This window comes from Taudactylus pleione, unplaced genomic scaffold, assembly GCF_031769625.1.
Source record: "Taudactylus pleione unplaced genomic scaffold, aTauple2 ptg000087l, whole genome shotgun sequence".
Lineage (NCBI taxonomy): Eukaryota > Metazoa > Chordata > Amphibia > Anura > Myobatrachidae > Taudactylus > Taudactylus pleione.
The window spans coordinates 8861025-9005203 of record NW_028284489.1 but is presented as its reverse complement, the minus strand read 5'-3'; the positions used below and the strand labels follow the sequence as shown (position 1 = coordinate 9005203).

At 42.5% G+C, this 144179-nt stretch overlaps 2 protein-coding genes across 5 annotated transcripts; one reads left to right on the top strand and one right to left on the bottom strand.

Annotated features, from left to right (window-relative positions):
- Positions 1-34120: 34120 nt before the first annotated feature.
- PEX11G (peroxisomal biogenesis factor 11 gamma) lies at positions 34121-60990 on the bottom strand. 3 transcript variants are annotated; one of them, XM_088468975.1, is made up of 6 exons: positions 60792-60990; positions 59966-60065; positions 50186-50374; positions 48945-49123; positions 41484-41534; positions 34121-35005 (listed from the first exon to the last, which is right to left on the bottom strand). In XM_088468975.1, the coding sequence occupies exons 2-6, from the start codon at positions 60026-60028 to the stop codon at positions 34780-34782; spliced, it is 708 nt and encodes a 235-aa protein (XP_088325101.1). In that variant the 5' UTR covers positions 60029-60065; positions 60792-60990; the 3' UTR covers positions 34121-34779. The 3 variants fall into 3 exon arrangements, with proteins under 3 accessions (XP_088325101.1, XP_088325100.1, XP_088325102.1); XM_088468974.1 differs by lacking the exon at positions 60792-60990 and adding an exon at positions 60143-60256; XM_088468976.1 differs by lacking the exon at positions 60792-60990 and adding an exon at positions 60168-60254.
- Positions 60324-113591, top strand: KLHL26 (kelch like family member 26). 2 transcript variants are annotated; one of them, XM_088468970.1, is made up of 3 exons: positions 60324-60857; positions 105717-105899; positions 111476-113591. In XM_088468970.1, exons 1-3 carry the CDS (start codon positions 60811-60813, stop codon positions 113055-113057), a joined length of 1812 nt encoding a protein of 603 aa, XP_088325096.1. In that variant the 5' UTR covers positions 60324-60810; the 3' UTR covers positions 113058-113591. The 2 variants fall into 2 exon arrangements, with proteins under 2 accessions (XP_088325096.1, XP_088325097.1); XM_088468971.1 differs by lacking the exon at positions 60324-60857 and adding an exon at positions 106179-106215 and having other exon boundaries at positions 105850-105899.
- The last annotated feature ends 30588 nt before the right edge of the window (positions 113592-144179 follow it).

Genomic DNA, 144179 nt, shown 5'->3' with positions numbered 1-144179 from the left:
CAGGTGTTGTTTGTGTTCTGAATAATTTTTTTTATTTGAAAAGTAAAAAAAAAGAATAAGTCATACCCAAGTATATTACTACTATTATTGGTAAAACAATCCTTAACTTTGAAAATGTGCAATATAAATAAATGACAAAATCAGCCTAAAACATTTGTAAAATCGAAAAAATCAGCATAAAATACTTTAAGTTTAAATACAACAAACTTTTTGGGATTAAAGAAATAGACACTTACCTGGATCCAGTACAAACTGGTCTGTTAAATGCCTAAAACAAAAATATAAAACATGACTATAATTGTTAAACTAATGTTCGGTTTTTTTTTAATTTAAAAAAATATGAAATATGCTTGCAGTAGGCTGCAAACAATGTTATTTTCCACAACGAAATACACGGCCACCAAAGCACACGAAGTAACCGGTGTTTTTTTTTTAACAATAAAAAACAAACACACTCCAAAAAAAACCTACACAAAAAACACACACCAAAAACCTAAACAAAAAAACAAACACACCCCCAAAAAAACCTACACAAAAAACACACACCAAAAACCCAAACAAAAAACCCCCCACCAAAATAAAAAAACTCAAAAAACACACACAAGCACCACTCAAAAAAACACACACAAGCACAACTCCAAACACTGTAAACACTACAAATCCATTCCAGCCGCAAAAATCACTCCAACTACAACCCACAAGTAAGGGACCATTTGGCTTTGCCTTAAATAAGGGCACAAATAACACATTGATTGAATAATGCATTGTACACGTAGGCAAATAGGGATGCATGGGTAACCAATCCAGAGATGCGATCCCATCTCGCCCAACCCACGCAGTGATTGAATAATGCAGGCAAGGTGTGCATTGTACGTAGGCAAATAGGGATGCACGGGTAACCAATCCAGAGATGCGATCACATCTATCAAATAGTCTTCACAAGCACTAGTCTTCATGCTCTCTCACAAGTTTTTAAAATGGCAAGCGAGGAGCATGGTGGGTAAAGGCCAAATGAGGCAGGTAAGTTTGAAACACATTTTTAAAAATTGTCAATAACAGAGCATATGTTCCAAAAATGCTATATTTGGAAATAAATAAAAACAACTTATTGTAGGTGCTGTGAATTCAGTCCCACCACGAGAGGAGGAGGAGGCGGGGCCCAGCAGGCCAAGGCCCAGAAATCCTCCGTTTTCTAGGCTAGAGCTTGAGACATTGGTGACCATGACAATGGATAACCTTGTACATGCCCAAAGAAATATGGGGGCTGGAGCCAAAGAGAGGATTTGGGAGGAGATATCCAGGGCTGTTAATGCTGTGGGGACAACCCACAGAACCATGAAAGTTGTTAAAAAAAGGTAAGGAAATGATATTGTGAGTGTACTGAAGTCAAAAGCTAGATATTAAAATAATAAACTTACCCTGAAAAAATGACAATTCACCTTGTCAGATGGACTGATTTTAAATACCAGCTGAAGAGGAAGCTACGGAGTAGGGTGGACCATGCTGCGGGGACAGGTGGTGGTCCCATCCCTGAGGAGCTGACCTTGACGAGGTTGGAGACGTTGGCTCAGGGATGTGTGACGGAAGAGGAGATAGTAAGCGTGTCCACTATGGACACTGATATGGCCGACTTCAACGCTCCACATGTTCAAGAATGTAAATATTTATTGTTTCGAAAACGTATAAAAGCTAAAACGTGTATGCGTTTAAAAAAATAAAAAAAAACAAATTTTTATATATTTTTTTACAGACTCAGAGGAGGTAGTGCCTGCTCCTGAGGTCAGGTCTGGGTCCAGCACAGATGGAGACTCTGCAGGGGAGGATCCAAGTACTCCATCTGGGGACCCTGTGGAGTCTACTCCAGGGCAACCATCGGAACGAGCAGTGCCTCTCCTCACCAGGTTGGTCTCCCAAACTCAGGAGAACAGATGTGTTCTCCTGAGGATGGAGACCACTCTGGTGAGGGTGGCGGTGGCCCAGGAGACCATTGCTGGGGCCATGGATCGTTGGGCCAATATCCAGGAGCAGGCAAACCCACCTGCCATGATGGAGCGAGACTCCCTTCCTCCCAGGACCACTACCTCTTGCAGCCCAACAGCCACCCCCGCAAGTATGGAGAGCCCTATCCCTAGGCCAGAGGAAATACCATCTACCTCTGGCCAGGCCAGTCGGCGTGTTACACTCCAGTCGGCTGTCCGTAGCTTACCTCTTCCTCCGAGCCGGCCAAAACGACGCAAGTAGCCCTGGATATCTCCTCCCTCTCCTCTTGTCCAGTCCCCATATTTCTTGTCACAAATGTCTCAAGCTCTTTTATAATTTGCCATTTTTTTTTTTTTTTGTGCAAATGTTGCCATAACAATTTTAAAAATGATTATGATCTATGGCTAATTACAAAAAATAAACTAAATGTTCATTTCAAAATGTCCATATTTGACTATATCAATGTATACATGGTTTAAAAAGTATGGTATCTGAAAAGGCTGCTACGCAAAACACAATGCTATATGTTTTAAAAAAGGACAGAAAGAAATAAGTTAAAAAAACCACAAATAAAGAGTTGTGTAAAGAATTCCCTAATGCACACGCAAGTGAAGTCATTTACAAGGTAATTAGCAATGTTAATAGTTACAATGCACGATTCTTAGGTGCTTGGTTTGTGTGGTTCCAATTAGAAACATCACAAGTAACATCGGATTAACGATTGTACTGTTGTGGCTTACGGACGCTCCTTGCCTATCTTACCCTGGCCATCATCCTGTTCGTAGAGTGACGTTGTCATGCTTCCGAAATTCATGGTCGTACGAAGCAGGTAATTTATGGACTCCCCTAAAACGCCTGGAAACGCTGAAGCACGCCTCCATTTGCAGACCACGACCCCCGTATACACCCACAAACAGACTTTCCTGTCAATCAACTTTCGCAAGCCACTTCCGGTTCGGAAGCCCTACGAACGACACGCACATGCGCACAGCTAGCCGTGCGCAGGCGCAGAAAGAAAAACATTGAATGCGTACTACCGTGCGGCCGCTACGACCGCCTCTGAATGAGGTCCTAAATGCCTAATGCCATTTTCAAAATGAGTATTTCTCTCAAAATAGGGTTCGTATAAAGAGATTATGATCATTATGAACCAGATTAAGGGCCGAACCAATAAGGACCGAAAAGTCCGTTATAGGTGATAATTTATCGCCGATTACGTTATTTTTGCCATTGTCACTTATCCCCATATTCAATTTCAAAGACATTTTGCAGGTGCGAAAAGTCTTTGTTAAAAAATGGGAATAAGTTTTCACCACTGAATAGGTGGTGACAAAGTGCACAATGGAGGTTTTCGGGTGCAGACTTTAATAAAGTACCCTGCACCCCTTGGAATGTCCCTTAAAAGGCATCTTTGTCAAAAAACTTAAAAAAAATAGCATAGGACACCCCCAAAGAAAAAGAAAAGTTGGGGAACAAACTTAAAAACTAGCGAAATAGCCTCAGGGGTGATCCCCATGTATGCAGCAGGCGTTTTCTAGAATGCGGCTGGTGGATTTTTGAAGAATTTTCAAAATTCACTTTAGGGACTTAAAAATATGCTTGCACCCATTTTCATGTACCCCAAATTTGATTGGGCTAGTTATTTTTTGGAAAAAATAAAAGGTAAATGCTATTCTTCACAGGCGCATTTATGCACCTGCCGCAGCCATTTAAAAACCCCAATTACCTTTAGCAGGCCAATTCGGGGGTACCCATAGTGATCCCCATGTCAGACCATCTTTTGGGGGGAGACAGGCTGATCTCCCCAAAAGTGACAGGGCTTTTCGATTCTTACCTTTCCGCCGGGTCCCGTTTTCACCGATTCCTAACTGAATACGGGGATAAGTGGACACGCGCCCAATACTTTAACCCCTGAAAAAACGGCGATGATGGCAAAAAGTCTGACCTCAGACTTTTTGCCTTTAATTGAATATGGCCCTTAGTGTTGTACTTACAGCACCTTGTCCTTTTTGCCCTTAACACCTGCAGTGGAGGATCAAGAATAGAAAAGGCTGAGTATGTGTCCTTGCCACCTTAGAGATGTATCCTTTTTATCTTTGGCTGCATCACCATACACATCACATAGGAGATGTTTACATGGGTCCTGAAGGCCTTCTGTAAAGGTGCTTGATGATAATGGCAGTGTAAACACATATATGTAAAAAAATGTGTGGGCTCATTATCATTGTCCCTAGTGGGTGATTTTCTTGGTAACTTTCCCAGAGACTTCAGTCCTCTGTTGACCGAACTGGTTTCACGCTATGACAGGGGGACCCCACACCATGACAGTCAGCTTCACAAACTCTACCCAGAGGTGTCACCTCTATGCTGGTGTGTTTGTGGACAAGAAGGCACCCTGCTGCAGATTTTTTGGGATTGGCCAAAAATAACACCTCTGGAAAAAATTCCATTACCTTATCTCATGTATGACCCAGGTTCCTGTCCCACACGGCCCTTCTTATTCTATCCTGCCCCGACCCCTCCCAGGTGTTCCCTAGCAGACCCAGTGTCTGATTTTGCATATTATGAATGCAACTGATTGTAAGATTTCCTCTGCTTGGAAGCAACCTGCTCCCCCCATCTTTGTCTCCATTGGTGATGGTTTATTTATAAAATGGAGTATATCTCTTGTATAGTCTTTAACTCATCACACACATATTATGCAATCTGGACGTTTTTTCATGGTCTCTCATACTCCTTTTACACCAAAGTCCCGGGTCTGACCCAGGATTTGGAACACGTTTTCAACCCAGACCAGACCCCTTTTACACCGGGGCAACCCCATCGCAACGTTCACACTAGAACGGGTGCGGTGGGGTGCACAGTGATGTCATCCCCAAGCGCCACTAGATCCGACCAATCCGGGTCATTGCAACCCGGATCACACCGTTTACACTGCAGTGTGACATGGGAACAACCCATGGCCAACCCTGCAAGCTACCAGAGTTGGATCCCCGGGTCCCTGGACACGGGTGGATCCATTTACACTGACAAAAATCTCAGGTTGACGCGTGTTCACATGCATCAACCCGGGACTTTCAGGTTGGTGTAAAAGGGGTCTAGTCGTTTAGTGCTCATTGGTGCCCGAGATAGCAACCACTGATCCCAGGCTGCAGAATGTCCCTTCCGTTGAGCGATGTAGGAGATCCCACTGTGTGCCAAAGCATAGGGCAGTCACACCAGGCTGCTGCTGCGGAGAAGCGTTGTCGCTGGGACAGGGCTTCTCCTAATATTGCTGAGCATTGTATGGCTGCCCGATATGGTGGTGGATGTAAACAGGGGAATGTGGCAGAACAGGCAAAGCTGTTCTTGGGAATTGTAACAAGGGGTTCTACAGAGAAAGCTGCTGCTTTGACACACACAAAAATTTGTAAAAGAGAAAGAAAAATAGAAAAGCAGTAATAGAAAAGTGGGCACATAGAGTGGGAGTGGGGATAGGATGAATAAAATGGATAGAGATTCAACACAGGCAAATTAACAAATTTTGCTACTTATCCTGTCAGAGGGATTGGGTATGGGAGCCAGGCACTTGGGATGCCGGCTGTCCAAAGACCAACAGCAGCATCCCGATGCTGAGAATCCTGACAGGGGCACAATAAGTACTCTAACTCTTCCCCCTTTACCCACTAACCCTCCTTTCCTGTATTCCCTTACCTCTCTTCCCCGCACCCTAACCCTCCCGGTTAGTGCCTACACTTAACCCTCCCCACTTAGTGCCTAACCCTACTCCCCCTGCTGGTGGGGCCTAACCCTAACCCCCTCCCTCCCACAGCATAACCCTAACTACCCCCCCCCCGGTGCCTAAACCTATCCCTCTCGTGGCTTACCGCTATTGGCGCCCACTATACTTATAAACGGGATGCCGGCTGTCGGGATTCCAGCATTGGCGTCTCCACTTACGTCGGGATTCCAGCACCGTTCTTGAGGCCGCGGTTCGGGATTTCGGCAGCCAGCATCCTGACTGTAGGTCTGTTAACTACATCCCCTGTCAGAAATATCTTGTCCTAAACTAGAGGCTGTTCTCATGCATGCTTCCAGGTTTTGTCTGTATGAGATCTCCACCCTCTCTCCGGTCATTGGACCTCCTTTCTCATTTGAGTAATCCTTAACACTGTGTTAGTCTTCAGTAACTGTCCCTGCGATACAATTTCACTGTCACACCACCATGCACCATAAAGGTAATAAGAATACTACACAAATATCTCCCCAATACCAAAGCGCTTATAGACATTGTGATCACTTTAAATCCCTGCTTCTTTAGTTTCTTCAGGACCGTCACAAGCCATTGTTAGGCCATCACTTTGCAAGCCCACACACTTTCATGCAGGCGTCTTCACAAAGTGCTGCCTAAGATGAATTTTGAGAAAAAGGTAATTATTATGCAATGTGTCTAAAAAACAAAATAAAAACCTTAAGCACTGATTCTCAAACCTGGTCCCTCAAACCATCCTAAAGGCCATACATCAGCAATCACAAAAAAAAATTATTCACCAACACGCACCCATACACTGCCAGATTTGTCTTTCCTGAAAATGATCTACAATCTTGAAATGCAAATCGGCTGATTGTTACCATACGCCAGCAATCTACAGCCCTGATTGGTTTGTGAAGTCCAACATGTTGGACAACATGATTCACCAATTACAATTACTTTTTGGTTGGAATCTGCGATCTGTGACCCCTAAAAATTGCAGATTTTGTTATACAAACATCTGAAAAATGCTGGATTGCCCCATTTGATTGGTGATGTATGGGGGGGGGCCTTAACACTCCAAGTTTTAAGGATATCCATGCTTGAGCACAGTTTTTTTAATTAGATCTTTGTCAATTTGATTTAACCATCTTTGTTCAAACTAGGGGTGTGCACCGGCCACTTTTCATGTTTTGTATCTGGATCTTTCTTCGTGTTTTGGATCTGGATTGGTTTTGCCAAAACCACCTTTCTGTGTTTTGGATCTGTATTTTATTTGGAAAAAAGCATAAAAATAGCTAAAATCACAGAATTTGTGGGTTTTTCTGTTCCTATGCTATTATTAATCTCAATAACATTAATTTCCACTAATTTCCAGTCTATTCTGAACACCTCACAATATTGTTTTTGGGCCAAAATGTTGCACTGAGGTAGTTGGATGACTATGCTAAGCGACACAAGTGGGCGGCAAAAACATGTGGCCCATCTAGGAGTGACACTGCAGTGGCAGACAGGATGGCAATTTGAAAAACTAGGCCCCAAACAGTACATAATGCAAAGAAAAAAAAGAGGTGCAAGATGGATTTGTCCTTGAGCCTTCCCACCCACCCTTATGTTGTATAAACAGGACATGCACACTTTAACAAACCAATCATTTCAGCACCAGGGTCTGCCACACGACTGTGGCTGAGATGATTGGTTCATTTGGGCCCCCACAAAACAAGCTGGCAATTAATCTGTCCCTGCACAAACTGGCTCTACGGAGGCAAGATGTTGTCCTCATCCTCCGATTCCTCACCCTCTTCAGTGTTGTGTATATCCTCATCCTCACAGAGTATTAATTTGTCCCCACTGGAATCCACCACCACAGGTCCCTCTGTACTTTCTGGAGGCTGGTCTCCCTGGAAAAATTGATTAATAATTTTGATGAACATCATCTTCTCCACATTTTGTGGAAGCAACCTCCTACGCCTTTCGCTGACAAGGTTCCCGGCTGTACTAAACACTTTTGGAGTACACATTGGAGGGGGGGCAACTTAGGTAAAATAGAGCCAGTTTGTACAGAGGCCTCCAAATTGGCTCTTTTTCCTGCCAGTACAGGTACGGACTGTCTGACATGCCTACTTGGATGCTGTCCCGATGTAATCCTCCACCATTCTGTCAATGTTGACAGTATCATATGCAGTGACAGTAGACATGTCAGAAATTGTTGCCAGGTCCTTCAGTCCAGACCAAATGTCCAAACTTGGTCCTGTCTGCCCTGCATCACCGCCAGTGGGTTGCTTAGGATGCCTAAGTTGTTCCCTGGCAGCCCCAGTTGCAGGAGCTGTTGACATGTCATGTTCCACTTCAGCTGACAGTGTTTTCACCAGCAGGTCTTTGCACCTCTGCAGGCTTGAGACACCATGTAGGCTTTAAACCTAGGATCGAGCACGGTGGCCAAAAAGTAGTGGTCTGATTTCAACAGATTGACCACCCTCGAATCCTGGCAAAGTGAATGAGGGGCTTCATCCACAAGTCCCACCAACCGAGTGGATTCACTCGGTCTTAGCTCCTCCTTCACATTCTCCAGCTGCTTCTGCAAAAGCCTGATGAGGGGAATGACCTGACTCAAGCTGGCAGAGTCTGAACTGACTTCACGTGTGGCAAGTTCGAAGGGCTAGAGAACTTTGCACAAGACTGAAATCATTCTCCATACCCCCTCCTTTGCCTATGTCATAGGTGGATGTATAGGCTTGAATGGCCTTTTGCTGCTCCTCCACCCTCTGAAGCATATAGAGGGTTGAGTTCCACCGCATCACAACCTCTTGCTTCAGGTGATGGCAGGGCAGGTTCAAGAGTGTTTGCTGGCACTCCAGTCTTTGGCAAGCAGTCGCTGAATGGCAAAAGTGGCCAGAAATTTTTCGGGCCACCCAAAGCGTCTCCTGCACGCCCCTGTCGTTTTTCAGAAAATTCTGCACCACCAAATTTATTGTGTGAGCAAAACATGGGACGTGCTGGAATTTGCCAAGATGTAATGCCCGCACAATATTGGTGGCATTGTCAGATATCACAAATCCCCAGGAGAGTCTAAGTGGGGTAAGCCATTGGGCGATGATTTCCCTCAGTTTCTCTAAGAGGTTGTCGGCGGTGTGCCTCATACTGAAACCGGTGTTACACAGCGTAGACTGCCTTGGAACGAGCTGGCGTTTCTGAGATGCTGCTACTGGTGACGCTGCTGTTGTTGCTGCATAAGGCGATACATCTACCCAGTGGGCTGTCACAGTCATATAGTCCTAAGTCTGCCCTGTTCCACTTGTCCACATGTCCGTGGTTAAGTGGACATTGGGTACAACCACATTTTTAGGACACTGAGGACACTTTTTCTGATGTCTCTCCATTCTCGGTATCGCCTGCCTAGTGAAGTGGAATCTAGATGGGATTTGGTTCTGGGGAGACACTAACTCTATCAATTGTCTAAATCCCACTGCACTAATGGCGGATTCCGGACGCATGTCTAACACCAACATAGCTGTGAAGGCCTCAGTTATCCGCTTTGCTACAGGATGACTGCTGTCGTACTTCATCCTCCTCGCTAACGACTGTTGGAGGGTCAATTGTTTAGTTAAAGTAGTGGTGTTCCTACTTCCTCTCTGGGATGATGAACGACTCCCAGCAGCAACAACAACCGTGGCAGCAAAAGGCGTAGCAATGCAGGATCCTCCCGAGGAATCCCGGATAGGAGAGTCAGTCATGCCAGTGACATGGCCTGCAGGACTACTTCCGATCCTGACTGAGGAGAAAATTGACGAGGAGGGAGTTGACGGTGTGGTTTGCAGGCGCCTGGATACAGCAGGACAAAGGGATTTAGGTGTCCCTGGACTGCTTATGGTCTTAGCCACAGTTTCTGAACTTGACAGTAACTTTTTATGAATGTGCTGCAGGTGATGTATAAGGGAGGATGTTCCTAGGTGGTTAACGTCCCTACCCCTACTTATTTCACCTTTACATAAGGTACATATGGCAAGACAGTTGTTGTCCGGATTTGGATAGAAATATTTCCAGACCAAAGAGGTGGAATGTTTGGTCTTCTGCCCAGGCATGATCGTGATGGGCTTTTTCATCCCACGGACAACAACTGTCTCCCCCGGTGCCTGATTTACACAAACTACCTCACCATCAGAATCCTCGTCAACTTCCTCCTCAGCGCCAGTTACACCAATATCCTCATCCTGTTGTACTTCAGCAGTGACATCTTCAATTTGAATATCAGCAAGTGGACTGTGGGTGCTTCTATCAGCACTTGCAGAGGGCGTGCAAATGGTGGAAGGAGCCACCTCTTCCCATCCAGTGCTGGGAAGGTCAGGAGCGCACTTTGGGGGTTACACCACCCTTCAACAGACGAGCCAGCCGGCCCTTTACTTATGACACAGGCGCACGCTTGGCGCTACTTTGTTGATGCACGTGCAGATACAGCGCACACAAACAGAAAAATATATATTTTTTGCACTTGGGGGGAGCACCCCTGATGGACAGAACACCCCCTGGACAACACTACAGCACCCCTTTAGGACTGCAGCCGTTATGGGACACTGCACAAACACAGCCCAGCCAGCCCCTATGGACTTTGGAGTGGACACAGCCCCTATGGACAACAGATTGCACAACACAGCCCAGCCAGCCCCTTTGGACGATAACAGCAGCACAACTCTCACCCTCCCTCTTCACTGTCCACAGCCAGAGTGAAAAATGGCGCAGACGTGGAGACCATTTATTGAATCCAAAACCCGCGAGAATCTGACAGCGGGATGATGACATTTTGCCTCGATTTCAGATCCGAGTCAGGCGAGAAAACTCTAATCTGACACAGATCGGGGGGGTTTGGGGGGGTTCGGATTTCATAAATCCGAACCCGCTCATCCCTTGTTCAAACATGAATATCCTTAAAACTTGGACTATCAGGGGTATATTTACTGAAGTGTGGGTTTTTAGAAGTGGAAATGTTGCCCATAGCAACCAATCAGATTCTACTTAACATATAAGCGGCCCTCCAGCTGTTGTTGTAAAAATCCCAGCATTCATTGCAAAATTTTTAGCATGGCCAAATAGCAAAACTGTGGCATGTCATGCTGGGATGTGTAGTTTTACAACATCTGGGGGGCCGCTTATTGCCCACTCCTATTCTAGAAGATAATAGCTAGAATATGAATGGTTGCTATGGGCAACAACTCCACTTCTAAATACCCGCACTTTAGTATATATACCCCTTAGGGTGCCTTTAAGACAGAGTTTGGAAACAACAGCATTAATGTTATATATACAGTACTTCTGCTTGATTTTATTTTATTCTACTTTTTAAATGGCAAATAAAATTAGTATTTTTTTGGTGTTTAATGCATAGTTTTTACAAAATGTTTGAATGACCATTCTTTTATTTCTAATGATTATTGAGGCACGTTTTCTGACATTTTTCAATTTTAAAATTGAAATGCTATTTTGGAGCAAAAGCATATATATATATATATATATGTATATATATATATATATATATATTAAAGTAATACTGAGGCATCTAACAATGTATAACTGATAATAACAATCATCTCCTGCACACATAACAATGTTTAACAGTGATACAGTATATAAATAATAAAATACCTCAACATCAACAGATACCATTGTATATCATTTATACATAATAATCTATTATATGGCATGTAGTCTTAAGGGTATATTTACTAAAGTGCAGGTTTTTAGAAGTTTATAACGCAGGAATATGTGGACGTACATATTCCTTCAGCAATTCACAAATATATGCATGCTTATGTTACTTTCTTGCACTGCAATTTAGAGTATATAGAAATTATTTAGAATATATATACTGTCGAAGCTGAATAATTGGCTGAGACAAGCTCAGTTTAAAATTTAATCGCGGCGACGCCATCTTGCGAATGGCCGCAAGACACCATCTTGAAAATTAGATCGCAAGACGCCATTTTGCGAATGGCCGCCTAAGCGCCATTTTAGATAAACTCACATTTTAGTACATGTGGCGATAATACTAATAGCACCATGCATTTGCATCTTTCACCATTTCTCATACACACATTAATACACACAATTGCGCTGTTAACTAGTCGCATATTAGCGAATGCATAGGACTTTGTATGAAACCGCTGTTTTATTAGCTTTATGCGCACGAATCTGCCCCAAGTTAACTAGCGTCCTTATATCAAACCCTGAATACCCACACATTACATATTCACACATAAGGTTCAATATGCTTTAAAGTGTATGATTTAAGTTGGTTCAGTTAGTTTAAATGCTGAGAAATAAAGATATTTGATAACTAAGGTATTATACATGCTAAACAAGTCGTGTTTGGAGTTGTACTGATGCGTACTCTTTTTACAGTATTCTGGTGTTATCGGTGGGGAGATCGCATCATGCATTCTCGAGTTATGGATCGCAAAGCCTACAAGCAACAAAATGTATATTTTAGGAACAACTGTTAGGATGTTGCAGGGGGCGTGAAGAGGAAGATCCCCAGCTGTTAGAGGCAGGGAGAGTCTATTTGAACTAGCCTGTTAAATATGCTGTAACAGATGCTTCTCCCCTGGGAACCAATGACACCAGCAACAAACTTCCCTATTGTCCTGTTTATTCTGGGGGGGTATAAATATGTGTGCACGAACGCTGGTTCTGAGTCTTCGTGCTGAACGCTGTATGACTAGGGGTCTCTTGCTGATGCCTATCTCCGGGTCCGGAAGCGCCTGCGTATGTATACTGTACTTGGGTCTGTATAATTTTCCTTTTGCGCCTAAATTGTGTCTTGATCAATTGCGTGTATCTGTCTGAACTTTTACCTGAATAACACTTATACTTTGGAACCACAGATTCCACGTCTAAGTCTTTATTTATGGTATGACTGCGTACGCAAATTAGCGTCATCCTTAGAGGTTTATAGGAAGGGTTTTAGAAGGTACAGGCAGAGGTATATAGAGGTTCTGATCCAGTATCGTTAGTTGGGGGCTCGTAGTGAAGTCACTTACCTGCTCACACGATACATAAGTCTATCGATATTTCAGCAAAGGGTGGAGTGGCCACATGCAGGGTTTGCCTGCAACCACTTTGTGCTGAAAGATCGCTATCCATCTCCGTGTGAATCAAGGAAGCTGACTAGAATCCAGGGACAAGAGAGGAAAAAGTTTGTTTTCCTCGGTTGATAGAACCTTACGTTTAAAGGGGTGTCACAGTACTGAGTACGCGGCTAAGTCGCAGGTTTGCACATAGCAAAGATGCACTTTTGCATACGCAGTTAAAAAGCCATTATACGGTTGTGTGGTAGTCGCATTATTGTGTATGCGACTGGTCGCACAATAGCGTATACGTACTTCCGGTTGTGCTGCCACGTGTTTGAACAAAGCCATTGAAGTTTACATTTTTTTCTATTACCAATATCTGGGTTAACGTGTATTTTTCTGCGCAGAAAAAAAAGTGTGCAACAGTGAATATTTGTTGAACAAAGTTAAGGGTATCGTATGATCCTTAAAGGCTAGGTGCAAGGGTTAGTCTAGCCGCTCGGTAAGCAGCTTTACCGTTCTATACACAGTAGCAGGTGTACATGTTGTCTTTGTTGTAGAGAGGTGCGTGAGAGTAGCCGAAATATAAACTCTCATAGGTGTGGAAGTCGCCTTACTAAATCTTATCCGGGTGTGGAAGTTGCCTTTTTCAAATCTTATCCAGGTGTGGAAGTTGCCTTACTAAATCTTATCCAGGTGTGTGGGCACCGCCGACTTAAATCGTCCACAGGTAAGTGAAAGTGTCTTGATTATCTTTCACCGGTTTAAATCTTTATTGAAAAGCGTAGGAGTTGTCTCAGAACGCAAACAGTAGAGATGTTAGGCAATGATGTGCTGCTAATGGAGGCGCCGATCGGATCGGCCCGTCGTATCATGCATACCAAGTACAGTACTTATGCAATAAGGTATTGTGATTTATGGTTTAATATGACGAGGAAGAGTGTTAGACCGTTTCCCAGAATTGGTAGTTTCGATAAAAATGTGTTAGACAATGTCCGGGATCACATCAGTTTGATGCGCTCCCGAGAGAAAAAGGTTAAATATTTTGAATGTTTAAAACTGTGGCAGCATGAGGGGGATGCGTGGCTTAAAAATGTGCAAGCGACGCAAACTAGCGTCGCGAGCGCATTGCCAGAAAATTTATCCGCAACGCTGAATTGCAATACGGACGAGCCGCAAATTGGCTTGCACGTGCGGCAAGGTAGCATTGTGGAGAGTATTGCCAACAGTTCACGCTCACCTCCCCCACCTTATGTGGATGGAGGTGCAAGTACAGTTACCAAAAATACCCATAAAAATGTAACAAGCAACTTGTACCCTCTCTTAAGCAACTATAAAGAAAATGTTCATGATGCGGATGATGAGCCTATTGTAATGTCTGCCATTTCCCATGCTGTGCAGATGATAGATGCTGCATCACCACAATCACGAGTGGTGCCACCATCTCCATCGGTAACAGCAAGGGAAGTGTTAATGCCCTCTGCACCATACATGCCGACTATCTGGCTGCCCCTTCCGGGAGGGAGCAGCCAGATCGGCATTACTGGGGGGCGTGGCCAGCAGACGGGGGCGGGGCCGGCAAGATGAGATGTTTTTGCGGGAGGGGCAGGGGAGGAGCCACGTGAGCACATCATTTTGGCCCCGCCCCCGCTACACACTGCCGATATTACAGGCAGTGTGAAGCGGGGGGCGGTGCCAAAATTACGCAAATCGTGTCACCGCCCCCCTTCACTGCCGGGAGACTGCGGTGGGACAGGGGGGGGGGTCGGCGGTGGGACAGGAGGGGTCAGCGGCAGCCGGGAGACTTGTCTGCCATCCCGGGAGGTCGGGAGCGGCACCCGATTTTCGGGAGGCTCCCGACCAAATCGGGAGGGTAGGCAAGTATGCTCTGCACCCGTAGAGAAAGTTGTTAATACCATACGCAGCAGCAGCAGACTAAACCCCCAGCCACGTAACCAGGTCAAAGGTAGCAGCGCTACCGGCCTGCATCCCATTCGGACAATAACTGTTCCAAATGGAAATGCAGATGCGAACGGTATAGTAATGCATTTTCCTTGGACAAGAGCAGAACTAAATTCCATCATAAATGATTTCCCCGATCCCAAAAAGGAATTAGCCAAATGTCAAAGATTTTTGAGAAATTTGGGTAGTTCACATGAGCCCACTAATAAAGATTGGCGTGTGGTGTTAAGGGCCTGTCTGCCACACAATACCGACGTGACAAAATTTATCACGGATTGTGTATTGGATTGTGACGTTCCCTTAACAGACCAAGTAAACCAAGGTAACATTTCCCGCACTGTACTACTGGAAAATATATACCCAATTGAGTTAGTTAACTGGAACAAAATTTTCACCATTAAACAGAAAGAGAGTGAGACTGCAGAAGATTACTACGATCGGGCTCTGCAGAATATCACCCAGTACACTGGGATAGAAGATATTAAAGATAGCACTCACCACATGGGAATGATAGTTACGGTACTTGTGGACGGTCTGAAAGAGTTTAAAAACTCGGGTTCAGACCTCATAGCCTGGCTGGCGGGGACTTACAATAGATACCCTCATAGAAACTGCCATTCAACACGATAAAAACATCTCCAAAAAGAGAGAAGCCCAGAGAGAAAAACTAATGGCTGTCAGTATACAAGCTCTGGAGGGAATGACGGTAACATCACAGCCAACAGACACACTTGCACACACACTCACTTCTGAACAAGTATGTGCTCTCACTAACCCCACTCAACAAACACAACTCTATCCCACTAACCCGATGCAACCACAGGTCCCAGGCTATCCACCAACTTCTTATGCCCCACAATACCCTTACCCTCCCTATCCTTACCCATATCCACCACCTTTACCCTCTGCGCAAACCTCACAACACCACATGTCTTCACCCGAAACACGAACATGTTTTAACTGTAAACAAACAGGACACTTAAGTAGAAACTGTACAGTAAAAGGAGTAGGGATCCTAGAAAGGGAAGACCTAGATATCCCCATAAGGGATATGCATAGAGGCCAGCAAATGTTCAGCAGGCACCAGCTCCAATTGTAGCCGTAAATGCTTTATTGGAGAATGGTAGCCAAAGCTAGGGGTCAGGTCATACCTGTAGTCTACAGATGGTCAGGTTAACGGGAAGTACTAGGGAAGAACCGGTCTTGATGGTTGATGTAGCTGGTACTGAATATCCTTTTCTTGTAGACACAGGGGCGACCAAGTCAGTGATGAAATCTCCCGTTAATTTGCAGGTGACCGAGACAGTACCAACAATGGGTGCAACAGGTAAAGTGGAACATTATCCTTTAACAAAGTCCACAGAGGTTACTATTGGGCCATTGCATACCAGGCATTCTTTTCTTCTGGCTGCTGTGGCTCCTACTAACCTACTGGGCAGAGACTTGTTATGTAAGATGGGATGTGTTATATATTGCACCCCCGATGGTGTATTTTTAGATATCCCAGAGAGAATGGTATACGAGGTGCGGGATATGTTAGACACTCCTCAAAGGATAATGTATCACTCTACAGTTTTAAATGAAACTCCATCACAGGTAGATGAAATGTTGTAACTTATTCCAGATTCCCTTTGGACTAAAGATGGACAGGACACTGTATTAATGGCAAACGTAAGCCCAGTAATGGTAAATTTAAAAAGCGGAAGGCAAGCTCCAAAAATTCCCCAGTACCCACTAAAGCAGGAGGTAGAATTAGGGTTTTTTCCAATAATTGAGCGATTATTGCAACAGGGAATATTAGTTCGTACAGCTAGTGTAGCCAACAGTCCCATCTTTCCAGTGAAGAAGAGTGGTGGGAGGGGTTATAGGCTGGTACAAGACCTTAGAGGTGTTAATAAGGTAGTAGAGAGCCAATTCCCCATAGTGCCGAATCCAGCTGTCATTTTGATGCAAATACCACCAAATGCAACCCATTTCACTGTCATTGACCTCTGTTCAGCTTTCTTCTCTGTGCCTCTCCATCCTGACTGTCAGTATCTAATCGCCTTTACATAGAGGTTTACAAAACACATGGTCACGATTACCCCAAGGTTTCATAGACAGCCCCAGTATCTTCTCCCAGGCATTGCACGATTGTTTACAATCTTTTGAACCTGCCAATCTGTTCTAATTCAATATGTGGACAATTTATTGCTATGTTCTGACTCGTTTATGTCATGTTTGAATGATACTAAACTTTTGTTACTTCATCTCTCACAAACAGGACACAAGGTGGCTAAGGACAAACTACAGCCGTGCCAATCCAGAGTAAAATATTTGGGACACTGCCTAACCCAGGGGTTACGACACCTTACAACAGATAGAATCCAGGCCATACAAAACATGATACTGACGCAGAATCAACAGCAAATTCGTACCTTCTTGGGAATGTGTGGATACTGTAGAATGTGGATACCATTTTTTTCTATTTTGGCCTTACCTTTACAGGAATTAGTCTCTTCCTCAAAGCCTGATCGTGTCATACACACAGAGGAATCAGAACAGGCTTTCCTTAATCTTAAGGATAGTCTGACAAGAGCTCCTGCATTGGGAATACCTGATTATGAAAAACCATTTGATTTGTATTGTACGGAAGCCGATGGTTGTGCTGCAGGTGTCCTTACACAAAAACATGGTGATGCCAGTAGGCCCGTAGCATACTACAGTGCCCAATTGGACACGGTAGCAAAATCACTCCCCACCTGTTTGAGAAGTGTAGCAGCTACCGCTTTAATGGTGAGTAAAAGTGAGGACGTAGTATTGGGCCATGATGATTGTCTACACTCCCTATGCTGTATCTGCTCTGTTGAACTCAGCTCAAACCAGACACGTCTCCTAGGCTAGGTTCACCAAATGGGAACTAGCTCTAATCGCTCCTGCAAATATTACTGTTAAACGTTGCAGTACGCTGAATCCAGCAACATACCTACCATATGTACAACATGATGTACAAAGGGTGGAAGGAGAGGAGTTGCTGGCGGGAGGTGAGTTCGGCAGACATAATGATACGCACGATTGTATGACACATCTGAATCAGACCTTTACTGCTAGACCTGACATACATGACACACCTTTAGAGAATGTGGATGTAACTGTTTATATGGATGGGAGTTGTCATAGACAAACAAACAGGTGAATTATGTACAGGTTATGCTGTTGTAAATGACACAGACATCATAGAAGCTAAACCTCTTGGTCCTCTTCACTAAGCCCAGGTGGCAGAGTTAGTAGCACTGACTAGAGCATGTGAAATCTGGAAATCAGGCAAATCTGCTAACATTTACACTGACTCGAGGTACGCGTTCGAGGTGGTGCACGATTTTGGGGCTCTATGGCGTCTGAGAAATTTTATGACAGCAGCAGGCACACCAGTTGCACATTCCTGACACACAAAACATCTTTTAGAAGCAATCCAACTGCCCAGTGGCAGTAATTAAATGCAAAGCCCACACATGTGAGGATGACCCGGTGTCACTGGGCAACAACAGAGCTGACGAAGCTGCAAAATGGGCAGCAGGGTTAAAAATGTTTTCTCCAACTGAAACAATTATGTCATTTCAAACTTTTGATATGCTGAAATTAATTGAGATGCAAAATTTGTGTTCAATTCAGGAAAAATCCATTTGGAAGTCCAAGGGATGTGGGCAAGAGTCCTCTGGGCTCTGGAGGGACAGACATGGTAAGCCAGTAGCCCCCAAGGCATATCACCCCAGCCTGGCTGAGGCAGCACACGGTCTGACTCATCTGGGTAAACAGGGTATGTGCAAGTTGGTGAGGGCATACTGGTGCGCACCAGGTTTTTCTTCACAAGCAGAGAAGATAGCAATGTCCTATCTGACCTGCTTGAGAAAGAACATAGGGAAAGCGATCCCTACCGAACCGTCCCACATTCCACCGACTGATGGACCTTTCCAGGTGATACAAATTGATTTCATCCAATTACCACCCTGCAGGAACCTTAAGTATGTATTAGTGTGCACAGACGTATTTTTTAACTGGGTTGAGGCTTACCCAGCGGCCATTAATACTGGGGCGTTTACTGCCAAGAAAATAGTTCAGGAATTTGTATGCAGGTATAGTATCCCTAAAATCGAGAGTGATAGGGGTACCCATTTCACAGGTGATGTTTTTCAAAATATGTGTAAGCTGATGGGAATTAATAGCCGACTTCACACCCCCTACCGACCGCAAGCCAGTGCCAAGGTAGAGAGGATGAACGGGACTATTAAAAATAAGCTAAGTAAAATCATGGCAGAGACTGGACTAGGATGGCCAGAAGCGTTACCTTTGGTCCTACATAGCATAAGGACCACTCCTAGACCTCCTCTGAATCTGTCCCCATTTGAAATATTGTTCGGTAGGCAACCTCATTTGATTATAAGTCCCCAGGAAGATCTAAAGGGTAACAACGAGGTAACTGTGAAGTATCTTATATCAATGAGTAAGCAGTTAAAGCAACAGCAGCAGAAACTGAAATTGTTGTCTAATGATATGCCTGAAACGATGTTGAACCAGGAGAATATGTAATGATCAGAAATTTCTTGCATTCAGGTTGTTTGACTGATCGGTGGGAAGGTCCGTACCAGGTGCTGCTGACGAGTACTACATCTTTGAAGGAGGCCGAGAGAGATACCTGGGTCCATTCCACTCACTGCAAAAAGGTCAATCAACCGGTGGAGAAACAAGTCAGAGACAAAGCTGATAGTGTGGACCTGTCGCTCGCGAGCTTGTTCCGGGAGGATTGAAAAGGTCGTAGTAAGATACCTGAACTGAGAGGTTTGCAGGTCTTGTTGTGACAATGGACGGGCCTGCTGTGTTCATTTTCATATTCTCTTTTAGACTGGTCAGTCCGGGGATATACAGTGTCTGTGATAGGGGACCGATTGAGGAAACGAGAGCTGATGGCAGTGCTGATAGAGTGGAATCAGGAGGAGTGCAATGCCAATCAGAGGAGTGTCTTTCTAATCTTAGTACTGTTATTGTTAAAAAGCTGTCATTCCGGATACTCGGAGAAGGTGTGGAGGGTTATCGTCTGAAGATTCCTGTATTTGTGAGCTTTGTGGGTCCCTAGTTGATGAGAACTGTATCCAACGATGCCAACCTAAATATAATCCGTACTGGGGTGGGTATCCTCTAGAGGATTATCATAGCATGGTAGGCAAAGTGTTAAATCAAACTGATTGCTGGGTGTGTTCACATGTGCCCCAGGGACAGCATAACGTAGGGTTGGTGCCATTCCCGCTGAATATCACGGAAATTTTAGAATTGCAAAAAGGAAAAACATTGGATGGAAAATTCCTCTCATCCAAACCACCTCATTTCAATCTCTATCAATTCCAAGTAGATAGATAACTTTTGTGTTTAAACATAACCAACCCCAATAAACCCGGGAGTTGGGAAGTGACGGGGAATAATCAGACAATGACCTTCTCACAAAGAGCTGATAATGAGTCCATAAACCATGATCTGCTGCGCTCCATTAAGTCTGGTGGGAAACATTTTAGGTATCGGTATACATTGAGTTCCACCAAAGAAATTATTGGTAAGGTGCCAAATGGTTATTGTGCTAAAATAATACAGCCAGAAACTTGCATGTACCAGATGGGAGAACCAGAAATAGGATTGTTTGCAAGGGAAATGTGCTTAATGATAATGATGCATACCATTCCTTATGTTCTCCCTGATAATGTATATTTCATCTGTGGAAGAAAAGCGTATAAATGGCTCTCCCCGAGTTCCGAAGGTTTGTGTTACCTGGGAAGAATAGTCCCAGACGTTATGACCCTCACACATGTTGAAATGCTGGGTATACATAAAAACGCACCGTCACCATATCTTCACACACAATATGAACACAGAGGCAAAAGAAATATGGTACCTGGTGATATACATAAAACCACTCGGTTAATCAGTGAGACAACTGGCTTTCAAGTTCTGGTCGCATTGGACCCCACCAGGATCGCTCGGGGTACATTAAAGTTTAGATATATCCAGGAACTTACTAAATTAATAGATAATATCACCGAGATGTATGATGACACATTCAGGTATACAGGGAGAGAATTGCAAGCGTACAAGAAAGAACTGGTGCAACACAGGCTAGTGTTGAATTATTTAACTGCTGTTACTGGAGTGTATTGCGTAACACTGGCCACCCAATTTGGAGTAAAATGTTGCACCTATGTCGCCAATGATACCAGCGACCCTAAGGAGGTGATACACCGGAAGATGGATGAAATTCTGCAGCTAAAGTGGGAATTTTGCAAGAACCATAACTCTTCAGTGGCTGAAGTAGGGGAAAAGATAGAAGGATGGGTGTCATGGCTGAACCCAGTGAAATGGTTCTCAGGTCTAGGGGAATGGGTCCAGGAAGTGATCGCCAGCATAGGCAAATTCTTAATCCTTATACTGATTGTCATCATAATTGGCATATGCGTCCGGTGTGTTCCTACTGTGTTGAAGTGTGGAAAATTTAAAAACAGAGTGAAACGAAAGAATGAAACTATGATGGTGATCAGTAATGACAATATGTATACCAAGGTAAATATAGAACTGCATTACAACCCTGAACTAGGAAATACAATCGTTTGATGTATTATATTTAGACATGCATAGAATGTATTATTGAAATGTTATTTATAGAACACCTCAGACAATGTAAAGTCTCAATTCCCTTTCAAGACTGCTATTATAAGACTGGTGCATTCCCACACCTTTCACATGATCCGCGGTGTGCGTATAATAGTAGTTTTATGTCCCCACCCAGAGACACATTGATGGATAAAGAACCACCTTGTGCCATCCCATAACACCAAATAATATGTAAATGTAAGCCTAAATTAAATTCTAATAGATTGTGATAGCATGTTGTTTGCTATCAAAGGGTGGACTGTTGAAGCTGAATCATTAGCTGAGACAAGTTCAGTTTAAAATTTAATCGCGAATGGCCGCAAGACGCCATCTTGAAAATGAGATCGCAAGATGCCAGTTTAAATGCTGAGAAATTAAGATATTTGATAACTAAGGTATTATACATGCTAAACAAGTCGTTCGGAGTTGTACTGATGCGTACTCTTTTTACAGTATTCCGGTGTTATCGGTGGGGAGATCGCATCATGCATTCTCGAGTTATGGATCGCAGAGCCTACAAGCAACAAAATGTATATTTTAGGAACAACTGTTAGGATGTTGCAGGGGGCGTGAAGAGGAAGATCCCCAGCTGTTAGAGGCAGGGAGAGTCTATTTGAACTAGCCTGTTAAATATGCTGTAACAGATGCTTCTCCCCTGGGAACCAATGACACCAGCAACAAACTTCCCTATTGTCCTGTTTATTCTGGGGGAGTATAAATATGTGTGCACGAACGCTGGTTCTGAGTCTTCGTGCTGAACGCTATATGACTAGTGGTCTTTTGCTGATGCCTAGCTCCGGGTCCGGAAGCGCCTGCGTATGTATACTGTACTTGGGTCTGTATAATTTTCCTTTTGCGCGTAAATTGTGTCTTGATCAATTGCGTGTAACTGTCTGAACTTTTACCTGAATAACACTTGTGCTTTGGAACCACAGATTCCACGTCTGTCTTTATTTATGGCATGACTGCGTACGCAAATTAGCGTCATCCTTAGAGGTTTATAGGAAGGGTTTTAGAAGGTACAGGCAGAGGTGAGCAATACCTTCCCACAGTCAGGGTAGATGGTAGCAACACAGGATACAACATCTGCCAAATAGGGGGAGCAGATAATTTACCCCTATATGCCTAAAACTGTGCCTTTCTGTAAAGGTTTTGGATGGTACGCGACCATTTTTTATTAATGTTGTTTTGAATAAATGTTTTATGGTTTTACACTATGTATTCTCCCCTCTTTTTGTCTTATATGGCCTTTTGATGCTGAGGGGTATTAGTGTGAAAAACCAAGTGGAGAAACCAGGTTGCTGACCAACAGTTGAACTATAAACAAGTGACTATTTCATGTCAATTGGACAACACTATATTTTTACTTTACTTGCACCTTTACTTGAGCGCTTTTAACGTTCTTTATTTTTGACCATACATACATCTGTGATTGGTGAATATCACATTGTTATTAGCTGCCAGGTGCAGCGTGGAGAGCGAACATCTATTTCTCTGTTTTACGTATTCAGCTTCCTGCAATTGCCAGTTGCACAGGGATTAGCTGATGCACATATGAGCCACAGAGCAGTTTATCTCACAAGGGACAAACTACTGGAAAGGACTTCCACCACATTCCCATGCCCACACATTGGTTCTGCAGTAAGTCCTCAGAGGCCAATAGAGCCAAGATGACTAGAGCAGTTTCACACCAATGAGAAATTGCAGCCATCCCTAACACCAGCCAGGCTGTCGTCCAACCAACTACCGTCACACCAGGCACACCAGAGTGCAGACGAGAGACACATCTGGTCACTATGAGGACTGTCCGTAGCTCCCATCTAATAATGGATCCGACCTATTAGGAATGACCGTCTTCCCTAGTGCCATGCATGTCAGGCAAATGTAACCAGAGATTATAAAACCAGTCTACTGTAACGCATTCTAAAACATAAATCAATTATTTTATTTTGTTATGATTGTTCACGTTACAAAGAGATTAAAACATATGAACCTAGTGCGAAACAACATTCTTACTAGACCAAGTGGATATTCCTATTCTGTCCTTTGTAAATAAACTGTTTCACCTGGAGGTCTGCTGATGAATTTACAATGGTCTGATAAGGTAGGCTGAAAGGAATAGCGATGTTCATTTAAAATTTATAAGATGGTGCCCTCTAGTGCTCATAATTTGTAAATTATAATTCTTAAATCTCATTATCATTGTTTATTTGTAAGGCACCACATAACATATCAGCATCGAACAGTCAGATTCAGACCCACTGGCATTAATAAAACATTTACGTACAAATCATGTTACCAGGTCTGACAGTGTAAGTTATTGTTTCCAGTGACCTCCCACCACCTCATGTTCTTGTAGTGCTGCATTTTTCTGAAAGCTGCTTACTTGCATTGTAGGTGCCTAAGTGACCTGCTACGACAATGCTTGAATGAGACAGCTTAAGATAAAACAATCAAACAAAGGGGCAATTACAGGGAAGTGATCAAGTATTTCTACAGTAAAGCCTACTTCAGAAAAACACGAGGATTGAGTCTCTCTATATCTAGAGCCGTCCCTAGCCAAATTAGTACCCTTGGCAAGATTTTAGGGGTGTGGCTACACATAAGGGGCATGGTCTCATTGTGCTGTGGTCCCTTCTCCCATTGTGCTCCCAGCACCCCTCTCCCAGCACAGCACCCACCATAGCAGCCCTCATCCAGCACAGCACAGATCACAGCCTCCCTCTCCCAGCACAGATCACAACGCCCATCACCCCTCTCCCAGCACAGTGCCCGTCAGCCCTCTCCCAGCACAGCACCCTTCAAGGCTCTCCCAGCACAGATCACCCCTCTCCCAGCACAGCACAGATCACAGCATCCATCACCCCTCTCCCAGCACAGCACCCTTCAAGGCTCTCCCAGCACAGATCACCCCTCTCCCAGCACAGCACAGATCACAGCATCCATCACCCCTCTCCCAGCACAGCACCCAACACACCGGTCCTCACCCAGCACAGCTCCCCCTTTTCCCAGTACAGCACCCCCCTCACCCAGCATGCCAACACCCCTCACCCAGCACAGCATGGTGTCAGCACCCACCCTCACCCAGCACCCCTATCCCAGCAGAGCACCCCTCTCCCAGCAGTGAGGACCACAGCACCCTGGCCCTCTCCCAGTTCCAGACTTAATTTACTTGGCCGCAGTGGCTGGCAGGCCGCATTCCGGTGCATGCTGCCCCAGCGCTAACCACTGCAGGTGCCCCAGCTGTGCCTGCCCCAAATCTGCTGTCCCTAGGCGGGTTTGGATGCCCCTAGGCTTTCCAAATTCCCTAGGCATTTGCTTAGTTTGTCTATGTCTAGGGCCGGCTCTGTCTATATCTTGCTATTGGTGCTGTACAGAACGCTAGATCTTAACATGGAAACTTCAGGTATGGTAAGCTACCCTTACTACCCTGTCATTGCCCATTTGCTTGTGTTATCTTAAGCAGTTTCATTCACACTTTTCAAATTTAAAGTGAACGGCTAGTAGATCTGATACATTTGAGGTGTAATTATCTAATAGTGGTAGGACAGCAGAACCTGTAAGGCAGTTTTTTCACAGCAGTGAATACCAACACGCTAATATATAGAGGTTGTTAATGCATTCTTATATCCAGCCAATATCATACATATGATTTGTTTAGATCGTGTCAAAGCTGGATAATCGGCTGAGACAGAATCTGTTTACAATCGGAATCTGCAAGAAGCCATTTTGCGACTGATCACCCAGCGCCATTTTAAGTTACAACTCACGAGCGAAGTACATATGGCAATGTTTTAATAATCCTTTCAGAAACCATACCCTAATGTATACAAGCCCATTCTAAGGACAACCTTGCATAAAAAAATACCATAACAAACACCGTATTCACGCAGGGTTAGTAAAACAGCTTCCTGAGAAAAGTAATTAGAAAAACAAAAGACACCGGGATACTGTGGCTGTTTTTGCATGTAAATGAGAGACCCCACATGTGGACAGGTGTAGCTGTGGCAATTGAAATATGGCCCAGACACTGCTGAATGAACAATGGTAAGAAATCTGCTTGAAAAGAACTGACACAGGTATCCTGAATAGGCAGAAGAAAACCTTTGAATTCACTGTCAGACAGGATGGCACCAGCAGTCAGCTGGGGGTCTCCACCCTGTTTGAGAGTGAAACTCACATGCATAAACACCGCACATTACGCACAGTTGCGCTGTTTCACTCTGTAAATAAACGCACCACGCATATTAGCAACTTTATGCAATATTCTCTTACACTTACACAAATTACATGAAAGGTTCCCTAGTACTAAAGTGTAATATTCAAGGTTCGTTCAGGGATTATTAATGTTGTGTAATAAAGGTTATTTGATATCTAAGGTTTAGTACATGGTAAGCAGACCGTGTCTGGTGTTGTACTGATCCACTGTGTCTCCACAGATTCCCGGTACCATCAGTGAAAAGATCGGTAAGTGTAAGTCATAATAAGGTTGTGTAATAGTCGCATTATTGGGTATGCGACTAGTCGCACAATAGCGTATACGTTTTTCCGGTCATGTTGCCACGTTTTAAACAAAGCCGTTGAGATTACATTATCAATTGTTGCCAATAACTGGGTTAACGTGTAGTTTTCTGCGAAAGGAAAAAAGTGTGTAACTGTGAGTATTTGTTTAGGGTGTAACACGGGACCTAAATGTTAAGGGTATCGAAGGACCCTTAAGTGCTAGGCGTAACGAACGGCCTAGTGACTCTATAGCAGCTTACCATTTACTTTACACAAGGCAGGTGTATGGGTTGTTATTTTTGTTAGGGTTCGGCTCCCAGTGTGATTATAGTATTCAGTAATCAGTTAAGCTTATTTGAGCACTATAATTGAACCGCATAGTTTTGGGCTAAACTGCGATTGTGAACTGGTGAGAGGGTGGACAAAATAAACTGGAAAACAAAGGGTATATATTGCCCCCTAGCGGTTGAAACGTAGTCAAAAAGGGATTTCTGCGTGTGAGCAGCTTTTCTTCCATAGGTGAGTGGAGGCGCCTAGAGGTCTTCCATAGGGTTTGTGGATACACCCTTTTTCCAAGACGTCCACAGGAAAGTGAAAGTATCTTGACTGTCTTTCACCAGTTTAAATATTTATTGAAAAACGTAGGATTTGTCCCAGGATGGGAGACACACAAACAATAGAGATGTTAGACAATGATGTGCTGCTAATGGAAGCGCCGCTTAGATCGGCACTTCGTATTATGCATACCAAGTATGGTGCTTATGCAATTAGGTACTGTGATATATGGTTTAAGATGACTATAAAGAGTGTAAGGTTGTTTCCCAGAATTGATAGTTTTCATAAGGATGTATTGAACAATGTCCGAGATCACATCAGTCTGGTGCGTTCTCGAGTGAAAAAGGTAAAATATAACGAATGTTTAAAATTATGGCAGCATGAAGGGGATGCGTGGCTTAAAGGTGTGCAAGCGACGCCAACTAGCATTGCAAACGCATTACCAGAGAGTACACCTGCAGCGCTAAATTGCAATACGTGTGAGCCATGAAATGGCACACACGTGCAGCAAGGTAGCGTTGTGGAAGGTATTGTCAGTGGTTCACGCGCACCACCGCCGCCCTATGCGGACGGGGGTGCTGGTACAGTGATTGAAAAAAACCCATAAAAATGTAACAAGTAATTTGTACCCTCTCTTAAGTAACCATAAGGAAAATGTTTATGATGTGGATGATGAGCCTATTGTTATGTCTGCCATTTCCCATGCTGTACACATGTTAGATGCTCCACCACGACAATCACAAGTGGTGCCGCCATCTCCATCAGTGATAGTACAGGAAGTGTTAATATCCACTGCACCCGTAGAGGAAGTTGTTAACCCTATACGTTGCAGTAACAGACTAAACCCCCAGCCAGGTAATAAGGTCAAAAGTAGCAGTGCGGCCAGTCTGCATCCCATCCGGACAATAACTGTTCCGAATGGGAATGCGGATGCGAAAGGAGTAGTGCCCACAAGGGAAGTAGTAATGCATTGTCCTTGGACAAGAGCAGAGCTAAATTCCATAATAAATGATTTCCCCGATCCCAAAAAGGAATTAGCCAAATGTCAAAGATTTTTGAGAAATTTGGGTAGTTCTCACGAGCCAACCAACAAATATTGGCGAGTGGTGTTAAGGGCCTGTCTACCACGCAATATCAACGTGACAAAATTTATCACGGATTGTGTATTGGATGGAGATGTTCCCTTAACAGATGAAGTTAATCAAGGTAACATTTCCCGCATTGTAACTCAATTGGGTGTATATTTTCCAGTAGTAGTTAACTGGAGCAAAATTTTCACCATAAAACAGAGAGTGAATCTGCAGAAGATTATTGTAACTGGGCTCTGCAGGCTAATCACCCAGTACCCTGGGTTAGAAGATATTAAAGATAGCACTCACCACAGGGGAATGATTGTCACTGTACTCATGGATGAGTACAGAAGAGGTCTTCTTAAAGAAGACCTAAAGACCCGGGTTCAGACCTCACAGCCTGGCTGGAGGGGAGTCACTGTAGACACCCTCATAGAATCCGCAACTGAACATGACAAGAACATCTCTAAAAAGAGAGAGAGCCAGAGCGAGAAACTAATGGCTGTCAGTATTCAAGCTCTAGAAGGAATGACGATAAAATCACAGCCAGCAGACACACCTGCATGCACTCCTGCACCTGAACAGTAACACATCCTCACTAATCCTACACCACCGCAAACACAGCCCTACCCCACTTATCACAAACAACCACAATTCCCGTACTATCCTCTCCATCAATATCCTTACCCATACCCACCACCTTTCCCTCCTGCTCAACCCACACAATCCTTTCATCCACCCCACCCACGAAAGTGTTTTAATTGCAACCAGCCAGGACATGTAAGAACTGTACGGCAAAGAGGGTAGGACCCCATAACCAGGGAAGTACCTGGATATCCCCATAAAGGATATACACAGAGACCAGCAAATGTCCAACAGGCACTAGCTCCAATTGTGGCCATTAATGCTTTATTGGAGAGTGGGAGCCAACGCTAGGGGTCGGGTCATACCTGTGGTCTACAGATAGACAGGTTGATGGGAAGTACTAGGAAAAAAAAACCTGGTAGTGGTAATTAATGTAACTGATACCCAATTTCTGTTCTGCTTTCTTCCCTGTGTCATAACACCCTGACTGTCAGTACCTCTTTGCTTTCACATAGGGGGAGGTGTACACCACACATGGACACGAGTGTCCCATGGGTTCATAGACAACCCCAGTATATTCTCCCAGGCCTTATACGACTGTTTACAATCTTTTCAACATGCCAATGGATCTGCTCTGATACAATATGTGGACGATTTATTGTTGTGCCCTGTTTCATTTATGCCATGTTTAAATTATACTAAACTGTTGTGCTTCATCTCTCACACACAGGACACAAGGTTGCTAAGGACAAATTGCAGCCATACCAGGCTAAGGTCAAGTACTTGGGAAACTGTCCAAACCCAGGGGCTAAGACACTACCTAGAGCAGTAGCTATTAATAACAGGGTTTAATTGAACAGAAGGTTGTATGCAGATATGGTATCCCTAGAGTATAGGGATACTCATTTCACAGGTGATATCTTTAAAAACAAACGTGTAAGTTGGTGGGTATTAATAATATCAAGATCACCCCAGACTGTCTCTTATTTTTTTTTATCTGTCCCCTTTTGAGATACTGTTTGACAGGCAGCCTCATGTGAAAATATGATAATGAGGTTACTGTGCAGTGTCTCACGAAGATGAGTAAGAACTGAAATTGAAAATGTTATTTTCTAACATGTCTGATGCAAACTGTCATGATGTCAAACCTGGAGAATTTGTTATGATCCGAATGTTTTGCGCTCAGGTTGTTTGACTGATCATTGGGAGGGTCCGTATCAGGTATTGCTGACGCCTACCACATCTTTGAAGGTGGCCGAGAGAGATACCTGGGTCCATTCCACTCACTGCAAAAATGGCAACCAACCCGTGGAGAAACAAGGCAGAGACAAGGCTGATAACGTGAACCTGTCGATCGCGAGCTTGTTTCGGGAGGATTAAAAGGTTGTAGTGAGATACCTGAGCTAAAGAAATTTCCAGGTCCTTGCTGCAGCGATGGACTGGTCTGCTGTGTTCATTTTCATATTCTCTTCCAGAGTTTCCATCATCCTGGTTTGTTCGGGGATATCTGGTTTCTGTGACAGGGGACCGATGGAGGAGATGGGAGCTGATGGAGTGGAGTCAGGAGGAGGAGTGCTATGCTAATCAGGGGAGTGTCTGACCAATCTTAGCACTGTAATTGTTAAGAGATATGACCCTCACAAATGTTGAAATGCTTGGTATTCATAAAAACACACCATCACCATATCTTTACACGCAGTATGAACACAGAGGCAAAAGAAATACACCTGGTGATGTGCATAAAGCCACTGAGTTAATTAGTGAGACAACTGGCTTTCAAGTTTTAGTAGCATTGGATCCCACCAGGATCGCTCGGGGTACACTATATTTTAGATATATCCAAGATCTTGCTAAATTGATAGATAATATCACCGAGATGGATTATGACACATTTAGGTCCGCAGGCCGGGAATTGCAAGCTTACAAGAAAGGACTGGTGCAGCACCGGTTGGTGTTGAATTATTTAACAGCTGTCACGGGAGGGTACTGTGTGACATTGGCTACCCAGTTTGGTGTAAAGTGCTGCACATATATTACGAATAACAGTAGTGACCCCAAGGAGATGATAAACTGGAAGATGGATGAGATCCTACAGCTTAAATGGGAATTCCGGAAGAACCATAATGCTTCATTGACTGAAGTTGAAGAGAAGGTAGAGGAATGGTTCAAATGGTTGAACCCAGTGAAGTGGTTCTCCGGTCTAGGAGAGTGGGTCCAAGAGCTTGTTGCTACCATAGGTAAATTCCTGATCCTTATAGTAAGTGTCATCTTAGTAATTGGCAGATGTGTTCCTAATGTGTTGAAGTGCGGAAAACGTACTAGGGCGAACCGAGACATTAAGATGATGGTGGTAAACGGCAGTGATATGGATACCAAGGTCAAGGAAGAACTGCATTACAATCCTGAGTTAGAGTGTACTGTATGACAATGCAACCTGAATTCGTGTGGTGTGCATAAATATATTGTTTGTTATTTTAAGTCATCTTAGGTAACGCAGTCCCAATCCCCCTTTCCAAACTTCCTTTATAGGTGAGATGAGTTCCCACATCCTGCCAATGGTCCCTTGAGGATCCTAAGATGGCGTATAAGGGTTGTTTTACCCTCCTGGAGACGCATTATCTAAATTGTTCAAATGACCAAACCGTGTCATACCATATATAACATTAAACGATATATTCTCATGCATGGCTAAACAGATTCAACATAGGTTGTGATAGCGTTAGATTGGCTATCAAAGGGTGGAACTGTCAAAGCTGAATAATCGGCTGAGACAGAATCTGTTTACAATCGGAATCTGCAAGAAGCCATTTTGCGACTGATCACCCAGCGCCATTTTAAGTTACAACTCACGAGCTAAGCACATATGGCAATGTTTTAATAATCCTTTCAGAAACCATACCCTGATGTATACAATCCCATTCTAAGGACAACCTTGCATAAAAAAATACCATAACAAACACAGTATTCACGCAGGGTTAGTAAAACAGCTTCCTGAGAAAAGTAATTAGAAAAACAATACACCGGGATACTGTGGCTGTTTTTGCATGTAAATGAGAGACCCCACATGTGGACAGGTGTAGCTGTGGCAATTGAAATATGGCCCAGACACTGCTGAATGAACAATGGTCAGAAATCTGCTTGAAAAGAACTGACACAGGTATCCTGAATAGGCAGAAGAAAACCTTTGAATTCACTGTCAGACAGGATGGCACCAGCAGTCAGCTGGGGGTCTCCACCCTGTTTGAGAGTGAAACTCACATGCATAAACACCGCACATTACGCACAGTTGCGCTGTTTCACTCTGCAAATAAACGCACCACGCATATTAGCAACTTTATGCAATATTCTCTTACACTTACACAAATTACATGAAAGGTTCCCTAGTACTAAAGTGTAATATTCAAGGTTTATTCAGGGATTATTAATGTTGTGTAATAAAGGTTATTTGATATCTAAGGTTTAGTACATGGTAAGCAGACCGTGTCTGAAGTTGTTCTGATCCACTGTGTCTCCACAGATTCCCGGTACCATCGGTGAGAAGATCGGAACCTGCGTCTGCAAACTATGGACTATAGAGAATTAAAACATTAAAAATGTACTCTGTAATGTTTGCAGCTTAGATTTGCATGCAGGGGGAAAAAGGAGACAAAAGGCTGTTGGAGGCTGACCTGTGTCCATTTGAAGTGACCTGTAATGTCCTGTAACAGAAGCACCGTGACGGAGAACCAATGGAATCATGCCAAACTTGCCTATTGTATTGCTTATCCCTGTAAGGGTATATATGTGCGTTCAGACCCCAATCTGGAGTCTTCTTGCTGATGCTGTTGACAGAGGTTTTTTGTTGATGCCGGTAACTGGTCCCAGAGCGCGTGCGTATGTAACTTTTACTTGGGTCTATATGATTTCTTTAGATCATAGCATGTAACCTACTGTTTTTATGTTGAATAATAACCTTTGTGCGTTGGAAACACATTTCAAAGTCTGAAGGCATTTATTTACTGTATGACTGTGTACGCAAATAGCGACAATTCTAGAAGGTATAGGCAGGATTTAGAAGGTATAGGCAGGAGCGTATAGAGGTTTAAATCCAGTATCGTTAATCGCATATATCAAAACTTTATACGCAGAGAAAATATATCCTGCGTGTAGGAAGGTATGATTGCATGTGTTCTTTTACCATAACATATAGGAAATATTCTCAAAATGTGTCACTCCAAATCCCATTGTGGATGGAAGGAAAAGCCACATAGATAATGCACATCTGCAAAGAGAATAATCTTATATATAGAGTGTATAAAATAGAATCACTTTGCCATAAGTAAATAAATCCATGTAGGAAAACAGAATGTTGGCACCTATGAGCCAGTTTAGTCTTACACTGAATGAATTCTTATCATAGAGACCCACTCATAAGATAATTGTTTGATTACACATAAAACTGGTAACCACTCTTAGGTGGTCTTGCAGCCAACCTTTTAGCTTTTATACTTTGCAGGTTTTTTGTATAATACCAGCTATTATCAAGCATATGCCTTTTGAGTTCCCCATATATATTTTATGTACTAATTTTGTTTTGTTTACAAACCCAAAGGACAGGAAACATAGGAAATAAATGTTCCCTCTTCCAACTGCTGTAAAATATTTCTTTGCCATTGCGAATTACAGCACAATGCAGCATTGGCACTGTGTGAAAATATTTTCCCGGGATACTTCTGACGCTGGTCACTTGTTTCAAAACACGTTGAGGCTAATCTAGAGCTGGACACGTGCGCTCAGAGTGCTACGTAGGGTAAAAGAAAAATAATTTATGTACGTACATAGGCTCAATTCCAGCTCAATACTATCATGTTTGTGCCCATCAGGTGGAAGCAGTGAGTATACTGACTCCACAACAACATGGAGATGTGGCTTGTCAGTGTTGGGAGGTATAACTGCATTATCCTGTATAGGCTATACACAATATGAAAATATAATGAAGTGTCATATACACAAGTGTCATTACAAGAGATTGGTTGATTTTCCCTTAAAAATCCAGAGGTAATCTTCTTTCCTGCAGTAGTCCTAATGGAAATGCCAATTAAGTAAGGTAAATATATGGGCATAATTTCATGTTATATAGAAGACACACTAATGAATTAAATAAAATAATCTGGAGGGGACAACACAGTCAGCCAATCAGAAGTAGAAAGAATTAGTGCTGCTAATAGAGTCATCATCAATATTGCATATCGTGACTCCAGGTCCTGCAAGAGATAAAGCCTCTTGATGGATGGAGTGATTCCACTTCTCTAGGCATTAGGAGAGGCAAGTCACGGATATCATGTAAAAAGGTATATAAGGATGTATGTGTACAGGACCTTAACTTGGGGTGTGCGAGTGGTGCTGCCACCTAGGATGGCACTGTCATTGCCCTGCGGCACCTGTATTTGTCTTGCAGGATGCCTTGACCAGCAACCTACAGATCCACTGGAGAGCTATCCTAAGTGCCTGTAGGACGCACCAGGAGCTCAGCTTTCCGGCAGCGCCCTGATCCTCTGTTCATGACGTTGCATGTGCAGAGGGCTGGGCCAGCCTACAGCGTATCATCCATTTGCTATGGCTCTCTATGTGTACACCGTGTCTGTGAGTACAGTATGTGCAATATGGAAATGAGTATCTTATGTTCAATGCTAAATGAACCCCATTATGCCCAATACTGTGTATGTGGACCTTCATACACTACAGTCCCCAGAATGAGTACCGATTTTGTACTTTATATGTCTTTAGTTGTTTTTTTACCTAGCTGATACTCAAAATAGTAATTTTTAGGGATAAATTATAAAATGCAAGATCAGTCCCTGGAATTAGGGACAACTAAGCAAGAATATCTAGTGCCCAGTCCTTTAACATTCTTCATAAAATTCCCAGTAGTTGAGTTTCTTACACAAATTATTATTTTAGTCAGTTTCAGCTCAAACTCCAAAGAAGTACAAATCAAAAGTAATAAAAATTATAATTGCATTTATTAATCATAATGCGGTATTCCCAGAGTAATTCGGAGACTGCTACCATGTACCATACTATAATAGCATTAAGGATTGATTGCAATGCAGATCCAGTATAGAATGGGGCCTCTGATTATTAACCCCAACTGGGCAAAGGCATCTAAATATTCAAACAGTAAGGTGCAATCATTTATGTAGAATAAACTATATTCCAAACGGAAGCATCCTCATCATTCAGCATTTACTTACTCTGTCCTATACATTCAAGCATCTGTGCAATATAGTGGCTACTCTGCTCCTTTAATAACAAGATGGATAATCATATTTTGTTTAGTAAATCTCCCCTAAATACAGACAGATGTTTATTTGTAGTCTATTACTTTATGGTATTTCCAGGAAGAAGAATAAAAGTAAAGCAGAGGTTGGATATATTCTGTGCCAAGGCCAATAAAATAAAATCATCATTTAAATAGAAAAAAAGCATATTGATTGAAACAGCGGTTAATGTTGCTTCCATTAACATTCGTCTAAAAAGAATGCTGATACAAGAGGTATGCTATTCGTGCTGGTTTTACCATAAATCCTAATAGTAGTCCAGTGTTAGCACACCTAATATATAGGGGGTACCAAGACAAAATGTTTCATAGTGGCATCATTTGCCTCTCCTCCTGTTTCCAGTTTTACACTCCTGCTGAACTGCCTCCAACAGCAGTCTGGTAGATTCCGATGAATGACGAGATGGTCCCCATGAGGCCAACCAACCATGTGGGAGAGCAGCCGCCCCACATAAAACCAGGGGGCATCCAGTGAATGGCATTAATTAGATCAGAAGAACAGCTGATAATGCACAAAAGTTCTGACCTCATTAGAAATTTAATTTCACCCCGGCTCTTCGGCGTATCACCCCTACAAAAAATAAACAAATTAAAATCTTAAACATAATTTCTCAAGGTGTCTGTCCTTCACGTCCGCAGAGAGCTGATATGCGCATCTCCTCCCTCAGTCTCAGCTCCCATTGACCGAACTTCCAAGTGAATTCACTGCATACCCTTAATCAAATACCATCAGGCAAGGGCAAGAGCTGTCACTACTACCGGCATCACCAACCTTGCTGAGAAGACCCTGGTCTTAGTTTGCCTGAACCTACTCATCTTAGTACTTTTATCAACCAAAAAAAATATTTCTTAGTTCTTAATTACATTATTCCACAGAAGAGAAAAAATAACTAAAAATGAAGAGTCGAGAATGTATGTACCATCAGAACACATACATCGATAAATATATACGCTTTCTAGAGTTGATGCATATTTAAATATACTTTTTTTTCATATTTATTTTGTAAATATTGCAAACCTTTGTAATAAGTGTTATAATAGTTATAATCCCCCCATCATATTTGCTGTAGTGTAGTTATCACACACACACCAAAAAGAAAGATAAAACAAACCAATGCTGAGTGAGAGCACTATAAGATATATAAATAACCACAAATAGATAGTTTGGTGCAGCAGCTCATGGAAAGAAATTGCCTATCCTTTTCGTTCATAATCAGAAACAAATCAAATAGAAGCAATAAAGTTGGGTAGATTGCTCACACAATATTAAACACACAAATACATGTATTACGTGATACATAAGACCAATAAAAAAAAACAGCTTTTTCATTTAGTGAGCTAAATATTTATAGGTCAGAATTACACACTATGGGGCATATTTATTATAATTTGTGTGAAATACACCAAAAATGGTAATTTTCAGTGAACACCAATAAAATGTTAGCATCATCAGGATGTATGTAAGGGGGAGTTACGCAGCAAATATCAGAGATATCTGCTGTGGTTCCCCCATTTCTGATTGCAATAGTAGCCCCCATAGGTTTCTTTGGAGGCTGCTATAATGTGAGATTTACCAAGCTCTGATCAGCTGGGTCCTGAACCAGCATTAGCGATCATTTAAATTTTACACAGCGCTGTGTGATTATCATTAAATGGCAGTGATAATTTTTTATTGCCGCAATAAGCTGTGATTTATAATTATCATTACCAAGTTCCGATAAATAGGCCCATCTATAATACTGCAAATCCCCGAAAATCGTCCTGTGTGTCCCCGGCAGGGGTGTGCTCAGTGTTGTCCACAACACTGAGCGCAACACTGAATGAAATCAATAACTATTTTGTTCAGTGCCAGGCTCCCTCCCTCATCCATGAACATGTTCAACCTGACATTATCGTTAGGTTGGACAGGAGGTTCGGGCGATGAACGCCAACTACCAACTACAAACTGGAGCGCACATTAGTAGTTGCCGTTCATCGTTTTGGCCCAGAAACTGACCAATTTTTTTGAACGACTGAATGATAACGACGTCGTTATCGTTCAGTCGTCCAGAAAAAAAAAAAATCAACCCGTGTGTACGCACCTTAAGTGAAAAGTAGCTGTAATTGGACATGAAGCACGAGGCTTAGAACTTGAGCAAAGTACATTCAGCACTCCTGTTTTATAACAAAATCCTCCAATATTTATCTGAACAAATGAGAACTTAAATGATGTCAAATAATATCCAATATTCGCCCCATACCCCGTTCATCGTAAAACCTCCATAGTATTTTAATAAACCACAACCAGTAAGGAGGCGATGGCATCTTTTGCTCGTGGCCTCGTTTTTCTCTATGCTTCTTCTGACTCAAGCAAGTCCCACCTCCCGTCCAGATAGTTATGTACCTGTGGTGATGGAGCACGGTGCCACCATTTATTGAGGAACTCTATATGGCCTCAATGAATGGTAGTGGGCGGAGCTCTTCAGCAGGGGTGCCCATCAGGGATATATCCGGGTAGGTAGGAGGTGGAACTGCGCTAGGGATGGTGGGGTGTCCATCGAAGGTTACCTTAAATAGGTCCATCGGTAATTACCATAGATGGCACAAAAAACATCACAGTATAGTGTACTAATCGATGGCCACTGCTGCTGGGGGCACGGCCGGCCACGGACCAATGACAAACTGAGGGCAGAGCTTGGTGGCCGCCGGGGGGGCAAAGTTCCGTCAAGAAAAAAAAAAAAATATTCGGCTCCCACTCGTCCGCTGATGTCGAAGAACCATTGGCTCTCTGCCATCGATAGAAACACCATCGACAGTTAACCATCGATGATTGCTAACTATCAGTGGTCGATGGCCATCCCTAGACTGTGCTTGAGAGTCACGAGGGACACACAAGAGGAGGTTACACAGAATGAGAAGGAGGCAGGGTTGAGAAGGAGCCGGCCAATTAGTGAATGATTTCCTTAGAAAACTAGAGTGGTACCCCTCCATGGGGAGGTGCCCTTGTTTGCCCCTCTGCTCGAATGGCTCTTGCCTATAAATCTTTCTCTCCTATCACTCGGCAGATCCATGTCCCTCACTGAAGTGTGTCATACCCACCAAGCGGCGGCAGCCAAAGAGAAGGGGGAAGGGTTTAAGAAGAGGACAGAAAGAGGACTAATGGTAAGCATGGGAAAAGAGAGGTTGAGAGAGAAATATGCTACTCACTGCAGCTTGTTAGCATTTGCCAACTGGCAAAAGTCACAAGGAGATGTAAAGAGATGGGGGGATAAGAAGTGAAGACAGATAGTAAATGAAAAATATAAAAGAAAGCCAAAAAGTCAAATAAACAACATGGCAAAGGTGGTAGACAAAAAGGAGGGGAATGGGTGTGTACGAGGAAGGTGGTGGTGATGGTGAAAAAAAAAACAAATAAAACCCCCAAGAAAACTAAAAACAACCTTAAGGGATCAATTTATCATGAAATATTTGCAGCTTATTTCCAGAAAACACCTGTTTTGGGGGGATAACCACAAATATTTAGTATCCCCCGAATGTATGACAGAGGGATCGCAGCAGATATCTCTGATATATGCTGCGAACCCTCCAATCCAGCCGGCAGCCGCGACCCCCATAAGTGTCTATGTGGCATGCGATGCTGCCATATTTACCAACATCTGGAATGCGATGTGTAGCCTATGTGCTACACATTACATCACATAATTAACAGTGAGAGGGTTCCATAGGTGCAGGATCCCTTTCGGAGCGCCTGTCCCTGCGGGTGCATTTTGTTACATCCCAGCCCTATGAACGCAACCTGCAACATGATCATGGTTGATAATATCGCACCCAGGGCCTGATTCAGAGCCGGACGCTATTTGCACTCGCTCGTTCAGAAAAAGGGGCCGGCTATTTAAATTGAGCGCTCGCTCTTTGCGGTCTGTTGACACCTCTATGTCTGAGCGAGCGAGCGAGCGAACAAAACATGCGCTCGCTATTTTGTAGAGACGCCCCTTGGCCGTTCGCATCATACGTCATCTCCACTATTTATTTGATTAATCGAGTACATCGAAAGGCGTCTGAACTGCTCGCAGTGCTTGTGGTTGGATTTTCCTACCGCAATCATGCGAACAGTTCAGGCTAAGAAACAACCAAGTGACGTGGTCGATGACGCTGCTTTGTTAATTATGCACACCCTTAAAACGCCCGTTTTGACCGTTTGGCACGCGTGCGTTCGGATCACCACTCCCCGTTTTCAAGCACCTTCCCCTGTTACCACCCACAAACGCCTCATCCTGTCACTCAAATTAGCAGGCACTCGCTATTTTGCGAGCGCTCGATTTCCGACCACAATGACTGGTTGGCACATGCGCATTACGACCCATACGCATGCGCGGATGTGCGAACATCGCTCGGAGCGAACGAGCGGCTCTGAATCAGGCCCCCAGATCGCAATGCAATTGCGATCTTTTAAAAAAGGGCCACTTACCGAGAAAATGGCACAAGAAACAAAGAAAGAAACCAAAACTCACAATAATAGGCAATACATCAAAAAAGCGTAAGACATAGAAGAATATACAAAAACTAAAGTAAAAAGTAGAGAGAGAAAAGAACGAGTAATAGAAAGGGGAAAAGAAAAAGAAAGCAACAGGGAGATGATGGAAGAAGGGAAAAAAAGAGGGGGTGATGGGATGAAGAGGAGGAGAGAGACAGAGAAAGGTGGAACAGAGAGAGGAACGGGGGGGGGGGGGGAGGGAAGGAAGACGGGGAAAATGGAAGGGATTTATAGTTGTCTAGTTAACAATGATTTTACATTCTCCTTTCCAGAAGGCTTGTCAGCAAGCAATTTCTCTGCAAGAGATGCCTCTACCTCTGCATTACAATATTTGAGGCTAATTGAATTCGGTCCATAATAGGATACAAGGCATGGGATAGGTGAGGAGTACTGAACTAATGTTGGTACAGCAGGGGTGAAAATTAGCAGCACTGTACATTAGAAATAATGAATGGCACTAATGTATTTATGCTACTGTCGTATACTTCACAGTAACTAGTAAGTAAGATTAAGGACAATTTCTATCCACAGAAGAGCATGGCAAAATAATATATTATTCTATTATAATTACCCCATGCTGCTGCAGTCACCCACAACTAGACTGCAATAATTGCCTCATGCTTCTGTCACTGACTACACTGATAATTACCAGTTACAAATGCAGACATCAAACATTACACAGTTTACATGTATTCTTCTACTATCTCATGACCTAAACTATTTGAACCTTAATGAAATAATGTATTGAACAGATTTAATTACCCTAAGGTTCAACTTGTAGTCTAGATAGAATGTAACATACAGACAAATTAGTGCAAGCACACATTAGGTGCAAGCATACATTCTCTCATCTATACACACAAATTTAGCACATTAAGGATATTAAGGATAGAGAAAAAGAAGTATAGTATAGTTTTTCCCTCTTCTTTTTCTCTATCCTTAGTGTGCTAAATTTGTGTGTATAGATGAGAGAATGTGTGCTTGCACCAATTTGTCGGGGTACGCACACACTCACCTATACATTATCATTCATGTTTTCTTATATATAATAATAATTTGTCTGTATGGTTTCTGTATTTAAATGGATTGTAGCTACCACTGTGTCTGTTCAGGCTCTTATAGTTTCAGTTTATATAGTGAGTTTATTGCATGTACAGTTTTATTCACTTATTATTTATTTATGGAGTATTCCCATTTATTTACATCTGGAGGTAGTGTGTGTTCATTTCCTTTTGTGTAATTATGAGTATGCCCCTAGTGTCGATTCCTAATATATAGAGAGCATGTTTTCTTAGCGTGCATTCTGTAACCATGGTAACGCATTGTGGTCAAAATTTCCCCTTATTACTGGTGCATTGGCTATGATGGCCTCTTTCCACGCATGTTCTTTATTATATATTTCTATTTTGAACATTATATAAATTGTCCTCCAGGGCCCGCCATGTTTCCATGGCAATACACTGGACGCTCCCAGCCGGATGCGGAGTGCACCATGTTGCGGCTGCACTTGGTCCGGCTGAGACCAGGTGATTTGGGAAGTCACGTGGTGATTACTTCCGCTGGGACGGGTATTTGAGCCGCCCTTGGGCTCTATTTTGAAGTGTATGCACACGAGTGCACTCCGTTGTCCCAGAAGATCGCCAGTGAGTTGTGAACTTGCATGGCTGTGTGTGGTGTACACACGAATCTGGTAAGTGCTGTTTATTTATTTGGTTAGATTTGCTGCAATGAGATGTCACTGCAGCAGTGATTCTGCATCTGGGGGCATGCTAGCAGAGCTAGTAATGGGATACGTTTGTTTCCTTGTGATTATGTTGTGTGGACCTGCAGTTAGCAGTATTGCTGTATAGTGATTATATTATCCCATTCTGATTTAGGCTACTATACTATCGGATTCACCTCTACGATATTAGCATGGTACCAGTCATGATTGGTTATAGTGTTAATAGATATATTTTTTTACAGTCTATTTGTATATGACATAGAGAGGGGGTAAGTTTTGTATACACATGCAGTGTACGCTTTCTTGGTTTCCATACACATAGTGTGTTAATTTTTCTGCTTGAAATTTTTTTGATGACGGCTATATAGAGCCTGATAGACATTATCAAAATGTTATATTATTTTCTGTATACCCTTCTGGTATTTTTTTACTTTGAAGATCGATATTATATATATATATTTTTTCTATTTCATTTTTTAGATATAATACGCAATTGTGTGCATCGAGCATGATGTAGATTTTGTGCCAGTCTTGAGAAAGGTTCAAATTCCGAACCGAAACGTCGACAATACCATTCATATGGCTAAATGTGGATAACATTTTTAACCTTGAAGAATAAAATTATGACATTATTTGGATTTATTAGAGACTCTAATTTCTTTATTGGTGAGTGCTCATAAATAGGAGACTGGATATATGTGGAGATTAAATATATATATATATATATATATATATATATATATATATTATACATACACACACACACACACATATATATATATATATATATATATATATATATATATAACTTACGCTAAATGTTTTCCTTTGCTTCTTCTTAACTTAAGTAAATTTCTTAAAGACCTGGTGGTGAAAGGGTATAATAAAGTTGTACAATGTTAATTATCTCTGTAATACTTCCAATATGTAGACCTTGTCAGCAGGGATGTAACAAACTCCATTCTATCAGAGGATTACAGTAAAATCGTTGGACCTAACCAATCGACACCTAAAGATCAAAGCCATTTTAGATTATGGGCTTGATCCAGAGATATATGTTATACAGTTTGAGTCTCCCATATCCAAATATTCCAAAATACGGAATATTTTTAGCATGACCGAGGTAGGGAAACCTTTGATTTTTGATGTATCAACGTACACAAACTTTGTTTAAGGCAAAAAATTATTAAACATGAAGTATAAAATGACCTATGGGCGGTGTGTATAAGGTGTATATGACATATAAATGAGTTTCATGTATCTACACAATCTTTGCTTGAGCCACAAAATTATTGAAAATAAGGTGTATATGAAACATAAATGCATTCTGTGTTTAGATTTGGGCCCTATTCCTAAGACATTTCAAATATGATATGCAATTATTCCAAAATACGGAATATTTCGTTATCCAAAATACCCCTGGTCCCAAGCATTTAGCATATGGGAGACTCTACCTGTATATAATCTCATACACACACACTACAGTGTTCTCCCCAGGCTGTTTTCTGCGGGCGCATCGCCCGGCAGAAACAGCATGCCGACTGGCACTTTTCCCCGCCGAACCCCGCTGTCCCCCACTGTAGAACGCTGGCTTCTGAAGTGACCGGAGGCTAAAAAAGCCTCTGATCGCTTCAGAGGCCAGCGTTCCCAGTGATGCACTGCGCGGGTGACGTCATGACGTCACCCGCGACGTGAGGAGCCTGCCCCGTGCGCCTGCTGGATCTAGTTAGATCCAGTCAGCGCGAGGCAGCGACAGCGGCCAGAAAGTAAACTGCTGGGCTGGGGCTAGGACCAGTCTGGGGGCACTGCATAAGGGACACTATTAAACCTGGGGGCACTGCATAAGGGGCCAGCCTGGGGGCACTGCATAAGGGACCAGTCTGGGGGCACTACTTCAACCAGGGGGCACTGTATAATGGGCACTTTTGACTGAGAGCCAGTGGGGAAGCAGCCTAAGACCTGTCGGGCAGGATTGGTAAGGGAGATACCGCTTTTCGCGGAGCGCGCATAATTGCGAAGGCCGCCACCAAGCTACTTTTGGATGCCTCCCGGCTGGAAAAAATTTCTGGGGAGAACACTGTACTATAATATATATATGTGAAACGTTGATAATGTAGTTATGGTCACAATGATTTATTGAATACAATTTGTTTACACTGTGAACTGGAGTGCCGCCTCGTTCTTATATTTAAGCACTTCTGGAGACATATATATATATATATATATATATATATATATACACACATATATACTACAACCAATGGCGGCACTCCGGATAACAAACGATGCGGACACTTAGCTGGTTTCAGCGACGTTTCAGCGCCTTTAATCAGCGCTTTTATCAAGCATATACAGTAATACAAAAGTGAATAACAGACTTAAATAGCTCACCACCCAGCAGGCCAAACCTCCGATGTAGCACACGTGCGCTGCCAGACAACAGTCGCACAGGACATGACGTCATGGTCAGCCGCTGGTGTAACCATAGTGATATGAATGCACACTAATACTCACTGTGACTGCTCATCGAATGATCATAAGATAAAAGCAAACTCTGTGTCAAAACCGAAAAGCGGCCTGAAACAGAATATGCACCATTAAGTGAAAATGAATGAGAACACCAATACTCTAAAACTTACTCTCGGCAGACTGCCGTAATTATGCTAAAAGCACCATGACCACTACCTACACCTATACAAACATGACCGACAACATCAACACGACGTACCTAAACATATATGACATTGGACACATAAAACGATGTCAATTTACAATGTACAACAAAATGTTAATGCACACAATAAACAGATGAACAGCAACCGATATGTACCCACTTTGTATCAACCCACAAAAAACTTATTATGACTATAATCAGGCCCAAAAATTAACGGAGACTACACTAAGATGTAAAATGGTGTCCGAACATATCAAACAGCCCCCTTGGAAGCAATAATCTGTTAATCGCTACGACAAGCACCACTAACTGTTAAATGATAGACTCTATAGATGTTTATACAAAGCATTGAAGACCTAAAGTCTCATTCAAACCACGAGGAGCCAATGTCTCTAACCTCATGATCCAATTGGCTTCACACTGTAACAGTTTCTTGCCACGATCACCACCTCTCTGTAGAGGAGGCACATGGTCAATAATACAATAGCGTAACGTCGCAATGCTATGTTTAGCCTCAAAAAAATGTCTGGCTACAGGCTGTTCACTGGTGCCGCTAGCAATAGCAGCCCTAATAGCTGACCTGTGTTGCGCCATACGGACTCGGAGTGTACACTCTGTCTTCCCTATGTACATTTTAGAACAAGGGCAGATAATCGCATAAACAATGTATGAACTAGTGCATGTAAGGTGATAGCGTATATTATATTTCACACCTGTGAATGGATGGAAAAACGAAGGCCCTGTCTGTAAATAGCTGCAAGTGGTGCAGTTGGAACATTTATAGCAACCCAATTTAGGATTACCCAAAAAGCTGCTTTTCTTGGATTTACCCAATTGGGTGATGTCATTACGCACTAAAAGGTCTTTGAGGTTTCTACCTCTGCGATAACAAGACATAAGAGATGAATTGATGAGGGGTTGAAGGTGCTTATCTGTGCTGATGATTGGCCACAGACGTTTAGCTTGTCGATTGATGGAGGAACTCATGTGGTTAAAGTTGTTAACCCATATATGCCTATTAGACTGAGCATTCTTAACGGTACTAGGAGCACCAAGCAGTTTATCTGCTGGAATTGCCAATGCTTTAAGTTTGGCTTTGCTCAAAGTTGCCAAACTGTACCCTCTTTGTAAAAAATTAGTCAGCATCCTATCTAGTTGTTTGATCCCTTCCTCTCGATCTTTCGCTATACGCAAAGCACGTAAAAACTGTGAGAATGGTAAAGAGTTTTTTAATGGTGCTGGATGTGCACTACTGGCCAGTAACACGTTGTTCCTGTCAGTGGCCTTGGTAAATAAAGAGGGAACTAATCTACCTCCACACTTGGTAACCGTAACATCTAAGAAATTCACCGAAGTGAGACTGGTGTGGTACGTGAATCTCACAGGTCTATGCAAATTGTTATATTGCTCAATCAAATTGACAAATGCCTGTGTGGTATCTCCCCACACAATCAACAAATCGTCGATATATCGGTAAAAAGCCAATATGTTTTTAGAAATATTGGGATCAGAAAAAAATACTTCATGTTCAATGGCGAACATATACGAATTAGCATATGAAGGGGCCACATTAGACCCCATAGCGCAACCAGACAGCTGCAAGTAATAAGCGCCATTAAACATAAAGTAATTTCTAGTGAGTGTTAATTCTAACAACTGTATAAATAATTCCTCATTGATGCCCTTGAATAAGGGATTATCATGTATTAAATTCCTGGTGGCATGTAAACCTTCCCCATGGGGGATACACGTGTATAGGCTACATACGTCCACCGAACATAAGACACAATCTAAAGGTAAATCAGGAAGATCCACAAAAGATTTTAACAAAGTATTAGTGTCCTTTAAGTATGATGATCTAGCTTGAACACATGGTTGCAGCAACGCGTCCAAATAAGTGGATATCGGTTGATACAATGAGCCACGAGCAGCGATGATGGGCCGACCCGGCGGCCTAATGGGATCTTTGTGTAACTTGGGAATCAAATAAAGCAATGGTCTGATGGGAAACTTTACTTCCAAAATTTTTTTAATAGCAGCAGGAATAGTTCCCATGCGACAAGCTTCATCTAGTATAGCATCCAATTCCTTTTTAAAAATGCACGTTGGATCCTGTGCGAGTTTTTTGTATGTAGTGACGTCACTAAGTTGTCGGGATGCCTCCTCAATATAATCGGTGAGGTTTAACACTACAATCCCTCCCGGTTCAAACGCAGACTGCTGAATAGAAGTCTTAATATAAAAGAATTCTTTGCAGATAAGCCTGCAGTTTCTACATCGATACCCCCTCAATTGATGAAGTTGCAGGAATAGTCTGCGTTTGAACCGATCAGCACCAATGCGTCGATTACCACTTTCACTCGGCTTTTGGATAAAGCAATTAGTGAGGATTCCAATAATAGGACACCTTTTTGGAATCTTACCAAAGATGAACGCATGGCCCTTAAACATCTAGCTGCATATGATGACATCGTATTCCGCCAAGCAGATAAGGGAGGAGGGATTGTAGTGTTAAACCTCACCGATTATATTGAGGAGGCATCCCGACAACTTAGTGACGTCACTACATACAAAAAACTCGCACAGGATCCAACGTGCATTTTTAAAAAGGAATTGGATGCTATACTAGATGAAGCTTGTCGCATGGGAACTATTCCTGCTGCTATTAAAAAAATTTTGGAAGTAAAGTTTCCCATCAGACCATTGCTTTATTTGATTCCCAAGTTACACAAAGATCCCATTAGGCCGCCGGGTCGGCCCATCATCGCTGCTCGTGGCTCATTGTATCAACCGATATCCACTTATTTGGACGCGTTGCTGCAACCATGTGTTCAAGCTAGATCATCATACTTAAAGGACACTAATACTTTGTTAAAATCTTTTGTGGATCTTCCTGATTTACCTTTAGATTGTGTCTTATGTTCGGTGGACGTATGTAGCCTATACACGTGTATCCCCCATGGGGAAGGTTTACATGCCACCAGGAATTTAATACATGATAATCCCTTATTCAAGGGCATCAATGAGGAATTATTTATACAGTTGTTAGAATTAACACTCACTAGAAATTACTTTATGTTTAATGGCGCTTATTACTTGCAGCTGTCTGGTTGCGCTATGGGGTCTAATGTGGCCCCTTCATATGCTAATTCGTATATGTTCGCCATTGAACATGAAGTATTTTTTTCTGATCCCAATATTTCTAAAAACATATTGGCTTTTTACCGATATATCGACGATTTGTTGATTGTGTGGGGAGATACCACACAGGCATTTGTCAATTTGATTGAGCAATATAACAATTTGCATAGACCTGTGAGATTCACGTACCACACCAGTCTCACTTCGGTGAATTTCTTAGATGTTACGGTTACCAAGTGTGGAGGTAGATTAGTTCCCTCTTTATTTACCAAGGCCACTGACAGGAACAACGTGTTACTGGCCAGTAGTGCACATCCAGCACCATTAAAAAACTCTTTACCATTCTCACAGTTTTTACGTGCTTTGCGTATAGCGAAAGATCGAGAGGAAGGGATCAAACAACTAGATAGGATGCTGACTAATTTTTTACAAAGAGGGTACAGTTTGGCAACTTTGAGCCAAGCCAAACTTAAAGCATTGGCAATTCCAGCAGATAAACTGCTTGGTGCTCCTAGTACCGTTAAGAATGCTCAGTCTAATAGGCATATATGGGTTAACAACTTTAACCACATGAGTTCCTCCATCAATCGACAAGCTAAACGTCTGTGGCCAATCATCAGCACAGATAAGCACCTTCAACCCCTCATCAATTCATCTCTTATGTCTTGTTATCGCAGAGGTAGAAACCTCAAAGACCTTTTAGTGCGTAATGACATCACCCAATTGGGTAAATCCAAGAAAAGCAGCTTTTTGGGTAATCCTAAATTGGGTTGCTATAAATGTTCCAACTGCACCACTTGCAGCTATTTACAGACAGGGCCTTCGTTTTTCCATCCATTCACAGGTGTGAAATATAATATACGCTATCACCTTACATGCACTAGTTCATACATTGTTTATGCGATTATCTGCCCTTGTTCTAAAATGTACATAGGGAAGACAGAGTGTACACTCCGAGTCCGTATGGCGCAACACAGGTCAGCTATTAGGGCTGCTATTGCTAGCGGCACCAGTGAACAGCCTGTAGCCAGACATTTTTTTGAGGCTAAACATAGCATTGCGACGTTACGCTATTGTATTATTGACCATGTGCCTCCTCTACAGAGAGGTGGTGATCGTGGCAAGAAACTGTTACAGTGTGAAGCCAATTGGATCATGAGGTTAGAGACATTGGCTCCTCGTGGTTTGAATGAGACTTTAGGTCTTCAATGCTTTGTATAAACATCTATAGAGTCTATCATTTAACAGTTAGTGGTGCTTGTCGTAGCGATTAACAGATTATTGCTTCCAAGGGGGCTGTTTGATATGTTCGGACACCATTTTACATCTTAGTGTAGTCTCCGTTAATTTTTGGGCCTGATTATAGTCATAATAAGTTTTTTGTGGGTTGATACAAAGTGGGTACATATCGGTTGCTGTTCATCTGTTTATTGTGTGCATTAACATTTTGTTGTACATTGTAAATTGACATCGTTTTATGTGTCCAATGTCATATATGTTTAGGTACGTCGTGTTGATGTTGTCGGTCATGTTTGTATAGGTGTAGGTAGTGGTCATGGTGCTTTTAGCATAATTACGGCAGTCTGCCGAGAGTAAGTTTTAGAGTATTGGTGTTCTCATTCATTTTCACTTAATGGTGCATATTCTGTTTCAGGCCGCTTTTCGGTTTTGACACAGAGTTTGCTTTTATCTTATGATCATTCGATGAGCAGTCACAGTGAGTATTAGTGTGCATTCATATCACTATGGTTACACCAGCGGCTGACCATGACGTCATGTCCTGTGCGACTGTTGTCTGGCAGCGCACGTGTGCTACATCGGAGGTTTGGCCTGCTGGGTGGTGAGCTATTTAAGTCTGTTATTCACTTTTGTATTACTGTATATGCTTGATAAAAGCGCTGATTAAAGGCGCTGAAACGTCGCTGAAACCAGCTAAGTGTCCGCATCGTTTGTTATCCGGAGTGCTGCCATTGGTTGTAGTATGTGTCAGTGTATCCCCGTTTGGAGGTCACAGTGAGGAGGGCACCCGGTCCAGTTATACAATATACCTGTGAGTGCCGGATCTTGGAGAGTTATATATATATATATATATATATTTATATTTATTAGGGATGTGCAGGCTCGGATAGGTTCAAGTTTGCACGTTGAGTTTGGATTTTTCCCTCCAAAAAAACGGAACTCAGAAAGAGGCAAAACGTCATCTTGCATGGACGAACGTCATCACTCCTGGACTTTTGTGACTTTTGTCCAGGAACGATGACGTTCGTCCATGCAAGATGACGTTTTGCCTCTTTCTGAGTTCCGTTTTTTTGGAGGGAAAAATCCGAACTCAACGTGCAAACTCGAACCTATCCGAGCCTGCACATCCCTAATTATATATATATATATATATATATATATATTTATTAAGTTTTCAAAAGCAGTCATGTACTGATACTTTTAGAGGATGGGGCATTTACCTTACAATTCCCACCATAAGTGAAAGACCCCATAGGGCAGTACTGGCTGTCCACCATTTATCCGACTTGGTGTGGATAACGCCAGCATCAGCAGCCCAGGCCACGTGCTCACATGGGTAGTACAGCTGGTCAAATATGTTGCCTATGACAGATATCCACCTGATTACATAGTCTTCCTCCTGGGCAGTTTGATAAAAGATAAGCAATTACACAAATCTCATCTCCATTTTCATTATGTAATATTAAACAATGAGCTAAAATTAAAAATATATTAATTTAGCAGTAATAAATCATTTTCCAATTTCATGACAACAAATTTTGACATTGTAATATGATTGATTTATGTGAATCAATAGCAAGTTTGGAGACAGCAAAAGGAACAGCCCTACAACAGCTTCAGAGATCAAGGACATGACACAAAGGGAATGAAAAGGAATTGTTATTTAGGAAAGATGTACTGTAAAAATATCTATATAATACAGGAACTGTATAGAACACAAGGAAGAGTGATATCGGCTAATGGTACAGATTGGTGAAATGGCAAACATAATCAGGATAATTGGCTGCTATGGAGAATAAAAACACTAAACATGTAGAATAGATGCAAAAATTATGGGAACTACATGTTTTATATTCTGCCCTCCATAATCATTTAGAGAACAAAACGCTAGTGTGTATGTAGCCTAGTATTAGCTATCCATTCTATGTACAGATGTGTCCTCCTACATCTAGCCTCCTTGCGCGTTAAACAGCCCTTCTAGTTGCGCCGAGCGTCTTTCATGCGACTTTTTACCTTCAAATGTGTCTTATTCGCACAACAATGTGAATAGGACGCAGAAGCAGCTTCTGCTGATTATAGGCATGCCACATATAATTTTAATCTGTGTGTGACTGCGGTTGTATCTGCATATGAAACGCTACGTTAGTGTCACAGCCACTGACACTGTAACGTAGTGTTTCGCATGCAGATACCCTCGCACTCACACACAAATTATAGGCATGCCACATATAATTTTATTCAGCAGAAGCTGCTTCTGCATCCTATTCGCATTGCTGTGCAAATAAGACTCATTTGAAGGTAAAACGTTGCACAAAAAGATGAGTCACATTGAACTCCAGCGCTATGTGTAGCGAGACTTGTAGCGAACGGAGGATAGATGTATGTGGACACATCCATACATTGGCTATGATTTGTGGTGTGTCATCTAGTACTTGGAAGACGTGTGGATTGATCAACAGACCTTCTTTCCCAGACCATACTGAAGAGAGTATGTGAACATGGACAAGTCATCGAACAGTCTCAGTACGGTCCGGCAGTTGCTTAGCTGTGAGGCCACGATAAGAAGACTCTTTCCCCAATGCTGCTTTGCTCCATGCTTCAATGTAATGACGCCACCCAGAAGCTGGCAGCTGTAGCATAGTGTCCGTATCTATGACCAGAAACAAATATAAGCAAATACCAATGAAGGTACGATCTATAACCTTTCCTTATTAGAAAGTACACATTAAATGAATACAGAGGGGATGCGGTCAATATCCCGACCGCTGGAGTTTCGAAGGTAAGTAGCAGGGTTGGGGGGGGGGGTGTTAGAGTTAGGGCCTAGGCATTAGGGGGAGGATTAGAGTTAGGCACTAAGGGGGGAGAGTAAGGTTTAAGGTGCTGGGAGGGGGAGGTTAGGTTTAGGCACTAGGGGAGGGATGAAGGGGGTTAGGATACAGACCGACAGGTGTCGGTATCCTAAGCCTGTCAGGACGCCAGCATCGGGATTCTAACCGCCGGGATCCCGGGAGCCAGCATCCCGGTCCCATCCCATGCAGAGAACTGGAGGCTGCCAAACCTTGATTAAATGTTAATAAAAACTGACACAAGGCAATTCAAATCTCAGCAATAGCTGCGAGGTGCCAGCGCTCTGACCGTGTCACCGGCACTTTGCGTCCAACAACACAGGAAAATCTGCAATGTTGCTGTACTGTAATTTTCAGGGATGAGTGCAGCTGAACAACATGACAGCTCATCCCCGGGAATAGAATATAGGCTAAAGAATGAGAGAGTGAGTAGTTTTCTGTAAAAAGGAAAAATATCCCAATAAATATGTCTCATTGCCTCTGATCATGTTCAAATCAATATATTGGTGTAATATATTAACACATTGAAACAAATATATCTGCAAGTGGCTGGCAATTTCTTGTATGCAGATTCCAATGAAGATCACTAATAAAAACCAAGATTAAGAAAAGCTTCAGAAGAGAAGATATCTGGTATAATGTATGTAAACAGCGTTGATTCATTTAGTATGTGACTGTGCAGTTAGGACTGCACTAATTGACTGTGGCAGTTTAGCAAATAGCTATAACCTTCAGGGGTATATGTACACCTTGCAGAGAGATAAAGTACCAACCAATCAGCTCCTGTCACTTTACAGGCTGTGTTTGAAAAAATTAGAGTTATGGTAGACTTACCTTGATAATTCCTTTTCTTCGAGGTCCTTAGGGCCCACAGGGATACCATGGGGTAATGTGGTTAGAGAGATCCAGGCACCAAACAGTAAAAGCTTTCAGCTCCTAGGATGCCTCGTGTCCTCCTCCATATATACCCCACCCCCAGCCACAGGACTTCAGTTTGTTAACAAGCCTCGAGGCAGGAGAAGGAAAGAAGAGTAGGAAGAACAATCGTACACCGGAAAACACTCTCACACAAGATGAGTGAATCCGTGACCGAAAGAAAAGACAATTTACCCAATGCAGCCAAGTACGTCAGGGTGTGTCCCTTGTGGACCCTATGGACCTTGAAGAAAAGGAGTTATCAAGGTAAGTCTACCATAACTCTAATTTTCTTCTTCAGGGTCCATAGGTATCCACAGGGATACCATGGGGATGTCCTAAAGCAGTTCCCCTAGGGTGGGGGATGCTCCTGAGCAGAAAGGAGAACTCGTCGCCCAAAGGAAGCATCCTGAAAGGCAAAAGTATCAAAGGCATAGAACCCAAGAAAAGTGTGGACAGAAGACCACCTGGCTGCCTTACACAACTGTTCAGCAGAGGCACCCGACTAAAAGCCCATGATGGCCCTACAGACCGAGCAGAATGCATTGTCACCGTGTTTGGGACAGGGAGATCAGTCTATGTATACACCCGAAAGTCATACGGAACCATTGAACCAGGGTCTGCTTATTAGCTGGCCATCCTCGTTTGTGAAATCCATACAATACAAAAAGAGCATCTGATTTTCTAACTGAGTTTGTACACTCCACATATATACGGAGAGCACGAACTACATCCAGGGAGGCTTCACCTACAGAGAGGTCTGGAGCCTAAAAAGCTGGAACTACAATTTCTTCATTTACATGAAAACGGGACACTACCTTAGGACGGTAACCCTCCCTTGTATGAAGAACAGCTCTATCCTGGTGAAAATGAGGAGCGACAAGAGAGCGCTGCCAAATCAGAGACTCTGCGTGCAGAAGAGATAGAGAGAAGAAAAAGTGTCTTCGCTGTCAATCATTTCAAATCCACAGAGTCCAAAGGTTCAAATGGGTGAGCTTGTAGCCCCTTAAGAACCAAAGACAGATTCCACTGTGCTACCGGTGGGACAAAAGGAGGCTGAACTCACAGAACTCCCTGAAAAAAAATTCTAACATCTGGTAATGAAGCAATCTTTCTCTGGAACCAGACGGACAATGCAGACACCTGCACTCTCAAAGTGGCCAGGCGGAGACCAAGGTCTAAACCAGCCTGGAGAAAAGCCAGTACCCGGGAACCCCTAAACACCTTAAGGTCATACTGCCTGTGGGAACTCCATTGACAAAAAGAATGCCAAACCCTGTAATAGATGCGGACAGAGGCAGGCTTTCGTGCTCTAAGCATCGTTTGAATTACAGAGCTGGAGAAACCTTTGGCTCTTAAGATGGAAGATTCAAGAGCACGCCGTCAAAAGCCAGACGAGGTAAGTCCGGATGCAGGCAGGGACCCTGCGTTAACAGATCCGGCAATAGAGGAAGAGGACACGGACTTTCTCTGGATAGATTCTGTATGTTGGTGAACCAATGACGTCTGGGCCAAGATGGAGCCGCTAGTATTAGTGTTCTACCTTCCTGCTTGAATTTCCCGAGGACTCTTGGGAGGAGGGAAATTGAAGGAAAGAGATACATCAGCTTGAAGTCCCATCTTACTACCAGTGCTTCCATGAATACTGCTGATGGGTCTCTGGACCTGGACCCGTACCTGGGGACCTTGTGGTTGTGATGTGATGCCATGAGAGCTATGTCTGGTAGACCCCATTTGTTCACCAAGAGCAGAAACACTCCCGGGTGGAGAGACCACTATCCGGCGTGTATGTCCTGATGACTTAGGAAGTCTGCTTCCTAATTCAGGACTCCCAGTATGAATATTGCAGAGATGACCGGAAGATGACGTTCTGCCCAAATCAGAACCTTTGTCACTTCCTTCATTGCTGCATGACTTTGTGTGCCTTCCTGATGATTGAGATAGGCCACTGTAATCGTGTTATCAGAGTGGATCTGGACCTGCCTGTCCTGGAGCAGGTCCTGTGCCATGATAAGTGCTTTGTATACTGCTCGCAGTTCCAGAATATTTATTGGCAGATAACTTTCCTGATTTGTCAATCTTCCCTTAAAGGTGTGGTGACCCGTCACTGCCCCACATCCGTTGAGACTGGCGTCCGTGGTGAGAAGCACCCAATTTAGAATCCAGGATGGACGCCCTTTGTCCAGATGATCCTTTCATAGCCACCACAGGAGGGAGAGACACAACTCTGGAGTGAGCAGGATCCTCTGGGACTTAGATGATTTTGTCCGTTCCACATGGAGAGAATACATTTTTGCAGAGGCCTGGAATGAAACTGAGCATATCCCACCATGTTGAAGGTGGATACCATTGATCCCAGGACCTGCATCGCTGCTAGGATGGATACCCTTCGCTTGTGTACTCTCAATAATAGGGCCGCAATCTTGTCCTCTGGTAGAAAGACCCTTTGTGCGAGAGTCCAGAAGTGCTCCTAGATGTACCATCTGCTGTGTTGGAGAAAAGGATTTCTTCCAATTGATGATCCAGCCGTTCTTCTGTAGGCAGGCAATGGTCAGCTGAAGATGGTGTTGTAAAACAACAGGAGATTTTGCCAATATCAGAAGATCGTCCAGATATGGCAGTATTCTGACTCCCTGACGTCTGAGATAGGCTGTCATGACTGCCATTATCTTGGTAAAAACCTAAGGGTCTGTTGACGGGCCAAAGGGCAGCGCCTGAAATTGGTAATGTTCCTATAGGACAGCAAACTGTAGAATTTGTTTGTGGCATGGCGTAATAGGAACATATATATATGCATCCTGAATGTCCAGGGAAAACATAAAATCCCCAGGTTCCATTGGCAACATAATTGACCAGAGAGTTTCCATACGGAACTTTGGTACATGGATAAACCTGTTGAGGGTTTTTAGATTTAGGATGGCCGATGAGACCCATTCAGTTTCTGAACCAAAAATAGATTGGAATAATAACCATTTCCTTGTTGTAACACAGGAACCGGTATTATTACCCCTCCCTGCAGCAGGGAGTGAATAGCCTCCTGAAGGGCCACTCTGACCTCACCTGATGGAGGAATTGTATAAAAAAACTTCTGGGGAGGATGCCTCCGGAAAGTGAGGGCATACCCGAGAGACTACTTCTCGGACCCAATCATCTGTTGTTGTTTGATCCCAGTAATTCGCAAACTAAAGAAGTTGGCTTCCCACCCTGGGATCCCCAGGAGGAGGCCCGTCCCAATAGGTCCAGTTTTTGTCGTCCGGCTTAGAAGCTGGACGTCTGGCCGGCACAGACCTCTTAGTTTGTCGCCAGGACGTCCTGCAAAAATTAGAAGGTTTGGAGGAAGATATTCCTTTGCTCATCCCTTAGGACAAAAGGTCCGAAAAGAAAACTGCCTAAATTTTATTGTACCCGTAGATGGCTGACCTGCAAACTTAGAAGCCACCAGAGTAGCTATTATCTTATCTTTCCATAGATAGGTAAGGATTCCAGAGCCCTCTTTGATCCTGTATCAACTTTCCAGGATCTTAACCAAAGGACCCTGCGTGCCACTACAGAAGCTGCTGATGCTTAAGCTTCTAAAATTCCAGCATCACCTGCAGCTCCTCCCAAATAAGAGACCGCTTCCCATATATGGGAGATTTACATCCACTGATCTCTGGTAGCATTTGGTAGAGAGTCTTCCAATGCACACATCCATTCTTCAACAGCTTTGGCTACCCAGGCTCCAGCCAAAGCTGGACGGGTAACAGCTCCTGATGATGAAAATATTGCTTTAAGCCATGTTTCAATCTTCCTATCTGTCGAATCCTTAAGAGAAGATGCTGATGGAATAGGCAGCGTAGTATTTCTGAAGTGCGTGACATGAGCATCCACGGGTAGGAGCTACATTCCACTTAGTACATTCAGAAGCTGGGAAAATATACAACGATGTTAATCTTTTATTAACATAAAACTGTTTATCCGGGTTACCCCATGCCTCTTCCATAAGCTCAGTGAGCTGCTCAGATTTATGAAACTCCGCTTTGGCCACCTTCCGCTGTTTAAACACTGGAGCCTCCTTACTAGGGTCTGGGTTCATCATCCTGAATATCTAAGATTGATTTAATCACCCTCAGAAAAGAAGGAACATCCACTGTGGATGGATGGTCCTCCTCTCCTTAGCTAGAAGCTGGAGAAGAACCTTGCGCATCATCTGATTCCTCTGATGATGCGTCTGAATCCATATGCTAAGCAGACCGATAAAAAGAAGCGCCTTAGTAACTACCAGTCTGCTTGCACCAGCTGACTGATCCATACTCTGACTTGAGTAGGCATAAGCATCCATCCGGGAAGGATGTATAGGAGGCGCAAACATAGCATGCTGTGGATACCCCATACAAGGAGTAGCCATACAAAGGAGGACACCCAAGATGGCTCTTGTACAGGGACTGGTATACTGGACTGGTGAGGTGGTTTTTTATAACAGACAGCACACAAAACATCCTTTATAAAGTCCTGAGAGGACAAGCCCCCCAACCAGGCTTTAAATCAAACCGTCACAGGGGCCTCCCCCTCCTGATTCCCTTTACTTTTTGACATATCAATTATAAAGGTAACAATGCAATATAATGAAAAAACTCCATACACATGTAATAGAGGGATGGGGAGAAAGAACAGTGATAGTTAATACTGCCTTTTATTTCTGACTGTCATTTATATCACAGCAGCTAGCAAACAGTCACATACAATGCATATGCAATTTTAGTTGCACTGAGCTCTGAATCAACTACTCAAAAACACAATGCTTGGTAGGATATAGAGCACTATGGACCTCATTCAGAGTCGGTCTGAATGAGGGGAGGATCTCTTGAATTTTCAAGACGTCCTCCTTTGCGGTGGTGCCTTACGACCGCCTAAGGTGATGGTCGCGATGGTCAAGACCATCGCGACCATCGGGGCTTACGACGAGACCCTAGGGTAGGGTCTCCCTTGTCGTAAGCCCCGGAGAGCTTTCGGCTCTGTCTGAGCCGAAAGCTCTCCACTGACATCACTAGTGACATCACTAGTACACTAGTGATGTCAGTGGGGCCGCCCCCAAATGGTAGGCGTTCCCATGGGAACGCCCCCGTTTGGGCTGCCACCCCCCCGGCCCGCCTTCCAAACGGGGCGAGCTGTCAATCAACATCGACAGCTCGCCCGCTTTGGATCGAGACCCACTACAACCGGCGCTGTCGGTCGTAGCGGGTCTCACGCATGCGCACGACGGCGCCGTCGTGCGCATGCTCTGTGGGGGGCCATCGACCTGGTCCGAGCGCATCGTCGCTAACGACTGGGTCTGAATGACCCCCTATGGCCCTCATTCAGAGGCGGTCGGAGGATGGAAGCGGTCGCTCAGAAACTGGGCGGTCTCTTGCATCCTGACCGGCCGCCTCTGTTTCGGTCGTTAGGCTGTGGGTTTACACCCACAGCTCTAACGACCGCTAGGGTGATGGTCACGATGGTCATAGACCATCGGGGCTTACGACGACACCCTAGGGTAGGGTCTCACTTGTCGTAAGCCCCGGAGAGCTTCTGGCTCTGCCAGAGCCGGAAGCTCTCCACTGACATCACTAGTTATGTCAGTGGGGCCTCCCCCAAACGGCAGGCGTTCCCATGGGAACGCCTCCGTTTGGGCTGCCACCCCCCGGCCTGCCTTCCAAATGGGGCGAGCTGTCAATCAACATCGACAGCTCGCCCCCTTTGGACAGAGACCCGCTACGACCGGCGCTGTCGGTCGTAGCGGGTCTCACGCATGTGCACGAAGGAGCCGGCTCCCTCGTGCGCATGAGCACTGGACAAACATCGAGGCGGCCGTGCGGTCGTAGAGTTAAGGTTGTATCAACTTTTAGGAAATGTGTTAAGTGACTGTGGGCTCGATTCAGACCTGCTCACTAGATGCGTTCGCACGCTAGATGCGTATGCAAATTTCGGCAAGGCAAGCGATCGCACATCGAGGCATTAGCACACCCACTATGTCTTGGCGTGCGATCGCTCTGTGTAGGCAGACGCCCACCAGTCTGTCTTAAGACGCCCACTTGCGCACATCATCTCCAGGAAGTGCATGCAAACATCGGTACATCGAGTACCATCGGAAGTGAACGCAGCGCTTGTGGCTGACCATACCCTACAGCAAGCACTGCAAATGCTTCAGTGTGTAATACAACCAAGTGACGTGTACTATGACGCTGCCTCTTAATTATACACACCTCTGAAACAGCGTTAAGACGCTCAGGCACGCCTGCGCTCACACCTCCACTCCCCCGTTTCTAGTGGCCAGCCCCTGTCACCACCCACAAACGGCTACTCCCGTCACTCATTCTGCAGGGCTGTCTATGGGCGGCAAGCGTACATTTCCCGGAAATTGTGTTTTATCCTGTATTTTTAATGAAATATAATGTATGTATCCCAGTTACACTACTGCTGATAAACACATTAAAGCAAATTTTTAAACATTAAAATTCTCCAATATAACAAACTCAGTATATATATATATATATATATATATATATATATATATATCTCACACACACACACACACACACACACACACACACACAGGCATAAGAACAGAAGGGGGGACTCGCCCCCCCAAGCATTTGATATATTTTGCTAAGGTCTGTCCTGTCTCCACCGTGGTCACCTCTGTGTCTGCCTGCTGCTCCACCCAAGCCACTTTGTCAATCTACTCCATTCAGCCCCATACTTACCGTGCTCCTGGTGGCGCATTCCTCCTCCTTACCTGCTAAGTTCTGTTCCCTCTCCTTACAATCAGAGACATTGGTGCATGCTCATATTGGAGACGAGACATAGCTTAGCAAAATTATATGTAGATACACACACGAGAGCAGGAGTGTGGTTAAATAAATAAGGTAACAAGATCTCACATTGCATAAATATATTCGACTCATATAATATACATATAATCAATAGTATGGCCTTGATAAAGATTATTTTTTCACATAGTCCCCATACTTGTCTAAGCATTTGTGCCGACAGTACACCAAGGCATCTATCCCGGCATAGATGAATTCAGTGTGAAGCGCCTGAAGTCAGGACATGACGACTTGCTGAACTTCACAGTCGGTTGCGAATTACCTTTCACCCAGGTGCCTCTTCAATGGTCAAAAGAGATGGAAATCATTTGGTGTCAGGTCAGGACTGTAAAGAGGATGGACCAGTACCTCCCAAAGGTAGCCTAATGCTCATCTTGAACATCTGTCCTGCTGTTATCAAAGGCATTGCCCCAAACCTGTTTCCGTGACATAACATTATCACCGTACACCTCAAAAAGTTGGCGATTTCAGCTGCTGACGTGCCCTTTAGACGCATAAGTCTGATCACACTACGCACCTCAATGTTTGACCAAGTTTTCGTCAGCCCCGCCATCTGATGTTGGGACAGTATGACTGATATGAGGCGCAGTCTAATGGCCGGGAGGGGAAGCAGTGGCCTATCTACTCTGGCCTGATGGGAAATTAGAATGATATAGAATACACACGAGAGGTCTTGTTACATTACTTATTGAACCACCCTTGTATATATATTTATTGATAGAGACACATAGGTAATGTTCCTAGGGGGGGTAGGGACAGGGCCGGCACAACGCAGTCTGCGGGGAAAGCCAAGCTGGAGAGGCGCCCTCACTGCTGGTTGCTTTCTGAGCGCTTTTACAGCTGCACTGTTGCGCCTGTGACAGCAGACTGAGGTAGCCAGTGCAGCGGTGTCATGGGTGGTCCTGACAGGGTGGAACCAGGGGGTGGACCGGGCAGCCGCGGACAAAACTTACATTTAATTTCAGGCGGATTGGCGATCTGGCTAATGGGTGGTCCGGAATAGCCAGATCGCCGATCTGACTGAATTTAAATACAATTAATGTCCGCGGCTACACGGTCAGGAAATGATTTCAATGCCCAGTAGTTGCCCGCCCTTAAGCAGGAGCTATTTCATTCTCCTGCCTTGTTAAGTTGTTATAAGCAGCGCCACTGCCTGGTATTAGCATGTTTATCGGCAGCTTACATGTGCAACATATGCAATGACATCACGCCACATGCGCCCCCTGTTCTCACTGTGTGGTGTGTTGTGCCCAAGAAGAGGAGCAATGGAGGTGGTTACTAGGGGGCACTGTATAGGGGGTGGCCGCTACTGAGGGCACATTATGGGGGGGGATGGACGCTACTGGGGGCACTGTATAGGGGGGACTACTACTGGGGGCAATGCATAAGGGGGACTACTACTACTGGGGACACTTCTACTTCCTGAAATTAGGGGGGATGGGGGGCGCCAGTCCATTACCTTGCCAGGGGCACTCGGATCCCTAGATACACCCCTGGTGAGGGAGGGCTCAAATTTATAGTTTGCAGGTGGATGCAGAACACCCTCGCACTGGCTCAGGGTGGGGGTATGGTTCAACCTTAAGATTAACAGAGCTGATTTAAGAACCTCGACCAAGATTAATATGCACTTACCAGTCTGTCTCTGCCTCTGTATGATTCCAAGACATTTACCAGTCCAGATACTGCAGTTGCCATTGTGACCGTGTTATGAACCAATTATGCAAACGGGGACCTGCGATGCACAACATATATGGTGAAATCGTCTGCAACAATTTTGATGTTCTCTAAAGCTAAATCTAGTACACACACCACAAGCACAGGGCACAGTACACACAGCCTCATGGACTTCAGACTTCTGCGTCCCAGGTCTCTCTCTGACAGGACACGCCCACGCCCGGCAGCTGTGCGGCCCCATTGGTCGAATGTCTGACATCCGGGACTCCTGTCACCCACACTGATATTACATAACTCTACCCTTGTATTAATTAATGAGCTACTGCTAGCAGTAGGGTAGGGGGAGGGAAATAGTGCGAGGCTGCATGAGCCGTGTGTAATGTATAATGAATGAGCGCAGATAAAATAAATCTAGATAATAAGGCGCCATAGAGAGTGCTAGGGTGCGGTACTGCTGCCCCTATGGTGTGGGGCTGCTTAATATGTAGTATGAGTGCAGAGCAGGTAGCATCTCCGGTTACATGTATGTGCTATGTACTACCGTACTCTGTACAGACTGACAATTACTCAGCCACACGCTAAGCCGGTGCCAGACCTGGGAGCGGCTGCGTTACTGCTGGTCCCTCAAACGCTATATATCATGTAGTCCCGTAGGTGGGTTCGACCCGCATGTGCCCGTCCGGACAAAAAGCCGATGTGTTGCTGTTGTCGGTGTGCATGCAGTCTGTGCGCCGGGCGGTGTCGGAGGAGCTGCTGTCTCTTTAATGTGCCGTTGTATCATTACCTGAGGCCGCCCCAGGAACATGGCGGAGTCCGGCGGAGGGGAGTTCGTCTCGCTCGGGCAGAGCAGGTGAGGAGACCCCGGGCAATGGGAGGCCGAGCATTGTGTGATAGCAGGCAGGGGGAGGGAGGCCGCGGAGAGGAGCTGGCCCGAGGCGGTGACATTGTGCTAAGAAGAGACTCCGGGGATCCTGCATGAGAGCAGGCCTCAGAAAGGGGTGTGTAGCATCGGACAGGCACAGACCACCTGGGTATCCATCAAACTTTCACAAGATATTTACGTACATGTGACATGACAGTCTCTGTAATACTAACATGCTGTTACTGTCATGGTCTACAGTGGGTTTAACATGATCAGGCATATGCTCTGTGGTTAGAAGGGTGTGTAGGACTACACAGGATTAAACTACAATTTTATACACTAGTGGATGTATTTGTCATATGGTAAAGTATGCATCATCATTTACAGCTTCTTCACACCAATCCATTTAAAATCACATTGTACATTGTTTATCAAGAATGTGATGTGCTTTCCAGCATAAATAATGCATATTTAGTGCTTATTGCAGCTTCTCTTAATGTGGTGTACTTAATCGCGTATACTTAGCTGTCCCAAAACTGCATGCAGAAATTTTAGGGGTCTATTTACTAAGCAGTGTTAGGAGACAGAGTGAAAAGTGATAAGAAAGTGATAAGGTGCCAGCCAATCAGCTCCCAACTGTCATTTTTCAAACACAGCCTGTGAGATGGCAGTTAGGAGCTGATTGGCTGGTACCTTATTCCTTTAACTGTCTCCTAACACTGCTTAGTAAATAGTTCCCTTAACCTTTTACCAGTGTGATTAGTGGATGGTTCTGTAAAGTAGCGTGATTTACTTTAAATGGAGTTATTAGATCAGCTTTATGTGCTAAATGGCATTTGCATTGGTGGGACTAAACTCATTAAAAAAAACCCTGTATATTCCTAATAGTGCTGACTGCATACATAATTAAAATTCCTATTATTTGGCATGAGCCAGTGTATGATGTCAAATATAATCTTTTTTTATCTCCTCCTGCCTCTATTAGCTAGTGATATCACCAAATCCAGGTTGCTCCATATGTCCCATACATTTAAGGTGCCCACACACTGAATGACTCGCAAACGATGTGATGTCGTAAACAATTTCCCTTGAACTCCACGGCAGTACTGAACAAACGATATCATCCATAAAGTGTTCATTTTGACAATCTACTAACGTCCTAACGATATATCGTGCGTCGCTAACTATTTCCAAATCGTTAGATCGTTAACGAAACATCGTTTACTTTCCAAAACGCCTGACAATTTTTTATTAAAGATTTCTTCTAAATTTAAATAATGGGCTGGACTAACTAGGGGGTATATAAAGCAGCCGCCATTTTAGCTCTTTGCACTTCTGCTCTGTGACTAGTGAGGCTTGGTGTATACCTGCTGACCTCTGTACATTGCTATTGTGCTCTGCTTTTGTTTTTGGCTTGCATTAACATAGTGTGTTCTATACTACATTCTGTGGTGATGGATCCTAATCGCTATAGAGTTCTGTTATCCTATGCTGAAGGTGAGAAGACCCAGCATAGGAGGAGGTTGAGATCTTGCTGTGGACAAAGGAGTGGCTGCTGCAGAGGTATAGTCACTCACACGTTGCTGCTGATGGAGATCCGTGAGAACAATCCTGACGACTACCGCAACTACCCGCGTATGGATGATGCCACCTTCCAGGAGTTGCTACGTCTGGTGACCCCCTATATGCGGAGGCAGGATATGAACCTGCAGAGGGCCATGCATGCAGACGAAAGGCTGTTAGCTACTCTGAGGTACCTGGCTACAGGAAGGTCTTTTAAAGACCTGAAGTAATGGGCCTCATCATCCCGGAGACCTGCAAAGCTATTGTGAAAGTGCTACAGTACCAGTATTGTAAGGTAAGAAAACAACATCACTCATTTGTTGTGAATGCAAAAAACTGTTTTTATTGAAGTTCGTAAAAAAAAATTTAAGTGTAAAACAGTAGAAAAACATTTTTCTGCGACCAACATAGCTGCTTGCCTCATTTCAATTTGTAAAAAACAGTACAACTATACAAAATATTTTGCTGAAAAAGATAAATACAATTTTAACACTAATTTATCCACAAGTTTTATCATTCCCTATAAATATGGTGATGTATGCTATATGGTGTTTCTGGCGCAGTTCGAAGAGGAGAATAAACACATGCTGTAAGTGCATAATGAGGTCCCGGCCCCATCAATGTGCACTTACAGCATGTGTTTATTGACCTACTTCAAAATGCGACAAAAGCACCATATAGCATCCTGAATACACAGAAATATATGTTCACATATAAATTCGGGCGCACATGAAATGTTAATAATTAAAATACAACGATGTCTTAAGAGCTGCTTTTAAACGTAATAAATCTGTAATATACACCTTGATCTCTCTAAATGGGGAAAAAAAAGCCTGGATCTATAGTCAATAAGTTGAATAACTGTCCTAATCGACCAACATGTTATTTGTAACACTGACTTAACCAGACAAGGAACGCTTGGCATAAAAAATAACAATTTATTACATAACAGTATTTTTTATGTTATATATTATTAAGATATCAGTCTAAAAATATAGAAAAAATATCACACGTACAATACCATACAGGTTGGTTCTAAATGGTCTTAGAGAGAGATATATATATATATATATATATATATATATATCGCTTGTATGAGCATAGTTGATACCTCTGCAGAAGGGGTCTCCTATATCAATGCATGATATGGAACCCAATAATTGATCCCACATATTTATTGGGAACTGCACCATATTTATTGGGAATGATAAAGCTTGTGAAGAGCAGGGGAACACTTCACAGATTATAATAATCTGATCTCTCCTCCTCTGCCTTTAATAAGGCTGAGTATATAGTTGATGGGTGGGGGAGCAAGATGTGATGAGGTGGGCAGGTAGGTGGGTGGGGGAGCAGGTTGTGATGAGATGGGTCGGGGTGTAGGGTGTGATGGGTGGGAGGAGCAGTGGTGCTAGTTGCTTGTCGTGCCAGGTATGTCTCAGATGGAAGGAGGTGGCTTCTCCCCTGAAATGACTTTCGGTGCTGTTTCTTGGGGGGGGGGGGGGGGTTAGGTGGCACAGATGAATCCACCTCACTTTCTGCGTGAAAAGAAAGGTGCTTGGTATGTCCTGTTCTCTGGTTGGAGTCTGTTAATTAAAAAAATGAAAACTTGTAATAATTTTTTTTTTGTTTTGTTTCTAGTTCGGAAAGCCATTGCTGAGGAATTTGAAAGGCATTGGAATTTCTTAACTGCAGAGGAGCCATCGATGGGAAACATCCGTATAACCCCACCTGCCAACACCGGATCCTACTACTATAATGGCTACTTTAGTATTGTGGTTATGGCGGTGGTAAACGCTAATTACGAGTTCATCTTTCTTGATGTTGGAAAGCATGGCCATGCATCAGATGGTGGGTCCTTCAAAAATATGCTATTCTTCAATATGCCTCAAAATCCCTGATCTTGCCGCCAGTGGAGGAAACAAAGAACGGCCTAAATTTTGTGTATGTGGCAGACGAGACCTTCGTACTGCATGAACACATCATGAAGCCATACGCACAAAGGGCCTTAACCAAAGAGAAGCAGATCTACAATTACAATTTTTTTGTGCTCCTTGACAAAAACTGTTTTCAGGTTCTGGATTTTTCTTCGTACTGAATCCAGCGATGCAGCTTCTTAAAAAGGCCTGCTGAAGTCTGTCAACCATTGCAGCTCCTGGTTCCGTTTGGACTTGTTGGCATAGTCCTTTGATTTTATCCGCCAAAGACACTCATGGTCCCTGTACGTTTCAATTAAGCCTTGGATAAATTCTCGATCCTTATCTGTGAGAAAACAATCAGAATAATAAATTTATGGACTACAATTTTGATATGTTGACACCCCCAACAGTGAGGGTGTCCAGTTTTTTTGGACTATTGTGGCACCCAGTCAACGGGGGATCCTAACCCTTATTTTAAGCATATAATACACATTTGGGGACAGTTATTTAATACAGTAAATTTATGCAAACGTTTTTAATTTTTGGATTTTTGTGTAAAATATTTTAAATCTGTACATAGTTTGTTTTTAATGTTGAGTTAATGTTATTTTTAATAAAGTTTTATTAATTTACTCATCTATCAATTATTTTATACACATTGGCATTTGGGGGGGGATAAAATAATTACACCTATGTCCCTACATTGGTGATCAGTGGGATACACATTGATGGCCAGCAGTACACATACCAAAAATCTGAAGAATCGGGGGTGAAATCTGGATGTGTGCTGCCACTGCGGTCTCCTTATGATTCTGTGCAAAATGGAGGGTGGGATTATCCAGTCAAATGCCACTCAAATAAGACAGATTGTACAATTAATTGTACAATCGATCGCAGGTGCAAAAACACTACCGATCTGCACAATCGTTAACGAGATTGCTAGAACTTACCTGCAGTAGATAAGATCTGAAGATACAACAAATGACCTGTGGGGCCGCGAATTAGATCGTTATTGTTCCTGGAAGCTGCACGTTTTTAAACAATGTATTGTTCTGAAGCGTCGTCTTCGTGCAAATCGAGCCTAGAATCGCCCAGTGTGTGGGCACCTTTAAATCTGACTCACAACAGTATAGTTATCCAACAAACCCCAAACATGTCTCCCATGAGTCTCCTGAGGTGGGTATTCATCAAAGCTTGGAGAGCGATAAAATAGTGAAAGAGAAAGTACCAACCAATCAGCTCCTGTCATTTTTCAAGCACATTCAGTACAAAGCTGATCAGTTTTTGACAATTGCAGAAACTCACAAAATCAAACACTGCCTCACTTGCAGCCCTTTCACAAGGTGGTTTTCACTCTACACACACCTCCCATGCCTGCAAGCATACAAGGAGGTTGTGTTGGAATACTGTTTTCCCCACACGGCACATTCCGTTTTACCAAATGTCCCCTTATTCATAGTCACAGTTTGTGAAGTATATGCTATTTGGATTTTCATCCCATTCTCTCTGCGTGTTGTGATGTTTCATTCCCCTAACCTAGACCAACCAACTATTTTTTTAAATTTAACATTTCTGTGCCTGGCTCACTCATCCTCAGACATCTCCACCATCACCATGGCTGATTTCACCATCCCTAATGAGAGTCTGCATTTTCCTTCTCCCTCCAACTACTCTATAACCTCCCCTCTCAACCTCTCCCAGTTGACTACCTACTTAAAGGGATGGCCACTGTCTTGATCTTGTATTCACTAGATTAGACTATGCTCTGTTTTTGATTTCCGTAACACACCAGTAATCGCAAATACGCGCTATAGTGTGTATTTTACCCGGTATCGAGGACAGAGGACTCCCTATTTCAAAATGGGTGGGTCCCCGAGGACGTGCTCCACTGCGGCCAATCTCTATCTCCTCATTAAATGAATGATGTCCCTGGCCCGACTGCAGGCAATAAAAAGCAGAGGCAGAGTTGAGCCAGACCTCTTCGGCGCCTTACTAGATCATGCAGCGTCGCTACTCTACAGGGACATGCGGCTCCGCGAGACACAGCTCCTGCACCTGAGTGAAGACCTCCAGTAAGTGTAAGCGGGTAGCAGGTGGGGGTTTGATGAGCAGGTGACAGGTGCTCGAGGTCGGCTTGAGGCGGAGCGGCGGCAGTAGGACACCTCTTATGTTTGGTGTTTGCTTATGTCTGGGAGGGGGAGTTGCCAAAAGCTGCCGGGCGACTGTCCATACTCGCCGTCCCGGCATCATGGAGTGATTGGCTGCCTGTCATTATAGTCCATCCGGAGCTCAGTGTGGTGTGCACAGAATCTCCTGAGATAGCTCAGCACACCAATGTACACTGAGCGTTCCCCGCAGCAGACGCAGTAATGACAGGCAGACAATCTGGTGTCACTGCTGCCGGGCCTCTGTGAGAATATACAGCTGTCCCCAACAGTGTTTTTTATATAATATAGATATATAGAAATATATATAGATAGATATATATATGTGTGTATATGTGGTTCATTGTACACAAACTTTGTTTGAGCCACAAAATTATTGAAAATATTCCATAAAATGAACTGCAGGCTGTATGTATATGGTGTATATAATAAATGCATTCTATGATTAGTTTTGGGGCACATTCCCAAGAAATTTAATTTTGGTATGCAAACATTCCAAAATATGCAATATTCTGATATCCAAAATACCCCTGGTCCCAAGCATTTTGGATATGGGAGACTCAACCTGTGTATATATTTTTTTCCAATTGTCTCAACCCTCTTCCCCATGTGTGCCTCTGCCCCAAGCCCCCATGTGTGCCCTTGCCTGCTATCATGTATCCTTCTGCCCACGGAAAGGTATATTTCCCCTTCTGTATTTGTACCTGGAAGTGACGTGCACTAAGGGCTGAAGTGTGGTTCCCTGCCCACATAGTTAACTAAAAAAAGAAACTTGTCCCCTTGCGGGCTCGCTTTGCTAGCCTGGCTTCAAGCTCGCTACGCTCGTCACAAGATTGTATTCCCCCTCTATGACCACTTGGATGGTAGGGAATGATGTTGGACAGTTGCTGATGACGTCAGCGTACAGAAACTGAAGGGGATCTAGCTGGAATTCTCTGCCCACTCTCCACAAATATGCCTCTGCCCACCCAGCCTTGTTTAATTTATACTGGGCCCCACAAATTCTAATGTTACCCTGCCTGCTCTCACCGTGCTGCATCCTTGTACCCTGGCAATGCGTCGACATGATGTCACGTAGCTGCATGCCACCTCCCGCTACAGTGATACAGCAGCGCATTGAATTTCAATCAGTTTATTTTATTTATTTTTTCCTGTGGGGGCAAATGTTTCTGTTTTTTTTTTTCTTTTCGTTTGTTTTTTCCGGTGAGGTCCAGTGTCTGGTTTTTCCCTATCTGGACCAATGTGTTTGGTGTTTTCTTTCTTCCAGTGGGGGCAAATGTATTTGGTATTTCCCTACTGGGGCCAAGGGTTTTTTTTTTTTTTTTACCACCAGAGCCAATATGTGTGTTTTTCTTCATGTGATGGCCAATGTGTTTGATTTTTCCTACCGGGATCAATGCCATCTGCTACATGTTTCATGGGCTGTAGCTGCTAAATTGTTAGATTTACAGAAAACCTTAATTTAGATGGAACCCAGAAAAGGTCAGCTAGGACCCTAATTTTTTATAAAGTGATCACTGCACACCTTTCCCCTATTATTATTATTATTATTATTATTATTATCCTTTATTTATATGGCGCCACAAAGGTTCCGCAGCGCCTTACACAGTACATAAATGAGCACACAAGAAAAACAGTTATTAGCCGTACAATACAAGGCAGGACAAGGACATGGTTTATAGACATAGCTGCATAACACAAGCAGCAGGACATAAGCAACCAGGTGTTAGGTGCTGTTGTGGGAAGTTAGGAGTAAATTATACTATAAGTAGGGGGAGGAGAAGCACATGAGGGACGAGGGCCCTGCTCGTGAGAGTTTACATTCTAAAGGGGAGGGGCAGACAGACAGGGGTGACACAGATAGGATAGATAGTGAGGAAGGAGCATGGAGGATATGTGTGCTGCGGAATGTGTGTGTATAAGATGACCTGATATGTCAAAATTAAGTCCTTCATCTATCTCTGTCAACAAATAGATTTTGATTATGTGTTATTTACATGAGAGATGTACAAAAGAAAGTTGTAGCACCTTAATTATTGTGTGTTACAATGTAGCATCTAAATACAGTACATCCAGATAAAAATGCAGCTATTATGGGACTGTCCCGCCATCCTAATACAGTAGTGACTACTTTAATCCCAGCTGCTGGGTGCTATGCCATGCTCCTATCAGTGGGTGCATCTCACATGCTAGACCCACCCACAAATGGGTGCAGCCATGCCCAACATGTTGTGGTCCCACAGGTGGTGGTTGTGCCTGGGCCCAGAATTTCTCTTAGCAGCCCTGGAGGTGACAGGCAGAACCAGGAGGGCATAGGGCTTAGTGGTGGGGTAACAAGACCATGGAGGGAGGGAGGTGGCTGAGAGTGGAAGAACAGGAAAGGCCGGGGAAAGGAGCAGAGGGTTGGAAGGCAGACTGATGAGAGAAAAAAGGGGGAACAACAAGTGGAGGAGACAAGAGGGGGAGGATAGGGATGGATAAAGCAGAGGATTATGTGTGCACTGAATAAGGGGGGTGTTTGAAGTAAGCGTGTTCATGCTGTGGACAAGGTAATAAGTGAGATGAAAACGAGTTAAATGTTCAGAAATACAGGTAAAAGAACAGTGCTGCTAATGTATTAGTGCAGCTACAAAAGTGATATATAAAGAGAGGTGTGTGAGTAGTGGGTGCGGGAATTAGTTATTAAAAGAATGATTAAGGTGAACATATGTGACGCAAAGGAAAAAGGCAATCCAAACGACATTTTTTGTAGTATGAGGGGAAAAATTACAATGTACAGAGCCCATCCAGTCAGAAATTTTATGAACAACAAAGATCAATCAATAGGAGCAGCACGCAGATAGGGGGGTATTGCAATGTCCAAGCAGTGAGTGCAGCAAGGAGAGTCCTAGGTATTCATACAACGGCAGATGGTGAATTTGGAAACTCACATAAATATGTTGCTTGATGTCGGTCAGAAGGTGTTCTGGCTTTGAGGATGTTTTCCCTCAGTTTTCCTCCAGCTTAACTCCAGCGTAACTGCGTCTTAGTTATTAAATTGTAATTACACTTATAATCTAACACTCTGAATCTAATGCAGCCTAAAGCTGGCCACACACTAGACCAACTTACATCCAACCAACCAACTTGTTAATTGGCTGGAATGAAAATCTGGTAACGGATGGGAGTAACTGTTGATCAGCAATTTGCTCCTAAATGCCATAAAACAGATGATAATGGTCGTCAGACAAGTTTGTTAAATGTTTGATCTAAACAATTTGTTCAAACAGGTTTTGTTCATTTTCCGGCGTTTGGGAGCAAATTGCTGATTGTCATTTGCTTTCATCCTTACCACATTTTCATTCCAACCAATCAACAAGTTGGCTGGTTGGACAGATAATCTTTAGATGTGTGGCCAGCTTTACTAATAACTAAAGTTTCAAACATGTGTCTGTGTGCTCACTGATTGGGACCCCACCCCCAGAGCTCAACACACTAAATTGGGATGCAATAAAGTCTTAGATAAACAGTTTGTGAGAAGGGAGTAGACCATCACAGATTCACAAAATATTCCTAACTTCCTCTATAGAAATTGCTCCTAATATAGCAGTAGTAATAATTTACCTAGAGTAAAATCTTTAAAGCTGTGCAATAGCAATCAAGGTAACAGCATCTGATGAGGACTGTAGTAGCAGATTACCTGAAATCCAGAGAAAGGGAGAAGTCAGATCAGTCTTTGCATGGTGTGCATATGGCTAGTAAGATCTCCAGCGTAACTGCGTCTTAGTTATTACATTGTAATTACACTTCTAATCTAACACTTTGAATCTAATGCAGCCTACGTCTTTGCAGCCTTACTGATCACTTCTCAGATCACAACCTTATCACCAGCAAGCCCTCCTCTGTGACTTCAAGTTCTCTTTTTATTAAGCTTTACCAAACCTGCAGAAATATTAAATCTATTAATATTTTAACAACTTCTTACATCTTTGCAACAATCTTTTTCTCCAATTTCTACATTTGCTCCTCCTTATATTGCTGTACCACATCTTAACAAGACCCTACTACTCTTCAGTCCTTCATGTCCGCTACAGCATTCTGAAGTAACATGACCTCTTCAAACATTTAAACGTCATTGGCGTCAAAAGGTTCTGCATACTGCAAAGCAAACATACTTCCAGTCTTTCATCTCTGCTCAAGCTTCTAACCCAGAGCACATTTTTAATACATTTAAATCCCTGCTCACTGGCTACAAGCAGTGCCCAGGATTTTGCTGCCTACTTCCATGACAGGATTGATAAGATCTGTTCGGGACCCTGTAGGTATCCCTGAATTTGCCTGTGACTGTATCACCTGGACTAGTACTACACTAGTATCAGGACTGTGATCTCTCAGATCCACAAATACTGATATAGTGAGGACAGCGCAGAATATGATATTCACAATTCACTATTCTATCACTCTACCCATTATAGCATACACCTCTCTTCTGTCACCACCAGTGGTAAATAATGAACCACAGGTCCCCTAACACTTTTAGCCATATTCAATTAGAGGCGAAGTTTTCGCCTGTCCGACTGTTCGCTTTATTCGCCTGTTTCAGAGGCGAATTTATTCCGTGCTCGTCCCCGCTTTTCGCCTAATTCAATTGCAAAAATTTGGGGTGCTTGAAAATGGGTACAAGCATGTTTTTATGTCTCTAAAGTGAACTTTTAAAAAAACATGAAAAATCCACCTGCAATCCGAAAAACACCTGACCCATACTTGTGGACCCCCAAGAAGTCTTTTTCGCTACTGTTAATGTTTATCCCACCACTTTTTTAATTTTCACCCCAAAAATGACATGTCTTTTTTGGGGTGTTCTTAGGTTTTAGTTTCTGTTTTTTTGTGTATTTGTCCTTTGGGGGGCTGTCCCAAGGGGTCTGAGTTGTTTCCCCACGTTTGCACCCCAAAATAAAGATTTTGCATTTCTTTTCACCAGCTATTGATTGGGGAATCATTTTTGGAGAATTGTTTCCACTTAGGCGAAATTGTCCTGGAATTGAATTTGGCGAATTATTTTTTTTTAGGCGAATTCTTCACAAAAAAACACGCGAATATGGCTTTTCGCCTCTAATTGAATTCCCCTCTCTATCACAATTGCGCAGGCTCGGTGACCAAACTAGAACACCTTTTAGGTGGTCTCCAGCTTCTATCGATATGTTATAGCCTAACCTTGGCAATCTAATAACTTCCTCAAAGACAGGAACCTGGAGCATAAATAAAAATGGTTACCGACTACATAGACAGACGAGTTGCAATTTTACTATACAAGGGAGAAACTTACACAGAATTACATGCAACTTATTTTGAGGCCAGGGAAAATGGCAGGTAAATGCACTTCCAGGCTTCAACTCAGAATTGATCCTAGTCTGACCCAGAACAAAAGGCTCCCATACCTTTTATCACCTGTTCCCCCTCCCATAAAGAGGTCATGACCAAGTCCCTGATTGACTGGTCAGTTAATAATCCAGAGTCTGTGCTAGGTCTGCCAACATTCTTTTTAACCTACGGGTGTGTCGTCTTGTCTTTGCTGCAGGTGCTCCTGATGGCGCTGGGCATCTTTTTTGCATAATTTTTTTGCCGAAAATGCGTCTCAAGTCACAAAGCGAATTGACTAGGACACCAGGAGACTCTGCTGATTATTTTGATGTGACATTTGTATATATGTGTGTGCGACTCAATCTCTCAATCAGCATTCGAAGTGCTATGATGCAAAGCCCGCAGCTTTTTTTCACACAAAGTTCCGTTTTCAGTCTCAATTGCACACAGATATGTGACACTTGTATATGAAATCAGCAGCCTTCTGGTGCATCCTAGTCGCATTGCGACTTAGACGCGTTTTCGGCAAAAAAAGATGCCCAACGATAGCAGAGTTTCATGGCGTATTGAGGCCTATGTAATAGCTACATGAAACATGGTATGTTTACATTGATCTCTAATATGGAAGCTATAAATTTAATCAAATGGATCCATCCATTCACTGTGACCGCAGCGCTTGGGGGCTGCCCGGCATGTCCGTAAGTGCTGGGCATGCCCCCAGTAGTGACTAAAAGGGGATGTCATAAAAACACGCCCCCTTTTCTTTGGCCACGCCCCCTATTCAGGCATGCGCAGAAATGCCCTAGGTCTAGGTCCGGCGCCCTACCTGCTGCCGGACCTAGAGTGAACACTACATAAGGGATGTACATTTTAATTGGAACTACACAGGACCACCTCAGGGCTTTTTGAGTGATTAACATGCTAAGGATCTGTGTGGGGCAGAATGATAACCTAACATCAAAAGAACATAAAAAAAGGCATTCAGATTGTACCTGCCGTCAACGACCTTACATTTACAAAAGACAGTTTATGTATACAGTTATCATTTGAGCAATAGTTGAATTATTATTAATGTGATATATTTTCCTCTCTACAATGCCTTGACCGCCAAAAGATCTGTCATGAAATGGTATGCTCTTCCTCAGTCTGCAACCTGCTCAATTTCTTCCCTGAACTCTCTGGCACCTACTCTTCACATGAATATGAAGTGTCTGTTCTCTTAACTTCCTACTCCACTACCTCTCCTGTTGATCCTATACATCACAAGTCCCCATCGTCTGTACTTGTCCCAACCTTAATTAAAATTTGTAGTCCCTCTCTCTACTGGTATCTTTCCATCACTATTCAAACATGCAGTGATGCTGCTGTTCTGAGAAAAGCAAAACGTAAGTTTGACCCAAATTATTGCCCCATCTCTCACCTTCCTTAACCACTCACACAACCTATTGGACTCTCTTCAGTCAACATACCACAGAGACTGCACTGACTACTGTGGCCAATGGTTGGATTGCTGCGTCTAAAGGCCATTACTTTCTTCTATTTCTTCTGGCTCTCTATAGCATTTGACACTGTTGACCACTCTGTTCTCATACAAACGCCTCAAGCCCTAAGTTTTCAATACATAGTCCTATCTTGGTTCTCATCCTATTTATCAAATTGCTCTTTCAATGTTCTCTTTTCCTAATCCACCTACTCTTCTCTTCCTCTATCAATTGGAGTACGTAAGGCCAAGTCCCAGGTCCCCTACAATTCTCTATTCCATCTCTTGGTAAATTAATCAGCTCTTCTGGATTTCAGTATTATTACCAGTTATTATATATAGTGCACACACATTCCACAGCACTTTACAGAGAATATTTGGCCATTCGCATCCATCCCTGCCCCAGTGGAGCTTACAATTTATATTCCCTACCACATGTGTGTGCTCTCACTGCACACAGGCTGTAACAGCGCTGCTGCTCCCACTGGCTTTTACACATATTCTCCCTCCATCTCTCCTCCCAGGCTGAGTACAGGTGTCTGTTACAGAGACTACACGGCTACAGTGATTCTCTGAGCACCTTCTGACATCCATTCTACCCAGGTTCCTTTCAAGGGCTGTGAGTACACTGGGATGTTCTGACAGGCTGGTGCTTATAGGGAATCCATTATTTGGAGGGAGTTGGTGTGATTCTCCCACTTTGTCTCCCATTAGCCTTCTGAATAACTGTATAGTTTCCTGTTCTGTTATTGTGTGTCTCTACCATGACAAGCAAGGTAGCCACCAAAGCTTCTCTAAAGTTGTTTGCTCTATAAGCAATGACAAAACTTCACAGTTAACTCCTACTGATACCACAATCTGTGATGCATGTACAGTGGAAGACTCCCCTGTTACTACGATTTCCTCGCTCCTCCGTGGGCCCCAGGCTTAGCGGGTGTTATGAATTAGCGTTATTTCAGTCCACTTAGGGGGTGCGACGGGCCAAATCAGTGGATAAGGGTCCATTCGTAGAATGCCCTACACTTCCTACCAAGACGGTACCTTTTTGTATGGTACTCAGGGGGTAGAGCCATTAATCTTGGCGGTCAGCAGGTATTTAATTCCCCAGTAGACTTGGTACCTAAATAGTGTAATCCATTTGGTTAACACTGTTGTGTTTTCCCTTTTCACAGTAACATCAGGTCCAGTTTTCAGCGGCCTAGAAGCAACCTGGTAAACGTTTCCAGATTCCGAGACGTTTCGACTCCAGCCGTTTGTATCCTGTATCGAAAGGCGTATAACCATTCCACCAGTGGATCAGTTTCTCGGGTACTCCCAGGTGCAACGTCATTTATGGACCTTCGGATTGTAAGTTTGAAACACACCGATCTGTGTACTCTTCTGCAGGAGCACAACCAACTTTTGTTACCGCTTGGTTTCCAAGGCTGTAGCCTGCCGAGCAGTTCACAGTGAGTCTGGACTCTGGTACTTTCAGAGCAGAGTTACGATTCCTAGCAGTACACATCAGGGAATCTATGGTGTACCTGGGAGAGGCTTCCATGGATATCAGCCAGATCAGTGCACGTATATCCGCTTCCGCTAATGCAGCCCTCAGAGCACTAGCTGCGCTCTTGGCAGGCGGACACAAAACTACATAAGGGATGGTTTAAGGTCTGCAGTTCCCGGGTGATATGCTTTTTCGTCCAGAACTGGACTAATGCATATTCCACTCTACAAGGGGTAGGTCTACTTTCCTCCCTTCAACTGCCCCGCCATCCAGTAGGACTTAAACTGGTCCCAAGTTTCCTTCCTTAAGTGCCCCGCAGCCCTTTCGTGGTGGAGCCAGGATTATTTTCACGCACACTAGGGGTGGCACAAGTAGGAGTCGCCAACAGATGGTAGCACGTCGACAGAAACCCCAACCAGTTGATAACAGGTGGCATGACTGTCTCCCGTCCCACTTGGGATCTCCTACAGCAGGAGCTCACTTTCAGACTTTTCAACAGACCTCTTCGGATCAGTGGATTCACAGATTACTCTCTGTTGGGTACAGGATAGATTTCGAAGTTTCACTTTCAAATCTTTTATTCGCTACGGGTCTGCCGGTGTCAGCAGACAGGGTCAGGATTCTGCCTCTCCTAAAATCGTCAGTTGGTTCCAGTACATCATCGGGGTCTGAGGTTCTACTCAAACCTTCTTTGTGGTAACCAGGCAGGACGGGTCGTTCATGCCTATCCTGAACCTACAGTTTTTAAACCAGTATCTGATGGTTCATCACTTGTGAGTTTGGAACTGGTGGAGTTTCTCATTTCTCTAGATCGAAGACCTATCTCAATTTGGGAACAGCATCAATCTCTCCTGTTTTGTGATATTTCACGATCACTATCAGTTTCGGGTGTTGCCATTCGGTGTATCTTCGACTCAGTGTCTTCACCATGGTCATGTCTGTCATGATTCCACACCTACGGACATCAGGTGTGACAATAATTCCTTACTTAGACAACCTATTGATCAAAGCCATCGGAATATCTTCTCTTGAACCATGCCATACTAACATACCAGACTATAACGCAGCTGGGCTGGATGATCAATTTAAAAAAAAAATCCAACCTAATTCCGTCTCGGACTACAGTTTCTGGGAATGATCCTGGATACAAGGTTACAGCGGGTATTCCCACCAGAACACAGAGCCCAGGACATTCGGCTACTAGTTCAGAGCGTTCTCAGACCGAAGAGGGTGTCTTTACTTCTTTGTCTTCGTCTCTTGGGAAAGATGGTAGCTGCCTTCTAGGCACTACAATTCGGAGGATTCCACTCCCATGAGTTCTAGTTGCACCTCCTAACATAGGGATCAGGGTCTCACCTACTCATACATCGGATGATCTGGTTGGCCCCGACAACCAGGGTGCGTCTCCTCTGGTGGGTGCAACCCAACAACCTCTTGGTGGGTCGAAAATTCGGAGTGTGAGATTAGATAATCATGACGATAGACGCCAGTCTCTGAGGATGGGGAGCGGTAGCCCTAAACTGTCAGTTTCAGGGCTGTTGGTCTCCACAGGAAAGACTGTGGCCCATAAATGTTTTGGAATGTACAACGCTCTGCTCTAAGCCGCACACTTAGTAAGGTCTCTACCGGTGAGGTTACAGTCGAACAATGCGACGGCTGTCGCTTATATCCATCGATTTCGCAACTGGGAAGCAGCTTATCTCAGTCGCCAGGTTCTCCATACTGGGAAATGGAGGCTTCACTCAAAATCCGTGTCCAGAACTCTGCAGAGGCAGTGGACGCGTTTACAGTTCCATCGATCTACGACATAGTTTATCTCTAATTCCACTACTTCCTCATCTACTAAAGCGGATCCAACACGTGTCGACCCCTGGTCTTGGAGGAGTTGGTACTCTGACCTTGGGACTCTTTTAGCAGACAACCGTGGCCCCTACCACTTCATCCGGATTTTCTGCAACAGCGTCCTTTCGTACATCCCAACCTAGCGCATTGTGTTTAACGGGGTGGCTGTTGAGGCCGTTATCTTAGGTCACAAAGTCATCCCTGAATCTGTTATCCCCACTATGCTTCGCACCAGTAAACCGGTTATGGCTGCACATTTCCACCACATAGGCGGTCTTATGTAGTAGCATGTTGTGACAGTCGGGATTTTCCGTCCAGGCTTTTGTTTTCTTCAAACGGGACTCCATGCTGGTCTCCGTTTAGGGTCCTTAAAAGTGCAGATATCTGCCCCCTCTATTTTCTTTCAACGCAAATAGGACCTCATTCCTGAGGTGCAGACTTTTCGTAAGGGAGTGTTACGGGTGCAGCCACCTTTTTTTTGTTCCAACTACAGCGTCCTGGGCCCTGAATTTGATACTTGCGTTTCTTCAGTCTTCCATATTTCAGCCACTTGATGAGGTAATATCAAGTATTTGTCTTGAAAGACTGTTTTCCTGCTGGTGTTGGCTTCGGTCCGATGGGTTTCGGAGTTGGGGGCCCTATTTTGTATGCCCCCATACTTTCTTTCATGATCGGATGGAGCTCAGGACGCAGGCTGTTTTCCTTCCTATGGTTGTGTCGGTTTTCCACATCCATCAGCCTATTGTGGTGCCTTCCTTGGTTGGGGACTCCGGAGTATCCTTGACTCTGGATTTTGTTAGAGCACTCTGTGTCTGTGGCTCGGACAGCATCCTTCTGTAAGATTGATTTGTTTATTTTTTGTCTGTATGATGCTGTTAGGAGGGGTTGGCCAGCATCTAAACATACATTGGCGAGGTGGATTCGATGGCTATATGTCAGGCTCATGTCAGTGATAGGCCTCCTCTTCTGTCTTTTTCAGCACATTCCACACACTCTGTGGGTATATCGTGGGCGGCACATCAGGGTGCCTCCACCATGCATCTGTGCTGTACGACTACTTGGTCCTCGGTACAGACCTTTGTGGTTTTTATAGTTTTGACAAGTTGCTTCTTCAGCTTCATGTTTTGGCCGCCTTGTTTTGCAGGATCCGCAGAGCACTCCCACCCGTGGGGAAAATTTTGGGACGTCCCCAGTGTACTAGTTTCCAGTGTCCCCTAGTGAATGAAAGCGAAAATTGGATTTTGGTACTTACCAGTAAATCCTTTTCTCTGATTCCACAGGGGACACTGGACACCCACCTCAGCGCTCTTCGCCTGCCTGTTCAGTTCGTTCCGTGTGTTGTATAGTTCTGGTATTGTGTGACCTTCCCTTCTCTTTACTTCTGTTGTTCTCCATCTCCTCTCGGTCTTCATTTTTCTAAACTGAGGGCAGGTGGGGTAGAGAGGGGGAGGAACTTTACACTTCTAAATTATTTAAAGTGCCAGCTCCATCTGACCACGCCTCTATACCCCAGTGTACTAGTTTCCAGTGTCCCCTGTGGAATCGGAGAAAAGGATTTACCGGTAAGTACCAAATTCACATTTTGTGAACGTCCTTCTGCCATTGCATCTTAGATATAGTCTTGCAACCTCACACTCAATCTTTTAAACACAAAGTTATAATAATCTCACCAACCAGTAGTAGTTACCGACCTGATATCTCTATTGCTATTGACATGACACATCCCCACATTTAATCTGCAATCAAATTGTTAAATACAACTAAGGCTGGGTACACCCGTAAAGATTTTCTGTCTAACCATCCAACTAGTTGATTGGTTGGAATGAAAATCTGGTAACGTATGGGAGTAAAACAGATGAAAATGGTCGTCTGACAAGTTTGTTAAATGTTTGATCTAAACAATTTGTTCAAACAACAGGTTTTGTCCATTTTCCAGCATTTGGGAGCAAATTGCTGATTGTCATTTGCTTTCATACCTTACCAGATTTTCATTCCAACCAATCAACTAGTTGGATGGTTGGACAGAAAATCTTTAAGTGTGTATGCACCTTAAGAAACCTATCCAGAATAAACACACATCTCGCATAGAACACTGTAAAAACATTAATCCTCATTACTTCCTGCATTGACTATTGCAGTGGTCGCTTTTCTGGTTTTCCTATCTATTTTGAATGCACACTAATCTTCCTCGCAAAAAGTTTCTTCCGTTCCTCTCAGTCCCTACATGTGTTTGTTTTTTTTCCCCACTGCATATTACCAAATTAATATAAAACATTTCTGCTTAAATATAAGGCTATCAACCAAACTACCCCAAAATACATCTTTCTATCTCTATCTCAAAATATCCCCCCAGCTTGACGACTCCACTCTGCACCCGTCACATCCACACTTATTAACTGCTCCTATTAACAGCTGCTGGACTTTTTTCAGGCTGCACCCACTCTGTAGAATTCCCTCCCTCTCACGATAACTCTTTTCTAGCCTCTAAACCTTCAAGAATTCTCTGAAAACTCAGCTCCAGACAAGCTTATCAAGAACCACCCACCTAACCTCCGTAAGATATTTAACCAATTACCTCCCCTCTACACAGTTCACACACAACTTAAAAGATGTTTCTACACTCACACAACCAACTCACCCCAGGTCATCAATGACCCCAGGCCAACACTCCTGTGTGACTGGATCATATAGCCACCAACAATTTCTGCAGTCTCTCTGAACCAAATCGCAAAATGTAGCACTTATTCCCATGTATCATATTCCTATTTCCCCATAGATTGTATTGTAAACTTGCAATAATGGTCTTCTTAACTGTTGTTCACCAGATTATTTAACTTTTTTTCTTTTGTTTCACAATTCTAAAGAGCAATGTAATAGTTAGAGCCAAATGTAATAGGGTGAGAGTGTAGAAAACATGAGTTTAGCCGTAAACTCTCTCACTGTTTAAACTCGTCCGAGAACATGCAAACCTGTGTGTTTCTAGACTCAATCCTCTCACGATTTAAACTCTCATCCAGATGTTTTCCCATTTTGAAGATAAAACTCAACCAAAGTGAGGGTTTACGGCTAAACTCTCACATTTTCTAAACCCTCACCGTATTACATTTGGCCCTTCGTGTTCACTCTAGGTGCAGGGTGCTGATTGGTGAGGGCATATTTTAATTTTGAAGGGCAAAGTTTTAAGGTGCGTATAAACTAGACGATAAAAATTAACGATTACGACATCGTAATCGTTCAATCGCTCATTAATTTTTCATTAATCGTGCAGTTAAATGTCGGAAACGACCAGCGATGTGCACTCCCGCTGGTCGTTTTCGACATCTATCATTGCCTGAACATGCTGGTCAATCTGCAGATATCGACAGGTTGTGCATGTTCGGGAATGAAGGAGGGTGCCTGCACTGAACGACCTATTGTTCAGTGTGGGCACATTATCCACTGCACAGGATGATGAACGATTGCACGATTACAATGTTGTGTGGATACACACCTTTTAGATGTAATGTATCACTACAGCAGCCGTAGCGATACATAACGTCTAAATATTTGCCCTTCGAAATTAAAATATGCCCAGCTCACTGATCAGCACCATGCACCTAGAGTGAACACTAGACTATGTTGGGCTATATAAATGTATATTAATAAATAAATATATATGCGGATTATTAGCTGCAAATGTATCATTTACTGGTAACTATTGGGAAATTCTACAAACTGCAGATTTTATTTTGTCACTTAGGCAGGGAGTCTCCGCACGGCAAAGGTGCGTGTACTCCATGTTGTATGACACTTACCTGTGAATGTACTGTACAAATGTTCTAAGGGGAATCTTTTTATGCAACCTACCTAAACTTTTGTCTTGACACAAACTCTTAGACAGGGAGTCTATACTGCTATGTATGATTTGGACCAATGAAAAGAACATGTACTGTAAGCTACTCATACAGCTTACTTTTGTAGTGCCTTGGGCTTGGTCCAAATGTTTGTTACCAAATCCTGTAAATGATCTACAGATATGTCCACATAAATATATCCTCAAATTGTGCCAAATAGCTCAGTTAGTGCTCCATGCAGTTTGCTTCCTAGTACACTAATCTGAAGTACCTACAGTAGTATACTATAAGTGAACTAATGCTGGGTACACGCTACACGATGTGTGCACCCAGCGATGGGACGACACGATGGAGCAGTACGTTGCAGTGGGCGACGGCACTATTTAATATGTGTGCTCTGACCCTGGGTTTCGAGTCTTCGTGCTGAATGCTGATTGACGAGGGGTTTCTTGCTGATGCCTAACATCTGGTCCAGAGAGCTGCATGTGTATAACTGTACTTGGGTCTGTATAATTCCTTTGCGCCAAATTGTACTTATAACTAGCATGTAACTGACTGTACTTTTACTTGAATAATACTTTGTGCTTTGGAACCACAGGTTCTCGGTCTGGAGTCTTTATTTACTGTATAACTGCTTACGCAAAATAGCGTCATCCTTAGAGGTTTGTAGGCAGGATATCAGAAGGTATAGGCAGGGGTGTATAGAGGTTCAAAGGCAGTATCGTTACTGCCACCCAGACCTACTGCTTCACCCACAGTTCGGGTACCAATGCGTTTCACCCAGCTAGGGCTTTATCAGGTTGAGTATGATGGGCTTTCAAGTAAGCTTAATTATTATGCGAAGAGTGGATCTAAACCTCCTCCTTGACTTGACTTAGTTTGACATGGTGATTTTCAGTAATGTGAAACCAGTGTATTCTTTCATATAATCTTGTCCTGCTATATCTAGATGCACACACAAGTCCTAGAAATACACAAATTCTGTATATTTTTTTGGGACAGAAGCTTTATCAGTCGTTGAATTATCTTACAAATAAATTGGGTTTATTATTCAATTAAAAGCTTGTTCCACAAGTGCCAGCATGCTGTGGCAGGCTTGATGGGACCAGTAGTCCCACTGAGTAGAGAACAACATTATTTCTTAAGGTGCATACACACTGTACGATATTTATTAACGATATCGTTCAACGATAAATCGTTCATAGTGTTCCTTCTAGCTCCGGCGGGAGGCAGGGCGCCGGAGCTAGAGAGGGCATGCACGCGCGTGCCTTCGCGACCGAGAAGGGGGCGTGGTCATCGGAAAAGGGGGCGTGTCTATAAGACGCGTCCCCTTTTCGTCACTCTTGGGGGCGTGCCCGGCACTTACGGACACGCCGGGCAGCCCCCAAGCCCTGCAGACAGGGAGAATAGATGCGCCCGGCGTCTATTCTCCGGCGGTGACCGGGTCACCGCATGTTTCTCCACCCGCGGGACACTGCGTCCCGCGGGTGAGAGCGGCTCCCGCAGGCTGTGAGGGCAGGGCGCTTTTTGCCCTCCTCCTGGAGGGCAGGGTGCTTTTTGCCCTCCAGAAGGAGGGCAGGGCGCCGTGCCCCGCTAAAACAGCCTAGCGGGAATGCTACTTCATATCGTTAATTTTTATACCGTGAACGACCAACGATGTGTGTTCCCGCATGGACGATAACGATATCTATGGTCGTCTGTACATGCATTCCAGCTTGGACGATTTCATCACGATTTACATGTTCAGAGACGTGGCAGGATGACTTCACTGAAAGATATCTATCATAGATATCTGTTGGTGTGTACACCCAATATCGTTTGCCCAGCACTTCAGAAAAGTTCAAGGGAAATCGTTCAGCGATAGACAGTCAGGTGCATAAATATTGGGACATTGACAGAATTTTCATATTTTGGCCTCTATTCACCACCACAATGGCTTTAAAATGAAACAAACAAGATGTGCTTTAATTGCAGACTTTCAGATTTAATTTGAGGGTAATTACATCCAAATCGGGTGAACGGTGTAGGAATTACAACGGTTTCTATATGTGCCTCCCACTTTTTAAGGGGCCAAAAGTAATGGGACAAACTAAACAATCCTAAATCTAACTTTCACTTTTTAATACTTTGTTGCAAATCCTTTGCAGGCAATTACAGCCTGAAGGCTGGAACGTATAGACACCACCAGACACTGGGTTTCATCCATGGTGATGCTCTGCCAGACCTCTACTGCCAATGTCTTCAGTTCCTGCTTGTTCTTGGGGCATTTTCCCTTCAGTTTTGTCTTCGTCAAGTGAAATGCATGCTCAATCGGATTCAGGTCAGGGGATTGACTTGGCCTTTGCATAACATTCCACTTTTTAGCCTTAAAAAACTATTTGGTTGCTTTTGCAGTATGCTTTGGGTCATTGTCAATCTGCACTGTGAAGTGCCGTCCAATGAGTTCTGAAGCATTTGACTGAATATGAGCATATAATATTGCCCGAAACACTTCAGAACTCATTCTGCTGCTTTTGTCAGCAGTCACATCATCAATAAATACAAGGTAACCAGTTCCATTGGCAGCCATACATGCCCACGCCATGACACTACCACCACCATGCTTGACTGATGAGGTGATATGTTTGGATCATGAGCAGTTCCTTTCCTTCTCCATACACTTCTCTTCCCATCACTCTGGTACAAGTTGATCTTTGTCTCATCTGTCCATAGGATGTTGTTCCAGAGCTGTAATGGCTTTTTTAGATGTTGTTTGGCAAACTCTAATCTGGTCTTCCTGTTTTTGTGGCTCACCAATGGTTTACATCTTGTGGTGAACCCTCTATATTCACTCTTGTGAAGTCTTCTCTTGATTGTTGACTTTGACATACATACACCTACCTCCTGGAGAGTGTTCTTAATTTGTCCAACTGTTGTGAAGGGGTTTTTCTTCACCAGGGAAATAATTCTTCTGTCATCCACCACAGTTGTTTTCCGTGGTCTTCCGGGTCTTTTGGTGTTGCTGAGCTCTCCGGTGTGTTCTTTCTTTTTAAGAATGTTCCAAACAGTTGATTTGGCCACACCTAATGTTTTTGCTATCTCTCTGATGGGTTTGTTTTGATTTTTCAGCCTAATGATGGCTTGCTTCACTGATAGTGACAGCTCTTTGGATCTCATATTGAGAGTTGACAGCAACTGATTCCAAATGCAAATGTCACACCTAGAATCAACTCCAGACCTTTTACCTGCTTAATTGATAATGAAATAACGAGGGAATAGCCCACACCTGTCCATGAAATAGCTTTTGAGTTGATAGTCCCATTACTTTTGGCCCCTTAAAAAGTGGGAGGCACATATAGAAACCGTTGTAATTCCTACATCGTTCACCTGATTTGGATGTAATTACCCTCAAATTAAATCTGAAAGTCTGCAGTTAAAGCACATCTTGTTTGTTTCATTTCAAAGCCATTGTGGTGGTGAATAGAGGCCAAAATATGAAAATTCTGTCAATGTCCCAATATTTATGCACCTGACTGTAGTTTGTGCAGATCGTACAGTGTGCACCCAGCTTAACACCGTTAATCCTGCACCCACCACCCCAGAGCCACGGGCTTTCAGTCCAGGCCCGGGGGGTCCTCAAGAAGAGGACCCCTTTTTTTTTGGAGAGGAAGGTGGAGGGGAGGGTCCCAACTTCCCAAGGTATTTTAGGCCTGGGCTAACCAGTTAGGATTTAGTTTACGTGTGTCCCTCTACTATAGTCTAAGTCACCTCACTGGTTCAGCCCGATTGTGGTTATTGGTAAATCCGTGGGACCCCATGCTGGTTTTCTCTCTATTTTCCAGTATTAGACCAGGTTTTAAACTTAACGATTTCTATTGTGATCTGTGCAGTGCTTCTGTTTGGATGGGTTTGTCGTTTTTTCACTTCTATTTGCTGTCTGTTTTGAACTGAAAGATCAAAACCAATGGCATTTAAGCTGGGTACACAGGAAACGAAGTGTGTACCCATCGATGCTACACACGAACCCCCTGCCAACATGTCGGGTGATCCGTACACAGTGGGAGATCCGGTGCCCGTTTCATAGCGCTGCATGGGATAGTCAACCACATCGCCTGATTAGACTGCATGTACAAAAGATCAGATGATGCAGCTGACGACACCATGGGAGCGAGCAATACACAATATATAGTACATGCACACTGGCCGATTTTAATGATTTGTTTCGATGCGCATTGTGTAGGCGCCATTAGAGCTGCAAAAATTAATTTACATCAATGTCTTGTTTCATTTGAAGCGGAAACCCGACGGATGATAAATTTACAGTTTTTGCAAGGCGATCATGGTTGGTTTTGGGTTAGAACCAAAACCGACTTTTAGTAAATTTACCCCTAAGAATCCAGAACATTTCTCTCTGAGAGTAGTTTATTTCTATTGCACCCTCTTTCTTTTTGCATTACATGTTTAATTATTTTTAATATTAGTATACAGGGGTCAGCATTATGATTTTTTTTGTAAAATGTGTACAAAGTGCATGGTTATCTACGTTATTTTTTTTATACTCCTGATAAGCTCTTGCATTCTTGGTTTCAAAGGTCATTTTGGTATAACTGACATATAGCTCACATTTACATTTCACTAGATAAATTACATACGTGGTTAGACAATTCATAAAATTTTCTTCTGTGTAGTACTTTGTGAATATACAAACTAAGGCTTACTGAAAAAAAAAAAAACAATTACCTTGTGGAAGCCTACTGGGTTATTATCATAGCCTAATGTTTATACAGAAGTTAGGATGCTAGAATGCTATATCTTGTTTAAAGCGAAAAGCCTTTCTTTTTTTTTAAACAATTTCTTTTATTGAGACACCGCACATAAACACAATCAAATACATCAAAATAACAGTCACGAAAGATATAGATATACATAGAGTACAGTAGACATAAAGATCATAGTTGTTGTGGACATAATGTAGTAACAGTGTGTCTACCTAAGCAGAAAGATAAACCTAAAAACAAATCAAAAACCATAGATACATACATATAGTTTATGATAGCAGTATTCCACCATGTAAACACTGCATATATCTTAGTTATCAGATCATATTGTATATCAGATATTATTTGAAACTTTCAGCATTTGACAAATACAAACAAAAACAAATATAAACAAACCAAAAAAAAAGAAAGAAGCGCTCTCTCCCAATCCTCCCCCCCCCCCCAAAGGAACCACAGCCACCCGTATCTGATGTAAACACATTATGTCGCGGTAGAGTTGATGTCTACTGGTGGATTATTCCCAATAGTCTGGAGTAAAAACCAAGATGTATCCTTCACACTATATATTTGGCGCCTTATGTCGAGGGTTAATGTAGATATATATGATTCCCACATATCAAAAAATTTCTCCACTTTCTTTTCCTTCTCCAAGACTACCTCTACCCAATCCATTCGAAATACATTGTATAATTTTGTCTTAAATAACACAAAAGAGGGGGAGGAACTCGAAATCCACTCCTGCAATAACGTTTTACGAGCAGCCGCGCTAATTGCCAATAACAGTCTTCTGCTTCCTTTGCTAGCCCTTATATCTGCAGGTATAATGCCAAAAATAGCCCACTCTGGAGTGAAAGGGACATAATTGAGTAAAGCTGACTCCGCATATTGCTTGATACGTAACCAAAATCCTCGGACTATAGGGCACGACCAAAAGCAATGATATAAATCCGCATTATCTTCTCCGCACCTATAACAGGAATGAGAAGCCGAACGTCCCATTAGATAACTTCTATGCGGAGACAAATAGGCTCTGTGAAAAATGTTTAGAAACATCTCCACATATATTGTTGATGTTAAAGATTTACAAGAATAATTTAGGGCAGTCAATAACTCTTCAACTGTATACAAGGGAAATTTTTGAACCCACTGCGAAAGTCCCCTACCATTGGACGCGTGATCCAGAGATATTTTAAAATATTGATAATAATTAGAAATAGCTTTCTTAAGTATTGGAGGTTTGGAAAGAAGGTCATCTACTGGATTATTTCAATCTTTCGCCACAAACACCTGGATTACTGAGTTGATATAATGCTGTGCCTGCAGGAAGGCCATGGGGAACCCCAACAGAGTATTATACTTTTCTGCAGCTTCGTTAAAGGATAAAACCCGACATGCTTCTTTATCTACCAAACAGCCTATTCTCTGAATGCCACCCACTCGCCATATTGTGAATGGATATGTCGCCTGCCCAGACTGAAAATGCGGATTTCTTATGAGAGGAAGAAATAATGATTTGTGCGAGTTAAGGCCTGCCTCTTGTCTTATTAAATGCCAAACTCGTTTTGTATTCCACAGTAATGGGTTATTTTTAATTGTGGTGGGTAGTTCCTGATCAGGGGAGTGAAGAAATGTAATCAAATCGCCCTGGTCTAAGAACTCTCGCTCAAGTGAAGTATTGGCATAATTCTCTGATCCATTTATCCAATCCGACAAATAACGGAACATAGCTGCTTTATTGTATAATCTAATGTCTGGAAAGCTTATTCCTCCATTCAATTTGGTTTGTTGCAATTTTAACAAACTAATCTTAGGCCGTTTACCATTCCATATAAAGGATCTAAATATCTTATTTAAAAGACTCAGATCCCTAACTGTAATGAGCAAAGGTAGGATTTGGAGCATGTACATTTAATCTTGGAAATGAAATCATTTTGATTAAGCTCGCGCGACCCATATATGACAGAGTGATATTCCTCCAGCCATCCAATTCATCTGAAATCTTTTTTATAATGGGTTTATAATTAAAAAGATATAAATTTGCCAAATTGCTGGGAAGCACAATACCTAAGTATGTAATCCTGTCCCTGGCCCATTTAAGTGGAACATCACTAGGTAGACGTGGCAATGAATTGCGCGAACCCAAATAAAGTGCCTCCGATTTACCTGTGTTCACCGCGAACCCTGATATTTCTTCAAAACTTTTCAAAAGCCCCAGTATATGCGTTAAACAGTCATAAGGATTTGCAATGTAAAGCATTACATCATCAGCAAATGCTGTTAATTTTATTGTTTTAGAACCAATCTTTATTCCCTTAATAAGAACGTCCTTCTCCAGTATTCTAATCAGCGGATCTATAGCTAGATCGAATAGGAGGGGTGACAGAGGACATCCTTGTCTAGTACCTCTAAACATCTCTATAGGTGCACTCGTACAACCATTTATCATTAGGGACGTCATTGGGGATAAATAAAGATATTTGATCAGTCCTATAAATGAAGAGCCGAACCCACGCATTTGTAACACATTAAATAGCTGGGGCCATAACACTGTGTCAAATGCCTTTGTCGTATCTAAACTTAATAGAGTGTTAGTAGAAACCGAAGATGTCCCAGCTGACACTGCCACTGCGGCAATAGCCGCTCTAACTCCTCGAACTGAGTGACGCCCTTTTACAAAACCCAATTGATGAGGAGTTAGTAATTCTGGCAAAATAGCTTGTAAGCGACTTGCCATAATTTTAGCTAATAACTTCGTGTCAGTATTTAACAAACTAATAGGTCGGTACGATTCTAATTTTTGTACATCCTTTTGAGGTTTAGGGATCAATATTGTAGTTGTATTTGTAAAATATGGGAATGGAGAATTGTTGTCTATCATGTCATTAAACAAATCCACTAGAATCGGGGCCACCTGGTGCTGCAATAATTTATAATATTCGTTTGAATAACCATCTGGGCCCGGTGATTTCCCAAGTTGTAACTGCGAAATAGCCGACAGCATTTCTTCTACAGTTATTTTCCCAGAGAGTGCCTCCTGCTGTTCTATAGTTAATAATGGCAACAAGTCATTGGGGATCAAAGCTTCATACCGAGACTGATCAAAAGGAAGATCTCTATATAAGTCCTTATAGTACTCTTCAAACTTATTTAGAATTTCATTATTCGTTGTGAGTAAAGCATTGGTATGCGGATCTTTAATGGCTGTGATATATGTTCTTCTACGCCAGGGCTTAGACATGTTAGCAAGCAACTTTCCAGCCTTGTTCCCCCATCTGTAAAATTTATGCTTAGTAAACAATACATCCTTTTTAGCTTGGGATAACAGGTGCGATTCTAAGAGTTGTTTCGCCTGAACATACGTTTCCCGAGATACATCAGTAGGGTCTGCTATATAATTTTGTAACGCTAAAGTTAGGGCCTCTGACATTGATTTATACACAGCAGCCTCTGTCTTTCGCTGGGATGAGACAAAAGCTATGATCTGTCCCTGCATTACAGCCTTCGATGCACCCCAAAAAATTGCTGGTGTATCCCATGCCTCTATATTATCGTCTTGATAATTCATCCACTGAGCTAGTAGGTGATCTTTAAATTTAGTGGACTTGTATAAATAAGACGGAAACCTCCAATGTTTCAAGTTTCTTGGAGACTGCGTTACACTCAACGAAATTGTAATAGGCGCGTGGTCAGATATTAGAATTGAATGCAATCTGGATTCCTGTGTTCTAGATACCAGGCTATCTGAGACCAGAAACAAGCCAATTCTTGACCAAGATTTATGGACGGCAGAGTAAAAGGTATATGATTTATCTGTAGGGTTCAATAGCCTCCAAACATCTGTAAGTTGATGATTTGCTTTAAAAGATTGGAATTGTCTCCATATTGTCATATTAGATGATTGGGGATCGGTTGTCTGTCTATTGAGGGATTCTCTACTGAATTGAAATCTCCCGCCACTATCAATGCATAGTTAGTACGTTGTGCCAAGATGTCCATCACACTTCTCATAAAATCTTGAGGTGAAACATTTGGTGCATACAAATTTACCAGAGTGTAACAGGTACCCTGAATCTCTACATCAATAATCAAAAATCTTCCATTAGGATCAGCTATGGTATTTATAATAGAATATTGCAGATTCCTTTGAAATATTGTGGCCACCCCCCTGATCTTTCTACCGCAGCTAGCCTTAATACATTCCCCTATCCATGGGGCCCTCAAAGTGGAAATATCTCCCTCTGCCCAATGCGTTTCCTGTAGAAACACTACATCTCACTTAAATTTTTTTAAATGAGTTACTACTCTTTTGCGTTTAATAGTTCAAACCCCCAACATTCCAGGATAAAAATTTCAACTTACCAACCGGTGCCCCAGTATTACCAGTATTCATATCGTTAGACATGTCTTATCCAATACCTTGCTGTGGGACAAAACAGTCTAAGAACAAAATGAAGTCAAAACGTCCCAGCAAGCGGAGACCACCTTATTTAAAGAATGCGAAACCCCCGGCACCGAATTCCTCCAGGGAGGGAGAGAGAAAACGAGAGAGAGCCAACAAAATAAAAAATGTAAATAAAAATAATAAAAATGAAAAACAAACCATAGAAAAATAAATGCATTATACATTTCTGCGCAATGTCTCTTACACCCTTTTCTTTTATTTTCTCTCCAACATTTCAATGTGGTGTTCATCACTCTCAATCTGTGATTCACACCTGCACTACTAAATATCACTTATAAAGTAGCAAACAAAACGTGTATCAGTACACTAGAAAAACTTCACTGGAACGAGGAATGCTCCTTTATGTCAATCAGACGTGATGGCATTCAATATTAGTTTCTCGTTTAACCGATTAGCATCAAATGTAAATGAACAATCTACTCTCAGGGATGATCGTGGATACTTAGAAATTAGAATCGTACCTTAAATTGGTGTTATAACAGTTATCCAATCATCTATTTGGTGACCGTTGCGGCGGGCGCTCCCTGTCTATACCCACACCAAAATGATGTTTATCAATCTTAGGGTCTGAAAAATACAATGTTTGACCCCCATCCTCCACCCTCAGCTTGGCAGGATATAGCAGAGCAAATCTAGTGTTGCGCTCATACAATAATTTGCACACATCTGAAAACTCCCGTCTTTTCTGTGTTACCGTTGCTGAAAAATCCTGGAATATGAGCACCTTATAACCATCTATCATTAGTGTGGGCATCTTCCTATATTCAGCAAGTATCCTTTCCTTCATTCGATAATCTAGATACTTTGCAATCACCGGTCTAGATCGTGAATTAGGCGCTGGTCTTTCCGGACCTATTCTATGGACCCTCTCTATGTGGGGCAAGATGGAATTTTCCGACAAATTTAGGGCTGCAGGGATTTTGTGGGCTACCAGTTGAACCAGAGCCTGGCCAGTTATTTGCTCAGGTACCCCAATAAACCTCAAATTACTTCTTCGAAGTCGATTTTCCATATCATCAATTTTGACTAATAGCGATTGAACGCTGTTTAATTGCGTATCTACAGTGTGTTGCATATCATGGGAGCGATCCTCCACATCACTAACTCGCTGCTCTAAGGCAGCGAGTCTGGAGGTATTGGAATCTATTTTAGCAAGTGCAGCGTCAAAAGATGACTGGAGGGAATCCAGTTTTTTATCTATTAGAGGCATTAGTATTTTAGAAATTTCCTGAGCCGTTTCAGCAACTGACGAGGTACCCTGAGAGTGATGACTGAAATTTGTAGCTTCCTCAGGTTCCATATCAGCAGTGTCACTACGTGATGGAGAAGGGGGAATAATTTTAGCTGGAGTCTTAGACACTTTGCCCATTTTACCTGTCGACCCTTGTGAAGCGGGAGTAGATTTACGGACGTATCTGTCCATAACCTAGTGAGAGAACCCTTGTAAATTCTACTCCAAGTAGATCTTTAGCAGTTAGTAAGGTCAGAGGAAATCCAAATTCCTCAGCAGGACACTAGATTAGCAAGAGATATAGCAAGGTACAGGCATATATGCGCACGAACCACCCCTAAATTGCAGACATGTTATGAAGATTCAAAAATATACATCATTCTGTCTAATACCCATGTCTTATAATCTGAGCAAAAATAATTGAGCTACATTCCTCTATATGATGAAGCCTACCAAGGTTCCATGATACACCGTGTACCTATAATATGAAACTAACAAAATTTGCTTCTGTTGCTGCCAGTATGTGGCAACAATGATATACAGATAATTTATGAAATGCCTATCAGCATAGAGGCTAGAATTAGATACTGTTGTTTGTCACTTTGACCAGCAGATGGCAGCGATGTACAAGTGTTAGGTCAGATATAATACATATGATAGACAAAGATATATCTTCACTGTTCAAAGTACAATATACTAAAAGCTCACAAAAAGAAAAACAACAAGTATAAATATTCAGCTGTGTTACTTATCAGACTTTCAGCATGGCACAACAAAGTCCAGGATCAACCGGAGTATTAGCCAGGTGCAGCAAAATGAGCACCTCGGCCTCCGCACCCTCCCAGAGCAGCAAAAATAGAAAGTCCGGACATCAGCAGCCCAGTGTCCGAATCAGCGATGCCTCCTCAGCACTCAGAGACCGCGGTATAGGGATAGGATTTACAACCAAGCAGGTAATCGGGGTCGGGGGAGAAGCAGAGGGGGTCGGATAATTATTACAAGTAGTCTTCAGCCAGAAAGACAATGGATTGCTGGCATACACCGGAAATCAGACTTCTGTGTAGAGGTTAGGGTCCCTGGGGGGAGGGAGAGATAAGCGACAGTTTCCAAGTAAGTATTCTCCGATTATCACATCAGGGTACAAGGCACTTAAGATCAGATCGTCTCCTTTGAATGCAGCAAAAGGGGACCCAGGATCTATGACAGGTCCGTCAATGCCCGCGCAATCTCAAGGGCATCAAACAAGTCCCCAGGCGTGCAGCGGTCTTCAGCAAATAGCTGCCAACATCCAGTAAAGGACCGGAGCCAGATAGATCCCCAGCTATATTGACAGTCACACTCGGGGAGACACCGTGTCAGGAACAGTAGTGGAGGGGGTATCAGGCCGCGTAGCTTGCAGCAGAGGTGCCCGGAAGGACGGTCCCGTCAGCGGCTGAGTATGCAGTGGGGTTCAGATATACCGAGCAGGCACACCCCTATCACCCGGACATCGTCCCCCGGAACCTCAGCCCGCGTCCGGCAGGTAAGCTCCACTAATTAGAACAAGCGCGCGACCACTAGCGTATCCTCAGGCTATGTTGCAGTACCTGAGGGGATCAATGATCACCGCTGCCAATGACCAGAGGAGAGGCTCCGGACCGCAGCGCACGACCCGATCACCCACACCGCCAATCCAAGGGAGCGGTCACAGGTACAGCGCCTCCGCGTGTTAACCACTTCAGGCCAGGACGTCAGCAGCGGGTAAAACGAGTGTTCCGCGAACGCTTGCCAGTCTTCTGCTGCCACATACAATTATCCCATGCGGGAGTAGTCTTCAAGGGGGCTAGCAATCTCTGCGGTGCGACTCCTGAGAAGGCAGAGATGGCCGCTTTAGCAGGAGAAGGAGAGGCTTTTCGTGCCCAAAATGGCGGGGGGGCAGTCATGAACGCCTGATCTCTTCAGGCTTGGATCCCGGTGGATAGATTCTGGCTCCAGACCCAATAACTGAAACAAGTCACTCTGTAGTGCAGTGGCTTTGTAGTAGGCAGCTTTTGGGTGATTAATTCGGGTGAAGAAACCCAATCCTGGGTCATTCATAGCATATAAGGCTGGAGCCCAAGTAAAATGCGGCCACTCTGGGTGCCCCGCCCACCGGAAGTCGCGAAAAGCCTTTCTAAAGATGATGGCTATTTTTTTTTTCCGGAAGAATGCTATCCAGTGTCAGGATGCCCCATAGTTTAGAAATTATTTATTATATTTGTTTCACTTGCCAATTATATTTCATTATGAAATATTTAATTTATTTTCCGAATTATAATAATTGGTACCTATTTTTATTTTCTGAGGTTTTCAATGGCATCTTTAATTACACTTTCTAGATAACTTCTTTCACCGAAATGGTCTGTAAATATCATTACCCGTTTGTCACATATGAGGATCGCTACAATTCTCTTTATAATACAAAATTGTGAAAAAGGGATGTTGTTCTTGCCGTTTTGCAGGTGCCCACTTTTAAAGTGAAAGTAGCTATTGCTTTCCACTTATTTAATGTGTTTTGGTCTTCACTTTATAATTATCAGCCTCTGAAACCAGATCTAAACATTTCAGATGTTCTTTGTTAATGTTAGATGTAAATTTCAAACTATATGTGTTATGGTTTAGAGCTGTGAACCCCTTTAAAAAACATTTTCTGTTCCTTTCCAAATTTTGTTCTTAATGTATGCTTATTTGATGAGTATTAAAAGCTGTGTTTTTAAACAAAAAAAAAAAATAAAATTGTACTATACTATTGGGAGAATTCAATTAGCTCTGATAATTTATCGGGGGTGAAAAATGTTGGTAGCCCGGACCTATGTGTTAACCCACTGTTTGTGCCCGATAACAGGCTAATTATCGTGTATATCTTTTCGGGTCTTTTCAGAACTGAAAAGAATTATGTATTAAGTGCAGTGCTGTGGGCTGTATGGATTCTAGCTAATCTGCTATACCAAATTGTCGCTTAATAGCGTAATGAGTTGCACAGTAAATAAATGCTTTCAGACTTTGAATGTGGTTCCAAAGCACAAAAAGATATTCAATATAAAAACAGATGCTTACACGCTGTGATCTAAATACAATTAGCGCAAATAAATTTATACTATGACTAGGTACAGTTGATATACACGCATAAAACCGTGATTAAACTTCAAAATACAATGAGTGAAAGAGATAAATGTTTGCTAAGAGCACATGTCCAAGATGGCTGGTGAGGGTGTGTGTGTTGTGTGTGGGGGGTGGGAAATGATACATTCCCTATTGTCCAAACCGCATGGTCTTTAGACAACTCCATTTTGAAAACTCACATTCTGTTGTAACTCTGTAAATCATATATCCATTAATGATCACAATTTTAGAATAACTACAACAACCTATTTGTACTATACAACAACAAAACTGGGTAGATTTATAACTATAATCACAAGACTATTAATTCACAACTTCCATGAATCAAGCAAATGTTTCAATGGGGGGGAGGGGAGTATCACATGTAATGCCATTGTCTAACCCACTTGCTGGTAACCATCTTTAACAAAAACTGCAGTCTCTATCTTACACCCGATTATTACTTATACCATTCAAAGCTGTTATTAATTAAACTTCCATGATATAACACTGATACCAGCCTATGATTACATTCATAATACTATATAAACTTATTCAGATAGTAAGTACCACATAGTAGCCAAAATACCAGTACTCACAGTACACAATTCTATCATAACACTGAAATAACACCAAACCTATGCCAGTCTTATAGCCATGATCACACTACTAGTAATTCACCATTCCATTGAATCAAGTACATGGTTCCAGGCCCTAACACAGCTCACCAGCGGATCTCAAACAATTATATCAACCAGCACCAATCATTACAAATACCATAGTTCTTTTTCACATATTACAAAAACTCCATAATCAATCCCTTTCCTGCATGCTGATAATACAACCAGTATAAACAGACAATTGTACACTGCAGTGTTGATGATAATTTTACAGGCTAGATCACACTATATCATCCACTGTATGCTAACAGAGACATATGAATTCCTTTAACTACAGAATTGTTACATACAATCTTTATAAGCTACATTACAGATTAACACACAACTAGACAGATACCCAAATAGAATAACTACTGTACAGTTTAACAACAATATACTTAGCCATATTTCCCGGAGGACTTGGTATCTGTTCCAGACGTGTGTAGCTGCATTGTTAGTGTGTCTGCTCCCAGTGTGTGAATGCCAGCCCGTGTCTCTGTAAGAAAGTCCCCAGTGTGTGAACCATACTCCTCCCCCCTCACCTGTGAGGTCGTTTCCATAACCTTATTGTGTTGTGTAGGATCTCAGGAAGTGGTCTCTATGTGTGAACTGGAATAACCAGTTATCTGAGCTCTGGGATAACTGATTCACATTGATATATATATTTTTGATTATATATTGGTCTTAATATATTCTATATTATATGGTGATATTGATATACACTCTGTACAAAATGCAAACACAATCTCATTGGCTTTTGATAAGGGTCATAGTAGCATTCAACAGTTTCTTGGACAATTAGTATGATGTCATTAGGGGTAGTTCTTGGTCTTCCGTTGCTGCTTTGTTCTTGGTTTTCCCGCTCTTGGTATGCTAATCTAAAGGGAAATACTACATACATAGTACATTTCTATACCCTAATATCTTCATAATCCATAACTTGCAGACGCATGTTGCGATCTTCTCACCGATGATACCGGAAATCTGTTGAGACACAGTGGATCAGTACAACACCAAACATGGGCTGCTTACCATGTACTAAACCTTAGATATCAAATAATTTTTATTTCACAACATTAATAATTACTGAATAAACCTTGAGTATTACACTTTAATACTAGAGAACCTTTTATGTAAGTGTACAGTGTGTAAGTATTGGGGAATAGGGAAAAGATGCTAGTTAGCACTGTGCGACTATGTGTTTTGTGAAGTACATTATGGTACGTGTTATGCAGGGATAATCATTTTATATGTTTTAGTGACTGTACATGGTGAGGACTTTTAACTTCTTTCTATTGCGTGGGAATCTCATGACGCTAAATAGCATCGCCGTATGTACTTATAATGGCGAGTTTCACTAAAATGGCGCTGGGCGGCCAGTCGCAAAATGGCGTCTCATTGCCATTCGCAAAATGGAGTTGCGCAGATCTAATTTTAAACCGATCCTGTCTCAGCCAATTATCCGGCTTCGACAGTCCACCCTTTGATAGCAAACATACTATCATACTCTGATTTTAAAATTAATCTAGGCTTACATTGACATATCATTTTAATGTTATATTATGGGATGGCACAAGGTGGTTCTTAATCCATCAATAATGTGTCTCTAGGAGGGGATATAAAACTACCTTTATACGCACACCGCGTATCTTGGGAGATCATGGGAAAGGATGTGGGGATGCACCAATCCTATAAAGGAAGTCTTGAGGGGGAATAGGGACTTACATTATTTGAGATGTTTAAAATAACATTTTAATAATACATTTTATGCATGTCTAAATCTTATACATTATACGATGGTACCTTCTAGTTCAGGGTTGTAATGCAGTTCTACATTTACCTCAGTATTCATTCTACTATCAATTACCACTATCATAACCTCAATTTCTCTGTTTATTTTCCACACTTTTTCATACTGTGTGTGAAGATATGGGGGATAGTGTGTTTTTATGGATACCAAGCATTTCACCGTTGTGTAAGGGTCATAATCTCTGGAAGTATTCTTCCCAAATAACACAAACAATTACTGTACTGAGTTTGGTCAGATACCGCCCTTGTGTCTGTATTGCTCCTTCTCCCAACTCCACTCCATCGATACCACTATCGACCTCTTTTCCCACCATCTGCCCTCCGATACAGAAACAGGACATCCCTAAACAAGCATGAGATGAACCTGGAAGGAAACACAAAAGTAATCACAACCCGCCACTCCATTGCTGGCCTAGTGGTTTGTTATACTCCCCATTCAAGTGTTTCTACTGCAGTCAGTAGCTCTCCCCGTTGGTTTAGCACTCCTTCTCCCGACTCTTCTCCATTGATATCACCATCCGCTCCCCTCTCCATCCTCTGTCCTCTATCACAGAAACCAAAGATCCCGAAACAACCCAAGATAATGAGAACTCTGGGAGAAAACACGAAAGATAACCGCAGCAGGCCAAGCCATTTCTAAAACAAGGATCTACAAATTTCTTTAGCTCAGGTATCTCACTGAACCTTTAATCTTCCCAGAACAGGCTTGCAATCAACAGGTCTGCGTTATCTGCTTCGATTCCGCCTTGTCTCTCCACCGGTTGGTTGACCACCTTACAGTGAGTGGAATGGACCCAGGTCTTCCTCCGCCACCTTCAGTGAAGTCGTACTCGTCAGTAACACCTGATACGGACCTTCCCACCGATCTGTCAGACAACCTGAACGTAAGAAATTTCTGATCATAACATCGCGCAGATCTAATTTTAAACCGATCCGGTCTCAGCCAATTATCCGGCTTCGACAGCTATCTTCGGGCTAAATTAGACCATGGTAAATTACAACAGCTAATTGAATTCCCCCCCGCGTGTACTCACTGTCCTTGTTGTACGTCTCCTACCAAAGAATACCCACTTAAGACACTTACGGCAGTATCCAATTAGCAGAGCAAAACACATAGGTCAAGAGCTTATCACGGATTCTATGTATTTTCGGGAGAAATATCCTATTATGTAGTCTGAAATAATAGGATAAGGGGAAAAAAAAACATAGGCAAAAATTGCAGATCGCGGCTAATTGGATACCTTTACATGCAAGTCACCTTTAATTTGTTATGAGGCTAATGCCATAGCGCACAGAGTGTAAAACACTCCAAATCCTGGCGCTACGCAGATCCTGACAGCGGCAGCCTGGCAAGGGTGAAATTCCTGATCGTCCCTAAGGTAAGTATCGCTAACCTAATTCCTTCCCAACCCCCCCACTCCCAAATGCCTAACCCTAATCCCCCCTCTAAGTGCCTAAACCTAACACTCCCTTTCCCGCAGCCTAAACCAAAGTCTCCCTGGGGGTGCCTAACCCTAACCTCCCCTTCCCCTAGCCTAAACCTAACCCTCCCGGGAAGGTGCCTAATCCTAAGTCCCCCTGGGAGCCCTAAACCTAACCCTAGATATAGTAAAAAATTGATTAATAGAGGAATGGCTCTATTCAACATACCAATTTATTACTAAACATGTATATATAATCACATATAACACAATAATGGTAGCAGCATAAGATAATGAGCAGGTTGAAAGAATATACACATAAAAAAACCACAATAAAAAGTATTTTATTCTTAATCACATGTAGAATAGTATAAACATCAGAGACTCCTATGATAAATAATATCGATTTGTAGATAGTCAAGTCTATTTGGGATATCAATGCAGTTGTTTCCTTATTTATATTTCAAATAGTGAGCTTGGATAAATCTACAAGTGCTTGTTTGTACACTTGTTACACTGTAACTTGTGTGGCAACACTAAAGGGGCCTATCCATTAACAGATCTTTCTCTACGATGAAAGACAAAAGATTTATCCCTTGAATATTCCTAGGGCTGCGGTGACAGATATCTGTCATGTACATGAGATTTTTGCGAACCACGAATGATATTGCATAACATCATTCAGGGAGTGGATTTTTGTTTTTTTTATGTTTATTAATTTTCATTAAAAATATCGTTCGTCGTTTACCGCTTATAAACTGACAGATATTTGTAATGTCTGTCAGCGATAAGCGATAATTGACCAACATGTTGGAGAGACGAAAGACACAATTTGTCGGCCACGGGAGTGCGCGTCTGTCATTGTTCAGGGCCTATCCATGACAGATAGATTGAACGACTGAACGATCTATCGTTAATCATTCAAATTTATCTGCTAATGGATAGGCCCCTTACCTGTTTGTAAATAGTAAAAGAGTTTCAATATCCAATACTCACCAGCCAGTGCGGTTGTCCTGTGTGCAGTAGAAGCGGCAGTGGAAAGTGAGAGACAGCCTTTTCTCGCAACCTGGACAGGGTGCCCACCTCTGATAGTAGCTGGCAAGACTGTGAACAGGCCGGGCGGCCGTGGTTGCACTAGCGGCAGTCCGGAATCTGTCTGTTCTCCATCTGTGGGGGGCCGACTAGTCACAGCACAGCAGTGTTAAACTGTCATACTTGTGGGCTTGTCTGTCTGTAGTAGAAGCGGCTCCGGTGTCTCCTAAGTAGCAAGCTTTCTCTGTCGCATAGCGATCCGGATCACGTTAAAAAGGGAGTACCCTGGCAGGATTTAGACAAGATGTAATTTAAAATATTTTGGATCAACATGTTTCGTCGTGTAGTCCTTTGATGAATAAAAGCGCTCACCATTGTTGATTGTCGAAAAGGGACCTTTTCTGGCATATATAAACACAGCAAGTAAACATCTTATCCCCCAAAATTTTACAGAATAGCCATTTCGCTTCGTATTAATATAACATTATAATAACGCGGTTAGTTCTATATTTATTTATCAAACCTTACTGGTTATAAAGGATAATGAAATCACACAAATAGATTCGAAAATAAATGACAATGTTTTTACTTTGAGACAGCAGTCATGTATTTTAGGATAAACAATTGTGGATTGGAGGTCGGCGCTACACTTGGTGTGGTACGTAAACTGACACAGTGGGTGAAGGTGAAAAAAAGGAATTATTTATTAGTAAAATTGGGGGTCACAATGCCCCTTACGTATATAGCTTATTGCAGAGTGGTGAATCTCAGTAGGGGAACTGGGATTCGGGGCAAGGTATATACAAGATAGTTGGGGGTAGGTATCAGCTAGGATACAGAGTAGTCAGTGATAATCTCTGGGGTATTGTACCTTGGAGAGATGTAGCTGTAAGTCAATCGAAGTCCTATACGTGGGGTATCCAAGTCTGTGTCTGGCGGGGCGGCGCCTTGCAAGCAGCTGATTCCTCCGTGATCAAGCCTCGCTAGACGAAACGCGCGTCGGTCTTCAGGGTGCCCTGCATGTGCACGATCTATGACACCCCTACACTCAGGTCATATTTGGGATTTAATTTTTCTATTATACGAGAGGTTGGAGCTTCTTTCCTTTAATAGCGTTCATGACACCGATATTCCCTGTGCAGCTTTTGTACATTTGTGCTGCCATATTGGACACAGTAATTATACTGCCCTGACAGTATTTTTATTTAACAACTATTGCTGGTTTTTGATGCCCTATTAGGGACACGAACAGGTCACTGCATTCTGCTGATTAGCAGTCCCCCTTGTATTTACATCTTTGTATAATAATCAGATAGTACATTTGTTTGTGTATGTGAGCACATAGGTACCATATGTAGAGCCCACCCCCTCTTTTCCTTCTTTAGGTGACTGCTTCAGCATTGCATACGATATATTACTATATTAACAGTGCCTGTTGAATTCATGTTATTTTTCTCTATATTAGGAAGTTATTTATTTTCAAGTGTTCTTTGATATATACTTCAGGGTACCTGTTAATTAGGTCATGATACGCTGAGACAATGAAAATGATATATATTTTTTACTAACAAACTGCTAACTCCATCTTTTTCTCTTTTTGAGGATTAACCTCCTAATTGTTTCAACCTTCATTTAACTCTTTACACTATACACTAAATTGGGATAATCATCCCATGTGACTACTTTGATAGCGGTTGATAATTCTCTTTTCTTTTCCTATCTTTCCCCGCTTACAGCCCAGTAACTTCCCCCTTTTTTTATTGTCCAATGCTGTGATAGCAAGACAATAAAGGGGTAGAAATGAATGCCTGTTAAAGGGGTTAGATATTGTCTAATTTTTCTTGGGATTACTGTGAAGCACGGGTCTCTCACCTCCCAGCCGCTGCTTACTGCAAGATGGGAAGCAGCAGAACTCGTTGATGGATCAGGCTTCTTATACCCCATATTTCTATTTTTCTGTACTACATGGTATTCATATTGACTTACTAAGTGGAGAGATGTAGTTAATATTTACCATCGGTACACTGTTCTATACACTCTTTCACTTCCCGACTGCAGCCCAGTAATTTCCCCCCCTTTCTTTTGTCCAATGCTATTATGGTATGACGGAAGAAGGGATTTAAATGAATGCCTGCTACAGGGTCGTGACCTTCTTTCTTTCGAGGGGTTACTGTGACACACGGGTCTCTCACTTCCCATTCTCTGCTATGGCATGATGGTAAGCAGCAGAACTCTGTGATTAATCGGGACTCTTGACATCCCTCTCTGCATCTTCTTTCTGTACTACACGGTATATCTCTAAGAAATTGATCGGCCCATGTTACAGGACCTATATGTTTTGCCATTTTCATCTGGAGATTTCATTGATTGTATTTTCAGTTTGATTTAGTAATACAGATGTTGCTCCATTTAATGTATGTTTACTATCTATCCCTGACTAGTTTATGATCTGGGTGTAATTTTATCTTGTTTGTGATATACCAATACTGTTTAGCATTGGGTATTATTTGTATTCATTTATGTTGTATTGTCGTTTCTATATTTCGCCACTTTCATGGAAATATTCTTTTTTCTAGTACCTTTCACTACCACGATTTTCTTTTTTTAGTTTATATGTCTGTATGTAATGTTAGTCTGTTTTTAGCTTGAATCCATTAAAAGTTATATTTATTTACCGTTACATACTTACCAGCTATAAGAGTGCGTCGTTATAGAGTCTTGGATTTGGTTCTAGGACCTTAATCCCTTTTCCTCTTGGTCTGTAGTACTCAGGCTCAATTACCATTACTGCTGGAAAGCACTGTCAGTCTTCATTTTCACTATGTTCTAAACTAGCACACTAATTTACAATACTTGCAGGGTATCAGGTCTAAGGAAAAAGATTGCCAAACCTCGTAGTCCTTTGCTGTAGCCTAAAGATGGATACACACCGACGGCTCTTATGATGGTGCGATCATGTGTTCCTGCATACACACTGTGCAACCATAGTGAACGACGTTTGTGTGTAGTCCAGGTTGGGTATGAAATCCCGGCAGTTGGGATGCAAGCTGTGAAAATGCAGACAGCGGCATCTCGATGCTGGGTATCCCGACAAGGGTCGGGTAATGGTGCATACACACGGTCAGATTTTTCATCAGAGTTGATCGATAACTATTTTAAAAATCGTTCAATCCTGATGAAAAAATCGTTCATGTGTACAAGCATGGACGATGAACGATGCGCGTTCACGTTTGTTAGAGAACGATATCTGACATTTTTGCAGCCAGATTTCGTTCTTTTTCTTCAGATATCGTTCAAATCGTTGAGTAAATCGTTAGCAAAATCGTTTGAAAAAAAAAAATTGTTCAAATCGTTCAAAAGAAAAATCTGACCATGTGCATGCTCCATAAGTATGTTATCCCCCCCCCCCACGCCTAACAGTTAAGAGCACCCTGGCTTACTTTGATCGGGAAGCTATCTGTCGGTGTTCCTGTGTCGGTCTGTGGGCTGGTGATTTAGTAGTCTGTTGAAATCCTGACCCGGGACTTAACATAGACAGCGTCCCGATCATTGGTATTTTAACTACATCCCGTGTACTCCACATCACATGCTCCCATCTGATGTGCAGCACATCAGATGGGGCTATGCAATGAATGATGTATACATCACATAAAAAGTATTAGGTATTTACTAAACGGCGTTTTTTTCTGCCTGATTTTAAACTGTGAAATGTGTTTTTGTTTTTTTTAACCTTTTTAAAAATTGCCACTTTATATTATGCAGTAAAACCACAGTTCACTAAATGGACCCCTTTGTGTTGGTCCTGCAAAGCAAGAAATAGTCCTGTAAGTGCATTTTTTATCATCTTTACTTAAACTCTGCCTGTAAAGATAAAGTAAGTTGTATTTATGTGCCTATTTCATACTCTAAGACAGGCATGTCAAACTCAAAATACCAACGGGGCCGAATATTCAAGGTCTAAGAGTGTGTGGGCCGCAAGAAAAAAAAGTCTTATATGCAATTATGAAAGGGTTATTAAAAAAAAACAATGCAGTGCCCCCTGTAGTAGTGCCCCTTATGCAATGCCACAGTAGTTGTGCCCATTATGCAATGCCCCCTGTATTAGAGCCCTTTATGCTGTGCCCCCTTCCAGTATGGAACAGGCCCCACTCCCCTGTGCAGTACTTACCTCCCTCTTACCTCTCTTCACGTTGGCTGCTGGGCACCACTCCCACGTAGTTGCTGCCGCTGACTGGATCTAACTAGATCCAGCCGGGCAGGCCACTGACGTCACTCACGAACTGCATCACTGGGAACGTTTGGGCCGCGAGTTTGACATGCCTGCTCTAAGAACAATCCAAACTCCGCCCATCATCTGGTAAAGACTTGCACCTTGCGGTCAGGTGACTTTTGGCCTGCCAAACTATGTAAACCTGCAAAATTAGATGAATGCTCCACTAAACCATTTTGAAAGATTTTCTCCTCATTATTTTATGTTAAGTTATATGCACATCTGTGAATATTGTACTGACATTACCAGTCTTGTGACAGATGTTATTCTACCCGGATGTGTGTTGGTGAGGGAGCAGTAGGTAGATGTGTTTACTCTTTTGACACTGTATATTTGAACATACTAATCTCTACAGTAAGCCTGCTAAAAATAAAGCATAGAAAAGATGTTATGCCAATTCTAATATATGCTAACCAAACTAAACATAGTGAAACTAATGGATTAGTTAGGTCTAATAATTTAAAAGAGTTTGATATAGTCCAAATAACTGATTTAAGAATAGACCTATAGGGGTATTTATATAACTGGTACTAATTTTATGAAACTGGTGTGATTGTGGCAATATAGACACTAAATTTAAAGAGAGAGGTTGGTTTTGACTTAAAAGAAAATTTCTACTTTACGGCTATATCACCGAAATCACACTGGTTCCAGCATATACCCTGCAGACTCCACTTGTCACTGGTAGAAACTGCAGCAAAAAACAATAAGACTCTTTCTGCTGGTAGTTTCTCCTGTAACTTTGCCTGCAGTGTTTTTTCTCATATTAGAGACTTTATTATAGCTAACTGGAAGCAGAGGCTCCTCCTTCAATAAATTGATGAACTAAAGACTGCACCACAACACAGCAGCCAGTAAATGAGATTGCTATTTAACGGTACAGGAATGGAAGATCTAGACACAGTCAAAAGGTTAACACCAGATGGTCAACATGCAAATGGTCGACAGTTAAAAGGTCGACGTGGATTAATATCGGCAGTGTAAAATGGTCGACAAACATGGCCATCACCGGAAATGTCGATATAATAATAATATGGTTTAGGCATCAGGGCGGGGCTTAGGCTGAGGATTAGAGTTAAGATAACAAAACAAATGCTTTGACCATGTCAATGTTAGTCTATGTCGACCATTTAACAATCAACCTTTTGACTCTGTTAACCTATTGCCTGTCTAACATGAGGTGTGGATCTTTTGACTGTCTATCTAAATAGTGTAGACATAACCATATAACTTTGTTGGCAGCATATTAACCATTTTAAACCTAAATTAAGCCAATTATTTCAAACTGTTAAAAGGAAAATACAATGAACCATTAAGCTTACGTGATAGAGGAAAAAAAAGCCTGTTTCTGTCTAACCTGTCATGGATAGAATAGCGCAGTGGTTCCCAAACTGGGTGCAGGGTGCAACGAGGCACATGCAGTAGTGATCCAGGACCAAATCACATTATTTATGGTCAATGCGAGAGGCAAAACCAGTTCTCGTGGCTGCCAATCAGAAAATGTCAACCTAAGCATGACAGGTAAGCGAAATGCACTTAATTTAATATTTATTTTCTTAATTTCTCAATAAGGAACTTTTGACCAAGGAGTGCTGTGAAAAAATACTGATACTTTAGGGTGCCGGATTTACGAAAGTTTGGGAACCACTGGAATAGCACAATCATTCAGCAACTCCAATCCCTGTAAAGAGCTAAAAGGGGGATGGATTTATTAATAATATGGTACAATGTAACATTAGTACATACGTATGTACACACAAAGTGATATACAGAGTGAGGAAGCGCCACTGACCAATTCTGCCATATTAGTATGCACGGTAACCTGTTTATCCACGTCTGTGTTGATTGCTGCAAAGAGCCCTGCTGAGCATTTAAAAACAGAAAAAAAATCTTAAATAAGATTTAAAAAAAAAAAAAAAATAGGATATCTGTTTTTGGGTTTACTGATGTGTATTTTTTTTTTTTAAAGCTAGACACGAATATTTTGGGTGTTCAGTTTGACAAATTTCCGTGATTGTCTAGAAAGATATTTGATCCAGTTATTCAGTGGTATTTACATGTGGGACAAGCTGGGAATTAATGCAGTTTCAAACTAATGATGTGCATATTTAGCTCCCGGCTTTCATTTTGTTGCATAGTTTTATACAACACCATGTTTGAACATTTATTTGAATATCAAGGGGCATATCTAATTAGCCACTGGGTACAATTGTCAGTGCTCTGACCTATTCAATAAGCTGCCGGTTAAGCCCCAGTGTGTGCACTTTTCCTCGTTGCCTCAGGAGCCATAGAAACCCATAGATTCCAGCATTTTACATGGCAACTATGGGTTACCACGCGGGGAAAATGCAGAGTAATTGAATAGCTCTGGGCATTTAATCCCAGTGCCAAATTGTATATGGCCCCAAACGTCTTACCAGAAGAATAGTTAATGAGATGTGGTTTTCTTTTTACTTTTTAGCATGGCTGACAAGAATAGCAGCTTGAAGTGCACCTTCTCTGCTCCTGCCCATAGCACAACTCTCCTACAGGGACTGACTGCACTGCGTGCTCATGGTCAACTGCTTGATGTCATTCTTACCATTAACAATGAAGTGTTCCAAGTGCACAAAGTGGTCCTAGCTGCCTGCAGTGACTATTTTAGGTAGGTTTAGAACTTTGATTTCCTTTTCTTCTTTAATAGCCTTTTACTTTTTATGTATGGCGATGTGTATCTCTTGGCAATGCAATTCATTTTAAGTGGTAAAAAGTAGGCTAGTTGAAACTGATAGTTTGTTTGACCAACCTCATCTTCCAGAGCATGTGTCCAACTAGATCATGTAGCTTGCTGAAGATACGTAACATACCTCTTGGCTGGCTTTGTTTTTAGAGGGATCACTCCTCTTTGGTACCCAAATCTTTCTGTTTCACTTTCTATTCAAAGGGTGTCTTTGCTGGGAATGATGTGTTGACCTGCATAGGTAAGCGCCTCCATTTACTCTGATGCCTCGCATAGTGTAATGTCAGGCTGAAATGCATATGAGAAATGAATGAAACGGGGAAACGAGAGGGCAATATTCAAAGTGTGATAAATACATTTGTAATATGTTAGTGTGGATGTGACATATCCTTACATGACCACTGTTGTGAAAAATAAGATCTTTTATGACTAGTCATTTTAGTGGTCAACTACGACTAGCAGCACTTCCACCCAGACATGCAATCCACCATTGCCCATCCATCTTCCAGCCCGGAGACTAAAAGGAGAATAGCACTATATGACACATGACTCTGTTATGGAGCCCTGCAGAGGTAGAATTGCAGTCACACAATACGAGGTAAATTTACTAAGAATCATGTCTGGTCGGGATTGCCCGAGTAGAAACTCTATTTGCATCGCTGAAACTCTCAAATTTATCAAGAATCAGGATTTGCTGAAATCGTGTTTTCCAATGGAGTATGTGATCGAGTTTATTCCCTAGTTTCCAATGTCTGACAGCAGCAGCCAAACACTCCCGAAGAAGCAGTCCGCACATATCAGTGAAATACGTGCAGGCTGCTTGTTTGTGTTCAAAGTAATGAAAATTGACTCAGGGTTCCGCCCCAAAAAAGCATAACCAGCCCTGGGTTCCTGTGTCAGTTCTTGTCTTCAAAAAATAGGGGGGGGAACCTGTAGGGTCCCCCCGTATTTTAGGAACCAGCACTGGGCTCCCCTGGTTTTAAAAATAAAGGAAAAAATAGTGTGGGATTCCCCCTACTTTTAAAACCAGCACCGGGCTTGAACCTAGCCGGGGTATAATACAAAACAGAAAACATACACTGCGCTTGGTTGCTGCTAAAAGGGTATCCACACACAATAAATATAATATAATTGGAAAAAACAGTCTTTGTACATAAATAAAAACAAGTTATCAGATGTGCTTTTAGCACTAGATGTGTATTTAATTAATAGTACCTGTATTTGAAATCAGTCCAGGTGTCTGTGCTGGCGTGCCAGCATAGATACCCGCTAGCTTGTTCGGCCGTATTTAGTGAATCACGGGGACTCAGGTGCTTTACCTCCCGTATTTACTGTTTTGTGCATTTTATAGGTCTGTGTCTCAATCTTATTAGAATAAAGTATTTCCTCTTTATATATACTTTATACACATATATTGTGCATAGTATATTTATTATATGTGTGGATACCCTTATTAGCAGCAACCAAGAGCAGTGTTTTCTGTTTTGTTTTATAGATACTTTGTTGAAGTTTGCACTGAACTTCTTACACTAGCTGCTAGTTGGTCTTTGCTATATTTCAAATTAACTGAATGAGCGCCGGGAGTTTGGTAGAATTTCTACCACTTGTGGTGTTAATAGTCAGGGTGTAATGCCAAACCCAGGAGACCCTTTCACCGGGTCACCCGGGCCAAAGCATTAACACCCCAAGCTAGTCAGCACAAGCCGGTGCTCTCAGGGGAGGTGGGGACTCCCCCCAATAAAGGGGTTCCCCCTATCCTGAGAACCCCAGGCTTATGCTGAAGCCCAGGGCTCTTCCCTGCACCCCTGGCCGGTTGGTGCAGGGGTAATAGTGTGAAAAATAGAATTATACTATTGTTTTTGCAGTGGAACTACAGGTGCCAGCATGCCTGCCCTTTGGCACTTGTGGAACTACAAGTGTCAGCAGGCGGCCGGCACCCGTATTCCCACTGTAATAAAAAAATAGTAAAACAAACACAGTAAACACACACCGTAGAAAGTGGGAGAGGGCTGTTTGGAGATGTAAAGGTGATAAGAGCAACATTTTCATATCTGTTTGGCAAAGTATTTGTAAGTTGTACTTTTGATCATAAATTGAACACACTTTGCTGGGGAAATTTGGCCTGAAGTGGTGAGCATAGAATTATACTACCCAGATTTTTGCTTTTAATATAGAAAAGAGAACATTGCTGCTACATTTCAGTGTATATATATATATATTTGTTCTGTATGCAGATAAATGAATAAACAACTTACTAATACATAAAAAAACTAGTATTACATATAAAGATGAAACATTAAAATCTCAAAAAGCTTGAGGATGGATGTAGGGACTAGTGGGAGTAGTGTCATTCAGTCCAAGCGGACCTGCTGCTGGATGTTAATAGTTTTCTCAGTAAATTATTTTAACATGCAAAAAATGCATTAAAAATACCAGTTTCATTGTAGCTTTATTTTGTTAGACATCAAAAGTATGGAAAAATAAGTAATGATGGAATTAAAGTTTTCTAGGCAGAGAAAAATGGGACTTACCTGGGAAAATTGCTTAGTAATGGGACCAGTGTGCAGTTTGTAACGTTACATATTTCATATATCCGTAGCAATCATTTTAATGACTGAAATTTTCATCAGCGTCATATGCTTACCTGGTTGTAGTTTGCTACTCTTAACCAGAACTTTTATCCCCTCACTGAATGAAATGAAAACCTGCCAAGTACCAGCGTGTCTCCTGTACCAAATGTCTTTGTGGTACTAAAGGCCACCACACACTGATGTAGCGGCTGATCCGACGGATTGGAATGATATCGCAGCTATATCATTCCGTGTGTATTGTCTACTGCGCGCTCCTGTGTGATCTTCCGTCACTCCTCCAGATACATGCACAAGAGATCTGGAAAATCGCCGAACGATCCCATGCCGGTCTATGGGGAGGGGGGTGCGGGCATGTCTGGCACCGGATCGCTCAGTGTGTGGGGACTGGCCAATACATCTGCCGCCGGATCCTTGATCGCATTGCTGGGTACACATTGTACTGTGTGTACCCAGCTTTAGGGTTCCATTTAAGAACATTACTTTTTAGTGGCAGCACAGTGATACTAATGATTATACTGCTGGTATTTAACAAAACTTGTCTGTCCTCACTGGTTAATGCATAAGTGCTCGGTCCCCATTGCTAGCAAATGGCATTGTACCGCAAGTAATATTTTCACAAAAACTGTTAAGCTGAGTTTGCCATTGTTTGCTAAATACAGAGCAGATAGCATAATCCCTTTAGCAAGTGCTAAAGGGATTATGCTTTCTTTTTAAATGGATCCCTTACTGTGTTACAGGTTGGGTCTTCTACGATAGATGTACTGAGAGCTGGAGGGAGAGAGGAGGAGGCTGGTATAGTGCAGAAGGAGGGGCTTGTTAATGCAGAGGGGCAGTGAAGAACATATTGGATTTGACGAGAGTAAGAACTACTCCTAAATCTCTCTGCACATGCCCAGAAAAGCATATGTTCCAATGCAGAATTGTGCCTGGAGGGACAGGGTAGGGGAAGGAAGGGGGATACTAATATAGGCAGAGTACAGTACAGGCATGGTCGTGCAGTTGCGAACAGATGCACACAGACACACATACACCTGACAGAGGCATATAATTTCCAGTTAGTCAAGGGCGGGTGCAAGTACACAATAATGATGGCCATTTCTGCAGACACTCCATTGTCTTGTACAGCTTCCTGCCTCTGTACAGAGAGAAGAGGAAGTAGTTTTAAAGCTGCGTTATTACCACTTGGGTTGCATTTTACAAAGTGGCCCATCCCCAAGCTGCAGCCCCATGGACTGTTCTGTGCAACAGTTTCCACCACAGCAACATGTTACAGCTCCTGGGGCTCATGCTTGGATTTGTGTCCACTTTAGGAAAAATGGTAGTGCAGCTTTAATGAGCAAGCAGTGTTGGACTGGGACATAAAGTGCTCACAGGGTGAATACAATGGTTGGGGTACACTGAAGGGAGGTGGTGCAAAGCTGCATAGGTGTGGCCTCTGATTGAGGGTGTGTGGCAGAAAGCATTGCAGTGCCTGCCATTTTATACAGAATGCGTCGCAGTGACCGCCATATAAAGCATGGAGAATGCCCGCCATGTAAGGGAACTTCACAGTGATGCCATAAAATGCAGGGAGTCTCGCAGTAATCGCCATATATAATAGGGAGCATTGCAATGCCTGTCATAAAATGCATGGAGCGTCACAATGACAGTGATATAATAGAGAGTATTGCAGTGACCTCCATATAATACAGAGAGAATTACAGTGGCCGCCATATAATAGAGACCATCAGTGACCCACATATAATAAAGAGAACATCACAGTGACTGCCATATAATGCAGAGCACATCATAGTGACCACCATATAATCCATAATACAATAATACTGGGCAATGTCCGCCAAACAACCCCCTCAAATATTGGCCTGATAAGTTCTGCCTCGTCACAGAAAGGGGTTGGGCCTACCGGGGAATTACCCGGCCCCCGCTGTGCCAGTCCAAGCCTGTGAGCAAATCTGGTGGTGCAAGTGGGGCCCTTTTTAAGAAAGGATTCCACTGCAAAATGAATATCTGTCCTGAATAGTGCAACTAAAACTTTCCCTTGCAGAAAGGGCTGCTTTAAATCTTAGGGGTTTATTTTCTAAACAATGGGCTCTATTCTATTCAGCGCGATGTAAATAGCTCCGGGAGTGAGCTCCCGGAGCTATTCAATACACCGCGCTGACAAGTCCGACTAATGATTTCTTCTCTCATCCCTCCGGGGATGAGAGAAGAAATCCGACAAAAGTCCCGGCACGAGGCTGTTTTCTGCCCTTAGCGCCGGGAAAACAGCCTCACGCCGGGAAGTTAGGTCGGGGAATGCCCGTTATCGCGCTTAAACACCCTGTTTAAGGCGCGATAACGAGCCTTCCCCGACCTAACAGCGCGATGAATTGAATAGCTCCGGCAGCTTTCTCCCGGCGCTATTTACATCGCTCTGAATTGAATCGTGCCCAATGTGAACTGAAAACCCAGCGGTTCCGATTGTGTTTGTTTTATATTTTAAAAGGGCAATATTTTTACTATTATTGTTTTTCTAGTAAAATAATTGACCTTATAAATTTGGTATATAGAACCCTAGATGTTCTTTCAGTGTATATAGTGTTCTCTCACTCAACGAAGAACATCACCAGAAATTACTGTCTCGGTACACAAACTGCTTTAATTCACCCATTACTTTATTCAACACACATTTATATATTTATTGCAGTCTAAATGTAGGCCACTCAACCTTCTCAGCAATTGCTGATAAATGTTTTTGCCATTCCCTCATCCACTTTTTGTGCACAACTAAATTTTTGTGATGTTTATTATAATTTTTTTTTTTGTCTAGTCATGAGATATTTCTATGTAACTTTAAACATGTACATAAGAAAAGAAAACCGAGAATTTAAAAATTGATTATTTCTATTTTAATAATTTTTTTTTTTTAAGGGCAATGTTTACAGGAGGCATGAGAGAAGCAAGCCAAGATGTTATTGAATTAAAAGGTGTATCTTCCAGAGGACTGCGACACATCATTGACTTTGCTTATAGTGCTGCAGTTACTCTTGACCTTGACTGTATTCATGATGTGCTGGGAGCTGCAGTATTTCTCCAAATGGTTCCTGTTGTTGAACTTTGTGAAGAGTTTCTGAAGTCTGCAATGAGTGTGGAGACCTGTTTGAATATTGGACAAATGGCTACAACTTTTAGCTTGGCATCTCTGAAAGAATCGGTGGATTCATTTACATTTAGACACTTTCTTAAAATTTCCGAGGAAGATGATTTTCTTCATTTGCCTTTAGAGAGGTTGGTTTTCTTCCTCCAAAGCAATAAGCTAAAAAACTGCAGTGAAATAGATTTATTTCATGCTGCAATTCGTTGGCTGCAGTTTGATTATTCCCGTCGTGCTAATGCCAGTCTAGTGCTTTGCCATATCCGGTTTCCGCTGATGAAGTCTTCTGAGCTGGTGGACAGTGTACAGGTTGTGGATATCATGGTAGAGGATGTCCTTTGCAGGCAGTATCTACTTGAGGCTTTCAACTATCAAATTCTTCCATTCCGGCAGCATGAAATGCAATCTCATCGGACAATCATAAGGTCAGATGTATCTTCACTTATAACATTTGGTGGAACGCCTTATACCGATAACGACCGTACAGTGAGCAGCAAAGTGTATTATTTGCCAGACATGAGTGCTCGTCAGTTCAAGGACCTCTATGAAATGGAGGTTGGTTGTAGCCATGCGTGCGTTGCAGTGCTGGACAATTTTGTTTATGTAGTTGGAGGACAACATTTGCAGTATCGAAGCGGGGAAGGAGCTGTAGAAGTCTGTTTCCGCTATGATCCTCATTTAAATCAATGGCTACGAATTCAATCCATGCAGGAGAGCAGAATTCAGTTTCAATTGCATGTCTTGTATGGCATGCTGTACGCAACTGGAGGAAGAAACAGATCAGGCAGTTTGGCTTCCGTCGAAAGATATTGTCCAAAAAAGAATGAATGGACCTATGTCTGCTCACTGAAACGTAGAACTTGGGGCCATGCTGGTGCCACGCTTGGGGGCAGACTGTACATTTCAGGAGGCTATGGAGTATCTGTTGAAGACAAAAAAGCCCTGCATTGCTATGATCCTTCTTTAGACCAGTGGGAATTCAAAACTCCAATGAATGAACCAAGAGTTCTTCATGCAATGATAGGGGCTAAAAACAAAATGTATGTGTTTGGTGGGAGGATGGATCATGTTGACCGATGTTTTGATGTGTTGGCTGTTGAGTATTATACTCCAGAGACCGACGTGTGGACAACTGTGAGCCCAATGAGAGCAGGACAGTCTGAAGCTGGCTGCTGTCTTTTGGATAAGAACATTTTTATTGTAGGGGGTTACAACTGGCACTTAAACAATGTGACAAGTATCGTTCAAGTATACAATGCAGAAACTGATGAATGGGAAAGGGACTTGCATTTCCCTGAGTCCTTTGCTGGAATCGCTTGTGCATCTGTTATACTACCACAAGTTACAACTCAGAGCTAATAAAACCTTATATCTCACTACATGGACCTTAATTTGTGTTTTCTATTACCTGTGCAATATAAAAGTAAATAATACACACACAGATAAGATGTTACCTACTACGATTACTACTGCTGCTGTACTATGCACAAGCCAATATTTTATTTTCTATGTACAGTATTTGCTGACAATGACATTACATCACTGTGTATTGTACATCTGTTCTAAAATATGCTGTGAAATTACAAGCAATACTGAATATATCCTAAATGTCAGTGAATGTCTTGCTAGTGAATTTTGCACTTGCCTACCTCTCGTCTTCAACGATATGTCTTCCTTTCATTTGTAGTCATTTGTAACCCATTACTGCAGTGAGTTTTAATTGCATTGTGTTGGCTGTTTTGTGTACACTATAAGTTGCAGTGGCAATGGTACACAGAGATTTGAAGGGAAAGGTTTTCTATTACTCATATTTTGAACTCTTATCAGTGAGAAATTATGTTTTATGTCTTGCATATGAATTTGCTTGAGATGCCATTTTGTTTATAATAAAAAGACAATCTATCATTATCAAATTAACAAATGTATCATTTGTTTTTAGAATGAATGATCATTGTCTGCATCTACTAACTCTTGTTTAACTGTAAATCACAGAATGCAATACTCTCTGGCAGAAAGTTTTTAGCTAAGCAGTATGATTAAGTATTAAGCAGTATTAAGTATGATTCAAAGTCCGTTTAGCAATTCTTTCTACAAAAATCTAGTGTTCTACACATTGACCATTACAGTGCATCCGGAAAGTATTCACAACGCTTCACTTTTTCCACATTTTGTTATGTTACAGCCTTATTCCAAAATGGAATACATTCATTTTTGTCCTCAAAATTCTACACACAATACCCCATAATGACAACGTGTAAAACGTTTTTTTGAGATGTTTGCAAATTTAATAAAAAAAAAAAAAACACACACTAAGAAATCACATGTACATAAGAGTTCACAGCCTGTGCCATGAAGCTCAAAATTGAGCTCAGGTGCATCCCTTTTTCTACTGATCATCCTTGAGATGTTCCTACAGCTTAATTAGAGTCCACCTGTGGTAAATTCAGTTCATTAGATATGATTTTGAAAGGCATACACCTGCTATATAAGGTCCCACACTTGACAGTGCATATCAGAGCACAAACCAAGCATGAAGTCCAATGAATTGTCTGTAGACCTCCGAGACAGGATTGTCACAAGGCACAAATCTGGGGAAGGGTACAGAAAAATATCTGCTGCTTTGAAGGTTTCGATGAGCACAGTGGCCTCCATCATCCGTAAATGGAAGAAGTTCAGAACCACCAGGACTCTTCCTAGAGTTGGCCGGTCATCTAAACTGAGCGATCGGGGGCGAAGGGTCCTTAGTCAGGTAGGTGACCAAAAACCAGATTGTCACTCTGTCAGAGCTACAGCAATTCCTCTGTGGAGAGAGGAGAATCTTCCAGAAGGACAACCATCTCTGCAGCAATCAGGCCTGTATATTAGAATGGCCAGACGGAAGCCACTCCGTAGTAAAAAGCACATGGCAGCCCACCTGGAGTTTGCCAAAATGCACCTGAAGGACTCTCTGGTCTGATAAGAAAAAGATTGAACTCTTTGGCGTTAATGCCAAGCGTTATGTTTGGAGCAAACCAGGCACCGCTCATCACCAGGCCAATACCATCCCTACAGTGAAGCATGGGGGTGGCAGCATCACGCTGTGGGGATGTTTTTCAGTGGCAGGAACTGGGAGACTAGTCAGGATAGAGGGAAAGATGAATGCAGCAATGTACAGAGACATCCTGGATTAAAACCTGCTCCAGAGCGCTCTTGACCTCAGACTGGGGCGACTGTTCATCTTTCAGCAGGGCAACGACCCTAAGCACACAGCCAAGATATCAAAGGAATGGCTTCAGGACAACTCTGTGAATGTCCTTGAGTGACCCAGCCAGAGCCCAGACTTGAATCCAATTGAACATCTCTGGAAAGATTTGAAAATGGCTGTGCACCGACGCTTTACCATCCAACCTGATGGAGCTTGAGAGGTGCTGCAAAGAGGAATGGGCGAAACTTCCCAAAGATTGGTGTGCCAAGCTTGTAGCATCCTATTCAAAAAGACTTGAGGCTGTAATTGCTGCCAAAGGTGCATCAACAAAGTATTGGGCAAAGGTTGTGAATACTTATGTACATGTGATTTCTTAGTTTTGTTTTTTTAAATAATATTTGCAAAAATCGCAAAAAAATCTTTTACAAGTTGTCATTATGGGGTATTGTGTGTAGAATTTTGAGGACAAAAATGAATCTATTCCATTTTGGAATAAGGCTGTAACATAATGTGGAAAAAGTGAAGCACTGTGAATGCTTTCCGGATGCACTGTAAACGCAGATAATCTAGCATTAATGCATTATTCACAATCTGATGTACTGTGTATACACATTAAATGTTTGCTGCCTTATTGAGAAAAATCATGACTATTTTGTATGCAAACAGTTGCTTCATAAATGTAATAATATAATCAAACAATGTAGATCCATACAGAGATGAATTTCAGGACATACAAAATAAGAAAAACAGTGGTTTACTGTTTTAGTTGACTTCACAGAATGATCTGATCAACCAAACTGACTGATTATCATTCTCTGTTAAGCTGGGTACACACCTATCCAATCATCGGGCCGATCACCCAATTATTGGCTGATCACCCTGATGATTGTATAGATTTGTATGCAGGAGCATTGGCCGATAAACTGCTTAAAACGCTCCTGCAAACTGTCACCCTGGAAGTTCGCATCTAATGTGCAGCTTAATATTTAAGATGCCAGACCTCTCCATCTATTGAAGAATGTACACACTGAGGTAGCACAGCAGATGGTTGGCAGACATATCTGAAAGGAAATCGATATGAGATACCAGCGGCTAAATAGCCGCCGGTTCAAATACAGATGCTGGAAGCCCGAATGGTGCAAAACCTTGACAGGGGCAGGTAAGTACCCTAACCTCCCTGTGGGGTGCCTAACCCTAACCCCCTCTTCCGGCACCCTAAACTCTAAAGGCACACATCCACTAACCGATTAAACAGAGCAATTGAACGATAATGTTATCGTTCATTTGTTCTTTAATCGGGCATGCAAATGTCGGAAACAACCAGCGATGCGCGCTCCTGCTGGTTGAATCCGAGATTAATCATTGCCCAAACATACCGGTCAATCTGCCAATCTGTCATTGGCCATGTTCGGGGATGATGGAGGGTGCCTACACTGAACGATATAACGTTCAGTGTAGGCACTGCGCTGTACAATGAGGGATAACGATCTTATCGTTCAGTCTTTTCATTGTCGCCTAGTGGATGTGCCTCTTTACCCTCCCCATCCCTGGCCAACCACGCATACTAACCGCCGCCCTGGCGTTCAGGATCCCTGTGGTCGGGATGCTGACGTCAGTATCCTGATGTCCGTTGGGATATCTGCGCCGGAATTATGCTGGTCGGGCGGGATGCCGGCGTCAGTATTTCGCCACCTGCATATAAACTGCATCCCATACACATGCTGCGGGACCCGGTGGTGATTGACAGCTCAACTGGATGGCGATTTAAATGCCCACCCATTTGAGCTGTCAAACGCCCTGCACATTGGGCAGACAAATTGGTAAGTGTGTATACACTTGCCAATCGTCAGATATGTCAGTTGACCTAGCGTGTACCCAGCTTAACTATACTTACACATTTTATTAGAAAATGGTTGTATAGACATGTTAATAAGGTATAGGGAGGGGCTCTGGACTGCACACCCTAATAGTAATGAAAGTTGCCATCATGCTGAGATTTTAAAGTAACGTACACAACAGATTTGCAGATGCACTATGCGATATGAACCCCAGAGTGTTAGGGACAGACTAAGAGGAAATTAAAAACAAGAATTGCGGAGCATATTTTTAACATCAGGAAAGGTTTACAAACTCAGTGTATCTAAACATTTTCTGGATTGTCATGAAAAGAAACCCACAAAACTGATTTTTATGGGGATTCAGAAGGCTTCTACTAATCTCAGGAATTGAGAAAAAAAGAAACCAAATGGATTTTTTTTATGCAAACCCTGCAGGTTTGAATATAGATATTGAGATAAATGCTTTCCTCTAAATACCCAATAATGAACTAATTTTCTGTTCCATTAACTATTGATCTTTTATTAACACTTTTTTACATTACCTATATATTTTGTTTAATTAGACACGATCTAACATTGTAATTTTTAGAAACGCAAGACAATTATACTATAAAATAAAGTTAAATTGCCTTTTTTTTTTTATCAACCATTGTTTTAATTGAATTAAAGTCTTCAATAAATAAGAGATCTTGAACAAGGAGCACTATCCTTGACAAAGGGCCAGGAGCCTGAAACGCGTTGGTTTAGCGCACACCGTACCAAGAGTGACGTCATAGCACTGCGCTGTTGAGCGGACAAGTAAGACGCACATTTACACACGCGACCAGATGGATGGTGCGGAGGACAGAAGTCTAAAGGTAGGCAGATAATAGGGAAAGATTATATTAAAAGTACTTAATCTGTTTACACTAATTGCCGCACAGTCGGTATTACATCGGAACCCCCTTTTACAAGCAAGCACGGACATCTTAAATGTATCAAAAGAGCTTTAAACATTGCTACTAATTATAATTTCCCACAGGTTTTGTGTTTACACATTAATAATAATTTCTGTACAAGTGCTCAGTTTTCATTTATTTATATTCAATTATGCGGAGCAGCTATTTAATGACATTACACAGCGCAGATTTATATTGTTTTTCAAATAATTAGATAAATTTAACTTGTATGAATACTCTATTTCGACAGTCTGTAATGGGAGTTTATTCACTGTCACCACTCATATCAAGGCAAGCAGTCTCCATCACTGTGATCAATATGGAATGCAGTTGAAGATCATCCCTAGTGAAATAGGGTAGTTTAAAGAAGTCTGTACTTAATACACAGCAACTACATCATGGGCCTGATTCCGAGCCGCACGCAAATCAGCCGCAAGAGTCACTACCTTATACATACGGCTTCTTGCGTCTAGTCGCAGTGCTCAGTTTCCACATCTGCAGCACCAACCATCAATGTTAGTATCTGCACTTACACACACCCCATGCTTGTTGTAAAAGATCTGTCTGAAACAGTCATCTCTTCATCAGATGAATGCTTTGTTAGAACACCTACCTCTAACTACATGCCGATTTAAGTAATAAACAGCTGCGTATGTAACGCCCCGTCAAGACACGTATGCATGGTGCGTCGTGTGTAGTTTGCTAATAGATTGGTGCTTCAATTTTTGGACTTTAGTGCGATTCAGAATCAGGCCCAGTGAGAGAATATAACCTATGCTAAGACATTAAGGGGCTGATTCTGAGGTGGAAGCAGAGCAAGTAACAGTATTTGGAACAAGCCATACTGCAATGTAAGGGGTGAAATTCATTATTTATATTTTTTGCATCCAGGGGAATCACTGGCTGCTTTTCCATGTAGCCCACAAATAATGGGCAGCTTTTTTTACACTACAATTTAGATTTGAGCTAGGACATGCCCTCCCAAATCTAAATCTCTGCACATTGTGCATATGCTCCACCTGCAGTGCAACATGGCTTTACTAAGGTGCATACTTGCTCTTTTTTGCTTTGCTCCCAACTCAGAATCCGCCCCTAAGATATCACTTCACGTTTTCCCATTAGACTGTAAACTCTCTCCTGGGCAGTGCGCTCTCTACCTCTGTGTTTATGGCTGCATTTATTTTGTATTCCAGTGTATGTCCCTGGTTTACGCTTCTCCTATTTTCTCCACCAGCTTGTGCTGCGGAGCACTGTGGTGCTTTCTAATCAGTGACAAAAAAATTATTTACAAAAAAAAAAATGAAAGACCAGATTGAGTGACATATTTGAAACTATTTTGTTAAGTCTAATCTAACAAATTTATTCCATGACCGTGCAGTTGTCCTTCCTTTGAAGCTGCTTTGGAAGTTTGTGGGTTTTTTTTTTTATATTTACAAAAATAAAAGTGATTTAAGAATATTTCACAGAGTTATTTCTGTTTTCACATCTTAAAATTTTATTGAAGAATCAGAAAAAAAAGTATACCTGGATGATAGAGGGATAACAATAAGGGAAAATGGCAAAATTAATTATGAATATAACGTGCACAAACCAAGAAGAACATGCTAAATAATAAAACCTAACCTAACATGGGGTAGCTTTTCATAAAAATGATCCCATAAAGGAAAGTGAATAGAGAAAAGAAGGGGTTGAGGTTGTGAATGAGATATGACCCTTTGGGGGAAACAAACTAAAAAAAAAAAAAAAAGTTGACTAGAGGGTAACTGCGCAACTGCAAATTACACTGCACAACAATGAAAATGTTTCCGATGTGAAAATAGTTACTTCTAATTGAATTCAGCATGCAAAGAATGAATATGACATTTAAAACTCTCAGTTAGCTCTGAGTTCCGAGATATAGCCCATTTATGATGATGTAGGGGTATTCCTAGTGAAGTGGGCAGAATGGAGAGAATCTTACCAGCAATCTGCGTTCCGCACAGAGCGGGTGGGGCCTAATGACCCAATTAAATGAATCAGTTATTTGTCCCCTCCCCTATTCAAATATATGTGATTCACGGGATTACCCACACAAGATAACTGTGGTGCACTGAGTGACAAGCATGGTGAGCGATTCCACCAAGACATTTCAGCAATGGAACAAAGATATCAGGGTAGGTGATCACTACTGTTGGACAGTGACAAGAGATGCCCCAGAAAAGGAGTACAAGTGTCAAGCAAAGGGAAAGCACCCCCATGAATAGGCCACTATATTACATAGTACTTTCGTATGCTGTATGTTTGTTTCGTTTTGTGTTCTTATTTGTGATTGATTGAATTAAAACAACTGTTATTTATTTTCTATCAAGAAAATATTAATTATTTTAAAATGGCTTTTCACTATGACTATATTACTAATGTACATACAGTATAGTGCAAGTAGTGTAGCTCAAAAAATAGAGCTAGTAAAAACATTCTGAAATAATTTTAGTTTTTCTTGACCTCAAATTAGTAATGTATGACTATTTTTACAAAGAAAACAAATTATAAGTATTAATTTGTTGTACAGTGTTATTAATTGCAAGTAAATGGTGGGAGGAAAGGGCAGGAACAAAGACAAGTAGAGAAAAAGGATGGGGAGAAACCAAAAGGAAATATGGAAACTAAAAGAGAATTTATATAAAATATAAAGCTAGAGTAGGTGGAGCGAGCTTGGGGAGACCACTAAAAGAGTCCCAGTGGGAAGGAGGGGGAGAGAGTAGGGAATGAGAGTTCAAGAAAGACTGGGGAGGGAACACACTTTGAAACCTATACCATGGTGACCATACTGCATGAAACTTATCCACCGTGGTATTTTGGAGGCTTGTTATATATTCCTTTTTGGCCAAAAAACAAATGCCTTTGAGGAGCTGTTGACGGGTTGGATGGTGTGGTTGCTTCCAAATCCAACAATCTGATATTTAGCAGTGCAAGAAATATGCAGAATTAATTTGTTTTCATGTTTGGAAAGCTGGCAGGCTGGGGCACACAGAAGCAGAGAGGCTGGGATAAGAGGAGAGCTAAAGTGGAGTAGAGAAGATCTTATTGATTGGACAGTCAACCAGAAGGGGGTCATATTAGGGCATGTCCACCATACATGGAGAAATTATCCAACTTGACCACATTGTCGCAGGCAAAGGTTAGAGGTATTAGAGCAGACTTGGTGTAAACGCTCTGGGACAAGATACCAGCCGGTGTGTAGTTTATAGGAGTTTTCCTTGGTGGAAACACTAATGGAGCATTTCAAGGTGTTGAGGCGGATGGCTTCCCAAGTGTCTTCTAAAGTGGAGCCTAAGTCAGATTCCCACTATTCATGAGTAGCCAGAGGAGGAGAATCCTGGATCAAAATGGAACGATACATTTGCGATATGAAACTTTTTCTATAGGCCTAAAGATGCAAGTTTCATCGCCATGGTTTCCATAAGGACTCCGGAGATGAGAGAGTAGTGATAAAATTACAAATTTGGTAGGTATTGATGGAAACAAGACTGTGGGAGAGAGTGTTTCTCCTGCATTTCCGAAAAAGACTGTGTGGTGCAGATCCGCCAAAAACATGATGAAAACGATTGATGCCAGCAGCTGACCAAATCGAAGCCATGCAAGGCGAATGGCCTGGGGAGAAGGAGGGATGAAACCACAGAGGCTTTTGAGGCAAAGGGTGATTAGGTAAGGTGAACTTACAAAGTGAGTGCAATTGAGGGTACCGACAAGGCAGAGAGAGGTCTATGCTTCCGATGGTTCCACAGTAGGTCAGAAACAGAGGAGACCTGTCTGAGTGCAGACTCCAGATCAACCCAACTTTTGCTACCTTTGGGGGAGTGCCAGGCAACTAACTGGCTTAGGCTGGAGGCTTGATAATATTTAGCCAATTATAAGAGACCAAACCCTTCAGCTGTTGTGCTCTTGATGAGACTATCCCTGCGCAAATGGGGTCTCCTAATTTTTCAGATGAATTAAAGCGATTGAAGAGAAAAGAGTACACGAGGGGGAACAGCCACAGGTAGAGTCTGAAAGAGGTACAGTAGTTTGGGCAGTACATTCATTTTAATTGCATTAATGCTGCCAAACCAAGAGATAAATAAAGTCCGCCAATGGGAGACATCCTGCTCTATAGCCCTGAACAGAGGGGGTAGTTTGCTTTTTAGAGACTATTATAAGATTTTGTTAAGTGGATACTTAAATATTTGATGGATTCAGTTTGCCAGTTGAAAGTGAAATTAAGACTAAGGAGATGTAGGGACAGTTTCAAAATATGAAAAGGTAAGGCTTGTCGTGGTTTATCTTGTAGCCGGATTATTACCCAAGAGAGAGAGTTCTTGAAATAGGTTTGGAAGAGATATCGGGGATTGATGAGGGTAAGTAGAACATCGTTGGTGAAAAAAGAAAGTTTGTAAAAGGAGCCACCAACAGAGATCTGGATTCGCTCGGATCCTGCAGGCCAGGGGTTCGATGAATAGGGCAAAGATTAGTGGTGAGAGAGGACACCCCTGCCTAGTACCATTGGAGGGGAAAATACTCCAGCAAGAACTGAGGTAGAGGGATTATGATAAAGGGCCATAATGGCCTTAAGAAATTTACCTCCAAAGCCGAAACTGTCATGAAGGGCCATGAAACCCTAGCGCAGGCCTTGTCAGCATCAAGGTCCTGAAGTGGTGTGGGAAGCTTGAAAGAATTTATGTGGTGGATAAGGTGTGCCATATGTCTAGTATTATTGAGAGCTTGATGAGAATGGACAAAGCCCACCTGATCCAGATGGATAATGGAGGGGAGGATTGGATTTAATCTAATGGCCTAAATTTTGGAGAACAGTTTGAGGTCTATATTTAAAAAGATCATCAGTCGGTAGTTAGTCCCTAATTGGGGATCTTTACCTGGCTTCAGAATGACAGTTATTTTAGCTCTGGTGTTGTCCGGGGGAATGAAGCTACCCTCGAGGATCTGATTAACCACTTAACTAACGATTTTTCCGGCAAAACCGGTCAGAAATTGCCGGGTCCGCAGGAGAGCCAGAGGAGATCGGTTCTACACATGTGTAGAACAAATTTCCTCTTCAAAAACACAGCGAGGCGGTTCGGTCGCACCTTGTCAGTTGAAGCACTGCTCGCTGCGTTTGCATCTCATATGACCACGTCAGTTAAGTGGTTAAAGGAGTTTGTGAGGTGGGGAACAAGCGAGCCCTGAGAAAGGAAGGCCATCTGAACCAGGCGCTTGGAGGATTTCTGAAGCTTAAAAACGAAAGAGACAGCCTCTTCTGCTATAGGAAGATTAAGGGACTCAGAGGTGGAGGAGTTTATCCGAGGTAAAGAGCAGGAAGTCAAATAGTTCAAAATAGGGGGAGAGGGTTGAGGGGAAGCAGGGCTCTGGAGGTTGTAAAGGTAATAGTAGTTATCTTTAAAAATAGAGTTGATTTTAGAAGGACTAGCTGGAAGGAGTCATTGAGGACTGGTATAGCTAAAGTGGCCTTTCAAGCAATTAGCAAGGAGGGGGTGCCTGCCTTGTTGCTCTTTTCATAGAAATTCTGGTTCAGCTATCTAAGGGATTTCTCTACTTTCTCAGAGAGAATGGCATTAAGCGCTGATTTTGCTGAGGTGAGTTGCTTATAGATATTATAAGTAGGAGTTTGTTTGTGGAGAGACCAAATGGTGGATCTGATCCGTGCTCCTTGTTGCTATGTAAAGCAAAACTGATAATACAGTATGTGAGCTTATGAGCCTCCCAGACAAGTGGTGAGCAACCGGGGCCAGATACATTAAGGGAAAAGTAGTCTTTTTAAAGCTTCTTTGCGTTTTGTCTGGAGTTGAAGAATTTTTAGGAGGGTCACATTGAGTCGCCAGGAGGGTCTAACAACTGAGGTGTCTAGAAGGTCAAAAAAGGAAATAACAATGGAGTGGTTCGAACCAGGAATTAGGGACAGTAGATGCGTCAGTGAGATGATTGAAGACTGGGGAGAATTTAATAGATTCTGGAGTACAGTATGTGTGGTGGAGATTAGAGTAGAAGGTATAATCCTTAAAAGAGATTTTTTTTTATATGAATTTTTATCGCTTATAGACCTAAATCTTGTGCCTGCACTACTCCACTTCCAGAAGGTCAAAAGCATAAATTTTGTGTCCCTGCAAGCCGCTCTGCAAAACGCACTCCTAAAAAAGGCCAGTGTTCATGAGTGGGGAAGAACCTTGTTCACATACAGGTAGTGTTCAGATGTCTGGACAGTTCGTCAGCACCAAGCCACAGCAATCTCATTCTGTGCCGTTGCAGGCTGTCTGAAGCACTATAGGGCCCATTTATCATTGAATATTTGAGGTAAAATCCCCGAAAATGGCTTACCTCAAATATTATGTATCCCCCTGATGAATTAAGAAGGGACCGCAGCAGGTATCTTCCCGCAAGCAGCTACATCCCCCATAGGTTTCTATGGGGAATGCGATGCTGTCAGATTTACCAATATCCGGAATACAATGCATTCCCGATATTGGCCCCCTGAGCTAACTCCATCTTAAAATAGCCTATGACTACATACTGCATAAATAGCCAGCGGAAGGTTCCTCCGTAACCCTCCCCCAGCAATGGCCGCCAGTCACCAGGGCTGCGCATGCACAGCACCCCCGGCACTAGCCAGCAGCTCTCCGGAGACATCGCAGGGGTGGGCTCCTTTCGGAGACCATGTCCTGGATGATACATCCGGCCGTTATGATCGCATTTTGCAGTGCGATCATGGGCGGTACTGACATGCCCTGATCACATTGCAAAAGCAATCATTAATAAATGGGGGCCTGAGTATTAAATCTTACAGTAGGTGTGTACCAGAGAGAAAAGAGATGCTTAGAGCAGCTATTACATGGTGTCTATAGTATTGAAATGTACAGTATATGTTTAGACATACAGTACAAGGTACTTTTTATATCATGTTAAAACATAGTGCAATAAAGATAACTGAAGTTTTTCCATTTTAAGTGAAAAGAAAATTATATAAAAATTACATGCTAAAAATTGATACAAATGGAAATAAATGTTTCCAGATTTAACGCTAGAATCTATTATTACCTCATGTATTACACTAACTAAACAATTAGTCTCTTCCTCATATGCAGAGATGCATTATAAAATATTACATAATATTACGCATATTATACACCAAAGCTTCGAATCCTAACAGGAGCCTCAGATAACTCTAACTGTTTCAAATGTTCAGTACCCACTGCTGTCCATTGTTTATGGTCGTGTGAGATTGTTCAGGCATTTTGGATGGAGGTTCAGTCTTACATCAATAATACATTACATATCTCTTTTAAGGTATCCATGGCATGGGCGATATGGAATTACTACCCTCCTATAACTCATCCAAGCCTACCGAGGGGAAAGCGTTTATTATTAGCTAAAGTAGCAGGAGCGGCAAATAAAAAACGATCTTGTCACAATGGATTGACTCCAATTCTATATCTTTAGCACTCATGCTGCCAAAATTAATGTATCTTTATCAGATGGATTGGGTAGAAAGCTCTCTGGAAATAGAGAATAGAGCAAAACATTTTTTGGAGATGTGGCTCCCATTCGTTGGCACTTTACCATCTTCCACTAAAGAGAAGATACGTAGGATAGTAAATCTGACTCCTTGGTATAATATGGAGATAATTGAGAAGGGCCACCCACCATTCTAATTGTTGTTATTGTTCTATACCAAACTTCTATTCTACAGAATGAGGATGCTTCACGTGATATATGACTCTATTATATGTTATCTAAATGCCATGTGGATTATGTCATATCATATGTATTATTTTTATATGATACTGATTGTCAAATGGATATTGTAATTGAAATGTATTGCATTTGCCTACTGTTCTTTTTATTTTACTTTTTTTTTCTTCTCTCTTTTCCTCTACTGCCATGTCCTTGGAATATCTTCTTATATGTTATATGGAGAAATGTATACATAAAAAAATATGACATGCTAATAATCCTATATGCTATTCTTATAAATAATAAAAGATGGGTATATTCTGAGGGATGAATAAACTGTAAAAGGATCATGGTAAAGAGTCATTTCTTGCCTGTGTTTTTCCCTATATAATGCTTAGCAATTAAAACAATAAAGCCCACTTTAGTATAGGTATAAGAAAAAAAATATAATCCAAAAACAGATCACAGTAGGCACCTGTGTGCTAGCAGTTCTTAAACTATTAAAATATCGGTTAGTGCTTACAAGTAGAAGTTCCCTTATCTGCAGGCGCTTTAAGTTAATGTTTATCTTATTTCATTATACTTTTTTATTTATTTTGACTGCAACTAAGTTTTCAGAATTTTATTTGATCATATCAATTGTTGATATCATTCATATTTCAGCAAAATATACTCTTGTTTTTTTCTAACATTTTCAATAAGTGTTATTTGATTTTACTATACTGACAAATTTTTCTGATCCATAACTTCATGCACACTCAACACCTATATTTAGTGTACCAGGGAACCACATATTACCCCCTACATTTTCTGCATAAGGTGCTGTTTACTTCCCTATAGGCAGCACATATATAGGTGTGTGTTACAACACAACATGAGCACGCAGCTATACAGAAAGTTCTTGTTCCAGAACCTTTTTACAATGTTATAATTACAAGTCCTAAAAAATGACCTTTTCTTTTACCTTCAAAGCTTAGGGGCATATTCAATAGGCTGCGAGAATAGCAAAAAAACCCGTACCTGCAAGGTTTTTCCTGCAGGTGCGGGTTTTGGTTTAAAACACGGACGGGGAGGTTTTTATTTACGCACCTCCTGAGCTAGCGTGATTTTTCATAAAATCTTTGATTTTAGGAGAAATCACCGGGACTTGCTCCGACACCCCGGTGGAACCCCCCCCATGAGGACTAATTAAGCAATTGGAAGTATCCAATTAGCTTAATTAGTCCTTAATTACTTACCTTCTGCAGCGCTGTCTTCCGCATCTTCTTCATCCAGCGTCGGAAGCCGGGTCTTCTGCAGCAGGGTAAGTATGTCAGTGTGAGTGCTGTGTGTGTATGTGTGTGCATGAGCGTTGTGTGCATGTGTCCCGCTGTCAGTGTGCCCCTCCCCCCCCCCCCGCCAGTCTCACTGTGGTCCGCCCTGGAATAGGCGCTGGGAGAACTACATCTCCCAGCAGCCCTTGCCCCTCTCACCATTCCCCGGGACTCCCAGCATCCCTCTCTCCAGTAAGAAGAGAGAGGGGAAGCCACCGGGAGCTGTGGAGAACCCCGCCCAGGTAAGTGGTTTTTTTTTTATTTTCAATGATGAAAACCCTGCATCCACTATTTTTTAAATTGAATCCCGCAGGTATCGGGAGCGCGCATACCCGCGGGATTCCGAAATTGGGTGCGAGGATTTAGCCTCGCTAAACCTCGCGCCATATTGAATAAGCCCCTTAGATTGGTACTTTTTCTTCTATACACTGTTTACAGGTCTTCTTTATGTATAATCCTCTCTGGTGTCATTGTTCCATCAGCTATATGTCTTGTGGAATCTTTCTCCATGCAACGCCAATGTTTTCAGGAAAGTATTCAGAGTGATCATTCAGAAAGTGTAAACTCATTGAAAAACCTAATGCTTTGTATTTTTTTTTGTCATGTTTTCCACTATTTGGGCACGATCCTAAATAACCCCAGGAGGGAGCTCCCGGAGATATTTCAATTCAGCGCGCTGTTTGGTCCGAGTAAAAGATTTCTTCTCGCACTGTCGAAGCTGGATAATTGGCTGAGACAAGATCAGTTTAAAATTGGATCGCATCGACGCCATCTTGCGACTGGCAGGCAAGACGCCATTTTGCAAATGGCCGCCTAAGCGCCATTTTAGATAAACTCACACTTTAGTACATGTGGCGATATTACTATTAGCATCATGCGATTGCATCTTTCACCATTTCTCATACACACATTAATACGCACAATTGCGCTCTTAACTAGACGCATATTAGCGAATGCATAAGATTAGCTTCATGCACACGCATCTGCCCCAAGTTAACTAGCTTCTTTACATCAAACCCCACATACTCACACATTACATATTCACATACAAGGTTCCATAAGCTTTAAGGTATAAGATTCAAGTATGCACATTTATTATAATTGCTAGGAAATAAACATTATTTCGTAACTAAGGTTTTATATGTGATAAGTAAGCCATGTTTGGTATTGTACTGGTGCGTACTCTCTCAACAGTATTCCGGTAATATCGATGGAGAGATCGCAACATGCATTCTCAACTTATGGACCGCAGAGACTTCAAGCAACAAAATGTACATTATATGAACAACTGTTAGGATTTGCATGAGGCAGGAAACCAGAGACCACCAGTTGTTAGAGGCTGGACTGTGTCTATTTGAACCAACCTGTTAAATGCCTTGTAACATATGCCCTCTCCTTTAGGACCAATGGTATTAGCAACAAACTTCTCTATTGTGTTGTTTATTTCTGGGGGTTATAAATGTGTGCTCTGACCCTGGGTTCCTAGTCTTCATGCTGAATGCTGATTGACGAGGGGTTTCTTGCTGATGCCTACATCTGGACCAGAGAGTGCTGCGTATGTATAATTGTACTAGGGTCTGTATAATTTCTTTGCGCTAAGATTATATGAGGATCATAGCGTGTAACTGCTGTACTTTTACTTGAATAATACTTTGTGCTTTGGAACCACAGGTTCTAGGTCTGGAGTCTTTATTTATTGTATGACTGCGTACGCAAAATATCGTCATCCTTAGAGGTTTATTAGAAGGTATAGGCAGGGGTATTCCTAAGGTTCAAAGGCAGTATCGTTAGTTGGGGACTCATAGTGAAGTCACTTACCCACTCACACGGCACTTACGGTTATTGATTTCTCACCAAAGGGTGGAGTGGCCACATGCAGGGTTTACCTGCAACCGCTCGGTGCTGAGAGATCGCTACCCGTTTTCGTGTGAGCCAGGGACGCTGACTAGAATCCAGGGACAAGAGAGGAAAAAGTTTGTTTTCCTTTGTTGATAGAACCTTACATTTAAAGGGGTGCCGCAGTATTGAACACGCGGCTGATTCGCAGTTTTCCGCACAGGAAAGACGTACTTTTGTGTACGCAGCTAAAGGTTGTCATACGGTTGTGTGGTAGTCGCATTATTGTGTATGCGACTGGTCGCACAATAGCATATACGTACTTCCGGTTGTGCTGCCACGTGTTTAAACAAAGCTGTTGAGGTTTACATTCTTTTCAATTGTTGTCAATGTCTAGGTTAACGTGTATTTTTCTGCGCAGGAAAAAAGTGTGTAACCATGAGTATTTGTTGGTAGGGGTAACTTGTTCCCTAAAGTTAGAGGTACCGTATGACCTTTAAGGGCTAAGTGCTAGCTGCTCAGTAAGCAGCTTACCGTTCTATACACAGTAGCAGGTGTACATGTTGTCTTTGTTGTAGAGAGGTGCGTGGAAGTAGCCGACTTAAACTTCCATAGGTGTGGAAGTTGCCTTCTTAAATCTTATCCGGGTGTGTGGAGTAGCCTTCTTCAAATCTTCACAGGTGTGTGGGCGCTGCCGTTTAAATCGTCCAGTTTAAATCTTTATTGAAAAACGTAGGAGTTGTCTCAGAATGGGAGCCATGCAAACAATAGAGATGTTAGACAATGATGTGCTGCTAATGGAAGCGCCGTTTGGATCGGCCCGTCGTATTATGCATACTAAGTACGGTACTTATGCAATAAGGTATTGTGATGTATGGTTTAAAATGACGATGAAGAGTGTTAGACCGTTTCCCAGAATTGGTAGTTTTGATAAAGATGTATTAGATAATGTCCGGGATCACATCAGTTTGATGCGCTCCCGAGAGAAAGAGGTCAAATATTATGAATGTTTAAAGTTGTGGCAGCATGAAGGTGATGTGTGGCTTAAAAATGCGCAAGCGACGCAAACTAGCGTTGCGAGCGCATTGCCAGAGAATACATCTGCGACGCTGAATTGCAATGCGGGCGAGCCGCAAAATGGCGCGCAAATGCAGCAAGGTAGAAGGTATTGCTAGCAGTTCACGTGCACCACCCCCACCTTATGTGGATGGAGGTGTAAGTACAGTTATCAAAAATACCCATAAAAATGTAACAAGCAATTTGTACCCTCTCTTAAGTAACTATAAAGAAAATTTTCATGATGTGGATAATGAGCCTATTGTAATGTCTGCCATTTCCCATGCTGTACAAATGGTCGATGCTACGCCACGACAATCACAAGTGGTGCCACCATCTCCATCGGTAACAGCAAGGGAAGTGCTAACACCATCTGCACCCGTAGAGGAAGTCGTTAATACCATACGTAGCAGCAACAGATTAAACTCCCAGCCAGGTAACAAGGTCAAAGGTAGCAGCGCTAGCGGTCTGCATCCCATTTGGACAATAACTGTTCCGAATGGAAATGCAGATGCGAACGGTGTAGTGCCCACGAGGGAAGTGGTAATGCATTGTCCTTGGACAAGAGCAGAACTAAATTCCATCATAAATGATTTCCCCGATCCCAAAAAGGAACTAGCCAAATGTCAGAGATTTTTGAGGAATTTGGGTAGTTCTCATGAGCCAACTAATAAAGATTGCTTGTGGTGTTAAGGGCCTGTCTACCACGCAATACCGACATGACAAAATTTATCACGGATTGTGTATTGGATGGTGACGTTCCCTTAACGGACCAAGTAAACCAAGGTAACATTTCCTGCATTTTAACTCAATTGTGTATATATTTTCTGGTAGTAGTTAACGGGAACAAAATTTTCACCATAAAGCAAAAGGAGAGTGAATCTGCAGAAGAGTATTGAGACCGGGCTCTGCAGGCTATCACCCAGTACACTGGGATAGAAGATATTAAAGATAGCACTCACCACAGGGGAATGATAGTCACGGTACTCATGGACGGTCTTAAGGAAAACTTAAAGACTCTGGTTCAGACCTCACAGCCTGGCTGGAGGGGAGTCACAATAGATACACTCATCTGCCATATAACATGATAAGAACATCTCAAAGAGGAGAGAGACCCAGAGTGAAAAACTAATGGCTGTCAGTATTCAAGCTCTGGAAGGAATGATGGCAACATCACAGCCAACAGACACACTTGCATCTACACACACACACCTACACCTGAACAGTTATATGTCCTCACTAATCCCACGCAACAGCAAACACAGCTCTATTCTACTAACACTACACAACCACAGGTCCCACACTACTCACAAACTTCATATTCCCCACAATACCCTTATCCTCCATATCCCTACCCATATCCACCACCTTTTCCCTGCTCAAACCTCACAACAATCTGTGTCTTCATCCGATCCACGAATATGTTTTAATTGTAACCAGCCAGTACATTTAAGTAGAACCTGCAGAGTAAAAAGGGTAGGACCCCCAAACCAGAGAGTACCTGGATATCCCCATAAGGGACCAGCAAATATCCAGCAAGCACCAGCTCCAATTGTGGCCGTTAATGCTTTATTGGAGAATGGTAGCCAACGCTAGGGGTCAGGTCATACCTGTAGTCTTACAGATAGTCAGGTTAATGGGAAGTACTAAGGAAGAACCGATCATGATGGTTGATGTAGCTGGTGCTGAATATCCTTTTCTTGTAGACACAGGGGCGACCAGGTCAGTGATAAAATCTCCCGTTAATTTACAGGTGACCAACGAGACAGTACCAACAATGGGTGTAACAGGTAAAGTGCAACATTATCCTTTAACAAAGTCCACAGAGGTTACTATTGGGCCGTTGCATACCAGGAATGCTTTCCTTCTGGCTGCTGCGGCTCCTACTAACCTGCTGGGTAGAGATTTGTTATGTAAGATGGGATGTGTCATATATTTCACCCCTGATGGTGTATTTCTAGATATCCCAGAGAGAGTTGCGCACGAGGTGCGGGATATGTTGGGACACTCCCCAAAGGATAATGTATCACTCTACCAGTTTAAATGAAAATCCATCTCAGGTAGATCAAATGTTGTCCCAAATTCCCAATTCCCTTTGGACTAAGGATGGACAGGACACTAGATTAATGGCAAACGTAAGCCACGTAATGGTAAATTTAAAAGGCAGTAGGCAAGCTCCAAAAATTCCCCAGTACCCACTAAAACAGGAGGTAGAAATAAGGGTTTTTCCAATAATTGAGCGATTATTGCAACAGGGAATATTAGTTCGTACAGCTAGTGTAGCCAACAGTCCCATCTTTCCGGTGAAGAAGAGTGGTGGGAGGGGTTACAGGGCTGGTACAGGACCTTAGAGGTGTTAATAAGGTAGTAGAGAGCCAATTCCCCGTAGTCCCAAATCCAGCTGTCATCCTTATGCAGATCCCTCCAGACGCAACCCATTTCACTATCATTGACCTCTGTTCTGCTTTCTTCTCTGTGCCTCTCCACCCTGACTGTCAATATGTATTCGCATTTACATACAGAGGTGTGCAATATACAGGGACACGGTTGCCCCAAGGTTTCATAGACAGCCCCAGTATCTTTTCCCAGGCAGTGCACGACTGTTTACAATCTTTTCAACCTGCAAATGGATCTGTTCTAATTCAATATGTGGACGATTTATTGCTGTGTTCTGATTCGTTTGTCATGTTTGAATGATACTAAACTTTTGTTGCTTCATCTCTCGCATACCGGACACAAGGTGGCTAAGGACAAACTACAGCCGTGCCAATCCAGACTAAAATATTTGGAACACTGCCTAACCCAGGGGTTAAGACATCTCACAAATGATAGAATCCAGGCCATACAGAATATGACACTGCCGCAGAATCAATAGCAAATTCGTACCTTCTTGGGAATGTGTGGATACTGTAGAATGTGGATCCCAGGTTTTTCTATTTTGGCCTTGCCTTTGCAGGACAGTCTCTTCCTCAAAGCCCGATCATGTCATACACACAGAGGAATCAGAGCAGGCTTTCCTTAATCTTAAGGATAGTCTGACCAAAGCATCTGCATTGGGAATACCTGATTATGAAAAACCTTTTGATTTGTATTGTACGGAAGCCGATGTTTGTGCTGCAGGTGTCCTTACACAAAAACATGGTGATGCCAGTAGGCCCGTAGCATACTACAGTGCCCAATTGGACACTGTGGCAAGATCACTCCCCACCTGTTTGAGAAGTGTAGCAGTTACCGCTTTATTGGTGAGTAAAAGTGAGGTCGTAGTATTGGGTCATGATATGATTGTATACACTCCCCATGCTGTATCTGCTCTGCTGAACTCTGCTCAAACCAGACATGTCTCTTCGGCTAGGTTTACCAAATGGGAACTAGCTCTAATCGCACCGACGAACATCACTGTTAAATGTTGCAGCACGCTGAATCCAGCAACGTATTTACCATATGTACAACATGATGTACAAAGGGTGGAAGGAGACGAGTTGCTGGCGGAGGGTTCAGCGGACATAATGATACACACAATTGTATGGAATATCTGAATCAGACCTTTACTGCTAGACCTGACATACACGACACACCTTTAGAGAATGTAGATGTGACTTTTTACACGGATGGGAGTTGTCATAGACAAACAGACAGGTGAATTATGTACAGGTTATGCTGTTGTAAATGACACAGACACCATAGAAGCCAAACCTCATGGTCCTCCTCACTCAGCCCAGGTGGCAGAATTAGTAGCACTAACTAGAGCGTGTGAACTGGCAGCAGGCAAATCTGCTAACATTTACACTGACTCAAGGTACGCTTTCGGGGTTGTGCACGATTTCGGGGCTCTATGGCGTCTGAGAAATTTTATGACAGCAGCAGGCACACCAGTTATACATTCCCGACACATAAAACATCTTTTAGAAGCAATCCAACTGCCCAAAGTGGTGCCAGTAATCAAGTGTAAAGCCCATACATGTGAGGATGACCCAGTGTCACTGGGCAATAACAGAGCCGATGAAGCTGCAAAATGGGCAGCAGGGTTAAAAATGTTTTCTCCCACTGAAAAAATTGTCTTTCCAAACAAATGATATGCTGAAATTAATTGAGATGCTAAATTTGTGTTCAATTCAGGAAAAGTCCATTTGGAAGTCCAAAGGATGTGGGCAAGAGTCCTCCGGGCTCTGGAGGGACGGACAAGGTAAGCCAGTAGCCCCCAAGGCATATTACCCCAGCCTGGCTGAGGCAGCACATGGCCTGACTCAACTGGGAAAGCAAGGTATGTGCAAGTTGGTGAGAGCATACTGGTGCGCACCAGGTTTTTCTTCACAAGCAGAAAAGATAGCAATGTCCTTTCTGACCTGCTTGAGGAAGAACATTGGGAAAGCGCTCCATACCAAACCGTCCCACATTCCACCGACTGATGGACCTTTCCAGGTGATACAAATTGATTTCATCCAATTACCACCCTGCAGGAATCTTAAGTATGTATTAGTATGCACTGATCTATTTTCTAATTGGGTTGAGGCCTACCCAGCGGCCACTAATACTGCTGCGTTTACTGCCAAGAAAATAGTTCAGGAATTTGTATGCAGATACGGTATCCCTAAAATCATCGAGAGTGATAGGGTACTCATTTCACAGGTGATGTTTTTCAAAATATGTGTAAGCTGATGGGTATTAATAGTCAACTTCACACCCCCTACTGACCACAAACCAGTGCCAAGGTAGAGAGGATGAACGGGACTATTAAAAATCAGTTAAGTAAAATCATGGCAGAGACTGGACTAGATTGGCCAGAAGCATTACCGTTGGCCCTGTATAGTATAAGGACCACTCCCAGACCCCCTCTAAATCTGTCTCCCTTTGAAATACTGTTTGGTAGACAACCTCATTTGATTATAAGTCCACAGGAAGACTTGAAAGGTAACAACGAGGTAACTGTAAAGTATCTTATATCAATGAGTAAGCAGTTAAAACAACAACAGCAGCAGAAACTGAAATTGTTGTCCAATGATATGCCTGAAACTAACTGTCATGATGTTGAACCAGGAGAATATGTTATGATCAGAAATTTCTTGCGTTCAGGTTGTTTGACTGATCGGTGGGAAGGTCCGTACCAGGTGCTGCTGATAAGTACTACATCTTTGGTGGTGGCTGAGAGAGATACCTGGGTCCATTCCACTCACTGCAAAAAGGTCAACCAACCGGTGGAGAAACGAGTCGGAGACAAGGCTGATAGCGTGAGCCTGTCGCTCGTGAGCTTGTTCCGGGAGGATTGAAAAAGTCGTAGTGAGATACCTGAACTAAAAGAAATCTGCAGGTCTTGTTGTGGCAATGGAAGGGCCTGCTGTGTTCATTTTCATGTTCTCTTTTAGAGTGTTCACCATCCTGGTCGGTTCGGGAATGTCCGGTTTCTGTGAAGGGGGACCGATTGTGGAGAGGGGAGTTGATGGCAGTGCTGATGGAGTGGAGTCAGAAGGAGTGCAATGCCAATCAGGGGAGTGTCTGACCAATCTTAGTACTGTTATTGTTAAGAGAGCTGTTATTCCGGATACTCGCTGACGGTGTGGAGGTTTATCGTCTGAAGATTCCTGTATTTGTGAGCTTTTTGGGACCCTAGTTGATGAGAATTGTATCCAACGGTGCCAGCCTAAATATAACCCGTACTGGGGTGGGTATCCTTTAGGGGATTATCATAGCATGGTAGGCAAAGTGTTAAATCAAACTGATTGCTGGGTGTGTTCACATGTGCCACAGGGACAGCATAATGTAGGGTTGGTGCCATTTCCGCTGACTATCACGGAAATTTTAGAATTGCAAAAAGGGAAAACATTGGATGGAAAATTCCTCTCATCCAAACCACCTCATTTCAAACTCTATCAATTCCAAGTAGATAGATCACTTTTGTGTTTAAACATAACCAACCCCAATAAACCCGGGAGTTGGGAACTGACAGGGAATAATCAGACGATGACCTTCTCACAAAGAGCTAATAATGAATCCATAAATCATGATCTGTTACGCTCAATTAAATCTAGTGGGAGACATTTTAGGTACCAGTATACATTGAGTTCCACCAAAGAAATTATTGGTAAGGTGCCAGATGGTTATTGTGCTAAAATAATACAGCCAGAAACCTGCATGTACCAGATGGAAGACCCAGAAATAGGATTGTTTGCAAGGGAACTGTGCTTAATGATAATGATGCATACCATTCCTTATGTTCTCCCTGATAATGTATATTTTATATGTGGAAGAAAAGCGTATAAGTGGCTCTCCCCGAGTTCCGAAGGTTTGTGTTACCTGGGAAGAGTAGTCCCAGAAGTTATGACCCTCACACATGTTGAAATGCTTGGTATACATAAAAACACGCCGTCACCATATCTTCACACACAATATGAACACAGAGGCAAACGAAATATGATACCTGGTGATGTTCACAAAGCCACTCAGTTAATCAGTGAGACAACTGGCTTTCAAGTTTGTCGCATTGGATCCCACCAGGATCGCTCGGGGTACATTAAACTTTAGATATATTCAGGAACTTGCTAAATTGATAGATAATATCACCGAGATGTACTATGACACATTCAGGTATACAGGGAGAGAATTGCAAGCGTACAAGGAAGAACTGGTGCAACACAGGCTAGTGTTAAATTATTTAACTGCTGTTACTGGAGGGTATTGCGTAATGTTGGCCACCCAATTTGGAGTAAAATGTTGCACCTATGTCACCAATGATACCAGCGACCCCAAGGAGGTGATAGACCGAAAGATGGATGAAATTCTGCAGCTAAAATGGGAATTTCGTAAGAACCATAATGCTTCAGTGGCTGAAGTAGGTGAGAAGATAGAAGGATGGGTTTCATGGCTGAACCCAGTGAAATGGTTCTCAGGTCTAGGGGAATGGGTCCAGGAAGTGATCACCAGCATAGGGAAATTCTTAATCCTTATACTGATGGTCATCATAATAATTGGAATATGTGTCCGGTGTGTTCCTAATGTGTTGAAGTGTGGAAAATTTAAAAACAGAGTAAAACGAAAGAACGAAATTATGATGGTGGTCAGTATGAATACCGAGGTAAATACAGAACTGCATTACAACCCTGAATTAGGAAATACCATCATTTAATGTATTATATTTAGACATGCATAGATGTATTATTGAAATGTTATTTTAAAACACCTCAGATAATGTAAAGTCTCAAAATTTCCCCTTCAAGACTGCCTTTATAGGACTAGTGTATCCCCACATCTTTCACATGATCTTCCAAGATCCGCGGTGTGCGTATAATAGTAGTTTTATGTCCCCACTCAGAGACACATTATTGATGGATTAAGAACCACTTTGTGCCATCCCATAATAACACTAAATAGTATATAAATGTAAGCCTAAATTATATTTTAAAATCAGATTGTGATAGCATGTTGTTCGCTATCAAAGGGTGGACTGTCGAAACTGGATAATTGACTGAGACCAGATCAGTTTAAAATTGGATCGCAACGATGCCATCTTACGACTGGCCGCAAGATGCCATCTTGGAAATGAGATCGCAAGACGCCATTTTGCGAATGGCCGCCTAAGCGCCATTTTAGATAAACTCACACTTTAGTACATGTGGCGATATTACTATTAGCATCATGCGATTGCATCTTTCACCATTTCTCATACACACATTAATACGCACAATTGCGCTCTTAACTAGACGCATATTAGCGAATGCATAAGATTAGCTTCATGCACACGCATCTGCCCCAAGTTAACTAGCGTCTTTACATCAAACCCCACATACTCACACATTACATATTCACATACAAGGTTCCATAAGCTTTAAGGTATAAGATTCAAGTATGCACATTTATTATAATTGCTAGGAAATAAAGATTATTTCATAACTAAGGTTTTATACGTGATAAGTAAGCCATGTTTGGTATTGTACTGATGCGTACTCTCTCAACATTATTCCGGTAATATCGATGGAGAGATCGCAACATGCATTCTCAACTTATGGACCGCAGAAACTTCAAGCAACAAAATGTACATTATATGAACAACTGTTAGGATTTGCATGAGGCGGGAAACCAGAGACCACCAGTTGTTAGAGGCTGGACTGTGTCTATTGGAACCAACCTGTTAAATGCCTTGTAACATATGCCCTCTCCTTTAGGACCAATGGTATTAGCAACAAACTTCTCTATTGTGTTGTTTATTTCTGGGGGTTATAAATGTGTGCTCTGACCCTGGGTTCCTAGTCTTCATGCTGAATGCTGATTGACGAGGGGTTTCTTGCTGATGCCTACATCTGGACCAGAGAGCGCTGCGTATGTATAATTGTACTTGGGTCTGTATAATTTTTTTGCTAAGATTAGCTGTACTTTTACTTGAATAATACTTTGCTTTGGAACTACAGGTTCTAGGTCTGGAGTCTTTATTTACTGTATGACTGCGTACGCAAAATAGCGTCATCCTTAGAGGTTTATAGGAAGGATATTAGAAGGTATAGGCAGGATTATTCATAAGGTTCAAAGGCAGTATCGTTAGCAACCTAACAAAAGTGTTGGCCGCACTGCTGTTTTCTTGCTTAGCGCGGCGCTAACAGCTGCATGGCCGGCACTTTAGTCGGAGAATGCCGGTTTTCGCGACTGAACACCCAGGTTAAGTTGCGTGAACCAGCATTCTCTAACTTAACTGGCAACCGTCAGACCAAACAGCGCGCAGAATTGAATATCCCCGGGAGCTCCCTCCCGGGGCCATTCAGCATCGCGCTGAATTGAATCGAGCCCTTTGTTTGTAATTGAGATCTTTGAAGTTTTCCAAGAACTTTTTTGCAACTTCCTTAAAAGTGCTCCAATCCTCTTTTTTTTTTTTTTTTTTTTTTTAAACATGTTTGGAGTTTTTGTTTTGAATGTCTGATCCAACAAATGTTTTACACAGATACTTAAAATGCTCTTCTTTTTTTGGCAAAGCTTTTGCATACTGCTTCATGAGTCCTAAGGGTATATTTACTAAAGTGTGGGTTTATAGAAGTTGAGTTGTTGCCCATAGCAACCAATCAGATTCTACTTATCATTTATCTAGCACCTTCTAGAAGATAATAGCTAGAATCTGGTTGCTATGGGCAACAACTTCTAAAAACCTGCACTTTAGTAAATATATCCCCTAGTAGGATGTGAAAGTGAAGTAGGAGGGCTTTTTTGGGATCAACTAAATCTTCCCGAATAACAACCCAGTGTTGAACCTTCGCTCAGCTGTCCCATTATTAAGAAAAGGAAAAATACGTTATGTATAGACAAAACCTCTCCACTCATTTACATTGTGCTCACTGTTGAAGTTTGGCATCTGTTCAATAACATCATTACAGTACACTAAGGCTGAGTACACACTAGAGCGATATCAGCACAATATGTCATTTTAAAGCAAATTTGGAATTACATATCCTGTGAATTGCGCAATATTTGCTCAACTGCACCCTCCTGTGCGCCGTATACAACATCTTCTGGTTGGCTGTGCTGCACAGTCAATCAGAAGATATCGTGAACGATGTGGTGCACATGGTATAGTGTGTAAGGACGACCAGGCGATCTGTCATTCTGATTTGGCCTCTGAAGACGTCACCAATTTAAAAGATGGTTGTTCTAGTGTGTACAGGAGCAACAATAAATCATATACGATCAAAAGAAGCATTAAATTCTGCTGTTTGAAGGATTGCACAGTGTTTATGTACTATATCACTTATTCTGGGATGAAGGGAAATTGGGACAATCATTACGTTGCTTGCATGTCGTCCTATTGTGTACCCAGACAAAGTCACCATCTTGAGAGAAGAAAGGGAGGAAATCTTTTTATTTTTATACATTAGAAAAACGTGGCAGGAGTCAATAATTACCATTTTACAGTATATTTTTTTCAAAGCTTACCAAATTCTGTAAACAAATGGTCTAAAATAGTTTTATATTAGAGATGAGCGGGTCCGGTTCTCAGAGAACCGGACCCACCCGAACTTGCAGATCCGAGAGGAGAACCGAGTCCGGCTCTGGGTTTACCGCCTGACTCTGATCTCAAAGCGAGGCAAAACGTCATCCTCCCGCTGTTGGATTTTCGCGGGTTTTGGATTATATAAAAGTCCCCACGCACCATTTTCATCCCGGCTGTGAAGAGTGTAGTGAACGCATGTGGTGTGTCCATCCAAGAACTGCTGCATCTGTCCAGGGGCAGTGCCTGCTGTGTCCATCCAGGGCCAGTGGCTGCTTTGTCCATCCAAGGGCAGGAGCTACTGTGTCCAACCAGGGGTGCTCTGTCCATCCAAGGGTGCCCAGTGTATACAAAAATAAAAGTTAATACCTGTAATAGTTTAATTAATAAAAAAATAATAAATATTTTGTGCTGTACCCTAGTGTAATATATTATTATTCTTTTTTTTTACTGTGTTGCTGCCTGTCAGACCGCAGTGTAATATTCATACACATTGTTTGTGACATTGTAAATGGTAGCGCAGTGTATAATAAATATTGTGACACTGAAAGTGGAAAATGCAGTGTATTTGTAAAAAATATTGACACTGTTATTGTTGCAATATTTTTTATGAATACACTGCATTTCCACTAAGTGGAAAATGCAGTGTATTCGTAAATAAATATTGTGACACTAAGTGGAAAATACAGTGTATTCGTAAAAAAAATATTGGGGCCCATTTATCAAAGTGCATTTGAGGTAAATTCCCCGAAAACACCTGTTTTCGGGGGTTTACCTCAAATACTTAGTATCCCCCGGATGTATGATGGAGGGATCTCCGATACCTGCTGCGATCCCTCCATTGCCGCCGGCAGCCGTCTCCCTCATCGGTTTCTATGGGGGATGTGATGCTGTCAAATGTATCAATATCGGGAATGCAAAACATTCCCGATATTGACCCTAGCAGCTAACGCTATCTGAAGATAGCGTTAGCCGCTGTGTCCTATGGGCACTTACCCGCATTTCAGCCGGCGGAGGGATCTTCCAGATCCCTCCGCCGGCAATGGGCGCCGCTCATGTGCAGTCCGCGGGACTGTGCATGCGCAGCAGCCCGGAATGCGCTCCGGCCACATCGCAGGGACGGGCTCTTTTTGGAGCCCGTCTCCCTGCATGTGCTGTGTCATACATTCGGCCGGTATGATCGCATTTTGCAATGCGATCATGGGCGGTACTGCATGGCCTTATCGCATTGCAAAATGCGATCCTTAATAAATGGGCCCCATTGACACTTAGTGGAAATGCAGTGTATTCTTAAAATATGTTGACACTGTTAGTGGAACTGCGGTGTATTCATAAAAAAATATTGTGACACTGTTAGTGGAAACGCAGTGTATTCGTTGAAAATATTGTGACACTGTTAGTGGAAAACGCAGTGTGTTAAATCACTAAGGCACATGGATCAACTGTGTGCTCAGAAAAAGTCACAGATCCCCAAGGAGATTCCAAGTGTGTCCGTGGTTGCCATGTGTGAGCCTGACCTTTCTAAAACTGTACTTGAAGAGGATCCTCCTTCTGACTTTTTTGTGCCCTCTACATATGTGGGGATGAGCAGCACAAGTCAACATGCTGACGTAGAAATCGAGGATGCTTCTGTGGAATTGCACCAGGACGATGAGGAGGATATTTTTGTAGTTGACGCTAACAAGGATGATGAGGATGTTGATTAGGATGTTGTTTGTGTAAATCAGACAACAGTTGTTGCCCATGGTATGAAAAAGCCCATGGTCATGCCAGGGCAAAAGACAAAAAAATCCACTTCTCATGTGTGGAATTATTTCCACCCAAATCCGGACAACAGTTGTCAAGCCATCTGTAACATTTGCCAAGCAAGAGTGAGTAGAGGTAAGGACCTTAACCATCTAGGAACCCCCTCCATTACATCACTTGCAGCACATTAATCAAATTCCAAAGTGTTTGCAAAATTCAGAAACTTTGGCTAAAAACATAACAATCAGTCCAGGGTCACCTAGCTGTTCCCTTCTCTCTGTTAGATCAAAGCCCCTGCAATCTCCACCACCAACACATGCATCATCAACATCCTCAATCGTGATCGGAAGTAGTCCTGCTGCATCCAATTTCATAAGCATGACTGACTCCTATCCGTGATTCCTCAGAAGGATCCTTGAGTGCTACGCCTGTTGCTGCTGGGGGTGGATCTTCATCCATAAAAGGCACCAAGAAGACTACTACTAGTAGTAATTTAAAAAAAACTATTGACTATTAAACAATCCTTTGATAGAGGAAGTAAGTATAACAGCTGTCACCCAGTTGCACAGCGGATCACTGATGCCATGATGGCTGTACTAGTATTAGATGGTGAAATAATATAAAATCAGGATGATAGTGTGCAAAAGGAGGATGAGGGGAAAATTTGTGTCCTATCTGATGCTAATGAGGATGTTGATGATGAGGATATTGTTTGCGTAAATCAGTCACTGTGGCAGCAGTTCTTGCTTGTGATAAAAAGAAAGCCAGAAAGCAACGTCTTGGGTGTGGAATTATTTTAATCTAAATTCTGACAACAGTTGTGAAGGCATCTGTTCCATTTGTAAAGCCAAAGTTAGCAGAGGAAGGGGCGTTAACCATCTAGGCACCTCTTCCCTGTTATGTCATTTGCAGCAAGTTCATGCAATTTGTTTAACAAAATTATAATAATTTGTAAATTAATAACAAGCAGTCCAGTATCAGCTACAAGCAGTTTGGACCATAATATGCAATCTCCACCAACAACACCCTCATCATCAACCTTGTCCTTAATAATTGAAGATAGTCCTTCCAAAAAATGTTTTGTGAGGGCCCAGACAAACCAAGGACTTCAGCCACAAAAGTGTCAGTCCTTGTCCCTAAAGTGCTTGGTTTGTTAAACTGTGCATGTCCTTTTTAATAACCCACATAAGAGTGTGTGGGAGGGCCCAAGGGCATATTCATCTTGCACCTCTTTTTTTTACATTTTGCACAATTTGGGGCATTGCCGACTGACATAATAGTTTATTAAAGTGCCATCCTGTCTGCCACTGCTGTGTTGCAATGTTTCATAGATGTCCTATATTTTTTTAAACTGCCGTGCATTTGTGCCACTGCTCTGTTGCTTACTTTAGCCAGCCAGCTCGCTGCAGCCTTTGGCCTATATTGGTGAAAAATAATAAGATCAGTATTGTGAGCTGTGAGGTGGTTAAAAGGCCTGGAAATGCCTGAAAATGATCGTTATTAAGGTTAATATTACTGTAGGAACAAAAACAGGCCCAAATTATGTGGTTTATCCAGATCCGAAACTTTGAAAGAGATACAGATCCAAAACCAAAACACAGGGTTCGGCGCACATCTCTATGTTATATGTTAGAATTGGCAATCTAATGTTTAGCAAAATTCTTAATTTTGTGGAAAAATGGTACATGATGGAATTTGTGTTATTTTTTGTGAAATCTGTGTTCAAAAATCTATGGAAAAGTTAAAAATGTATACGTTGGTGCACTTTTGTACAGTGTTGTAACTTGGTTGTATAAAGTTGACTAAGAACATTAGTGACTGTGTCTGTGGGCAACTTTTAACACAACTTGATTATTGGTATCTGTTGAAATCCTGAATTACAGTGAGGCTGCTCTTCTCTGTACTAAACTTACATTTGGGGGGAGGGAGGAATTCAGTTAGCTGTGGGCTATACCCTGCAGCTAATTGATCACATTAAGCAGGGAAAAGTTCAATTAAACAGCATGTTCCTCGCGCTGTAAACTTACACTAACCCATAAAGTTTTGACATCACAACTGATTCCACATCTGTGGTTTAACGTGCTGGGTAAACCATGCTACTTGCATTGTCTGGCGTGGGTAATTGGCCTCGGGTAAACCTACAGTTAATTTCATTTCCCCCTTGGTGTGGCAAACACTGATATAGAGGATCCACTTTAGTAACTAATCAGCACAGTATATTGTTCCTCATTATATAGTCTTTAAGGTACAACGATGTAGACAGATGTAGTGATGTGGTATATTTTAAAGTCATAGACCAACACCAACCCTGAGTTAGCCAGTTCTATCTCTGAAACCTTCAAGGCACATTATCTTTGGTCTGTGTCTACTTTAAGTTTTGTCCTGTCAACTGTCTTCCAACTATCTCTGCCTATTTTTTGCTCTCATTGAGCTCAGTCTTTTGCCTCCTAGCTCTTGATGTCTCGATACCTAGTGACCAGACCCCTCCCTCCAGCCAATCACCGCAGAACTCAACTGTCCCTAACCAGCGGCAAATACTCAGTCAACTTCTGACTCAGCATTTCCCTCCTGTTAGTATGCATGGTGTTCTCTCCCACCCCCTTATAGATTGGTAATCTGATGTCCTTGCGAGACATCTTCAAACATCTCACTTCAAGTTTCTCAGCCTTACTAGTTTCTCCTCTCTGCTCCCTCCTCTCCCTGTGGGAGATGTATCAAACTTTGGTTCCACTTTTTCCTCTAATCAGCTTCTAGCTAACAATTAGCACAGTCTATAAAATGAGAGATCTGATCTCTACATTATCTCTCTCTAAGGTTTGATACATATCCTGCCCTGTGACCAGAGTCCTGCTCTCAAACAGGACCCTAACCGCTGATAGACTGTCTGGAGCTGCTCTATTTTCCTCTGTTCCAA

Coding starts and splice junctions, on each gene's coding strand:
- KLHL26 (XM_088468970.1), top strand. CDS start 60,811: ATGGCGGAGTCCGGCGGAGGGGAGTTCGTCTCGCTCGGGCAGAGCAG. Junction 60,858..105,716: donor GTCTCGCTCGGGCAGAGCAG/GTGAGGAGACCC, acceptor TTTACTTTTTAG/CATGGCTGACAAGAATAGCA. Junction 105,900..111,475: donor GCCTGCAGTGACTATTTTAG/GTAGGTTTAGAA, acceptor TTTTTTTTTAAG/GGCAATGTTTACAGGAGGCA.
- PEX11G (XM_088468975.1), bottom strand. CDS start 60,028: ATGGCAACTGCAGTATCTGGACTGGTAAATGTCTTGGAATCATACAGA. Junction 49,124..50,185: donor AGTATGGTCTGGGAAAGAAG/GTCTGTTGATCA, acceptor CAAACTGCCCAG/GAGGAAGACTATGTAATCAG. Junction 35,006..41,483: donor AGCAAAGGAAAACATTTAGC/GTAAGTTATATA, acceptor TATTTTTTGTAG/GGGTGATACGCCGAAGAGCC.